This window comes from Bubalus bubalis, chromosome 10, assembly GCF_019923935.1.
Source record: "Bubalus bubalis isolate 160015118507 breed Murrah chromosome 10, NDDB_SH_1, whole genome shotgun sequence".
Classification (NCBI taxonomy): domain Eukaryota; kingdom Metazoa; phylum Chordata; class Mammalia; order Artiodactyla; family Bovidae; genus Bubalus; species Bubalus bubalis.
Genome location: NC_059166.1, coordinates 62099633 through 62243811, shown reverse-complemented (window position 1 = coordinate 62243811; position 144179 = coordinate 62099633). Strand labels below are relative to the sequence as shown.

General features: G+C 40.6%; 2 protein-coding genes, 2 long non-coding RNA genes, 1 other non-coding gene and 1 pseudogene across 5 annotated transcripts; 3 read left to right on the top strand and 3 right to left on the bottom strand.

The window, feature by feature from the left end:
• Positions 1–6269: 6269 nt before the first annotated feature.
• On the bottom strand, positions 6270–9251 carry LOC102414429 (annotated as a pseudogene).
• Positions 9252–23339: 14088 nt separating this feature from the next.
• On the top strand, positions 23340–40092 carry LOC123327725. The gene is made up of 3 exons (XR_006542423.2): positions 23340–23995; positions 34641–34760; positions 40034–40092. It is a non-coding gene; the product is annotated as an uncharacterized LOC123327725 (long non-coding RNA).
• A 17729-nt stretch (positions 40093–57821) lies between these two features.
• On the top strand, positions 57822–57903 carry TRNAL-CAA. Its single transcript has one exon. It is a non-coding gene; the product is annotated as a tRNA-Leu (tRNA).
• A 2591-nt stretch (positions 57904–60494) lies between these two features.
• On the bottom strand, positions 60495–65339 carry LOC102414097 (transgelin-2-like). Its single transcript, XM_044924364.2, has one exon. The coding sequence runs from the start codon at positions 64386–64388 to the stop codon at positions 63789–63791; it is 600 nt and encodes a 199-aa protein (XP_044780299.1). The 5' UTR covers positions 64389–65339; the 3' UTR covers positions 60495–63788.
• A 2725-nt stretch (positions 65340–68064) lies between these two features.
• On the bottom strand, positions 68065–69233 carry LOC123327724. Its single transcript, XR_006542422.2, has 2 exons — positions 68943–69233; positions 68065–68760 (listed from the first exon to the last, which is right to left on the bottom strand). It is a non-coding gene; the product is annotated as an uncharacterized LOC123327724 (long non-coding RNA).
• An 84-nt stretch (positions 69234–69317) lies between these two features.
• OSTM1 (osteoclastogenesis associated transmembrane protein 1) lies at positions 69318–110176 on the top strand. The gene is made up of 6 exons (XM_006075354.4): positions 69318–69820; positions 76829–76943; positions 89731–89828; positions 96647–96811; positions 99742–99907; positions 108096–110176. The coding sequence occupies exons 1-6, from the start codon at positions 69416–69418 to the stop codon at positions 108149–108151; spliced, it is 1005 nt and encodes a 334-aa protein (XP_006075416.1). The 5' UTR covers positions 69318–69415; the 3' UTR covers positions 108152–110176.
• Positions 110177–144179: the final 34003 nt, after the last annotated feature.

Sequence of the window (144179 nt, the reverse complement as noted above, 5' to 3'; positions counted from 1 at the left end):
ACCAGACTGAACAACTGAACAATAGCAAATCTATTATACTTTTGTAAATTTTTTTCATGTACTAATATGCTGTTATAAAATCCTATGACTGTTGAATCTGAATTTCCAACTATTTTTTGTTGGAAATTACTAATCCTGAAAATTACTAATCCTTTCTTCTTCAATTTCTAAGAACGAATATATACTTAAACAATATCACTCAAGAATTGCTCATGCCAGCTGATAAGAAATTTCTACATCTTGTGATGAGTGGGCATAAGGTTCCAAAATACAATAACAGTACTAATACTTAAAACAACAATAAAACAAAACAGCAATGACTACCTCTTATTAATGCTTATTATGTCCCAGGAACTCTGCAAAGTTTAAATGAGCTCTCGTATCTCATTTAATCCTCACATTCATCCTCTAAAGTAGTTACTGCTCTAGCCCCATTTTGCAGATAAGTGAACAGAGGCCTATTTTAGGAACTAAGCCCAGAATTGTTCAGAAAATGCACCAAGATCCATTCACTTACATATTCTGCAGTGTGTGTGGTCCAGTTGGATGTGCTGGCACCAAGACACAGGAGGGGGACAATGCTTTCATGAAGTTTACAGTTTTCTGGAGGATAGAATCTTCACTCATTTTTGCTTAAATGACTGCAAAAATGCAGCTTTGATTACATAAAAAATAGTCTTTTAACAAATTGGTCATATGTATTTTGAAACTTTCTGTTTCTATGAATTTGCCTATTCTGGACATTTCATATAAGTGAAATCATATACTGTGTGGTATTTTATGTTTGGCTTCTTTCATTTAGCATAATGTTTTCAAGATTCATCTTGTAGTATGCATCAGTATTTCATTTCTTTTTATTACCAAGTAATATTCTGTAGATGAATATGCTACATTTTATTTATCCATTCATCAGTTGATAGACATTTGTGCTTTCTTTCCCTTTTGGTTTTTATGAATAATGCTGTTATGAACATTCCTGTGTGTTTTTGTGTGAATGTTATATTTTTAATATTCTTGAACATATATCTAGGAGTAGAATTACCTGGTTATACAATAACTCTATGTTTAACTTTTCGGGGGAATTGGCAAACTATTTTCCAAAGTGGCTGCATCATTTTATTTTCATCAGCAATGTACAACATTTGTTATTGTCCATCTTTTTGCTTATAGCCATTCTAGTGGGTGTGAAGCAGTATCTCATTATGGTGTTAATTTGCATTTCACTAATGACTAAAGATGTTGAGGGGGCATTTTTATGATTTAAGAGAATTTTTACTAGAGGACTAAAAAACAGAACTACTAAAGGAGGTTTTTTTTCTTGAGGAGCTTTTACAGGATACTACCTGGGCTTCACACCACTTAAAGTGGTAAAAATATTTACCACGATGATCTATTAGTATTTGGGATGTAACAGAAAACCAATTCAAAATGGCTTAAACTGTGCAGAAAATTATCATGTCATTTAACAAGAAGCACAAGGTCAGAGGATTACAGAGTTGTTTAATACAACCACTCAGTACTATTATGGAGATCCAACTTCCTTTCTCCTATTGTGTCATCCTAGCATGCCCATTATGTCTGCACATTTTGTATTAACAGTAGTAAGATGACTGCAGGAACTCTGGGCAATCCATCTGGACCTAAAACTGTCTGGTGGAAGAGAAATCTATCTCAGAAACTTTTAGTTGTCTTTTCTTATATCTCATTGGCCTAGAACTGTATCACATGCCCAAATCTAAACCAATCACAGACAAAAGAAATGAGAATCCCATGTATATAGTTGAATTGAGATTTATTGCCTTACTAAATGGGAATTAAATGGGAATTCTGCTAACAAGGAAGAAAGAAATGGATGGTGGACAGACAGCTATAACAATATCTCTGTTACATAGCTATAGGCAACAACATTATGATGATGAAAAATATTAGGCTGAAACTTGAAACTGCTATTGTACCGGTGACACACACTAATTTCATATGTTCAGCCTACTCATTTCCAATGCCATTTGACAGAATGGGCTGAGGAATGAGGAGAGGGTAACATTGGTTCTAGGTTTTAGTTTAATCACTAAAAATAGTATAGCTCATAAACCATGAATAACTTAAACTGATTGATACAAGTAAATCAGACTATTGTGAGCAAAAAGAATTTGTGTAATACAGGATTTTATTTGGAAACTTCCTGGCAGTCCAGTGGTTGGGACTATGCTTTCACTGCCTTGAGCCAGGGTTCAGTCCTTAGTCAGGAAACTAAGATCCTGAAAGCCATGTTGTGCAGCCAAAATAAACAACAGAATAATAACAAAATATTTGACTTCTTTATATGTTTCTTGGAACATCTCAAAGTATTTCCATTATTCTGAGGCCCAAAGCATTTGTCCCGATGTACGTGCTGATGAAGCCAGTGAATGTTTCATTTATACAGACTTACAGTTTGTTGAATTTTAAATTTGAACAATTAAATCACAGAATGCATTATTCTGTTTTCATTAAGAAACATTTAAAGATTTCAAAGAGAGAGTGACTGTGTACCTTCCATTTTAGGGGTCTTTTAATCTAGGCAGACTTTGAGAAATCTAAAATAAGCTATTTAGTATATGGAAATAAATAGGACGTCTCATGACTGGGCTACCCTTGAATTGTATAGAGCTATGCACAGAGCAGATTAGAAAATGGCAACCTTTCTCTTTTTGACATTTTAAAATTATGTTTTAAGTTTTTGAATAGGCAATATATTCACACAGTACAAATTCAAATGATACAAAAGTTATACAGCGTTCTCCCTCCCACAGCTGGTCTCTTCTCCCAAGATAACTGCTACTAGAAGAAAATGTTTATGAATATTTAAACCTCGCCTTTCCCTATAAACAGCATAATTTACACCACTGTTCTGCTGTATTTTGTTGTTGCTGTTTTTTACTCAACAGGCTGTTATGAAGACCATTCCAAATTGGCATATAATGAGCATACTCATCTCTTTTTTATAGCTGCATAATATTCCACTTGATGGATATACTGTATTTCTTTAACCAGTCCCCTATTAGTGGACATTTAGATAGCTTTCAATATATTATGAACAGTGCTGCAAAGAGTAACTTCTACATATGCCATTTTGTACTTATGGTAGTTATATCTCTAGGGAAGCTTCCTAAAGAGACATTACTACCTCAAAGAAGGTATGTTTTTGTAATATTATAAATAAAGCCAAATTTCTCTCTATTCCAGAGAGGTTATAGCAATTTAAATTCCCACAGCAATGCATGAGAGCACTGTTTTCTCCACAAGTGGCAGCTTTCCAGAAAAGAGATTTCTTAAAGTTACCCGCTACACCTTCAATCTGGGTGTGTGGGCAGGACAGGATCTTGTTCTCACTTTTAATACAGAAAAAAATGTTATGGTATTACAGGAACTAAAAAAAGAATATAACAATGAAATGGATAAAAATTTGAGGATGCATAGGAGAATTAATGGAAAGGCATGATTAAAATATTGACAGTATTTAAAATCTTTATACTGTTCTACAATTAACTCTGGTTCTGTTTGTAATCAGAAAACAATAGTAAAGTCACACTACTGTTGTCCTTGGGTTAGGAATCTCATTCCTTTTAGGCAAAGCCCTCCTTTAAAGGAGCCTTCATTTCAGTTCCACTTTAGGCTGAGCACCTGCTCTTCCCTCAGTGTCTCCTCTGCTGGGCCAGAGATGCCAAGGAACTGGGGCAGAAACCACAACACATCTACATAGTCTGAAAAAGCTACCAAAATGAAAATTCCAACAAGAACCCCTCTTATATTTTTAAAATTTGTTTTATCAATTCCAATGATCATGGTGAAGTTTCACTTGCTTTCTGGCTTTTCTATGATGGTGGTTTCTGTTTTTCACCAAGACCATTAAACATTCTGAACTTCCAAAGACAGTGCTATCCAAAAAAAAGACCTGCTCACTTGCTAACAGTCTTTGGGTCCCCCTGGCAGTCCACACCCAGCCTGGGCAAAGGCAGTAAATTAGAAGCATTTCTTCCAGGAGGTGACTCAGATATCCCAGCCTGGCCCAATGTTGCACTCACTCTGCATACAGACTGAGAGCTGTTGCAGTTGCAATATTCTCTCTAAACTCCTGCTCCTTTGTTGACTTGTAGAGGCTTACATTCCAAAAAAAGGTAATTTGAAAGTGCTGCTGAATTTAGATGCATTTTGCTAATTTGTTTTTATTATGCATAGAAATATTGGTATAAAAGGTGTTTCAATTATTTTCTAAGGGAGGGACCTATGCATTCTCTGCAGCCACAAAGCTTTTAAATGGAGTTATTTTTCTCAGCCTATAATCGTTCTCCCTTTTAAGTACCCCAGCAGAAAAAGTAAGTTTACTGCTCCTTGCACAATGGGCCTCTTCACTTTTTAGGTTTGGGAGACCTGGGTGACCTACGAAAGTTAATTAGAAGGTTAACAAAGACGAAGACAGAGTCGAATCCATCGCCTCTCCTTCAGCCAAAGATGTCATCCATTAATTAGGGAAATTGTTAAGGTGGCCTTTATAGAATCCATAGAAAGTCTGCTGTTGGCGGTCGACAGTTTTGATCAGATTTTCCTCTCCCCAATAATGCTATCCTTAATAGTACGAAAAGCAGAGGTCTGGGGTGGGGGAGAGGAGAAAGGAGGGGGTGGGAAGGATGTGTTTCAGCAACAGTACAGTTAACCAGCCGCTGATTGTGACGGCTTTGATTCTCAGGCTGCCCCGCATTCTTGTTCCATGATGTAATCCTTATTGAACCTGGAAGGCGAGGGAGCACGAGGGAGGCGGGAGAAGCTTCTGCTCCCGCCTGGAAGCCACAGGAGGCCCTGGGAGTTAGGAGCTCTCCCCCGGGGTGGGCCGCGCTGCCAGACGCTCTGCGGCAGCACCGCGGCTCCAGCAGTGCCGAGGACTAGAGCAGCTCGGGCTGGGCGCGGCTGTCCAGGTCTGGTGGGCTCCCGGACTCTTTTGGTTGCTTTGAGGCAACCTGTCTCTCTCCCTTCCTGTTGATTCTCTGCAACCAAAACACCAGCTCAACTAAGGAAAAACTTTTGAGTCTCTTTGCCATCTTGGGAACCACAAGGGAAATAGAAAAGTCTGCGTATTTGGTGGTGGTTGCATAGTCACGACCTCTCTGCTATCCCGTTTCTTGTCTCCTCTCATGCTTACTTGAACCCAGAATTTGTAATTTAGACAGTAGAGCCTTCAGGGCTTCTGTTTTGGTATTATGTATTTAAGGTGGTGTTAATTCTGAATATGAAATGCCTTTATTTTTTAATATAGAACTTTTTTTTCTCTACATCATTTAAACTATTTTTAAGTGTACAATTCAGTGGCATTCAGTACATTCACTTTATTGTGTACCTATCACCACCATCCATCTTCCCCAACTGTCTACACTGTGATACTTATTTTTTAAACTACATTACAGGGTTGGTTCCATGGTTTTCCAAGTTATCAGTAAGTTCTTTAAGGAATCGGCATCTTTTAGTCTTGGGAGTTTTTGCATAATTCTTCAATGGCAAAAGTTGGAACAAAACAATGTGGCCCTTGTTTACCATGCAAAACACTTCTATGTACCTCTGTGTGTCTCTGGACTGATATTGAGCAAATACTGTACAAAACCTCACCTAGACAGTACATTGCCATTTTGGTTTGCCTTACTTAACGCTACCCCAGAGTGGGTAAGGGTTGCTCAGAGAAGGGAGTGTCACTCTCAGTTCTTAGCATCACCATGGAAAGGACCAAAACTACTATTCTACACATACAAAGTTACTCACACCGAGGCCCTTGTCTTTCTCAGCCAAGGAGAGTTCCTTTCCTCTGTCATCCTCCCAGCTCCTCCCCACACAGGAGGCTGAACTTCATGGCTCAGACCAGGGCCTGGAACAGCAGCTGCCACCAGGGTCCTGTGAGCAACCCCTTTAGTGATCCCTCCCTTCCTGGCTGAAGGCACAGGGCTGGGGAAAAAGAGGGAGGGCAAGTGTCCCCAGCTTTACAGAGGAAATAGTAGTAACTGTCAAACAGCTAAATGATTAAAAGCGCACGGAATAAAAAAACATAAATTATGAAACACAAGCTTTTCATGTCTTAGCTCTCTCTGTGTGCTCAGTTGCTTCAGTCGTGCCCAACTCTTTTCAATCCTATGGACTTTAGCCCACCAGGCTCCTCTGTCCATGGGATTCTCCAGGCAAAAATACTAGAGTGGGTTGCCATGCCCTCCTCCAGGGGATCTTCTCAACCCAGGGATCGAACTCCTATCTCCTGTATCTCCTGAATTGGCAGGATTCTTTATCACTGAGCCACTGGGGAAGCCCATGTCATAGCTCTATATGTTATCAACATGAAAATTTAACATAATACCCCAACACTGAAGCTGCTGTATAGCACAGGCAGCTCAGCTTGGTACTCTATGATGACCTAGGGGGTGGGATGGGGATGAGTGGGAGAGAGGCTCAAGAGGGAGGGGATATATGTATACTTACAGCTGATTCACATTGTTGTACAATAGAAACTAACACAACATTTTTAAGCAATTACCTTCCCCATCCAAAGGATCTCTATTCCCAGCCCCCAAAGCTTTGTACCTTTGATTTCAGTTTTATTGTAATGTGTACTTAGCATGTTGTTAAATTGCTTCATATTTCTTTGCTGCTATGGTTAGCAATGTATAAAGGACCCTCAACTAATTGAATTAACAGTCTCTTAGTGGCTAGTTGGTGGTGGCTGAGCCACACACATAAAGTGCTCCCGTGTGACTTCTCTGCTTCAAAGATAGCTTGCTGAAGCACTTTATCTGGCCACCTTAACTTCATTTTAAGAGTCATCAGAGGAGCTTTGAAAATTTCTAAGATGCACCTCAGACCAATTACCTAAGGATTTCTGAGGGTAGGACTATAGAATGGTATGTTTTTAAAGCTCCAACTTAAAGTGGGATTCCAATGTGCACTTATGTATCTAAGGTGATTTATGAGGTTGAGAACTGTGATGTTTAATTTTATGTATCAACTTGAATGAGCCAAGGGATGCCCAGATATTTGGTCAGACATCATTCTGGATGTGTCTGTGGGGGTGTTTTGGACTGAAGTAAACATTCAAATCAGTAGCTGAGTAAAGCAGATTGGCCTTCCTAATGTGGGTGGGGCTTATGCATCAGTTGAGGACTTGAAGAAACAAAAACAGTAAGAGGGAACACCTCCTACTTGACAGCCTTTGAGCTAGGATATCAGTTTTTTCCTGCCTTTGGACTTGAGATGAAACATCGGTTCTTCTTGGATCTTGAGACCACCAGTTCTTGGACTGGAGCTACAGCTGATTTTTTTTCTTTTTTATAATTTAATTTATTTATTGGCTGTGTTGGGTCTTCATTGCTGTGCAGGCTTTTCTCTAGTTGTGGTGAGCAGGGGCTACTCTCTTACTTGTGGTGCGTGGGCTTCTCATTGCAGTGGCTTCTCGTTGCACAGCATGGGCCGTTTTGTGCGTGAGCTTTAATAGCTGTGGCATGTGGATTCAGTAGCTGCAGCTTCTGGACTCTAGAGCACAGGCTCATAGCTGTGGTCACAGGCTTAGTTGCTCCACAACATGTAGGATCTTCCTGGACCAGCGATCAAACCCACATCTCCTGCATTGGCAGGCAGACTCTTTACCACTGAGCCACCAGGGAAGCCCCTCCCATCCATTCTTGAAGTTGATCTTTCTTGAGAAGTGATCAAATAGCACCTATTGTTGAAGACAGCAATAAGGCCTGACCCTGATACTCCAGGTTTGATTCTGGATCAGTCTTTTGCCTTGAACTGATCAAGAGTCACTTCCTTTAGAATCTTCAAGAGCAAATTTAAATGAGTATGCACTAACATCATCTTCTCTTTCAGATCTGCAACCATTTCTGGTAGAGATGTGTTGTGAATATCCATCTCAGGTGCATCTACTATGGCTTTTGCTTTTAAGAAGAAACACACCATTTTGTCACTGGAAAGGCAGAAGTGACCTCTCAAGGCAGCCAGGGCAGCATAGGTAGAATGCAGATGGAAACCAATGGAAATCTCACAGGAACTACAGAGTAAAAGGTTTTAAGTGTTGCCTTTGAGGGAACTTTCAAGGCCAACGAGGAAGGGAGCCTCCTAAACTACACTTTGTGACTCTGGAGAAGCTCCTGGCCCCAGGGGCTCTCAACAGGTCCCAGGGGAGGTGCACAGAGTCAGTGAGCACAGCACGGTACTGTGCATACTGGAACATGGAGCACCTCTCTGGTTGCAACCACCACAGCAGTTGTGGGCTGGATGGCATCTCCTCCAGCCCCAGCCCTGCAGGGCTGAGCAGAGAAGACCCTTTCACCACTTGCATGTCTCACTCCATGGAAGTTGTAAAAGAAGGTTCATCAATCGCCTTCTTATCCCCATCACAAAAGTCACCCCACAGCTGCTTTGCAAAGTGAGAGCAATGCCTCTGAGGCTGAGCTGCCATCCTCCTGCCTATACTTGGTTCTTGAACAATGCCACTGTTGGGGTGCCGACCCTCAACTCAGTAAAAAAAAAAACCCAAGCATAACTTTGTACAGTTAGCCCTTCATCTGCAAAGCTGCATCTGCAGAATCAACCAACCTTGGATGGTGTAGTAAGTATTTAGCGAAAAAATTTGCATATAAATGGACTTTTAAAGTTCAAACTGATGTTGTTTAAGGGTTAACTGTACATCATTGGCTCTCCTAGTTCTCAGGCCTTTGAACTTGGACTGCAACTACATCATTAACTCTTGTGGGTCCAGGTTGCTGACTGCAGATTCTGGGACCTGTCAACCTCCATAAATGTGTGAGACAATTCCTTACAACAAATCTATTTCTATATAGATATTCATCCTATTGGTTCTGATTCTCCAGAGAACCCTGACAAATACAGATTTTGGTACCATGAAGTAGAATGCTGCTGTAACAAATACCTAAAAATGTGGAAGCTGCTTTGGAACTGGAAAATAGGTGGAGGCCAGAGGAGCTTTGAGGTGCATGCTAATAAAAAGTCTATATTGCCATTAAGGGACTAGTGGTAGAAACACGGATGTTAAAGGTGATTCTGGTGAGAGCTCAGGAAAAAAAAAGAGAGCTAGAGAGAAAGCCTGCATCTTCTTAGAAAATACTTAGCAGAATGTTTGTAGAAATGTGAATGTTAAAGACTATTCTCATGAAATTTCAAGTAGAAGTGAGGAATAGGTTATTGGAAACTGGAGGAAAGGTGCTCTTTATTATATAGTGGATAAGAACTTGGCTGAATTGTGCTGTAGTGTTTTGTGAAAGATTAAACTTGCCAGCAATGAAACTGGGTATTTAGCAAAGGTGATTTCTAAAGCAAAGTATTGAAGATGTAGCTTTAGTCATCCTTACTGCTTTTAATAAAATACAAGAGGAAAGAGATGAGTTGAAGAAAGAATCTTTAAGCAAAAAGGAACTGGAACTTAAAGACTGGAAAATTCTCAAACTATCCATCGCAAAAAAAATGACATAGATGTTCTGAAGAGAACTCTAAGGGTGTGGGTGGCTGAACAGCCTTTTAATGAGATTAAGATGAGTGTGAACCATAGATCCAATCAGTCATCTCAGCAGATGCCAGAAATAGAGATTATACCACCAGAAATGCTGCTAGCTTCAAGAAAATGGGATAGAATGAAGGAGGGTTGCTAACATGGGCTATCCTTCAAGAAAAGAGAATGATATGAAGGTGATTCAGAGAGCTGCCTAACATAGGCCCAGGGGGCAAGGCTGTTTCCTTCCTGGTTTCAGAACTTGGGGCCCTTGAAAAAAGCCATGGTGGGGGCTCTCAGCAGAGAGCTGGAGGAGTAGGGCTGCCCACAGAGCCTTGAGGGTGACACTGCCACCTCAGTGGCCCCAAGGGCAATGCATCAAACCAAAGAGGATTATACTCAAGCCTTTAAGATCTAATGGAATTTCTCTTGCTAGGTTTTAGACTTGCCTCAGACCTGTCACCCTTTCCTTCTTTCCTGTCTCTTCCTTTTGGAACAACAATGTCTATACTATGCTTGCCTCCCCACTGTATTTTCAACATTTAACTTGTCTGGTTAGGAAAGGAGTTTTTCTTTAGGATGAGTCTCACCCATTTCTGATTTAGATGCTATTTAGATTAGACTCTGGACTTTAGACTTTAGAGTTGATGCCAGAATAAATTAAAACCTTAGGGGTTGTAAGGATGGAGTACATGTATTTGCTGTAGTCCATGGGGTCGCTAAGAGTTGGATACAACTGAGCGACTTCACTTTCACTTTTCACTTCCATGCATTGGAGAGGAAATGGCAGCCCACTCCAGTGTTCTTGCCTGGAGAATCCCAGGGACGGGGGAGCCTGGTGGGCTGCTGTCTATGGGGTCACACAGAGTTGGACATGACTGAAGTGACTTAGCAGCAGCAGCAGGGGTCAGAATGTTATGGACTGAATATGCCCCCTCAATTCATATGCTTAAGTCCTAACCCCCTAATGTGACTATATTTGGAGATAGGGTTTATTGGGGGGTGACATGGGTTTAATGAGGCCATAAAAGTGGGGCCTTAAATCAATAGGGCTGGCATCCTTATAAGAAGAGGAAGAGACACTGGAGCCCTCTCTTCCTCACGTGAGGATGCACATCTGTACGCTAGGAAGAGAGCTCTCACCAGAAACCAGATTGACCAGTACTTTGATCTTGGGCTTTCCAGTTTCCAAAGCTATAAGAAAATAAATTTCTGTTGTCTGAGTTACACAATCTATAGTATTTTGTTATGGTAGCCTGAGTAGACAAATATAAGGACCATCTAAAGGAGATAGCAATCACTGCCCCCACACATATCCCCTTCTAAAATAATCTACCCTCACCTGCCCCATGGGGTACATGCTCCTGTGTCCTCAGCTTATTGGTCAGGGTGAGCACCTGACCCAGAGACTCTATCCATGGGCCCCTGAAACATTTCACACATAAACCCCACAGATCAGAGTTTCATTTACGCTCATAAGATCTTCTTTTGCATTGTGATTTCTCTAGGCATAACTCACTTTAGGGTAAGTTACTTGGTCAGATCTTAGCACCTACCTGAAAAGCTCATTGTAACTGATTTTGAAACTTGAGGCACTTTGCAAAAAGGACAGGTTTAAAAGGACAGCAGTCAGGATCTTTCAGAAGCAAAGGTCAGAATGTGAGTGTGGGACACCTATAGGAGAATGGCTAAGAAGTAGGTGAGGGTGGGGAGATTGAAGGACACAAGGCACTGCAGTTTTCCCCGGGATGATTCTTTACACCTCACCTCCAATTCGTCTTGAGGGTGGCCTTTGTCATAACTGTCCTAATCAAAGCAAATTTGACTGTAAGGGTTAAAGACCCATTCAAACTTATGTATTGGGGGAGGGGTCGTTATTAAATGGATACAGTGGAAGTCTAGGGGGACTTCTTGGGAAACTACAGTTATTTCTTCCTCTTTCCCCCACCCTGCTCCTTACCACCAGGCCCTGTGGCTTCTCATGTTAGTTCACCTGGGCAGGTCTACCCACCCTCTCTTACAAAGGCTCTCTCAGCCACCTCAAGGTGGGATGGGCCCGGCCAGGGTTGTCAATCATAAAACATCCACTGAGGAAATTCACGCTGAAAATTTCTGTTCAGATTGTTAGAAATGTCCAAAGATACCTTATTTTGTCTATTTTAAGTCCTAAATAATTAAATTTAAGTTTGGATAATAGGCATACTGAGTGAAGTATTATGACTCATTTTCTGATAAAAATTTTGTGTTTAAAAAAACTCTATTGTAAAGTATTTCTAAAATGTTTACTTTCCTCTCTTTTTAAGATAGTGACAATATTTGCTCCCTTTTGGTGATACGTGAATCGTAAGTTTTAATAGCAATTCCCATGGAAGAGATCTCAGGGAAAAGTAGAAACAGTACTGAATTTAGAGAGTCAGAACACTACATTCATCCCAGCTGTATCAGCCAAGGAACTTCAGGCATATCACTGAGCCTCTCTGAGCCCTGCTTTCCTCATATGAGAAAGAGGAAATGACGGTAGAAATACTTTTCTTTTTATCTGGGGGTAATCACTCTCAATTTATATGTAAAATTAACTTGAAAGTTGAAAGCTTCAGCTTTTATCTCTGGTGTATAGGACTTGTACTATAAATGTTTGTTGAATGACTTTTACAGAGTGAATGATCTCCATATACAAGGATAGGAAATTGGGCTGAATTTGTGCATGCTGCTGCTGCTAAGTCACTTCAGTCGTGTCTGACTCTGTGTGACCCCATAGACGGCAGCCCACCAGGCTCCCCCGTCCCTGGGATTCTCCAGGCAAGAACACTGGAGTGGGTTGCCATTTCCTTCTCCAATGCAGGAAAGTGAAAAGTGAAAGTGAAGTCGTTCAGTCGTGTCCGACCCTCAGCGACCCCATGGCCTGCAGCCTTCCAGGCTCCTCCATCCATGGGATTTTCCAGGCAAGAGTACTGGAGTGGGGTGCCATTGCCTTCTCCGGAATTTGTGCATATTCTAGATCATATTAGGGTTTTTTTTTTTTTTTTGGGATACCAAATTCCTCATAGGAACTAGTTCTTTTGGCTTTTTTTTTTTTTTTTTTTTCACAAAGTGAAAGTAGGAAAACAAATATATAAGTTGAGGGCTCATTCACTGAGTATATGTTTAACTAAGTTGCTACTGTACAAGAAAGTCATTAATAGTGTATTCATTTCTTTTAAGCTTATTCAACAAATACTCACCAAGGATACTGGGAACATGTTGTTGAATAGACATGATCCTTGTCCTCATGGAGCTGATAGTCTCGTACTTGAAACACTCACACATCAAAAACGCACTAAGGATATATGCTCCATCTCCCCTGGACTATTTTTGGAGTTCCTGCAAATGTTTCTTTTGACCAGGGCCTAGAACGAGTTGGGGGAAGCAGGACAAACACCAAGGTCCAGCAACTGAGAAGAGGGCTTGGGCCTGAATATAAATCCCACATAATAATTTTTAGATCACTGTCCTTGGCTGAGGTGGGGGAGAAGATTTTTTTCACCAAAGCTGGAACATTGACTATATATAACAGTATCCAAATGTCATGTCTTGTCTCTACTCCAATATACTAACACTATTTCAATAGCTACTCCAATAGCTAACACTATTTGAGAGTCTGTCCAGGGTCAGGCACTGTACTGAACACTTTCCATGTTTTGTCTTTAATCTTCACACCAGCCTTGCAAGATAGATACTTTCATCATCCTCAGTTTGCTTATGAGGAGACTGCAGCTATAGAGGACATAGCCAAGGTCACAATAGATGGTTGTAACAGAACTAAACCTGTTCTGTCCTACTTGAGTATATACCTTCTTCCTGCCAAACCATGAAGGGCCTTTACTATTTTCTAAACAGAACAGTGGGCTTTCCAGGTAGCACTAGTGGTAAAGAACCTGCCTGCCAATGCAGGAAACATAAGAGACGTGGGTTCAATCCCTGGGTTGGGAAGATCCCCTGGAGGAGGGCATGGCAAACCACTCCAGTATTCTTGCTTGGAGAATCCCATGGACAGAACAGCCTGGTGGGCTACAGTCCATAGCGTCGCAAAGAGTCGGACACAACTGAAGCAACTTAGCACGCATGCAAACAGAACAGTAAGAAAGCTGTGTTTCTATCCCTTGTCACAAAATACATGTCTTTCAATATAATACATGATAACAACAGCTAATACTAATTGAGAAATTACTATGTGCTAGATACTATCCTAATCTATTTATATGTATGAATTTATTCAATCCTCAAAAACCTATGAACCAGTTACTCTTTTTATTAAACTTTATCTATTATTTTATAGATGAGGAATTGAAACACAGAGATATGAAGCAATTTGTCCACGATAACTCAGCTGATACATGCCAGAGACAGTCAGACCCAAGTTGCCTGGGGCCAGAGATTAAAATCTATCATTTCATCCAAATGAAATACATTATTTTCAATGTCTATTACAGTTTCATTAATTGGTGAAATAAAGATCACTAGCATGTGAGGGACCCTTCTTCCTTACCTCCCACCCCCACGAGCAGAAGACCCAATTCCATTCATAGTCTTATGGAACATTTTCCTCTGTCATTGTGCAGTGTGAAACTTACACAACTGAATGTAACATCTCTGAATTTCATCTGCTGTGGAATGGCACCTGATAAAAAATGCACCACATATTCTAAGTCTGTGCTTTCTCACTAATTTAGTCTTTTTTCTCAAATGTACAGCATTTCCCATAGACATGAGAGTTCTCTCAAAAAGTTAACAGCACTCTCTGAGAAGAGGAATTGGAGAAACCCAGGAACATTTTCTTTAGCAGCTCAGGCAAGTGACTGAAAAGTAAAAAATTAATTTTTTTTATAATATCAGATTTTAGATCTTCCCTCTGACTGACTGACTATTTGGGTAAATTGGGCAGTGGCATAACTGACCAGGCAGCAACCTCAGTGGCTCAGCTAGGAGCGAGGCATAGGCAGAAGGCAGCAGAAAAGTGTTGGGGCATCAGACCGGTGAATTCTAACTTCAGTCTACTAAAAACAATCTCCCTCTTTCTGTATCACAGAGACACACATGAGAGATTTCTGAAGCAGGCTGATGCCCTCAGATATAAACCTAGTTTGTGGCTATGAACCATTAAGGATGCTTGATAACTACTAATTAAGTGAATTAGAAACACAATATATAATTACTGATGTTCTACTTTCCCCCCTGTCTTTGCTGCACCACAGGAAAAAGTTTCCACGGCAATTGGTTTGTATAAGCAAAGACCAAAATTAAATTAAGAGGTCACATGCCAGTAGCAAAGACAAAATCAGGGAAACATTTTCTAATCAGAAACTGCAAAGAAGTTTGGGCCTTTATATAATAGAGAAATTAGGATTGGATAGTGGTATTCTTTCAACCAACTTTTCACAAATATTTCCTGGAACAGCCCCAAGGACTGAATCCTCACTTAGCCTATTCTTTTTTCAGATACAATTGAATTCACTTGTTTCGGTTTCTGCCTCCCCACCTTCCACCCGGGCTAAGGGCAGGGCTGCTCTGCTTTCATGTGGCACAAGTGCAGTCGTAAACCACGTTTGAATCTCTCTTCTCCAGGTATCAGAGGCTCTATCTAGGTCTTTTCTTCCAAAGCTCCTGTCTTCTCACACCCCAGGGAAATTCCTCTATACCCTCCACTCCCCCGGGGATGCTCAGCAACCCGCCCCCTTCACTACCTTGCACTCCCCAGCCCCAAAAGTTATCCTATGAAAATGAACAACTCCATTAGCTGTGGAGAAGATCATCTGAAAAATATCCTCTGAGAGGATTCTGGTACAGGAAAATACAAAGAAGCGTCTAGAATCTTTGACTGAAATCACTGACCATTTGTGAGAGGTGACACTAAGCTGAAGGAATATACATTCCTTGGGGCAGAGGGATGTTTGCATCAGTAGGAGAAGGAAAGATAGCTCTTGTTGCTGTCTGGGGTCCATGGGAGAGGATTTAACAACACACACATCAGGATGGAGTGAAAAGTCTCTAAAGACATATTCATTCCCACAGCAGGCCTCTGGTTTGGCATCTACTTAGCTCCTCAGACTCACCAGCCATCTCCACGGGAGGGGGAGGACGTGACTAGTCAAACGATTCCCACCACCCCCCTGGATGCCTCTGCAAGCTCCTGGAGTTCTCCCTGGCAGGGTGGCTGGCTGACTTGGCTTCACAGTTTTATGAATATGAGCTTTTACTCTTGCTCCTTGAAATTAAAAAAAAAAATGTTCAGATGAAGGCACAACAGGGAAAGGTAAGAAACCTATGTCTCTCTCCTCTCTGTTCTTAAATGGTAGTTAAGAGGTAGTTTTTTAAAAAATATTTCATTTGGATATAGAAACTTAAACAAAAAATTCCCTTTCCTCTTTGAGGATTCTTTTCCACTATTGTTTGTCAGAGGCTAAAACTAAGGTGCTTTTGGAACATGAACACACACACACACAAGCATGCTCACCCCAACACACCACAGTCTCTGCTCTTTTACTCACATTTCATCCCTGAGGACGTGCAGGCCTCCAGAACAAGAACCACAGTCACTGGGCAGTAGAGTCTGGTGAGCAGCCAGGGGGCTGGTAGGCTCCATCTGCTCTTGCCATGAGTGCTTCTTTGGCCTGGTTTAGCAGGGTTGAGAATCTGTGTGATTTCGGCATGGTGTCCCAGCATCTAGTTGTCCTGTCTCCAAGTGCAGCCTTCTACGTGCAACAAGGGAATTCGGGCTTTTCTGAAACAGGCTTCTGAGAGCAAGAGCAGAGGGAGCCAAGCGTGAAGGGTATCAGCAGTGGTGACACGCCCTGGGGGAAGATGTGGGACCAGCTGGGCTCTGAGCCAACAGTAAGAGAAGGGACGGCTACTCTGAGTCAGAGTAGTTCTTCCAGGATCCCTACTGCTCCTGGACCATCTTTTGTCATTTTAAAGTGGTCTTAAAAGTGGTCTTCACCACTGGTCTTGCCTTGACCCAGGAGAGTGCACTAATTTTTATTCATTAACATATTACTTTGCAATGAAGTTATTATCATACAAATGGTACTTAGTCCTCATAATCCATGAATAAAGTAGCATTGTCCCCATTTTATTAATGAAGAAACCAAGGCTTCAGAGTGGTTTAAGCCACAATTTCCCCAAGTTAAGGCTGTAAGTACTGGGAAAGATAAGAAGTCTCCATCTTCTTATTCTTGGTTCTTTCCCTTACATACCTTTAGTCAATAGATAAGTGTATACTTTATTCCTAGCACGGAACAAGTTCAATTAGGTTCTGTTAAGAATTCAAAGACATCGTCACTTGGTTCCTACCACCCTGGCATTTACAACCTGGTTAGCCAGAATTAAGGGATAGGAAGGGCTGGGTGATGTGCATTTAATGAGTTATTGGTTCACTTATGTACTAAGGAAATGGTTTTTGAGCCTTAAATACCAGACACTGGGACAGCAGAAGAAGGACACAAAGATGGAAAGAACCCAGTCTCTGTTCTCAAGAAATTCAATCTAGACAAGGGACTTTCACTGCTCAAAGCTGTTCAATGGCTTCCCATTGCTTCCAAAGTAAAATCCCAAATCCTTAATGTGACCCACAAGCTAGGAGATCTGACCTTTGCCCCTCTCTCCACTTACACTGGGCTTCATTAAGTTCCTCAGTCAGGTTAAACCTCCTTCCTTCCTCAAGGGGCTCTGCCTATGAGAGGGCTTCACAGATATATCTTTTGAGGAGGGTTTTGAAGAATAGATAGGAGATTTCCAGGCAGAAACTGATGGGGTGTTTTCCAGCTAGAGGAATTTGAGTGGGGAGTGGACTTAGTGGATAAGAGTAGCTGGGGAAAGTTTCATAGAAAAGACAAAATGTTCTTTGTATGTAATTGATATTCAATAACTATCTGTTGAACAGAATTGGTTTGAGAAGGCTAGGGATGGGCAGAGTGTGGTAGGATGGGAGAGCAGAAGAGTGAGAGCAAGACCAAATAAGCAAAGCCTCAGGAGCTGGGAGTACCTGAGCATGATACAAGGCAAAGGAGCCATCTAAGAGGCAGGTTGGGAAGGCAGGGCAGTGAGGTGTGGGAGTGTGCTTGATGGGATGGGAGATCTGAACTCCAGTCACAGCTCAGCTACTTGCTTTGTGACCTTGGACAAGTCACTTCTCTTTTCTTGGCCACAGAACTTGTGATGAAGATGGAGTGAGTAGGTGATTTCTTAACATCTCCTTTCCAGGTAAAATGCGCTCTTGCAGAAGCCAGCTAAGATCCAACACACTGGAAAAGAGAAGGAAATCTTAGAAGGACAGAGACAGCGCAGGCAGAGTGCTGGCGTTAGAAACCTTTATAGCATGCAAGGCTGAGGAGAAGGACTGGAGGCTGGAGGGGAAGCCAGGGTTGCGTGACCTGCCAGGGGAAGCTGCAGCCTGTGACTCACTGATGTCCCATCAGGACCAGATCAATGAAATCAACGGAATTTTCTATAGCAATCTATTTCTAATTCTTACCCTGATCCAGTGTCTAATGTTGGGGGACCAAGCTCACCATCAGGGGTGATGTGGCCAGTAAAACTGATGTCCAGGTTCAAAGAGTAGGGAAGAGAGGAAAGAACTGAAGGAGTTTTCCAGACAGTCCAAATGAAAGGACAAGTCCCTCACCCAGGTTTTTTTCTCTAGTGACCCCAATTTTGCGCCATAGATGTCGCTTGTTTCTCTCTCTTTTTTTCTTTGGTACTTTTGGGGAGGGGGAGCAAGGCAAGGGAGAGGGGAAGAGACTTTTTTTCACAGGAGTCCTCAGAATTACAGTTCACAAACTATTCAGTAAACTGACCGGCCTCAACCTCCCCTTCAACGGCCTAATCTAAGGGGTGGATCTATGTGTTTTGTTGCTTGTCAGAAACAATTGCTGCGCGGCCCATTACATTTACAGCACGTCGCCCTTTAATTGGTGTAACACGCTGAGGCCTGAAAGGAGGAGAGGCCCACAAAGGCGCCCGTGAATGAGCCTTGACTCACACAAAAACACTCTGCAGAAGTTCAGAGCTGGCCACTAACAAGGAGGTAGGGAGTTAGTTTGAAAAGGGGGTGAAGTTCAGAAATGTGTCACCTTGAGGAGCCTCCCATCAAAGCAATGGTCGCATTGACAAGCTGCTAAGAAAAAAAGTTAAACCTTCAGGGCTACGGACTTGCCTGCTGCATTTATTCTTTTTAAACTTGAGAAGCGGGGTGAGTGGGAGAGGGGAGAGTCTTTTTCTTCTCTTCCCCACCCTTGTCTCTCTACTCCCCTTATTTACTTCAGAGAACCCTAGAGAAGCTGATGTGAAAAAACATATTTCCCACACCCCTGCTAAGATGCACTATTTTTTTTTAATATGTAAAAAAGTCAGAATGAATGTGAGCAGCCTTAGGTTGCTGCTGCTGATTTCAACCTCTGTGGGCAGTGTTTGCTCTCTGCGTTCCCCCTCCCCCCATTTTCTAAGGCAACTCTCCCAGTCCTGGGGTTTGGAGCCCCTCCGCTTGGGCCTGCCTGCCTGCAGGTCTGGAGACTGCACACCAGGATTCTGTGAGGGTGAGGGCATGCATTCCGGTTCCTCAGTGGCAAAGGGGACTGGTGTGAGCCATATCGAAGTATATGGAAGCATCATTCGCACTGGTGCGAGTCCAGCTGATCAGGGTACTGCAGTCGGGGGTTCCGCCCCCTCCTTGGAGAAGGAGGAGACCCAGCTTTCCCTCCTCCTGCCCATAACACCTAGGTAGGATCCTACCCAGACCCAGCCACGCTTTGGTTCCAGTTTGCAAAATAACATGTCCCCAAAAGAAGAACTAGCATTCATAGGTCCGAGGTGGAAGTGGGGGACGAGGTGGCACCTTCTGTTCCTCTGCCTTCCATGGTCACCTGCTCTTCTAGTGCACCTTCCTGGTTCCAGATGCCTGGAATTTACTCAGTGGTGGTGGTGGGACTGATCTCTCTCGGCACTTCCCCTGCACCCTGCCCCTTGTCTTCCTCCGGGGATCCCCGCCACACAAGTGCCATCAAGGTGGAAGACCCTACCTCCAGTTACTGGGTGTGCTCGCTCGAGCACCCCAGAGGCACCCTCCTCCGCTTGCCTGTTCCCGCCTTTGTCTGGCCACTGGACCCCCACCCTAGCACTGCTCCTGTGAACCGGCTGCCCTGTGCGAAGGCGGGGGGAGCTTTTCAATGCAGCGCCACAGCTCCCTCCAGATTTGTAATCCGCCAAAAAGCCGCTGATTGCTGCAATCGTTACTTTTCATTAAAAAAACTTAGAAGCAATTTGGGAGAACCCTTCTCAATGAATACATTTACCCCCGAACGGTCTTTATTCTCCGCCTCCACTTGATGAGTTTCTCTGGCACGAATCCGTTCTTACAGGCACAGAATGGGCAATCCCTTGATCCCCGTCAATTGTCATCCCGAGTCGGGGCCACTTTGACCGCCAATAGTGGGGAAGTCAGAGCTAATCCTCAGAAGGAATCACGGGAAAAGAAAAGCAACAATAACCAAGTCAAGCGTAAAAAATGAAAGAGAAATCTCTATTATCACTCACTACATTTCCCAGCTATGTACTGAAAAAATCAGCTCGCTTGTCATTCGAGTCAGACACCCACACAAGAATATGGGGTCGTGGTGGGTTGGTAGACTCACACGACGTAAGGAGCGATATTTGAGAGCCAAAGGCCTCTCTTCTGCCTCTGCCAAATCCCTCTCACATCCGCCATAACCATTAAATACAGACTGACTTTATTCTGTATGGGGAGGCCCAGGGGTGGGGGGTGAGGGAGCCCCCAGCTGTGCATGGATACAAAAAGGTCCTAGGAGAGAGGAATGGGGGGGGGGGTTGTGGAGTGACGATGCTAAAGGAATGCACTCCTCTTGGGCACCTCCTGCTTGGGCGGTTGGGCCTCTCCTGCCTGAGTCCAGCCGCTGCCTGGGACACCCGCTTCAACCCTCTCTCCACAGCCCCTGCAGCTCCATGGGTGCATAGACTTGGAGGCTGGGTCCTGGCGCAGCTGCATGACACACGCGTGCACTGAGTCCATGGGCCACGGGCTCCACACAGCCTCCAGTCTTCCACAGTAGCTGGGACCCACAGCACTGTGGGCTGGGGGTGGGGTGTGAGAGTCCCGGGAATCGCTGGAGCAGACACAGAAAGACCTGTGAGAGTGTGCATACACAGCCACTTTCCACGCTGACACCTACAATTATATGACATAGGCCTTGATTCCTTTATGCCGAAGCCAAGTGAGGGGTAAAGTAAAGCGGGGATGCAGGGCAGGATTCCTGGCGCTACTGCAGCGTCTGGGGAGGGGTGGCCCTGCAGCCTCCCGCTGCTCTCTCCCTCACTGCTGCTCCCTTGCTCACAGATGCATGGTTGATGGCCAGCACAGGGTTTGGAGGACCTGAATCCCAAAAGAAAGGGCCAGAACATACAGTCCAGCGACCTCTCCGAGCCCACTTCTCTCATGAGGCTGCAAAGCCAGTCCAAGGTGCCTTTTGGCTACTTTCATTTTCCCTTGCCAGGCCCTCCTGGGGGCCAGGTCTTCAGGGACCTACCGTGATCCAGTGGTGAGGCTGCTTCTCCTGGTTGCTCAGGGCAATGAGGAAGGGCCACATGGGGGATGAAGGTGTTTTTTTCATCATCTCCTTCCTCAGGCCTTAGAGGTGCAGCCTGCCAGCAGCTCCTGTTCCTCCCAGCCACCCACTTCACCCTCAACCCATTCACCCCACCCCAAACCCTGGTCCCCAACATCTAGGCACCCACCCCATGAAGCCTGTTGTAGTTATCTCTCTGAGGAACCTCTCCAGACTTCACTCCCCACAGCACACCACATGCACATCACACACTACATGTGTACACATGACACGCTGCATACCATTAACACATACATTATCATACGTGTGTACACACGCAGAGAGTAACATTCAGGGAGCAATAAGCTTCGGAAACAATCATATTTACACAAGACCTGCACTCACCCACATACACAGTCACACAGACATGCACACATTTCTGCACACCCAGGCATACATGGATCATGCACACTCTTGAAATACCCTTGAGCATCCAGATACTGGCTCTGTCAGAAATGCCAGGTCAGGCAGGGGGTACTAGAGGGAGTCATCCAGGTGGGGGTCACGGTCTTTGGCTCTGAGACCCAGGCCTCCTTCAGGATGCTCGCCAGGGCAGATGCCCCAATCTTCTCACTGGGCCTGTGTGGCGCTCACACCCTTCACCCAGTGTGGGCTGCACCAGAGCTGGGACAGTCCCAGGTGGCCTCACCAATCAGGCCAGAGTCCGAGGTGAACACTGGACAGGGAGACTCACCCCAGCACGGCACCAGACACATGCCCATGAGCCTCCTTAAGGGAGTGGCTGAACTAGCCTCCGTTGTGGTCCTGCGGCCAGGAAGTGGGAAGGACACTGAAGGAGGCTGTCCAACCTGTCTGACCTGCACCCACCCAGGTGAGGCATCCCACCCAGAGAGGATGGCGTACGAGGTGGTGGCAGGTAGTGATAATCACCATCTATAAAGCCAGTGAGAGTGAGATGGCTCTGCCCAGCCCCAGATTTACATAAACGTGGAATCCCCGCTTCCACCGAGATCTGGAAAGGGTGCTTGCAGAGAGGGCGACCGACATTCTGCAATCCTAATTAGTGATTTTTGTCCCCTTGTTACTGGGCTCAGCATCTCATGCAAATGAACTCTTCATTTCAGCCACATTACCCCAGTTCCAGAATTAACTGACTCTTATCTTTAATGATATGCCGCTGAAGTTCTCCGAGCTGGCTAGCTTTTTATCTTGATTACTCTAATCAATAAGAAATGATAGAGTAGAATTATAAACTCTATTGGCTTTTAAATGTTGCCGACAAGCCCTCTAGATGCCATTCCCGTTCATTGTTATTTATTAAAATGATCCTCAGCCCTACAGCGGATGCAAATAGAGAAGCGAACAAGAATTAGCCTTGGGAAGAGTCTCAGTCGTTTCTGACAACTTCACCTCCTACTCCCCAGGGAAGAGTCTTTGCTGTGTAGGCTTGAGAAGATGGAAGCATATTAAAAAAAATTTTTTTAAAGAAAATTGCTCTTTTGGAGGTAGAAAAGAAACAGAAAACAAGAAACACCAAATTCCCTACCTCATCCAGACAGATAGTTTTAAAGGTAGAAGCTTTGAAAATGGCGCTTTGAAATACAGAAACTCATGCTTTACGAATGAATCAAAATCTTTTCTCTCTTGTTTCTCTTCCTACTCCCCACCTTGCTGACTCCTCCCCCCACAGACTTCTGCATACCAATATCTACAGGCTTATCTTTAAGGATGTATGATTTCAGACAGAGCTCAAGAAAGGCAATTTCCTCCACTTTTTATCTTGGGAGAAAAATAGGGCTTGGATCTTCCTGTCTGCAGACAATATCTTTAACTCCAGCTAGATGGCAGGTGGTGGCTGGTCAAGGTGTCAAAAGCACCTCTAATGGGAAGTTTTAAGGTTCCTATATGTCCAGCATTAGGTGGACTGAGGTGTCTCTCCCACTTCAGGCAGCCCATTGCCCATACCCCTCTAAGGTCCAGGACACCACAACTCTCCCAGTCACACCTCCCTCACAGGCCGAATTTGTGCAACACTGTTTCCCAAGAAGCCAAAAAAAGAGTGTAGGGCATTTATTTTCTCCCTCTACTCGTTAAGAGTGAAAAAAGGAGAAAGTTTATGTTATACGTGACAAACATCCCTCTTCACCCTCGACCAGTGATTAACCCTCCTCTTACTCCCAATCTTGGCTCTAAGTTTGGTCCAGGATGGGGTATCCTAGGAGGGTCAGGGGCTGCTGAAAACACCAGCTGTCATCACTTATCAGATCATGTACTAATTTACTAGCTTTCATTTAAATCCCCACCTCCTAAACACATTAAGAACCTATTCTGCCCTAGGCACTTTGTCAGGAGCAAGATTCAGGTTCTGAGGCACAAGGAACCTTTCCCTAGTTGGCTTGACCCTCTGCCCACTTTTTGCTTTGTATGGGTTCTAAGAACGGTGACATCCAAAGCTCCAAAAACGCTAGAGCGGTAGGCACACACATTAATTCACACACGCCACAAACTCGGCCTGCCCCTGCCCAGCAACCCCACAGGGCGCACCACCGCTATCTCGACGCGTTTACGCACAGTCCTACTCGCCCGCTGCAGATAGACCGGTCCCCAAGCAGCCGTCCGGCCCCTCCAGCCCGCGTAGCTGTGAAATCTGTCCTCGCTCTCTATCCCCATTCCCTGCACACAGCCCCAGGCGCTGCGCCGCGCCCCGGCCGGGCCAGTCGGGGAAACTGCGCGCTCAGTCTCGCAAAGGCGCATCTAGCAATCACAGACGCTCCGAGGAGGGACGGCGCGCGGGAAACGAAAGCGGCTGGAACACAAACTCAAGTCCCCCAAGGCCGCGGTCGATCCCCAAGAAGTTGGAAATCCTCGGGTAGGCTAAGCGGTTTTTTTTTTTCCTTTTTTTAAATGACACGTGGGGGGAAGGGCTGAATGTATCAAAATCATGTAAAATTTCTGTTCTTAGCAACATCCTTGTTATTAGGAATGATGACTAAACCACCAGGATTATTCTGGACTGTAAGTTATCAAGAGCCCACTAATTTCACATTAAAGCCCATTGACTGCAACGGCGTGATTGAAGGGTTTTTAACAATTAACATAATCAGAAAATGAGCTGAGATAATTTTTATTCAACTCATTACTTTTTAATCATGTATTTCTTTTAATTAATATCTTCTCCATGAACATAACACAAAGCGGAGCCCCAATGCTGGCCCAAGCCAGCCTGTGGGACTGAATTTGACACAACCAAACATTGCACCAGCCGCATTCATCGTATCTCAATTGTGGTATTCGCAAAATAGAAAAATCTTGTCCAAAAGTCACCACGTTGTTTTGCAACACAATATAAAGGGGGGAGGGGCTGAAGCTGCACAAGCCATACGATTTTTAAAATTCTACTTGACTTTTATATTTGGGTGTCTTTTTTGGTTTGCAGCCAGACAGATAGATACAAATGAGAAGGAACAAACAGGAGGAAGAACAAGAAGAGGAAAAGGCTTTTGGAAATGAATGTCCCATAGTGGGTTTTGGCTGCTCCTGCGTGCCACCAGGGCCAGCTGGAGGAACCTTAGAAGGCACAGAATTGACATCAGTGTGCCCGCCTCTGGCCTCACCTAGTCTCAGCTGGGCACCTGGGCCTGGCCCACGCTGTCCGGGCTGAGGTGTTCAGCTTCAGTTCCCCCACCCTAATCAACTCCTTGGGCTCAAACCCAATGGGATTAAATCCCTCTGCTCCCCAGCCCCAATGGCAAGTGGGCAAAACCTGCAGGCCCTTTCTTTTCAGTTAGGATATTGGACTGCTCAAGTATTTGCATTGTAGTGTTGGTGTCTTGACCCTAATGGCCCGCAACACTTCCTGGTAAGCACAACCTGGAAGACGTGATCCAACTCAAATGCTCAAATGGCTCAAATGGGGCAGAAAGTTGGCATTTTGATGGCAAATTGGATTCCAGCTTCCCCCCACCCCACCCCAGTGGGCACATCTTGCCTGTGGCCTGACCACTGGATCTCCCAAGCCTACCAAAAAAAGGCTGTTTCTGGACTAAGATCTCTCACCCTGTGGGAGCTTCGTCAGCCTCAGAAAAAAGAAACAAAGCCGACCCCTGGTGGAAGAAAATGAAAGTTAAGAATATAAGGAAGGCTTGTGAGGGCCTCCTGCCCAAACATCTGTACATGGGAGAAGGAAGGGAGAAGGAAGAGAGAGTGGGAAAGGGTAAATAATAAAAAGGAAAATTGGAGAAGGCAGAAAACAGCAGAGATCACATGACAGCAGGTGGAATTCAGGTCGAGAGAACTGGGAAGGAGAGACTAAGCCCTTTGGGCCCCTTGGGTCAAGTGTGCATCCTCAGTTCTTGTGGCCTGACTGGTGTCACTGATCAGGCAGGGACCTCTAATTTCTTCTGTTTCTCTCCAGTGAATGTCAGAAGTTCTATGATTACAGAGGGAAGATGGAGGTCTCTGTTAGACACTGGCAGCATCTGCCTGCCTGTCTCAGAGAGCACGCAAGTTCCAGAAACTTCCTTTACTCTAGACAAAGCACTGCCTCCCACCATCCTAACCTGTCAGTCTTAGCTAAGTGATAGTAACTAAGGCAAAAATTCAACGTACCAAGTTCTATCCATTCTGGCAACTGAGAACAACCACCGCTGAGGGGTGTGATGAAGACGCTGTCAGTGGCTGTGTTTCAGTGCATTATAGGAAGACAAATCTACATGGTATGCTTATGTCTCTCCAATGCAAGTGCTAAATGTGGGGGAGAGGGAGATGAGGGCAGGCAGACACACAGAGAGCACAGTTGTTCTGAATCTGCTTTGATTAAAGCAGGTCAGGAGATCAGTTTGGTGCCCTGGACAGAGGGCAAATTGCCTCTCTTGACAAACCTTGATGAAATAGTTGTAGCACATTTTTTGCCAAAGAAATAGACTGCAGAAAACATAATAAGAGGTAAGTACATGTTCCCATGAGAACAGACAGCACTATGTCCCACAGAGTTTTCTCAGTGACAACATATGCTGCTTTTACAGTTTCTCCACTTCGCCTCCCTGGTAGAGCCATCATTGCCTTGGGCCAAATCAGACCCCATGACCTAGGCTTGAGATAAGGGACACCAAGTCAACAAAGAGCCCTGGCAAATGAATTATAATTCCTATGGGCACCCCTGGAACAAGAGGCAGAGCTGTGGTGACCCCACTTTGGAACAGGGCACTCTCCTCAGACCACTGTATCTTCTCTTTAAAGCTTTCACGAACCCTTGACACATGCATCCTGTTCAGTTTTTCCTGTTCATCAGAGCATCACGACACACTCAGTACATCCAAGTATTGTAGCCATTGTTCTGAAAACAGCCAGAATGTTTCGTAGCTTCTCTGGCTAACTTCGAAGGTGATTTTTTTTTTTTTACTACTTGGACTGAGTCTGAACACTGTGAAGCAAAGAGAAGAATGTACAATCTTTCAGTTCAGTTCAGTCACTCAGTCATGTCTGACTCTTTGTGATCCCACGGACTGCAGCACACCAGGCTTCCCTGTCCATCATCAGCTCCTGGACCTTGCTCAAACTCATGTCCATTGAGTTGGTTATGCCATCCAACCATCTCATCCTCTGTCATCCCCTTCTCCTCCTGCCTTCAATCCTTCCCAGCATCAGGGTCTTTTCCAAGGAGTCAGTTCTTCACATCAGGTGGCCAAAGTATTGGAGTTTCGGCTTCAGCATCAGTCCTTCCAATGAATAGTCAGGACTGATTTCCTTTAGGACTGACTGGTTTGATCTCCCTGAAGTCCAAGGGACTCTCATGAGTCTTCTCCAGCACCACAGTTCAAAAGCATCAATTCTTCGGTGCTCAGCTTTCTTAATAGTCCAACTCTCACATCCATACATGACTACTGGAAAAACTATAGCTTTGATCAGACGGACCTTCATTGGCAGAGTAATGTCTCTGCTTTTTAATAATGCTGTCTAGGTTTGTCATAGCTTTTCTTCCAAGGAGCAAGGGTCTTTTAATTTTATGGCTGCAGTCACCATCTGCAGTGATTTTGGAGCCCAAGAAAATAAAGTCTCTCAATGTTTCCATTGTTTCCCCACCTACTTGCCATGAAGTGATGGGACTGGATGCCATGATCTTCGTTTTTTGAATGCTGAGTGTTAAGCCAGTACTTTCACTCTCCTCTTTCATCAAGAGGCTCTTTAGTTCCTCTTTGCTTTCTGCCATAAGGGTGGTGTCACCTGCCAATCTGAGGTTATTGATATTTGTCCCAGCAATCTTGATTCTAGCTTGTGCTTCATCCAGCCCAGCATTTTGCATGATGTACTCAAGCATATAAGTTAAATAAGCATTAAAACAATTCAAGTTTTGAGACAGCCAAACTGCACAATTCAGGCCAGAGTATACACTGAAAGACTGAATTATTTGAATTGTGTAGTCCACTCTCTGTCACCAGATGATTATATAATTTTGCTTTGCTTTGTGCTCTGTAGATACAAGCTTGCTCTTTAGAAGAATTCGCAGGGCATATAAGGAAGAGCTTAGTACCTTGAATGGTTTGTTGGGATGCCATCATCCCTTTGGTGAAAACTGAAAATCTACTTATACTATATCTAGATTTAAAAAACCCAAATTAGCATTCAGCAGAAAACAGAAAACCTGAATAGTATGTCACATTATTTAGCATGTCATACTTAAAAAAAATTATTTATTTATTGGCTGTGCTGAGTCTTCGTTGCTGCACACAGGCTTTCTCTAGTTGCGGGGGGTGGGGTCTATTCTTTGTTGCAGTGCATGGGCCTCTCATTGCAGTGGCCTCTCTGGTGGAACACTGGCTCTAGGTGCACAGGCCCAGTAGTTGTGACACTGAGGCTTAGGTGCCCCATGGCAGGTGGAATCTTCTTGAACCAGGGATTGAACCTGGCATTCTTTGCACTGGCAGGCAGATTCTCAACCACTGGGCCAGCAGGGAAGTCCTAGCATGTCATACTTTTTTTCATAGATTTTATTGTGAAAATTTTTCACCATACACAAGAGTATAATAATTCCCCATGAATCCATCACCCAACTCCAATAAGCATCACATTTACCTTCTTGCTTCCTATCTCTCTCTTGGTTTGCCTAGGGTACTTTAAAGTGAATGCCAGATATTACATATCATTTCACCATTAAATATTTCATTATACATCTCAAAAAATGACATATCATAGTTACAATGGCAATATTACACTTAAGAAAAAATAGTAATTCTCTGTTGCTGCTGCTGCTGCTAAGTCGCGTCAGTTGTGTCTGACTCTGTGCAACCCCATAGACAGCAGCCCAACAGGCTCCTCTCTCCCTGGGATTCTCCAGGCAAGAATACTGGAGTGGGTTGCCATTTCCTTCTCCAATGCATGAAAGTGAAAAGTGAAAGTGAAGTCACTCAGTCACGTCTGACTCTTAGAGACCCCATGGACTGCAGCCCAGCAGGCTCCTCTGTCCATGGGAGTTTCCAGGCGAGGGTACTGGAGTGGGGTGCCAGTGCCTTCTCCGAGTAATTCTCTAGTATCATATAATATCTAGTCCATACTGAAATTTCTCTAATCATTTAAAGAAAAATTGTAATAGTCTGTTTGAATCCAAATGAGATAACACTCGTTTTTTATTGTACAGCTCTTAAATCTTTTAAAAACATTTTTTGGTTTGTTTTTGTTATGGCTTTTTAGTCTTTTGAAATCTTTTACTATAGTCTCTCCTATCTCCTGTCCCCTCTTTTCACATGACGTTGACTTTTTTTTTTTTTTTTCAAGAAACCAGGTCAATTGTGCTGAGGAATGGAATTTGCCTGCTTGCCTCCTCATGGTATCATTTAGCAGAAGTTTCATGTGTCAGTGAAGTAGAAGTTCAACTTGATTTTCTATCTTCTGCATTTTCTGAAGACTAGAAATAAGATCTAAAAATGAATAAATTCAGGTTCTTTTTTTTCTTCCATTGTTTGGGCAACTATATATTAGAGGTGAATTTCACATTGCACAGAATCAGGAGGCCTACAATGTCTTGTTCTGGTTTGAGTGAAGCTCAGGTTGATCAGTGGAGAAGGCACTGGTGACCCACTCCAGTACTCTTGCCTGGAAAATCCCATGGACGGAGGAGCCTGGTGGGCTGCAGTCCATGGGGTCTCTAAGAGTCGGACACGACTGAGCGACTTCACTTTCACTTTTCACTTTCATGCATTGGAGAAGGAAATGGCAACCCATTCCAGTGTTCTTGCCTGGAGAATCCCAGGGACGGGGGAGCCTGGTGGGCTGCTGTCTATGGGGTCGCACAGAGTCAGACACGACTAACACGACTTAGCAGCAGCAGGTTGATCAGCGTGTTCAGGTGATATCACTCCCTCATTATAAAGTTCCCATTACTCTATAACTTTGAATCAGGCATTTCACTAGGAGAAGCACATCATCCTTTTCAAAGCATATTTCAAGTAAATTATTTCTTTTTACCAGTGATACATATCAATTTTCTTATTGTATAGAGGAGTGACAGAGAAGTCACTCTGGGGGCAACATAGTGCCTTTGGGGCACACACAAATGCAAAATTCAAATCTTCTGATGTCTGACTCCAAATCCTTTTCTATGACAAGAAACATGACAGGCAATAATGCTTCCTGGTGTCCTGCAACTTGAAATCAAAGGAGTATTTAAAAACTGGACTTAAAGAGTTAGTCTTTGACTTAAAAATCTTAATTGGGAATTAATCAGCTTGGATCACTCTGGTCTGGAACACCAGATACAAGAAATTTGATTTGCTTAGTAATGAACATCTGAAAGCCCAAATCCCATCTTCATTGTTTGAGTCAACTTTTTGTTTGCATAGTTTTTGACAGATAAACCAAAGGGGATACTCTTCTCACTCAGAAATATTCTGGTCCCCAGAACTGGCTGTTTATAATAAAGGTTGTTTGTGTTTAGCTAAAAGTATCAGAAACACAAATTCCAGGGTCTTGAACAAACAGGATTTTATTTTCCTTACACAATGAGAAGGCCAGAGGTCAGCAGCTGCTTTGCTTTAGTGACTTAATGATTATAGGATAGCTGTTGTCTCTCAGTCTTTTCCGCAGGGTCTCAAGGTGGCTGTTGCATGTCCAGTCATTATTTCTGCATTCAAGACAGAAGACGGGAGCTCAAGAAAAGGCCATGCCAGCCACATCTATTCCTGTCAATTAGGGAAACATATGCTTCACCAGAACCCCCCTAGCAGTATTCTTTTGGGTCAGAACTGGGTTATATGGCATCCTAAACTGCTAGAGAGCTGGGAAAGCTGTATCTGGCATTCAAATCTCTATTGTAGAGGCAGCAAGAGAGAGATGGTGGTTGGGCATAAATGAAATGCTGATCCACCTACATCAAGCCCAACCCTCTTTGTTCTCTGACACATATTATCTCCTACATTTTCATGAAACCAAGTCATTCATTCTGCAGAATGGTAAGCAATAAGAATACCCTTATTCCTGACTTCTTTGACCACAAGGGATGGTAGTCAGACAAAGATCGGCTCCACATATGGAATGAAATTAAGTCAAAGAAAAACAAAGACAATATATTAAAGCATATATATGGAATCTAGAAAAAAATGGTACTGATGAACCTATGTGCAGGGAAGGAATGGAGATATAGATGTAGAGAATGGACTTATGGATACAGGGAAGGAAGGAGAAAGTGGGACAAATTGAGAAGATGGCATTGACATATATACACTACCATATGTAAAACAGATAGCTAGTGGGAAGCTGCTGTATAACACAGGGAGCCTAGCCTGGTGCTCTGTGACGACCTAGATGGGTAAGATGGGGTGGGAGTGGGAAGGAAAGAATAGTTATGACTGATTCATGTTGTAGGACAGAAACCAACACAACATTGTAAAATAATTATCCTCCAATTGAAAATTTTTTAAAAAGATTGGTTCCAACCTCTAGGAGGCAATGAGTACCTTGAGTGCTGAGGTAGATGAAGTTGAATTTTACTAGTCTTTGAATTTCATGGTTTGTTTAAGGCTATTAGAGAATTTTAAAGATATCAGACTGGGTTGGAGTGAGAGTGAGAAATACTAGAAGATCTGCAGAGCACAAAATGTAAGGGTATCAACAAAAAGTCTACAAACAACAAATGCTGGAGAGGATGTGGAGAAAAGGGAAACTTTGAACACTGTTGGTGGCAATGTAAATTGGTATAGCAACTATGGAAAACAGTATGGTGTGTCCTCAAAAAACTAAAAATGGAACTAACATATGATCCAGCAATTCCACTCCTGGATATATATCTGGAAAAATGAAAACACTAATATGAAAGGATACATACACCCTGGTGTTCACAGCAGCTATTGTGTGAACTATTTATAATAGCCAAGACATGGAGCAACCCAAGTGTCCATCAATAGATGACTGAGGGACATCCCTGGTGGCCCAGCATTTAAGACTCTGTGCATCCAAGGCAGGGGACGTGGGTTCAATCCCTGGTCATAGAAATAAGATCCCACATGCTGTACAGTGCAGCCAAAAAATTTAAAAAATAATAATAATTAAAACATAGACAACTGAATTGAGAAGATAGACTATTACTCAGTTATAGAAAATGAAATACTGCCATTTGCGGCAATGTGGATGGACCCAGAGAATATTATGCTTTAGTGGGATAAGTCAGACAGATAAAGACAAATACTATATGATATCACTTATATGTGGAATCTAAAAAAGGTAATACAAATGAATGTATGTGCATAACAGAAACAGACTCACAGATATGGGAAGGAAACTGTGGTTACCAAAGGGGAGAGGTTATAATGTGTGTAATCCCTATACTACACAGTATATCCTTGTTGCCTATTTATTTTATATAGAGTAATTTGTATCTGGATGAAGCACAAGCTGGAATCACGATTGCTGGGAGAAATATCAATAACCTCAGATACGCAGATGACACGACCCTTATGGCAGAAACCAAAGAACTAAAGAGCCCTCTTGATGAAAGTGAAATACGAGAGTGAAAAAGTAGGCTTAAAACTTTACATTCAGAAAACTAAGATTATGGCATCCGGTCCCATCACTTCATGGCAAATAGATGGAGAAACAATAGAAACAGTGACAGACTTTATTTTGGGGGGCTCCAAAATCACTGCAGATGGTGATTGCAGCCATGAAATTAAAAGAAAGATGCTTGCTCCTTGGAAGAAAAGCTATGACCAACCTAGACAGCATATTAAAAAGCAGAGACATTACATTGCCAACCAAGGTCCGTCTAGTTAAAGCTATGGTTTTTCCAGTTGTCATGTATGGATGGGAGAATTGGACCTCAAAGAAAGCTGAGCACCGAAGAATTAATGCTTTTGAACTGTGGTGTTGGAGAAGACTCATGAGAGTCCCTTGGACTTCAAGGAGATCAAACCAATCAATCCTAAAGGAAATCAGTACTGAATATTCATTGGAAAGACTGATGTTAAAGCTGAAACTCCAATACTGATGCAAAGAATTGACTCTTTGGAAAAGACCCTGATGCTGGGAAAAACTGAAGGCAGGAGAAGGGGGATGAGATGAGACGGATGAGATGAGATGATTGGATGCCAACACTGACTCAATGGATATGAGTTTGAGCAAGCTCTGGGAATTGGTGATGAACAGCCTGGTGTGCTGCAATCCATGGGGTTGCAAAGGGTCAGACATGACTGAATGACTGAACTGAACTGAACTGAAGTAATACCTTATAATGGAGTATAACCTGCAGAAATACTGAATTACTGTGCTGCACACTTGAAACATAATAAAATCAACTATACTTCCATTAAAAAAAAGCCAGGGTACTATGAGTCAGAAAGCAGTCCTGACAACAGGAGATTTCCACTATAGAAAGATTTCTAGTTACTTCTGTCCAAAAATGTCTGCTACATGTGATTTCTAAATGTGTGAAAATTCCTTCAACAGTGGGAAAAACCTGTAACAATGTTAAAACTCAAAAAGTTCTGGAAGGGTAACATTAACTTACATTAAAAAAAAAAACTTAAGAGCCTCCAGTAAAATAATGTCATTCTTATTAAAATAAAGTTCAGATTCTTACCCCAGAGGCCAAAAGTGGACAGTCAGCCCTCTTGTTTCCTCGTAGTACAGCAGAGATATGGTTAGAACATTAAGAAAAGATTCTACTCAAGGCTAACTAGAAAAAGGGATGATAAATGGAAATAAACACAGTTTGTAAGACAGCATGACCCATGATTAAAGACTCACGCCTTCAGTCAGAGAATGCAGACAGAGAAATCTTTAGGTTCTCCTTCCTCTACCTGGTAGATGCCACTTTGACCTCCATCAGTCAAGCATGAACTTAGTGCTATTTAAACTCCCAGGAATCTAACTTGACAGAGGCCGTCTCCCTCCTTAGATTCTGACCAGTGTTCTAGTTTTGTGTCTGAGCTTTCCAAACTTAGTCAGATGACTGACGTCCCCCCCACCCCCACCCTCAAATGACCTCCCTCTTCAGATGAGAAGTGTATTCATAAGACTGAGTTCTGATCTTGACCCTGGCAAGCCCCAGTGGAATATTCTTCACATCAGAATAGAAGTAAGTTCCAAAATTTATACACAAATGGGGTATAGAAAATCATGGCTGGTGGAGGTGGGGGCATATAACGGGAATGTAGTGTCCATACAAGGGCCAGTATTAGCTTCTCTTGAGTGGAGAAGGACTATCTGAAGGAGAAGTGAGGGGAAACTACCAAACACGGAAATAAGCAAAAGGGTAACTGTAGGGTCAAAAAATATCTTATGTTTTCCAAACAGGTAGTAAAGAAGTGCATTAGTATTTCTTTGTGGGAACTTCAGACGCTTTGTTTCTGAGAACTCCCTGGGAGTCTTACATGCTGTCCCTAGAACTAGTCCTGTGGCCATCCTGGGACATCAGCCCTTTTCCTCTGATGTGCTCTAGTAATGTGTCCTATTTTGTCCCAACAAAGTCTCCATTCTGGGCACCGCTCATCTCTGCACCAGCCTGAACGTGCAAGTGCCCTGAAATACTATCAGGACATACTCCTGGCTCTTCTCCCCTCACAAGTAAGTCCCTGATCCTTCCTGAAGAGTCACTAATGTTGATGCCTCTGAAGACTCAAGATCTTAATTTTTTACAGACAGTATAATTTAAAAAACTATATATTTTAGTTCTTGCTGGTTTAGTTCTTTCAGATCCTTTGCTTAGAAGAAGAGGATTTTAAGGGGCTGAACTTGAGAAGCCAGTCTAAGCCAAATTTCTTATTATGCTCAAAATCACTTCTCTACCTATCCCTTTGTCCCTGAACCAAATGTCAAGCCCCTGGCCTCAGGAATCCATTATTTCTCAGCAAGCCCTTGGGTTTCTCAAGCTCCAGACTTTAGCAGCTGCCTTCCCACACCCTCACACCTCCAACCCCACCAATGTGCTCAGATGTGTGAATCCCAGAGCTCGTCTCTGTTAGGCTTATGCTGGGACCTCTGCTATATGTGTTTTCCGCCTCACTACTTTTCTATTTTTCTGCTGCCAGGTAGGTCTTCAGCACCAGTGTCCATATGGTAGAAGGAACACCCCCAAATGGCTGCTGCCAGTGTCTACATTCCCAGGGTGAGCCGCAGTTGCTTCCTGCCTCTCTAGAAGACTCTTCAAGGTTAGTAAGAAGGTCTGACCCAGGCTCCTCTCAAATCACTGCTTCTGCTCTGGGTCCCAGAGTATGCGAGAGTTAGTGTGTGCCCTTAAGAGTGAAGTCTCTATTCGCCCCAGCACTCTAGGACTCCTGAAAGTAAAGCCCACTGGCCTTCAAAGCCAAACGTCTAGGGGCTTGTCTTCCTCGTACAGTACTCCCAGGCTGGGGAGCCCAATGTGGGGCCCAGACTTCTCACTCCTTTGGGAGAATCTGCAAAGTAATTATTCTCAAGTTTGCTGGTCACCCACCTGGGAGTATTGGACTTGACTGAACTGTGAGTCTAGCCCTCCAACCTGTCTTGTTGTGGTTCCTTCTTTAGTCGTAGATCTTTCTTGGTAGGTTTCAGTGGTTTGCACTGATAGTTGTTCTGTGGATAGTTGTGATTTTTGGTGTGTCTATGAACTCCTCAGGTGTCCTCAGGGTCTTTCAACTCTGCTATTGTATCTTCTTCATCTTTTTAAAAAAATCTCTGAATAATATGTGGCCATATGGATATACCACAAGTTTATCCATTCACTTTTCGTTGCTTCAAATATTTTGCAAATTATGAAAATACTAGTAACATTTGTTGAAATACTGACACAGTGGTATAAAAACATATATAAATTTGGAATAGGCTGGATATAGATAATTATATAAAATAATGTAGGATAAGGAGGTATAGCAAAAAAATTAAGAGGGAAGGTTTATTCAACAAATGTCATAGAGATAACTAGTTGACAATTTGAAAATAGCAAACTGTTTAGGATTTCATCTTGCATATTTGGGCTACTTAACAGTTCTCTCACTGTCCATAAGCTGTTTCATAAAAGGATTTTTTCATTCATCAAAATAAAAGGTAAATAGAGGGTAGTGAGTAGTATTAATCCCTTTCCCTGGAAGGGCTGCTGTTTCATGGACAGTGTGGTACTCAAGTAGACAGAACCTGACCAGCATGTTGCTACTGTAGACTAGGTAGGTCCATCTGTATAGTAGTGTGTGCACGTGTGACAAGTTGCTTCAGTCACGTCCAACTCTCTGAGCCCCATGGACTTAGCCTGCCAGGCCCCTCTGTCTATGAGATTCTCCAGGCAAGAATACTGGAGTGTGTTGCCGTGCCCTCTTCCAGGTGATCTTTCTGACCCAGGGATAGAATCTGAGTCTCTTATGTCTCCTCCATCGGCAAGCAGGTTATCACTAATGCCACCTGGGAAGCCCAAACAGGGGTTCAGCATAAGTCAATTTTGTAGCTTTCTGATGTATTTATAGAAGTCCCTAGAGCAGTAACATGTAGGAATGAAGAAACTTATTTTTCTTGCTTCAGTTAGGAGAGTTTAGGTTATGTTTTAGTAACAACCTCAAATCTTAGTGGTTTATAAGAATAAAGATTTATTTATTGCTCATGAATAGCTCAGTTGGTAAAGAATCTGCCTGCAATGCAGGAGACCCAGGTTCGGTTCTTGGGTCGGGAAGATCCCCTGGAGACAGAAATGGCAACCCACTCCAGTATTCTTGCCTGGAAAATCCCATGGGCAGAGGAGCCTGGCAAGCTACAGCCCATGGGATCGCAAGAGTCGGACGTGACTTAGCAACTAAACCACCAACCATGCTACATAGCCACTGCAGTGAGGCTAGAAGCTTCTGCTCCTTGCTTTTCCACTCTGAGATCCAGGCTAATGGAATAAATTACCTTCTCCAATACTGCCAGTTGCCACGGCCAACAGAAAGAGGACTTTGAAAGGTCTTGTATAAACAGTCAAATGTTCTAGCCCAAAAGAGATCTGCTCAAAATTCATTAGCCAGAATTAGTCACATGGTTCTTTTCAACCACATGCTTTACTAAGCCCACCCCAGCTTTGAGAAGAAAGAAGGGGAACTATATATGTGATAGGTGGTAATTTTAAGAATTTAGTACCAGGAAAGTTTCATCTTCTATAAAGGATAATTATGTTTGTCATTTTCTGATAATGAGAATTTTATAACTACCAATAACAGGTGCCAGGAATTCTACATATTTTTCTTTTACTCCTTATTATAAAAGTAAAGTTGCTACTAGATGGGAACACTGTGGCTTCATGTGGTTAAATAGGTAAATTAGAGGTAAATAGTAAGTGGCAGACCAGGAGTTGAACCTCATGTTGATAGACTAAGTATAGGGCTAAATTTCACAATAGGTTATTTGCTAGCTCCTGCAGTCCATGGGGTCTCGAAGAGTCAGACACGACTGAGCGACTTCACTTTCGCTTTTCACTTTCATGCATTGGAGAAGGAAATGGCAACCCACTCCAGTGTTCTTGCCTGGAGAATCCCAGGGATGGGGGAGCCTGGAGGGCTGCCGTCTCTGGGGTCGCACAGAGTCGACACGACTGAAGCGACTTAGCAGCAGTAGCAGCAGCATGATTAGCACAAGAGATTCCTTCTTTTTTTTCCCAGCTTAAAAAAAATCCTTATATTAATTTTAAGCTTATGTATATATTTTTGTGTGTTATCTCAAATATTTTTAAGTACCAGGGAAAATTTATAGCAAGTATCTCAAAAGTATTCATATCTTATATAAACAACTCATACACACTGAAAAAGGAAACATTAAAACTTCAAAAAATCAGTAGGAAAAATCACAGATATTCCCGAAAAAAAGAGAGGGAAATCTGGTTTTATAGAAAGCAGAATATGTTCAAATGTACTAGTTAATAACAAAAAACCCACCTATATTAAATTTTTTTTAATTATCCAATTTTGGCAAGGTTTTGGTATAACTGAGGTACTCGTACATTACATGAATTATTATAAACTAACAGTTATTTGGGATATAACTGGAACCCACATGAAGATTCACAAAAATGATCACTTTATTTAATTCAACAACTATAAATATTAATCCCAAGGAAAAATTTAAAAGGAAATATTAAATATGTGAAAATGTTTATTACAGTGTTAAAATTGAAAGTGATATGGTGTGGTGACATTATGAAATGTTTACCCAGTGAAATATGCTGTCATTGAAAATTATAAGTATGAAGACATTCTGCTGCTGCTGCTGCTAAGTCGCTTCAGTCGTGTCCAACTCTGTGCGACCCCATAGATGGCAGCCCACCAGGCTCCCCCATCCCTGGGATTCTCAAGGCAAGAACACTGGAGTGGGTTGCCATTTCCTTCTCCAATGCATTAAAGTGAAAAGTGAAAGTGAAGTCGCTTAGTCGTGTAAGTTTCTTAGCGACCCCATGGACTGCAGCCTACCAGGATCCTCCATCCATGGGATTTTCCAGGCAAGAGTACTAGACATGAAAAATATATATGCTAGATATGTTACATGATTACAAGTACGAAAATATATATATATCATGGCAAAAGAATATATAAAGAATAGTGATAATGGCTGCTCTATAATGTCGAATCATTATTAGCCACTTTCCCCCCCTTTCCAATATTCATTTAATACCTTTATATGATTTTCACAGTAACTATAACTTGGAAGAATATTAAGTATACTTCATTGACATGGCCTCTACAATTTACAAACCATAAGGAATATGCTTTTATTCTGTAAGACACACAGGAAGGTAAGAAAGATGGCAATCTTAAGGGACTAGGTTGCTTTCATGGAGAAACAGTAGCAAACCAGGACTCACAAGGGTGGGAACACAGGTCCAGAACCGGGAGTTTATACACAAGAACACTGGGTGTGGACAGGCTCCCTCACACTGGATCTGGTCAAGGTGAGATATCATGGGATAGCAGAGGAGAGCTCATGGTCTTTGCTGGTTATTAACTTTCAAAAAGAAGGGAGAAGAATTAAGCTAAATGTCCTTAGTTCTTAGAAGAATTTAGAACTCTTCTAAAATTCACCAATCAAATAAGTCTCTTTACTTGCTCTGCAGCGAAGTAAGTAAAGGGATGGAGAGGCCAGGGGTATTACACTAATTGAGTTCTTTGAACATGGAAAAAAACTGGGGAGTGGAAAATGTATTTGAAAATAAGAACAACTAAAAATAAATGAGATTAGGCATTCAACACCAGAAGCTATCAAAAAAAAAAATCCATAGAAAGTAGAGTAAAAGAAAAAATAAAGATGAAATTAGAAATTAAAATGAAAACAAACAGAAAAATAAAAATATAATTAATAAAACCAAGTGCAGTTTGTTTGAAAAGACCAAAAAGATAGACATACCTTTTGTAACATAATCAAGAAAATAAGATAATGGCATTAAGTGAACATTATTAGAAATTTTAAAGGGCAACACAACTACAGAAGTTGTAAATAATTTAAAAATCAGAAACATTTTATTAATTTTGCCAGTGTGTTTGGAGAAAGATATAATAGTCAATTTTCTAGAAAAATAAAAATCACTAACAGTCAAGAAGAAACAGAAAAACTGAATAGAGCAATAACTGTTAAGAAAATTTTACTGGTATAAAAAACTATTCCTCTGAAAAGTATAAGGCTGTTTTAAAATATACTCAGGATTTATTTTAATCAGGTATTAAGACCTTAAGCCACAAAAGTTATTGTCATGAAGGAAGAAGTTTTTATACTTTCAGATCTCTAGAAATAGAAGGCACAACACGCCAAGCAGAGGGGCCACACATGAAAGCAGGCAGGGATGATCAAGAGGCAGAAGGAGCAAGGAGGAAGGTATAGCCAGCTCCTTGGTTGTGGTTTTTAGTGGGAAGGAATGGATGGGGTATGGTAGGCAAACGAGCACATTTAGAACTGGATAGGCTGGCAGTTCTGGCAGGCTCTGGGCTATAAGGGGGTAGTTCCTAGTTGCCCAGTTTACTGGCCCTAGGATGATTTACCACTGGGGGATAAAAGTCCCAGACTACAGCACTCGGATAAAAGGAGGGAGATCTAGACTTAGGGTTGTTTGGTTTGCACAACAAAGACGTTGTTGTTCAGTCACTAAGTCGTGTTTGACTCTTTGTGATCCCATGGACTGCAGCATGCCAGGCTTCCCTGTCCTTCATTATACCCCAAAGCTTGCTCAAACTCCTGTCCATTGAGTTGGTGATGCCATCCAACCATCTCCTCCTCTGTTGCCCCTTTCTCCTCCTTCCCTCAACCTTCCCCAGGATCAGGTTTTTTTTTCCCAATGAGTTGGCTGTTTGAATCAGGTGGCCAAAGTACTGGAGCTTCATCATCAGTCCTTCCAATGAATATACAGGGTTGTTTCCTTTAGGATTAACTAGTTTTATCTCCTTGCTGTCCAAGGGACTCTCAAGCAGTCACTAAGTCATGTCTGACTCTTATGAACCCACAGACTAGAGCCCACCAGGCTCCTCCGTCCATGAGATTTCCCAGACAAGAATACTGGAATGGGTTGCCATTTCCTTCTCCAGAGGATCTTCCCGACCCAGGGATCGAACCCAGATATCCTGCACTGCAGCCAGTCTCCTACATTACAGGCAAATTCTTTACCAACTGAGCCACCAGGCAAGCCATCAAGAGTCTTCTCCAGCACCACAATTTGAAAGCATCAATTCTTCAGTTCTCAGCTGTCTTTATGGTTCATCTCTCACCTCTCTACATGACTACTGGAAAAACCATATAGGGACCTTTGTCAATAAAGTGATGTTTCTTCTTTTTAATATGCTGTCTAGGTTGGTCATAGCTTTCCTTCCAAGGAGCAAACATTTTTTTAAATTTATTTATTTTAGTTGGAGTTGTATTGTTTTTTAGTTGTATTGGTTTTGCCATACATCAACATGAATCCGCCACGGGTATACATGTATTCCCCATCCTGAACCCCCCTCCCACCTCCCTCCCCGTACCATCCCTCTGGGTCATCCCAGTGCACCAGCCCCAAGCATCCTGTATCATGCATCGAACCTGGACTGATGATTCTTTTTATATATGATATTATACATGTTTCAATGCCATTCTCCCAAATCAACCCACCCTGTCCCTCTCCCACAGAGTCCAAAAGAATGTTCTTGAAAGAGGAGCAAGCATCTTTAAATTTCATGGTTGCAGTCACAGTCTGCAGCGATTCTGGAGCCCAAGAAAATAAAATCTGTCACTGTTTTCATTGTTCCATCTATTTGCCATGAAGTGATGCAACCAGATCCCGTGTTCTTAGTTTTTTGAATGTTGAGTTTTAAGCCAGCTTTTTTCTCTCTCACCTTCATCAAGAGGCTCTTTAGTTCCTCTTCACTTTCTGCCATTAGAGTGGTATCAACTGCATATCTGAGATTGCTGATATTTCTTCCAGCAGTCTTAATTCCAGCTTGGGATTCATCCAGCCCAGCATTTCACCTGATGTACTCTGCAGAAAAGTTCAATAAGCAGGGTGACAATATAGTCTTTTTGTACTCCTTTCCCAGTTTTGAACCAGTCAGTTGCTCTATGTCCAGTTCTAACAGTTGCTTCTTGACCTGCATACAGGTTTCTCAGGAGACAGGTAAGGTGGTCTGGCATTCTCATCTCTAAGAATTTTCCACAGTTTGTTGCGATCCATATAGTCAAAGGCTTTAGTGTAGTCAATAAATCAGAAGTAGATGTTTTTCCTGAACTCTGTTGCTTTCTCTATGATCCAAGAAAGGTTGACAATTTGACCTCTGGTTCTTCTGCCTTTTCTAAATCCAGTTTGTACATCTGGAAATTCAGGAACAAAGACATGCTCAAAGGCAAAATTGTTTGTTATCTCTCTGAATAGTCTAGTCCAGGAAGGAGCAGTCCCTCCTCAAGTCTATAAGGCCCCAAGATGTCAAGGCATCATAAAATATCAAAAAATAAAAAAAAATGATTAATATACAGGCATAGGTGAGTTATACCAGTCCATGAAGAAAGAAAAATTGTATCTTTGCAAACTGTCCTAGAAAAAAGGAGAGAGGGAAAGTTACCAAATTCATTTTATGAAGCTGGAATAACCTTGAAACCCAAAGTGAAGTAGAAGAAAATAAAACTTTAATCTCATGAGCACAAATGCAAAATAAATTGAGTGCAAAAATGATAATTTTAGGTAACTATTAATTTAATTGACCATATTAACATACCAAAGAATAAATATTATATGATTATCTCAAAAGATACATTTAAAATCATTTGATAAAATGCAATCCCCACTCATGACTTTAAATAACCTCTCAGTAAAATATTAACAGAAGAGAATTTCCCTAACCTAATTATTTGCTATCTACTAAAAACATACACAAACAGTATGCTAAGTATTTGAAAACTTCAGAAAAATTCCCTTTTAAAGATGGGAACAAGATAATACTATATACTATCACTCCTATTATTCAATATTATACAGAGATCCTTGGAAATCCACTGAGATTTAGAGGTTTAAAGATCCAAAATATATGCTTTACTGTTCTTAGTTATGAGCAATAGATACTGTTGACTCTGGCTGATTAAGCAGAAAGAGCTTATTACGAGAATATCTGTCAGCTCACAGAATCATTGGGAGAGTTGAAACACCAGGCTTACGGCTGCATTTCCACAAGAGCCCATAACATGTGGTAGAAACAGTCTGAGAAGAAATCCTCTGCTGCCACCATTGAGCCTCAGACATTACTGTTGGACCACTGTCACGTCTACTCCTGCAAGCTGACTGCAGCTGCTACTCCTGCTGACACCAACGCCACCTCTGCTCCGTCACCGTTGTTACTGCCACTGCTGTCACTACTAGAGTCATTAAATGCCTATTCCTCAGCTGCAAGGAAGGCTGGGAGAGAAGTCTGAAATATTTTAAGCTCCTAAAGAGGAAGAAGTCTTTGTCTTACAACCAGACTCATAATGCAGAAAATTCCTTAAACACAGAAAGGAGCTGAGATGCTGGATGTGCAAAACAAATGACAAATATACACCCCGAAAGAAAAAGTAAAAATTGCTCTTATTTGAAGATGCTACAATAATCTACATGGAAAATTTAAGGTAAATTATAGGCAATCTTGTAAAATTAATGGTGAAATTTATAACCTACAAATCAACATCATTTCTATAAATCAGCAATAAAAAATTAAAAATCTAACAGGAAAGAAAGATAACATTCACTGTATTAAACATACTATAAGGTATCTGGGACTAAATCTAACAAAAGATGTATACTTTTTCACAGATGAAAACTACAGCATATTATGAAGGATATAAGGAAGGCTTGTTAAAAATGGAGGTAATACTATGTTCTTGTTTGGGAAGACTCAGTTTCAGGATATGTATAAATTTAAAATAATTCCAATAAAAATCCTACCTGGATTTTTATGCAACTTGAGAATCTGATTAAAAGGCAAATGGAAGAACAAATATCTACAAATATTCCAAACAATTCTGAAAAAAAATGAACAAGGAAGTGGGACCTGTTCTTTAAAGTATTTAGTAATTACAAAGTTTTGGCAATTAAGATAGTTTGGTATTGGTTCAGGAATGTTCAAAGAGATCAGCTGAGTGAAACAGAAATTCCAGAAACAGACTCATGCCTTTAAGGGATACTAATCTATGACAGAAGTGATATTTAAAATCAGGGGTGAGAGGACAGATGAGTTAATAAATGAAGTTGGAACTCACTTTCCATACAGAAAATTAAGATCCCTACTTCACACAAAACAGAAAAGCAAATTTAAAATAGATTAAAGCTCTAAGTGTAAAAAACCAAAACTTGTAAACTGCTTGAAGAAAATATAGACAGTATCTTTAGCATTTTGGATCACAGAAGATTTCTTGAACTAGAAACAAAAACCATAAATTATAAAGGCCAAGAACTAATATTTGGCTATATTAAAACTGTTTTTTATAAAACAAAAGCCATATAATCAAAGTGTAATGAAAAGCACAAACAATCCAGTAGGAAGATGGTCATAGTATGTGAGCACCAGAGACTGAAGAGACTAAAAAATCCAAATGATTTATCAACATGTGAAAAGATGATCAGCTTTATAGGTAATCAGGAAAAAGAAAACAAGTAAAATAACAATGAGATAGCATGTATTACCAGCTAAGGGTTGGCATGCAAGCTGGGTAAAGGTAAATCTCTTAAACTACTGGCATAAGTATAAACAGGTATAATCACTTTAGAAGAACAATTTGCAAATATGTAATAATATTTCAATAACTTCTAGGTTTTTAGAAACTCTTGCTTATGTACTCAAAGAGACATATCCAGAGATGTTAATTGTCACTTCATTCGTAACACCAAAAAGAAAAAAAGGAAATAAATGTCCATTAATAGGAAAATGAATGAGTAGAATTTTCAGTAAAATGTGTTAATCCATAGACTGAACACTGAAGAGTGGATACAAGGTACTTACTAGATCTAAACTGATCAATGAATAGATGTCAAAAATATAATATTGAGATGACAGAGCAAGATGCATAATAATTCACATTATGAAACCATTTCTGTAAATGAAAACATTTAACATTGTACATATTTATATATACAAAATGTTCACTGATAGGTATTTATACAAAAGTATATAGTGAAAAAGTTGGCTTAAAACTCAACATTCAGAAAACAAAGATCATGGCATCTGGTCCCATCACTTCATGGGAAATAGATGGGGAAACAGTGGAAACAGTGTCAGACTATTTTTTTGGGCTCCAAAATCACTGCAGATGGTGACTGCAGCCATGAAATTAAAAGATGCTTACAACTTGGAAGAAAAGTTATGATCAACCTCGACAGCATATTCAAAAGCAGAGACATCACTTTGCCAACAAAGGTCTGTCCAGTCAAGGCTAGGGTTTTTCCAGTGGTCATGCATGGATGTGAGAGTTGGACTGTGAAGAAAGCTGAGTGCTGAAGAATTGATGCTTTTGAACTGTGGTGTTGGAGAAGACTCTTGAGAGTCCCTTGGATTGCAAGGAGATCCAACCAGTCCCTTCTAAAGGAGATCAATCCTGGATGTTCTTTGGAAGGAATGATGCTAAAGCTGAAACTCCAGTACTTTGGCCACCTCATGCGAAGAGTTGACTCATTGGAAAAGACTCTGATGCTGGGAGGAATTGGGGGCAGGAGGAGAAGGGGATGACAGAGGATGAGATGGCTGGATGGCATCACTGACTCAATGGACATGAGTCTGAGTGAACTCCGGGAGTTGGTGATGGACAGGGAGGCCTGGCGTGCTGCGATTCATGGGGTCGCAAAGAGTCAGACACGACTGAGCGACTGAACTGAACTGAACTGATATAATGATTAGCTATTTTAAAGATATACATTCAGTTCAGTTCAGTCGCTCAGTTGTGTCCAACTCTTTGCGACCCCATGAACCGCAGCACGCCAGGCCTCCCTGTCCATCACCAACTCTTGGAGTCCACCCAAATCCATGTTCATTGTGTCAGTGATGCCATCCAACCATCTCATCCTCTGTCGTCCCCTTCTCCTCCTGCCCTCAATCTTTCCCAGCATCAGGGTCTTTTCCAATGAGTCAGCTCTTCACATCAGGTGGCCAAAGTACTGGAGTTTCAGTTTCAACATCAGTCCTTCCAATGAACACTCAGGACTGATCTCCTTTAGGATGGACTGGTTGGATCTCCTTGCAGTCCAAGGGACTCTCAAGAGTCTTCTCCAACACCACAGTTCAAAAGCATCAATTCTTTGGCACTCAGCTTTCTTTGTACTCCAACTCTCACATCTATACATGACCATTGGAAAAACCCTAGCCTTGACTAGATGGACCTTTGTTGACAAAGTAATGTCTCCACTTTATAATATGCTGTCTAGGTTGGTCATAACTTTCCTTCCAAGGAATAAGCATATTTTAATTTCATGGCTGCAATCACCATCTGCAATGATTTTGGTGCTCAGAAAAATAAAGTCAGCCACTGTTTCCATTGTTTCTCCATCTATTTGCCATGAAGTGATATACATTAGCCAGCCCCCAAGATGGCTTTCAATGAATCCTGCCTCCTAGACTTCATGCTCTGGTATAATTTCCTCCCCTTAAGTTTGGCCTATCTCCTTTGTTGGCTCTGGCTCTTCTAGCTTTGATGAAGTAAATTTCATGTTGTGAGCTGCTCTTGTGGCAAAGAATTGAAGGCAGCCTCTAGCCAAGAGCCAGGAAGGAACTGTAGTCCTCAGTACAACAATTCTCAAGGAACTGAATCCTGCCAACAACCAGTGAGTGAACCTGGAAGTGGATTCCATCCCAGTTGAACCTAGGCATGACTGCAGCTCCAGCTGACACCCTATTGGAGGCCTTGTGAAAGATCCTGAGCCTGACGATCCAGCTACACCACACATATTCCTGATATACAGAAACTATGAGGTAATACATGGTGGTTTTTTAAGCCATCAAGTTTTGGGGTAATTTGTTATGAAGCAGTAGATACTAATGGGCTTCCCTGGTGGCTCAGACAATACAGAATCTGCCTGCAATGCAGGAGACCTGAGTTCAATCCCTGGGTTGGGAAGATCCCCTGGAGAAGGGAATAGCTACCCACTCCAGTATTCTTGCCTAGAGAATTCCATGAACAGAGTTGCCTGGCAGGCTACAGTCCATGGGGTTGCAAAGAGTTGGATACAACTGAGCAACTAACACTATCATAGATACTAATACTCATACCAAATTAGGAGGGTTATAGCCTGGATTGGGGAGAAAAGAATAGGAGGGAATGGGATTAGAGGAAAAATAAAGGAGAATTTTAAAAATTACTTTTATAAAGATGACTTTAAATAACACAACAGACTGTTAATTGTTAAGATCTGGTTTGTGAATACACGGGTGTTTGGTACATTGTTATGTATTTTCTTTATATCTAAAAAAGAATAAATGGTCAGTTCCAGACAATCAAAAAACCTAGGGCTGAGATGCTATCTTCCGGCTCTCTGGATATCAGAAATACACCTTTTGTTTTCAACTTCAGTTCCACAAGGTTCATGGAAACTTTCTTAGGATATTTTTTTAAAGTTATTGTTTCATTTGTTCTCTATAGAGCTGTTTGCAAGAGAACAAGCTCATTTAAATTTTAAATTCAAAGTCACCAGATTTCAGGAATGATGACTATAAACAGGAGGAATTAAAAATGGAAGGGGCATTGATTTATTTTTGAAAATTATTTCATGCTATGTTGAAAACTCAGATTCCAAGCACATGCCAAAGAGGTATAATGAGACAAATGTAGTTATCCTACAATTCAGAAAAACTCCTGTCCCATGAGAAAGAAGCACTGGCCTCACTTACAGTTTTGGTCCTTTTTTCTTCTGACCTTAAGATAAACCAACTAAAAATGTTTATTTCACAAGGATATATTAAACTGATACATGATAAAGTAGCAACTTAAATGATAGGATGGGTCATTTTCATTACATTTGCTACCTACTCACTGTTCCTCATGCATTCTGGTGATATACTATAACTAATCATATATACTTAAATCATTTGGGTCTATAAAAAAGATTATTTGTGATAATTTAATAATCATGAAACTTCAAATGTTAGGTTTTATTTTTATTTTTTATTTTTTTTTAAATTTTATTTTTTTTTAAACTTTACATAACTGTATTAGTTTTGCCAAATATCAAAATGAATCCAAAAATGTTAGGTTTTAATTTTGAGGATCATTTCTACATTTTACTCCTTTTCTTTGGATTAGCCAGCTATTTTATGAGGGCCATCTTGTGTTCCTCTTGTAGAAAATCCAGTATATCAGTGTTTCTTTCAATTCATAATGAATGGTACAATTAAGATTTAATTAGAAGCACACTAGTACGGGAATTGAAAGCTACTCTGAACCTGTAAATGAAACGTTACACTTTTAAATTGCTCACATGTTGCAACCCAGCCTCTCTAAAAAGCTGCCATATGTAAACTTAATTTGAGATGGAGATTTTTAAAATAACATGATTGCTTGTTACACTGAACCTCTTCCTTGTCATGTGCTCACCAAAAAAGCTCATTTTATCTAAAGAAAGACTCACAGATGCTTCAAGGAAGAAAAGGGGAATTTTCACTACATTTGTTTTAAAAAGAATATCCTGTACAAGCATTTAAGGTTGAGAAGACCTTACACTCAATAATGCATGGCCTACCTACTTCTCCTTGCTTTTCATAGCTTTACAAAGAAGCACATTTGGGAAGTGATTTGTCCATCACATATGAATCAATTTTCAATAAATATGTAGCTTTATATTTATTTTTTGTACCTTTATATTTAAAACAATGCTTTAAAAAAAAAAAAACTGTTTCCTATTAGAATTTGTGTCTTCAATACTGCTTCTAATCCCATCAACTTCTTTTCAAACTTAGATGTATCATTTCTAAGACTGAAGTAGAGGGTATATTTAAAGATGATGTTGCAATTATGGGTTTTTTAATCTGAATTAAGATTAATTACTATTCTGAAGGGTAGACTGGAACAGCAACTTAGTGTAGAAGTTTGAATCTTGGTGAGATGAGAGACCTGAATTCAAAGCTGCTGAAAGTGACCTACTGACATGTCTTGGCTTTAAGAAGAGGAATAGCTTTGTTCCAAAGTAAATTTTAGGCAATTATACTAGAGCCAGACATCCTAGAATGTGAAGTCAAGTGGGCCTTAGAAAGCATCACTACGAACAAAGCTAGTGGAGGTGATGGAATTCCAGTTGAGCTATTTCAAATCCTGGAAGATGATGCTGTGAAAGTGCTGCACTCAATATGCCAGCAAATTTGAAAAAACTCAGCAGTAGCCACAGGACTGGAAAAGGTCAGTTTTCATTCCAATCCCAAAGAAAGGCAATGCCAAAGAATGCTCAAACTACCACACAATTGCACTTATCTCACACGCTAGTAAATACATACTCAAAATTCTCCAAGCCAGGCTTCAGCAATACGTGAACCATGAACTTCCTGATGTTCAACCTGGTTTTAGAAAAGGCAGAGGAACCAGAGTCAAATTGCCAACATCCGCTGGATCATGGAAAAAGCAAGAGAGTTCCAGAAAAACATCTATTTCTGCTTTATTGACTATGCCAAAGCCTTTGACTGTGTGGATCACAATAAACTGTGGAAAAGTCTGAAAGAGATGGGAGTACCTGCCTCTTGAGAAATTTATATGCAGGTCAGGAAGCAACAGTTAGAACTGAACATGGAACAACAGACTGGTTCCAAATAGGAAAAGGAGTTTGTCAAGGCTGTATATTGTCACCCTGCTTATTTAACTTATATGCAGAGTACATCATGAGAAACACTGGACTGGAAGAAGCACAAGCTGGAATCAAGATTGCCGGGAGAAATATCAATAACCTCAGATATGCAGATGACACCACCCTTATGGCAGAAAGTGAAGAGGAACTAAAAAGCCTCTTGATGAAAGTGAAAGAGGAGGGTGAAAAAGTTGGCTTAAAGCTCAACATTCAGAAAACTAAGATCATGGCATCTGGTCCCATCAACTTCATGGGAAATAGATGGAGAAACAGTGGAAACAGTGTCAGACTTTATTTTGGGGGGCTCCAAAATCACTGCAGATGGTGATTGCAGCTATGAAATTAAAAGATGATTACTCCTTGGAAGGAAAGTTATGACCAACCTAGATAGCATATTCAAAAGCAGAGACATTACTTTGCCAACAAGGTCCATCTAGTCAAGGCTATGGTTTTTCCAGTGGTCATGTATGGATGTGAGAGTTGGACTGTGAAGAAAGCTGAGCGCCGAAGAATTGATGCTTTTGAACTGTGGTGTTGGAGAAGACTCTTGAGAGTCCCTTGGACTGCAAGGAGATCCAACCAGTCCACTCTAAAGGAGATCAGTCCTGGATGTTCTTTGGAAGGAATGATGCCAAAGCTGAAACTCCAGTACTTTGGCCACCTCATGCGAAGAGTTGACTCACTGGAAAAGACTCTGATGCTGGGAGGAATTGGGGGCAGGAGGAGAAGGGGATGACAGAAGATGAGATGTCTGGATGGCATCACTGACTCGATGGACATGAGTTTGAGTGAACTCCGGGAGTTGGTGATGGACAGGGAGGCCTGGCGTGCTGTGATTCATGGGGTCGCAAAGAGTTGGACACAACTGAGTGACTGAACTGAACTCAACTGAATGTGCAACTGCCTAGGGCTTAAAGGGTTTCTGATAACTTGGACTATAAATAGAGAGTTAAATCTTAGCAATTCTTCTTGTCGATTTTGTCCTTACATATGGATCCAGAGGGCCTAATCATGGATAAAGCAGAGAAATAACCAAGTGCTTACTATCATTATGGAGATGAGGACTTGCTGAAAATCCTCAACATCAAGGTCTTGTCATTCGCAGGATGACCTAAAATCTATGTTGTAAAGGCAGATCATTTCTGGAAACAATTTGTTACCCACAGGTCTCTGTCATTAAGGCATTATATTCACCTAATCAATATATTTTCTAATAATGGGGTGGATGATATTTTAATATATTTTAAGAGGAAAGTAAAAGGATTTCCAAGAGATCATTATTTTAGAGAGCTGTCTAATTATCTCATGTTTATAGATCTCCAGGAAAGATGACTTTAGTAATCTTGAGCTTTAAATTTCTCTTTCAACAGTCTTTAGAATATAAATAGAAAGTTGTTTAGTCACTCAGTTGTGTCCAACTCTTTTGCAACCTCTTGGACTGTAGCCTGCCAGGCTCCTCTGTCCATGGGATTTGCAGGCAAGAATACTGGAGAGGGCTGCCATTTCCTTCTCCAGGGGATTTTCCCAACTCAGGGATGGAACCAGAGCCTCCTGCTTTGACAGGCGAATGCTTTACCACTGAGCCACCAGGGAAGCCCCCTATAAACAGAATGTGTGTGTGTGTGTGTGTGTTAGTCACTCAGTAGTGTCTGACTCTTTGTGACCCCATGGACTGCAGCCCACCAGGCTCCTCTGTCCATGAAATTCTCCAGGTAAGAATCCTGGAGTGGGTTGCCATTTCCTTCTCCAGGGGGTCATCCTGAACCAGGGACTGAACCCAGACAGATGCTTTACTGTTTGAGCTACTAGGGAAGCCTGTATAAACAGAATAATAGCAGCCATATAAACATGTATTAAAATCACATCTCTCCAATTATCATAGTGCCTGAAGTGACTATAATGGACAAGCAGTGACTCAGTTGTTTTTATCCTATAAACCAGTGGGTTCCAGCCTGAGATCCCTGGACATCTAGGAGTCCATAAGGGAAGAACTGAAGATCCACAAGCTTTTTGCAGTAGTTCATAAAGTTGAACGGAAATCATACTTACCTGACTCAAATTTCTGGGACTTCCCTGATAGTCCACGGGAAGTGGACCCAGAATTTATTTAACCAATCACTGTATGTGTATATATCAATATGGATGTCGGTATCTGTGCATTAAACCAGAGCTTCAGATCAGCACTGTAAAACAGACTTGCTGCCCTGACTTGATACAATTCCATTATAAAACAGAGAAATTTGATGTTTTTTTCTACCCCACTGGGTCTTCATTGTGTTGTTCAGGCTTCTATAGTTGTGGCATTTGGGCTCAGTAGTTGTGGTGCATGGGCTTAGTTGCCCTTGGCATGTAGACTCTTAGTTCCCTTGCCAGCGATCAAACTCACGTCCCCTGCACTGGAAAATGGATTCTTTACCACTGGACCCTAGTGACTTCTTTCAACTATACGAAATACTGCAAAAAGCTTATGGACCTTCAAGTCTTTCCTTATGGACTCCTAGATGTCCAGGGATCTTAGACTGGAACCCACTGGTTTACGGGATACAAACAGTTGAGTCACTGCTTGTACATTATGGTCATTTCAGGCTCTATGACAATTGAGTTGAACCCCTGCAAAGCTGACCTGGATAATTAACATACATTTGAATTTGAATATGGCTCAAGATCCAGGAACAAATTTGCTACAGTTAATTAAATCTCTTTGTATAAGAATTGTTCAAATAATGAGCTATATATATTTAAAAACATACTTATGATAAATATTAAAGTGATCCCCAAAAGCCCAATTGCCTCAAAATTCGTTTTACCTAACCTATCTTAATTCTCGGAGAAGGCAATGGCACCCCACTCCAGTACTCTTGCCTGGAAAATCCCATGGACGGAGGAGCCTCGTAGGCTCCATCCAGTCCATGGGGTTGCTAAGAGTCGGGAACGACTAAGCGACTTCACTTTGACTATCCACTTCCTTTTCCACAACGTGGACTCCAGTAGGCTACTGTTTAAGATCAGTTTTCTGTGAGGGAGGGCCTTGCAGTAGATACCTGTTAAGTCTGTCATCCAGCCTCCCTTCTCTGCAGACTTTTAGGGAAGCTGCTCTCATCTACATGGTAACAGGATAGCCTCCAGGCAGCCATGGGTATGAATTATGACCCCCAATTTTTGTCCTGGCTGTAGGTTTGGGCTGAACAGATTCATCCTTAGAAAACTTGAAATTGGGTGTAAAAGATCTGGTCTTTGTCTAGGTTGAAATCTTTAATGCATGAGATATAAAAACTGGAGTTTGTTCAGCCATTTTTTCTACCATGAACACTGGGGTAAAGAGACACAAAGTAGAACAAAGAGAGTGTCTGGTGCACAGTTTCAGTCCCATCCTGAGACATGGCCTTGGTTTCATCCTTATATTTTCTACTTTTTGCTTAAGTTGATTGTGTTGGTTTTTGTTGAAATCAAGAGATCCAACAGACAGGCTATCTTGATGGAAGCCTACTGGCAAGTCCCACGTCACATTATTGCCTCTGTCATATCAGCCAGTAGTTATTCTCAAATGCACAGAGAATCTCTGTCTCTGAAGACCTAGGAATACAATCTAGGTACCCAGGAAAGTCAAAATGAGATCTTAGTTCACATGTGACAAGTCCAAGATTGATTGATTGATTGACTGATTGATTTGCTATAAAACCAAGTAATTGTTTTAAATAATTGTTATACTTATTTATATATATATATATATAAATATATATATATATATTTAAAATGTTAGCAGACTAACAAAAGGGAACAGATAGGCCACTATCTCCTTTATGGTACTCAGAAAAAATGGGACAGTTTTTCTTTTTCTTTTTCTTTTTTTTGGGACAGTTTTTCTTGGTGGATAATTTCTTTCTCTAATTTCTGGAGAAGGAAAAAAAATGACCCAGTCCCTAGTTTTATTATTCAAATACAGAAAGCAGAGCTCTCTGTTCTTCAAACAAAGTTGAGGTGGACACAGCTGGAAATAACTGAATAATTAAAATATCAATCAGAACAGGGGAAATTAAATGACTTTACTTCAATAGAGCAATTGGGCAGAATTAGAATTGGAAGGAAAATAAAACAGTTTACAAAAGAGGGAAAGCAAACCATTTAACATTGGCCAGGTCTTCAAGTAAGGGATAATAACAAGTGGTACTAGCTCCAAATGAGGCCATAGGTAAACTGAACAACATCCACTTCTCTGAGACACACATATTCATAATTTTACCTTGTTTGTAACATTTGCTTCCTCCTGCTCCTATTGTCATGTACATGGTGAATATGACTTAACTTACAAAGAATATTTAAATTTTTATATTTAAAAAGGCAATTGTTTAGAAATACATCTTATTGATTTCTCTAGCAATCTACTTATCCCAGGAAACTTAATGGGTAGTAAACAATAAATAATAAAATATACTTTGAAACTGTTAAGAGATACATAAAATCTATAGTATATGGTTATTAATAAGAATTGAATAATTAATAAGATTTTTTAAATGGTACAATCACCTTTCTATTTATAATTAAGGTATCTATATTAGTTGCTGCTGCTGCTGCTGCTAAGTCGCTTCAGTCGTGTATGACTCTGTGTGACCCCATAAATGGCAGCCCACCAGGCTCCCCCATCCCTGGGATTCTCCAGGCAAGAACACTGGAGTGGGTTGCCATTTCCCTCTCCAATGCATGAAAGTGAAAAGTGAAAGTGAAGTCACTCAGTCGTGTCCGACCCTTAGCGACCCCATGGACTGCAGCCTTCCAGGCTCCTCTGTCCATGGGATTTTCCAGGCAAGAGTAGTGGAGTGGGGTGCCATTGCCTTCTCCATCTATATTAGTTAGGATTCTCCAAAGGAATGGAACCAATAGGAGATACAATATAGATACGTAGATACAGATATACATGGGGAGGGAGGGGTATTTATTATGAGGAATTACCTCACATGATTTTGGAGGCTGAGAGTTTCTAAGATCTGCAGTGGGAAAGCTGGAGATCTAGAACTGATATATAGGTACAGTCTGAGTCTGAAGGCCTAAGAACCAGGAGAGCCAATGGTATAAGTTCCAGTTTAAAAGCTGGCAGACTCAAGACCCAAAAAGTGCTAATGTTGCAGTTCAAGTCCAAAGACAGGGAAAAAAGTCGATGTCTTGGCTCAAAGCAGTCAGGTAGGATGAGTTCCCTCTTACTCAACCTTTTTATTCTATTTAGGTCTCTGCTTGATTGGATAAGGTTATCCACATTAGGCAGAGCAATCTGCTTTACTCAGGGTACTCATTCAAATGTTGGCTTACCTCAAAACATCCTCACAGACCACCCTGAGTAATTTGACTAAATGCTGAACACCCAATGGCCCAGTTAAGCTGACACATAAAATTAACCATCACAAATCCACCCCTTGTAAACTTGGCACCCATGTGCCTCTCCTTAAAATGAGTTTAATATCTAAATAAAGACAATGATGTCATAATTCTACCTATGATGATACAACTATCCTGTATATGGACAGAAACATACTAACCACATCTGCAGAAGAGAAGGTAATATCCTGGAATGGTGTTTATTCTGTTCTTTGATTTCACATAACTTAAACTGTATGATTTAAAATTAACAATACTTAAATTCTATGATATAAAACCAAATATTTTATATGATAAAGGAATAAGAGAGGGAAGAAAACAAAGATATTTAAGATACATAAACACATACTCATAACAAAATAAGGAAGAATACTCATGACAATTATATCCTTATTTCTATAATTAGCTTTTTGATCATAGCTGGTATTTATAACTGCCTACTTCCACTGCCAATTCTGTATTCCTTTTGTCTTCAGCAAGCACTTCAGCTGATTATGGTTCTTTACCTGGTGGAGTGACCCAAATCTTTATTCCTGAAGGGTCTGGGGTATTAGTAGTCCTGAATGGATTGGGTTGTTGTAGTTTTCCACTGGCCTTAATCACAGGGTATGGTGATACTAAGGAACCTCCTGTATTTCAGACATACTCTTCCTTACCTTCATGTGAAGCAATAGTGCAGTTTTCCCTTGGTAGTCAGGATCAATCACCCCAGTCAACACAGAAATTTCCTTCTGTGATTACTGATTAAGATGCATGCGGAGTCCAGTTTGGCCAGGCGGCAGCCTTAACTTCCAGTTAAATGGAATTATTGTGCTGTTGCCTGTTGTGTCGCCTGGTGGAAACAGTCCACCTTTTGGAACTAGCACCTCTAGGCTAGCAAAGCACAGAGTTTCGTGGACAGGAAGGAAACATTTTGCTAGTAAGTCACTAGTGCACAGGTTTAGTTGCCCTGTAGCATACAGAATCTTCCGAGACAAGGGATCTACCTATGTCTTTTGCATTTGCAGGCAGACTGTTTACCACTGAACCCCAGGGAAGTCCCCCCATCCCCCTTTTTTAAAGACACATAAAGACATAGAGAACAGGAGGGAAGAAAACAAAGTAAGAATATTGGACGCTGGAAAGCAGATGGACTAATGACAACTGACAGCAGAACCAGGAAAACTGAATCCTAAGCCTGCAGTAGGGGAGAAAAAGCAAGAAAATTACATTTTAGAACTCTCAAACAACCCAAGAAATGGGGGACCTCAGGTACCTCTGAAAATGTAGGTGGAGGAGCTAAAAAGATGATTACCTGGAAATTTGTTTACAATGCTGCTGTTGTTCAGTTGCTAAGTTGTGTCCAACTGTTTGTGACCCCATGCACTATATGTAGTACACCAGGCTCCTCTGTCCTTCACTATCTCCCGAAGTTTGCTCAAATTCATGTCCACTGAGTCAGTGATGCTATCTAATTATCTCATCCTCTGCTGCCCCTTTCTCTTTTTGCCTTCCATCTTTCCTAGGATCAAGGTCTTTTCCAATGAGTCAGCTCTTTGCATCAGGTGGCCAAAGGATTGGAGCTTCACTTCAGCATCAGTCTTTCCAATGAATATTCAGGGTTGATTTCCTTTAGGATTAACTGGTTTGATCTTCTTGCTATCCAAGGGACTCTCAAGAGTCTTCTCCAGTACAGAATTTGAAAGCATCAATTCTTTGGTGCTCAGTCTTCGTTATTGTAACACTCACCTCTGGACATGACTACTGGAAAAACCACAGCTTTGACTATTTGGACCTTTGTCAGCAAAGTGATGTCTCTGCTTTTTAATACACTGTCTAGATTTGTTATGGTTTTCCTTCCAAGGAGTGAGTCCTTTTTTAAAATTTCATGGCTGCAGTCACTGATCCGCAGTGATCTTGGAGCCTAGGAAAATAAAATCTGTCATTGTTTCCACTTTTCCCTCATTTATTTTCTATGAAGTGATGGGACCAGATGCCATGAACTTAGTTTTTTGACCTTTGAGTTTCAAGCCAGCTTTTTCACTCTCCTCTTTCACCTTTATCAAGAGGCTCTTTAATTCCTCTTCACTTTCCACCATTAGAGTGGTACCATTTGCATATCTGAGGTTGTTGATATTTCTCCTGGCAATCTTGATTCCAGCTTGGGATTCATCCAGCCTAGTATTTCACATGATGTACTCTGCATAGAAGTTAAATAAGCAGGATGACAACATACAGCCTTGATGTACTGCTTTCCCAATTTTGAACCAATCTATTGTTCCATATCCGGTTTTAACTGTTGCTTCTTGACCTGCATATAAGTTTCTCGGGAGACAGGTAAGGTGGTCTGGTATTTCCATCTCTTCAAGAATTTTCCACAGTTTATTGTTATCCACACAGTCAAAGGGGTTTTAGCATTGTCAATGAAGCAGAAATAGATGTTTTTCTGGAACTCCCTTGCTTTCTTCATGATCCAAAAGAGGTTGGCGATTTGATCTCTGGTTCCTCTGCCTCTTCAAAATCCAGCTTGAATGTCTGGAAGTTTTTGGTTCATATACTGCTAAAGCTTAGCTTGAGGGATTTTGAGCATAACCCTGCTAGCATGTGAAATGAGTGCAAATGTACGGTAGTCTGAACATTCTTTGGCACTGCCTTTTTTGGGAATGAAATAAAAACTAACCATTTCCAGTCCTGTGGCCATAGCTGAGTTTTCCAAATTTGCTGACATATTGAGTGCAGCACTTTAACGGGATCATCTTTTAGAATTTTAAATAGCTCAGCTGGAATTCCATCACCTCTACTAGCTTTGTTTATAGTAATGCTTCCTAAGGCCCACTTGACTTCACACTTCAGTTGTCTGGCTCTAGCTGAGTGACCACACCATCGTGACTATCCCAGTCATTACGACCTTTTTTATATAGTTCTGTATATTCTTGCCACCTCTTCTTAATTTCCTCTGCTTCTGTTAGGTCCTTACTTATGAGCCTTTATTGTGCACCTCCTTGCATGAAATGTTCCCTTGATATCTCCAGTTTTCTTGAAGAGATCTCTAGTCTTTCCCGTTATATTGTTTTCCTCTATTTCTTTGAACTGTTGAAAGAAGGGCTTCTCTTCTTGCTATTCTCTGGAACTTTGCATTCAGTTGGGATACCTTTCCCTTTCTCCCTTGCCTTTCTCTTCTCTTCTTTCCACCCTCCCTACAACTCTGTCTCACCCTGATTTCAGCAGAATACCCCTGAAGTTCTGATCTCTGGAAAAAGTGAAACAGAGGGAGGCACAAGAAGCACAAGCATATTTTAGGGAAGGAGCATTTTGCTAAAAATAGGGTAATTAAATAAAGGTTTACTAACAGAATGCAAAGGCTGACAATCTTTTTCCACTGTTGGGATCTCAGAATACTGGCAGCCAGATAGCATATTGGCAGAGTCTTTTTGAATAGTATGATCTGCCCAAGATAAAAGATCTAAAATATTTATGTTTTAGGTTCTTTGTTTTGGGTGACCATTTACACATTACGTTTAGTAGCATTCCTGGTCTCTACACACTAGATACCAGCAGCATTTCTACCACTGTTGTGACAACAAAAATGTCTCTAGACATTGCCAATTTCCCCAGTAGAGGAAGATCATCTGCCACTGGAGCTGTGATGACTGAGTGGTTAAGACGTTGGACTCAAAATCCAATGGGGTCTCCCCATGCAGGTTCAAATCCTGCTCACAGCATCTCTGTTCATATAGTGATAGCCAAAGTTACACAGCTCTATCCATGAACTTTGATTTAGCTTTGTAGTGCCTTTCTCTTACATATAAGCAGAGAGAGCCAGAGTTCACCAGAAATCCAAAGAAAAATGAAGAAACTAGCAGCTTGGAGGAAACAGGCTATGAGAAAGAAGAAAACTTTAAAAAGTGCATATAGCATCTACAAAAAAAGAACTACTGGAAATTAAAAATGTAGTAGCATAAATTAAAAACTTAGTAGAAGCACTGGAAAACAAAGTAAATGAAATCTCTGGAAATAGGGTAAAAAGACACAGAAATTAAAAAATAGTAGAGGACATAGAAGATAAGAAAATGTAAGTAAAAGCCTAAAGGGACTATATTAGGAAGCAGCTTAAGTTGCTATAACAGAGAGACTCCAAAATTTAGTGTCTTAAATAGCAGCTTATTTCTCTGTAGCCTAGGGTAGGTGGATGTCTCTGCTTTATGAATCAGCTGGCTCTATCATACTAAACATGTTGCATCCATATCCATCCCTATATCCAGGCCTGCTGTTTCAGTTGTTAACATTCTCTAACCAGCAGGAAGGAGGTCAATGAAAGTCACAAATTAAATATATAACTCGTAATGTACATGTATCACTTTTGTTCACATCTAGTTACGAGATAGGCTGGGGGAATGTAGTTCTGCCTCTGCAGTCAAAACTCAGGAGAGAGTTATTAAAAGGAAGAAGAGAATGGATATTGAAGGAAGTTGAGCAATTTCCATGATAAGGTCTAACATCCAAACAAAAGGACATCCAAAGAGACAGAACCAAAGAAAATAGCAGGGAGGAAATCAGCAAATAAATATGTATTAAAGTGACCAGGTTTTGCTGGGATAACAAACAATCCTTAAATCTTAGTAGCTTATAAAAAAGGTTTATTTCTTGTTTAAGTTGCATGTCCATCATAAGTCAGTCAGCTACGGTTTCTGTTCCATGCTTTCTTACTTAGATTAAAACAATTTTCCATCATTTAGGAAAGTGTTAGTCATTGTGATGGCAGGTGGGTGGGGCCCCTGGTAAATCATATACTCATCTCTAAAGCTTCCACTTGTTATTCTTGCTCTCACTTTACTGGCTAAATTCAGTCAAATAGCTAACCTAACTTCAGGTCAGGGCAAACTTCAAGGGCACAGCAAAGTTCAATCTTATGTGCACAGGAAAAAAACTGAAAATATTTAGTGAAGGATATTAATGACTACCACAGCTCACGTAAATAACTGGTTGACTCTCCTTGCAGGCAAAACACACTCATTCCCCCCACAAGGGAAACAACTCAAGAGGCCCATCTTGTCATTGTATAAAGCTCAAAGTCTAGACTCTTTGTTTGAGTCTAGACTCATTTCTTTGGGTGATAATGTGGTAGTCTCTAAAGGAGGTTTAAATGGGGCTCTTCTGTGTCCAGGGATGTATGAACTAAAAAGCTAACTTATCTTCCTTCATCTACCAATACATGGTGGTGGAACAGGATAAGTATAAATTTAGAAAGAGGAAGGATGGAGAAACATAGCAGACAGTAGGCCACTGCAAAAAATGTAGTAAAATAGTAGTTTCCAAACTCTTTTTTCCTCTAGTAGAACATTTTTAAAAAATGTTATGTGGAATTCAGATGTATAAAGTAGATCAAAGTAAAATGCTCTGCTTGGAGATTGGAATTCTGCCTGACCTTCACTTACCCTCAACCTAGGGCTACTCTTGAGGAAGCATCATGAAACCTTTGAGGTCATGAAACATAGTGGAAATGAAGTCATCAAAGGATAGCCAGGATTTTTTAGGGCAAAGAGGAAGAAAAAATATCAAGGGAAAGGGAGATTATGGACAATAGACTGCAACTTTTAGATAACCCAGTGGAATGATCTGGGAAGGTGCAACTGGGAAAAGGTGCAACCCACGGGAAACTGGGTCAGGTGAGGGGACGTATAAGGTGGTATGTTCTCTCCTTTCATCATACTGGTTTAAGCAATGCTCCAGCATAAACTCAACCTTTGTGCTACTCTATGCTTTCACCTGAACAGCTGACCATTGCTGAAGAGAACATATAATTAAGCCAACTGTTCAGACCTTAAAATTGTGTCCACACATCTCAAATTGGCATTCAATATTGCCTGGTAATTTTGTCACACTTACTTAATACGTTCACTTTCTCACTATCTAAAGCAATTATTTCACCTTCTTTTTAAGGCTTGAGCTTTTGATACTCCACCATCTTCAAACAAAATCATCTTTAAATAAATATTTATTGAACATCTATTAACTGTCAAGCATTCTTCTAAGTACTAGAGAGAGAGCAGTGGAACAACAAAAATCCATTGGATCAAGGAGCCCACCCAAGTGCTCTATGATGACTTAGTGGGGAGGGATGCAGGGTGGGAGGGAGGCTCAAGAGGGAGGGAATATGTATATATACACACACACACACACACACACATGCACACACATACATACTTGCATACATATTTATGGCTTCCCAGGTGGCTCAGTGGGAAGAATCTACCTGCAGTGCAGGAGACTCAGGGGATGCAGGCTCAACTCCTGGGTCAGGAAGATCCCCTGGAGGAGGGCATGGTAATGCACTTCAGTATTCTTGCCTGGATAATCCCATGGACAGAGGAGCTTTGCAGGCTACGCTCATAGGTACAGCTGTGCTACAGCTCAGCACATGGCTGATTTGCACTGTTGTACAGCAGAAACCAACCCAATTTTGTAAAGTAATTATTCTCCAATTAAAAAAATTCCAATGAAAGGAGATAGGAAATAAACAAATATATAGGATTTTGTATAGTATTAAGTGCTATGGAGAAGAATAAAGCCAGCTGGGGAAAGAGCATGCTATTGGGAGTGGCAGATCATGTAGATTTTTCTGGGACACAGTAAAGACTTTGCCTTTAACACTGAATGAAATGTGTAGCCACTGGTGGGATCAAAGTATAAAGGATGACATAACCCAACATAAACTTTCAAAGGATCACTTTGCCTGTTATGGTGAGAGGAGACCATAGGGAAGAAAGAGTGTTAGCAGGGAGACTGGTTACTTGAATATCTTCTTGGTTTATATCTTTAGTTCCTCGCCCCCGGCACTTCCCCCCATTCCACATGTTTTGAAGGAAAGAACTGTCAAAATACAATTTTCAAAAACAGAAAAACATCTCTCATGCAAATATAGAATAATGTGTCAAACCTTTATTAGCTCATTAATGTTTCTTAAAATGAATAAAGCCAATAATAAAAAGAAGGAATATTAGAATTAGGTTGCCAGGTTAGATGCACAACATGCTAATGTCCCTTGGGGTAATCAGATCATAATCTTTGGGATTATCTTTTCTAGCAGAGAGAAATCTACACATTAATGTGTAACTTAACAGTGTCTGAGCTTTAATTAAATAGTAAAGAGTCAAAGACAGGTTCACTCTCCTAGACTTGAAAATTAAGTAATCCTTGCTTGGGCCTGTTGAACAGTGCCCCAGCATACTGACTATTTTGCTTTACTTCCAAATTTTGGGTAAATTTTCTTAAAAAATTTCCATGAAAACAATTTTTTGAAACGTCTCAAATAGTTTTGGTTCACATTTTTAACTTACTAGAGGAAACTGGGATGGTGCTAAAGTCAATTTCTCTTCTTCTCTGGGTTTCTTGCCTTTTTTATTTGGTCTCTGTCCTTTGCCATTGCACTAATGTAGGTGAAAGATGCAAAGGGCCTATATTTAGGGCATAGCATTGCTTCAGTCTTTAGGTTTACACTCAGAACCAAGACCTTTTCTTGATATTATTCTGATATTCAAGTGCTACTATGTATATAATCTATGAAAATAATCTTCTTCAACAATCATTAATTAATCAGTGTCTCAATCTCTGATTGACTTATTTCCAGGGACTCAACTACCACAATGATTCCCAGTTCTAAATCTCTACACCTGGCCACTCTACTATACACCAGATCTGTTATTTAAAATGCTCCCTGGGTATCTCTAAGGGCTTCCCCAAAGGCTCAGTAGTAGGTAAAGAATCCACCTGCAATGCAGGAGACACAGGAGATACAGGTTCAATCCCTGGGTCAGGAAGATCTCCTGGAGAAGGAAATGGCAACCCAGTCAAGTATTCTTGCCTGAAAATCCCATGGACTGAGGAGCCCGGCAGGCTACAGTCCAAAGGGTTACAAAGAGTCAGACACAACTAAGTGGCTAAGCACACACGCACACTGGGTATCTCTATCAGAAGCATCCTGAGCTGGCAATTCCAGTTGATTTTATTGTTTCTATTCCAGTCCAAATGTATTCTTGTCCAATATTTCTATTCCATTCCTGTCCACAGTACCACCATTTGCCCAATTAACTAAATTTGTAACCTGAGAGTCATCACTGTTTCACATGCCATATCTATCTATATAACCATCAATTCTTGTTCTTCTCTATCATAACTATCTCTTTAATCTAACCCCTCTTCTTTTCCACTTCCACCTCAACCTCCTTTAGGTCTTTACTGTAGTTACTTTAATTATGCTTTAGACTTGGTACTGCAAAAAAAAAAAAAAAAATCCACTGCTGTGAGTGTTCTTTTCATAAAATGCCTATATGATTGTCCTGATTAAATCTTTTAAAGGTTCCCCATTGCCTACAAGGATAAAACTTGAGCTTTTTAGCAAGTAGGCAGATTGCTTTTAGCACTATCCTCATAATCTTCATCAGTAACCCTAATAAACATGAGTTCTAAATAAAAATAGTGTGCTTGCCATGCAAATACAACTTTAAGACAAATTCTCCAATTTTTCCTTCTGTCTAGATGGCTGCCACTCGCTCCTCCAACAGAGACATTCTAGAGCTGCCACTGGGTGAATTCCTACTCATTCTATAAAGCCCCACTCAAAAATTGCCTCCTCTTTGAAAAGGTTTCTGACTCTTCTCCAGATCCCTAGGCACAGTTAGTTCAGTACTTAATGCTCCTAAAACATCTCCACATTACCTCCTTTAATATTTAACTTTACTATACACAATTTGGTTTTATGTTCTATTTTTTGAGAGCACAGTAGTGTTCTAGTGATCTTTGTTTATTCTAGCACCTACCACAATAAACTACTTTTTTTGTTTTGCTTTATTGTCTGTGTCACATATTCTAAGATATGTGAGATAAAAGCAAAATTAATGTAATTCTTAAACTTGTAGGAAGGAATTTCATTTGCATTTATTTATTTATTTATTTTTAAGACAAAGATTCTGTATTTAAATCAGCAAACTCAAGATTTTTCAAGCCCCAGCCCATGGAGAGCAGCCTTCCCTCCCAGGCCCCCTCACCCTCACCCCTTAGCCACAGAAAGGAATGGAAAATGAGAAGCCTGGGGGCCTCTGCCAGGGCAGGCTGCCTCCAAAGTGTGGTGAGTGCAGTCCATCTGGGGCTGGGATGGCGGTTGCCACAGGTCCCTCCATATAAATTAATTCCCTGCAGCCACAGCTGTGGGCAAGGCATACTTGGAGGAGAAGGCCATCAGGCAGCATCCTTGATTTCCAGCTAAGGAATGGATTAGGGCATAGGGCTCAGAGGGAAGAGGCCAGAGAAAAGAGAAGAGGTATGGTGTGGAGAGGGGGTGAGACCCCGCCCCCCCCCCCCCAATTTTGGTCCCAGGGGAAAAGAGGCCAGTTGGTCCAGTTTTGTAGGTTTGGAGAAGGGAATGTATTAGTCAGCACAAAGGGGAGGCCACCATCGGGCACCCCTGGAGGAGACAAGCCAGGCCCCCACCCTGGCAGAAGGGAGTGTGAGAGCTCCCAGGAGCTCTCAGGAAATGTCAGTGCTAAAAAACAAACAAACAAACATATATATTAACCATTCATGGAGGGCAGGGGCAGGGCTGAAGAGCAGATCAGAGGATCTGGCGTGGCATCGCATAGTCGGTCACGCCTGCCTGAGAAGCCCCGCGGTTGGTCCCTATCTGTAAGCCAATCGCATTCTTGCTCTCCTGCAGTTGGTTGTCCGGGAAGTACCGAGGGTTCTCCTTGGATTTCTTGGTAAACCAGTTAGGATCTCCAGAGAAGAGCCCATCGTCCCGTGCTACCACTAGCCCGCCCAGATTCATCAGAATCCGCTGCACACAGGCCATACTCTTTCCTTCCCAGAGGTCCACAGTCTGGGAGATGTCATTGGTGTTGATGCCGTAGCGCTTGGCTGCTTGCAGGAACTGGGAGATCTGCTCCATCTGCTTGAAGGCTGTGGTGGAGGCCTGGATCTTCTTCACTGGGGCCTGTCCCTCGGGGTACAGCCCATTAATGAGCTCACACAGCACCGTGCCATTCTTGAGCCAGTTCTGGAAGTTCTTGCACCCAGGCTGAGGCCGGCTCACATGCTTGCGGCACTGGGTGGTGATCCACTGGATCAGGATTTGCTCCAGGTCCGCATCGTATTGTTTATCAATCTTCTGCCGTACCTCCTGGTTCAGGCCGTACGCAGGTCCCCTGTTGGCCATTCCGAAGGGTGGCAGCAGTGGCTGGAGGGGAGGTTCACGTGGGTCGGAGAGTTGCGCACGGGAGGCGGGGGCTGCAGCGCGAGTCTGAATTTATTTTCTTTTTAATATTTATTTTTGGCTGTGCTGGATCTTAGTTGTGGTGCACTGGCTCTTTGTTGTGGCATGTGAGCTTCTCTCTAGTTGTAGCACTGTGGCATGTGAGATCTCAGTTCCTCGACCAGGGGTTGAACCCACATCCCCTGCATTGGAAAGTGGATTTTTGACCACTGGATCACCAGGTAAGTCCCTTGGGTTTATTTCAAATCTATGGTTATCAATCTTTTGGATCACAGACCCCTATTAAAAAAAACTATGATGAAAGTTGTAACATTCTACTCAGAAAGATATACACATGGTAGGATTCACAAATGTCCTGAACCCACTGATACCTGACAAATTAAGAAACTATCTTTTCATTTTTATTAATTTTTTGAGTAAGAATATTTACATGGAACAAAAATTTTAAAGTAATAAACTTTACAATGAATAGCCTGTTCTAGCCCTCTTCCCATAATATTCAATTCAATTCCTATTCTATCAAAGTGACCACATTTTATGTATTCTTCTGGAGACAGTCTCTGTATATGAATACAGGAGCATTAAAAATTCTTTTTTCTGACATTTTTTTCCATTTATATTGGCAATTATTCCACATTGGGTACCTAAGGTTTCAAATGCACAGAATTTTATTGCATTGCTGTACCCTAATTTTTTTACAATGTATTTTTAGATTTTGAAACAATTTCAAGCTTACAAAAATGTTGGAAGCACAGTACAAATCATTTCTTTCCAGAACCAACTGAAAGTAAGTTGCTGAATCAAAATGACAATGAGATATCACTTCACACCAGTCAGAATGGCTATCATAAAAAAAAATCTACAAATGACAAATGCTGGAGAGGGTGTAGAGAAAAGAGAACTCTCCTACACTGTTGGCGGGAATTTAAATTGGCGCAGCCATTATGAAAAACAGTCTGGAAGTTCCTTATAAAAACTAAAAACAGAGCTACTATATGATCCAGCAATCTCACTCCTGGGCATATATCTGGAAAAGATGAAAAACTCTAATTTGAAAAGGTACACTCATCCCAATGTTCACAGCAGCACTATTTACAATAGCGACTACTTACAACAGCCAAAGACATGGAAGCAACCTAAGTGTCCATTGACAGATGAATGGCTAAAGAAGATGTATACAATGGAATTCTACTCAGCCATCAAAAGAATGAAATATTGCCATTTGCAGCAATACGGATAGACCTAGAGAACATCATACTATGTGAAGTAAGTCAGAGAGAAGAAGACAAATATTATATGATATCACTTATATGTGGAATCTAAAAAATAATACAAATAAATGTATATACAAAGCATAAACAGACTCACAGGCATAGAAAACAAACTAATGGTTACCAATGGGGAAAGGGAGAGGGGAGAGGGATAAATTAGAAGTATGGGATTAACAGATACACACTACTGAATATAAAATAGGTAAGCAACAAGGATTTACTATATAACACAGGAACAATATTTAATATTTTATAATAACCTATAATGGAAAATAATCTGAAAATATAAATATATGACTGAATCACTTTGCTGTATACTTGGAACTAACACAGTATTTAAAATAAGCTATAACCTCAAAAAAAAAAAAAGTAAGTTGCTGACTTGATGTCCTATCACCCCTGAATGCTTTTCTGTGTATTTTATACAAATAAAAACATTTTCTTGCATAATCACAATACAACTATCAAAATCAGGAAATTAACATTGTACATTACTACCATCTAATTTTCAGATCGCATTCAAATTTCACTAGTTGTCCAGACAATGTCTTTTATGTCAGGTGCAATTCCTCAATCTTTTCTTGACTCATAACACTAGAGATTACAGGCTAGATATTTTGCAGAATGGACCTTAACTTGATTCATATAATATTTTCTCATGATTAGAATAAGTTTATGCATCTTTGGTAGGAGTATAATAGAACTGGTGCTATGTTCTGCTAACTGCATTCTATCAGGTGGCATTACAGTTTCTATTTGTTCCATTATGATGATGTTCATGTTGATCATTTGATTAATGTGGAATCTGACAGGCTTCTCCACTGAAAAGTGACTCATATTTTCCCATTTATAATCAATATATGTTTTTAAGCAGGTGATTTGGAAAATATGTAAATACTTTAATCCCCATGAAACATTCACCTTATTCATTTATTTAAATATACCACTATAGGCTCATGGTTTCCTGCTTTATTCAATGGTTTACGACCAATTAACCACCATTATTTTGATCCTCAAATTGTCCCAGATATGGCCAGTGGGAAGCCTAGTTAAACTGGTTTCCATGTGTTCTTTTTTAAAAAAGTATTTATTTATTTGGTTGTGTTGGGTATTAGTTGCGGCATGTGGGGTTTTTGCTTTCGTACATGGACTCTCTCTAGTTGTAGCATGCAGGCTTGGTTGCCCTATGGCATGTGGGATCTTAGTTCCCTGACCAGGGATGGAACCCATGCCTCCTATATTGTAAGTCAGATCCTTAGCCACTGGACCACGAGGGGAGTCCTCTGTGTGTTCTGGACGTGTTCCCATCATTCTTCCAGCACTTCCTTACTTTCTAGTACAAAAAGATGATCCAGGCTAAACTTATGCTTTTCCTGCCCCAGTGGTAGAATCAGCTATTTCTGTAAGAATTCTTGATTCCTTTTTGTAGAGAATGACATTTAGAAGCCACAATCTATTTCTATATCTCTATGAATTGCAACCACTGATATTGCTAATTCTATTCCAACACTGGAGAAGGAAATGGCAACCCATTCCAGTATTCTTGCTCGGAGAATCCCATGGGCAGTGGAGCTTCATGTGTTATAGTCCATGGGGTTGCAAAGAGTCAGACACGACTAAGCTACTGACCCATTCCAACACTACAGAGTTCATTCTCCCTTCCTATTTGTTTTCTCCCTTTTCCTGTTTGTAACTCCCTTCTTGGACAATAAGAAACCAGACTCCCATTATCCTTAATATATTTACCTATTTGATCAATCCTTCTGAAGGTAAGCAAAATCCCGGTCACTGCTGTACCTTCCCTTACATGGAAACCTTTCTTACCCAACTCAGGATCCAATACCCTGCATCAGGATTCCCCCAACCTCACCATGTCTTCCTCTTCTTACCTGTGCTCCAATATCCCTCTCTGGATTTCTGACATCCCCACCCAACAAACCATAGATGTCTACTTTACTCTACTTGATCTAATGGCTTTAGGATGACATTGTTCCAGGAATGGAAGTTTGAGATTGAATGGTTTGTCCAGGATTTTCCAGGTGTTTGCGTTGAATGCAGGTTTGTGCTGCATTCCCAGGAACCCCTTCAGCCCTAAGGAAGCCTGGACATTAGCCACCCCAGGAAAATAAGCTGTCTTAATTTTCTCAAAGGTCATCATATAATTTTTAGGTCTTTCTATATATTAGAATTACCACTCAAGAGCTCTTTAGGAACCCTTGTGAATAAATTATTAAACCTCCATGGAAAGAAATATAGCACAATCAACAACATCGTAAATGCACATACTCTCTGGCCCAGCAAGTCTACTGCTAGAAATTAATCTTAAATGTATATCAACCTTGTATAGATATGATTACCTGCAATATTGTTTTTATTAGTAAAAGGATAAATTAAAGGGGCATTAAAAAAATTATAGACCCTTTCCCATTAGGAACACAGAACAATAATCAGATTGGCTAAAAAGTTTAACAACTCTCAGAAACAGAAAATAACACCATAAAATGAAGGAGCTCCGCAATTCTCAAGGCAAAAACAAAAGCAGGATGACACAAAACAGCCAGGAAATAATTTTTCTACCACATTTGTTAGATACTTGTCAGAAAACCGTTTCCTAGGTCATTAGCTAAATTCTTTACGCAGCCCAGTAGTGGTATCAGGACACTTTTCAGAGTGTCCCCAAAGATTGCCTCGGCTTGTCGGAAACTGGAGAGGAACTTGAGCGGTTTGGTCAGGATTTTCCAACTTTTTGCACTGGATACAGGTTTGTGCTGCACCCCAGGGACCCCTTCAGTCGCAAGGAAACATGGACAGTAGCCATCCCAGGACCAGGCTACACAGTGAGAAAACGTAGACGGGCGCTGTCCAACATGGCACCGCTCGCCAGACAGGGCTATTCACATTCAAATTCAGTACGGTTAAAAATTCAGTTCCCGGGTCGCGGTCGCTACAGTACGAGTGCTCAACAGTCACAAGCAGGCTAGTGGCTACCGTATTAGCGTAGATGCAGAATCTTTCCATCACCTCGGGAAGTCTATCGGACAGAGCTGACACAGTTTAGAGTTAAAAACAAGAACAAGTTTGTAAGCCACTAGGCTCCACAATCAAAAACAACCAAGAGACATTATTACTCTTTCCAAATATCTTGAGGGGAAAAATTATACTAAGAAACACCCAATTAAAAGAAACCTGCAAAGGCACCTGCCAGCAGGCTCCGTCAGCAACTCACTCGTTAATTCCCACGGCGGAGGCCGTCCGTCTTTCTGTGGTACATAATTCCTCAGACTTGTAGAACTCAGCAAACTCCAAAGGCGGTGGGCAACTGAGGGCAAGACTCCCAAAATTTAACTGTTCAAAGCGGCCGACGCCTGTATTCACAGCGCGGGCGAGCCTCGGCTCGGTGTTCCACAGCTGGACGCCGCCCGGGTCTCGCGCGACCCTGATTCAGGTGCTTGTCACCGGCTGGGAGCGCGACGCCGCCCGTGTGTGCGCGCTCCCGCACGCGCGCCAGCCTGCGGCGCGAGCGGCTCTCGGGGGCCAATGCGGCGGGGAGCCGCGCGCCGGGGGCGGGGCCGTGACGCGCGCACCTCGTGACCGTGGTAGCGGCCTGCGCCTGAGGAAGCCGGAAGCGGCTGCTATCCGCAGCCCCGACTGGAAGTGAACAGGAGGCAGTTTGCGCCTTGGGGGTTGTGGAACACCGCGATGGACCCGAACCGGACCATCGAGCGGCGGAGGTCATCATTGCTGCTGCTGCGGCTGCTGTTGGTGGTGCTGCTGTGGTCGGGACTGGCTCTGGGCACCTTCTCCGTGGGCAGCAGCCCCCACAGGGTCCTCCACGACCTCCTGTCGGAGGAGCAGTTGCTGGAGGTGGAAGACTTGTCCCTGGCTCTGCTGCAGGGCGGAAGGATGGGGCCACTGTCACTACCCCCAGATTTGCCGGATCTGGATCCAGAGTGCCGGGAGCTGCTGCTGGACTTCGCCAACAGCAGTGCTGAGCTGACCGGGTGTCTAGTGCGCGGCGCCCGGCCGGTGCGCCTTTGTCAGACCTGCTACCCACTCTTCCAACAGGTCGCCAACAAGATGGACAACATCAGCCGAGCCGTGGGGGTGGGTAGAAGAGCACACCCGGGACCTCTGGTGTGGATTGTTGGGAAGTGAGGAGGATGTAATGATAGTTAACTCGGGGTGGGGCGGGGGTGGGGGGCTCCTCAGTTTCCCCATCTGTGAGAAAACGAGGTTGGATTGGGGCAGTGGAGTTAGGGGCATCAGAAAAGTGGGTGGTGGTATAGGGAGGGCTTGAGGTTTGGATTTTTGCCTCCATGGCTGCTGTTGGGCCTCTTTCGGTACATATTTGCAGATAGGTATGACTAGTTTTCTTGGGGCTTCTGCCCCCCAACCCTACCTTTTCTTCCTTTCCTTCACCCCTTTGCCCCAACTCTGCCACAGCTTCTTCCTTTCTCCACTTGCAGTTCCCAGGAAGGACTCTTTTCCTGAAACCCCAGGTGAAGTGGAGAAACTGCAGTGTGGTGGTGATGAGGAACTTGAACTTTGTAGCCAAACCGTTTCAGATTCACCACTTTCTAGAAGTTTGACCTCAGATTAATTATCTTGGAGTCTTAGTTTCCTCCTCTGTAAAATGGAGAAAAACTGCTGCCAGATGTGACTGTTAAAAGAATAAAAAAAGAGATAATGCATGAAAGGCCATTTTAGTCATTAATACAGTCTGGAGGCATTTGGCTAGGACACCATTTCTTCTCTCTTATTAGAGGTGTACTCTAAGCAAGTTATATTCTCTGGGCCTGTTTTCTCATGTGTAAGATGGAGATAAAAGGAACTCGTAGAAAACAGGTACAGGGACTTCCCTGGTGGTCCAGTGGCTAAGCCTTAAAGCTTCCAATGCAGAGGTCCCAAGTTTGATCACTGCTTAGGAAATAGGATCCCACATGCCGCAATTAAAAGATCCTGCATGCTACAACTAAGACCTGGCACAGCCTAGTAAGGAAATAAATATTTTATAAAAGAAAAAAAAAACTGGCACATAGTGATAGTTTTCAGTAAATGGGAACTAAAATTTTACAAAATAGTAAAGCTGCTCTCGTGTCTTGGTACTCAGAGCTCTTCTGGTCATGTGGTACACGCTATGAGGCACTTAATTAAAAGAAAGACACAGAGACATGTCCCTGTTCCTAAGTACCTTATAGGGCTTAGCTTAGGAAAGGATTAGTATCAAGGCTGGTGGGAGTCATGAGGTATGAGCTGGATATCCCTTTTAAAGGAACAACATGAGGAATGACATTGGGATTATGGAATGGAAAGTTCCTCTTGTACTGAGAAAAAAAAGTCTCATGAAAATATGATTGGAATTATTTCATAAATCATGGTTGATTTGACAGAATTTAGACGTATTTAGACATTGCATCCCCTACTTTGTCAGCCTGATATTACTTGACATAAGTATACATTTTTATATAAATAGGGAATTTATTTGCATTAAATAAATTCTATGCTCAGTCTTTCTGTAAAGAGTAAGTTTTCAAGCAAGTTTAGGCTTACATGCAATATTTTCGTGCATCCTTCTATTGGGTATGCTGCTGCTAAGTTGCGGCAGTCGTGTCTGACTCTGTGCGACCCCATAGATGGCAGCCCACCAGGCTCCGCCGTCCCTGGGATTCTCCAGGCAAGAACACTGGAGTGGGTTGCCATTTCCTTCTCCAATGCATGAAAGTGAAAAGTGAAAGTGAAGTCACTCAGTCGTGTCCAACTCTTAGCGACCCCATGGACTATAGCCTACCAGGCTCTTCCGTCCAAGGGATTTTCCAGGTAAGAGTACTGGAGTGGGGTACCATTGCCTTCTCTATAGCCAGGGATATATATGTGTGTGTGTGTGTGTGTGTATGTGTGTGTGTGTGTGTGTGTATACCCCATTATTTTAAAGCACCCAAGACTTGTCCCTTGCTATCATACTATAGCAGGTATGTAGGCATCATAACAGATTTAAGCAGTAAGTGGGTTAGTTGTTCTGTGGTCAGAATGACTGTGAATCGTGTTGCACTGCTTAGCTCTTGAGGCAGCAAATACTTTTCTCATTTGTGTAGTTTCTGTGGAATTAAGATGAGGTTAAAAAATTACCCCAAACTCTGGTGGTACAGTGTTATGGGCTTCTGTGGGCCAATTAAGGGCCAATTTGTGTATGAATTTCCACATGAGTTCCCCACTGCCCATGGCAATGTAAGGGTGGCATGAACTGTGTCCTCTGCTTTGTGTCTCAGATTCTACCAGTGACCTGCATACCTGGCTTGCCTCACTGTTGTGTGAAAGGATCAGAGGAGAGAGAACAAGAGGCAGAAAGACCCTTTCCCCAATTTATATTTCCTCTCCCAACTCATCCACCCCTTTCCTCAGTAGAGCTGGATGCCATAGCTCAAAAGCATGATTTCTGAACTTCTGGGGGTATTTCATGGGTTTAGTAGGCTTTTTCAGATGGGTGTGGGAATTGAGCCATTATGTGTAGTAATGAACATATGGAAAAATATGTATGAATTTCTTAGGAGTGAACTTAAAATGATCAGTTGTCCTTTGTGTGTGTGCAGCAGGGAGTTGTTTCTGGAGAGTAATGTATTTTCTTTGACTCAAGTCTTTCATTTAAATCAGTTTAATTAGCAAGTACATGCTATTCTTAAATATTGAACAGGTAAAAGGGTACTGAAGGAAAAGGAGGAGATAGTCCAGGCTCAAACTTAAAATTATCAGTGTAGTTAGGGAAATAAAATTAATCTATATTGAGAAAAATTTTAAAAGGAAAAAAACATCCATGTGAATGTTACGAATTGTACAATAGGATTTTAGAACAAAAGAGTGAAGATGCTGAATTAAAGGAGGGAAGAGAGCAAGAGGGGGGGTGCTTATCGGAGAAAACCTACAAGCAGAATTTTATCAAGACATTCTTTCTCAACTCTTTAGTGTGAATCCATGTCCATGGATTGATCGAGAGAGGAGGAGAGTGTAAAGAGAAAAAGAATCAATGGTAGAAATTAGCACGCTATTTTTGTGGTGCAGCAAACTGATTGATTTATCTGTAATAGTTATCTGAAGAGAATTCTATTTTCTAGTCACTTTCTCTTGGAATTAATAGGTCAAGGACTCAATATAGTTTTATTATCTCAAGATAAAGAATACTGTGATTTGTGAAACCTGAATAATGGAATTAATGGATTCCTTCTTACTTGAATCATACTTTCTTCTTTTAGTTTAAACTGATAGGAATATAGTTTCATTGAGCTGTTCACCATCATCAGAGTGGTTGCCAAGATGCTTTGCCTCTCCTCCTCCCATTCTGAATTGCTAATCTCTATCTTATTCTACTTGGTTCGTTTAAAATTTATATAGGCAGATAGATAGACATATGTTTGTGTGCTAAGTCACTTCAGTTGTATCTGACTCTTTGCGACCCTATAGACTATAGTCTGTCAGGCTCCTCTGTCCATGGGGTTCTCCAGGCAAGAATACTGGAGTGGGTTGTCATTTCCTCTTCGAGGGAATCTACTCGACCCAGGGATCAAACCCACATCTCCTATGTCAGCTGCATTGGCAGGCAGGTTCTTTACCACTAGTGCCACCTGGGAAGCCCAGATAGACATATAGATATGTGTATATATTTATGAAGGTGCTAGTAATTGAGGATATGTATCTGGAAGTGTTCAACATAATTTTAGTGTAGATTTACAAAATCTTAGGAATAGAAGGAGGAGATTGAAACACAACATGATATAATATGTCTGTCTTTCATTAGAGATCAGAATACACTGTTTCTTTGTGGTTTAGTTGCTAAGTCATGTCTGACTGTTGGGACCCCATAGACTGTGGCCCACCAGGCTCCTCTGTCCATGGGATTTCCCAGGCAAGATTACTGGAGTGGGTTGCCATTTCCTTCTCCAGCACTGGTTCTTATTCATTCAGAAAAATTCTTGAATACTTATGATGTGCAGGGTAGTTGTACTTACTAGGGATATATCTGTGAATGAGAAGAGCTTATAGTCTGATAGAGGAAACAGACATTAAACATCATTGTAATTATTTAGTTCAGGTGTGATATAAGTGTTGCAAAGAAAAAAATCCCAGATGCCACCAAAGCATGTAACAAGAGTGCTGATCAGGACTCAGGCTGGGAATAGATAGAAGTGGTGAATAGTTAAAGACACCTAAAATTTGAGAGGGTGGGAGAATGGGGAGAATATATACATGTAAAGAAGTAGCAGGTGTAAAGACTCCAAGAGTCTGGTGTGTTTAAGGACTAGAAAGAACTCAAAGCACTGTGAGCCAGGAGGAAACTAGTGATTTGAGCCTGAGAAAGTGAGCAGGTGCCATGTCATGAGCCCCATGCAGTGAAAGTGGCTGGGTTTAATCCAGAAGGATGGTCTGTCTATTTCATAGAGTTTTTACAAGGATTTAATGAGCTATACATTTAGGGCATTTAGAACCACTAGGTATTCAAAAGTACATCATCATCACTGGGGTTATTCATCATTTCCCTTCCATTCTCATGGTTGCCACCATTTTCTCATCATATATGAACTATGGAAATAGTCTAATTAGTCTCCTGCCTCACCATACATATTGTAACCTAGACCCATGCTCTCCAAACTCTGTTTGACAGGCCATCTTTCTCAAACATCTTAAAAAGTTTCCCTGACTTCTCCCTCTACTACCTCTACTTTCATAGTGGTACCTTCCATTGGCCTCCTGGATACTCCCTGAATACCACATAGTCATTCCTTCTTTCACCCCTTGATCATTTTATTTACTCCATTTAAAACCTTTTCCCCTTTCTTCCCTTTTCCCTGGGCTTCCCAGGTGCCACTAGTGGTAAAGAACCCGCCTGCCAATGCAGGAACATAAGAGATACGGGTTCAATTCCTGGGTTGGGAAGATCCCCAGGGAAGGGCATGGCAACCCACTCCAGTATTCTTGCCTGGAGAATCCCACAGACAGAGTAGCCTGGTGAGCTACAGTCCATGGGTCGCAGAGTCAGACATGGCAAGCGACTTAGCACACATGCATCATGTGGGATGTTAGTTCCCCAACCGGGATTGAATCTGGGTTTGAGTGTGGAGCCCTAACCACTATATTGCCCCTTTATTAGTATTGGGCTTAGTTCAAATCCTGCTTCCTCCATGAACTCTCCTCATTTCTCCCAACTACATTGATGTCTTCCTCAACTGAACTATTCCACACACTGACCACTCATACAGGTTATTCTGTATTGACTTTTAAAATAGCCAATCATCCACTTACATCCAATTCCTTCTTAAGTAACAGGTTACACTTAGCCAGCTACACCCACCTAGAGCACTTTTGTTGGCAACAGGTAGCTAGGTGAAATAGCAAATATCAGTTACTTACTGGGTGCCAGACAGTGTGCTAAGTGATTCTTCTATGCTGTTTCATTTAATACGGTACCTGTAGGACTCAGTGATTATGAAACTGGGCCTCATAGAGTTTACCTCAGCTTTCCGAGATTGCCAGCTAGTAATTCAGGTTTGTCTGACTCTTTAGGCCACATTCCATTTTAATCTGATGGGTAAATTATCACAAAATATTGTTTCATTTTCTTTCCTGAAATTTTCTGCTATAGCTGATATTGCTCTGAAAGCAATTCTAGGAAAGGGGCTTTTAACATATATTATTCGAGGTTGCATCTTTTAATGAGTTAACAAAACTAAGCCACAGAATGGGTAATCATCCCAAAATGATCTTCAGAGATATTTTAAAGCAAGATTTCTGCTGTTAAGCCCAACTTCCCTCTTTTCTAACCCCACATGGCTGATCAGTTCTTTTCTAGAGCTAGCACACTCTCTCATTTATTACTCATCACACTAATTCCTTATCTGTATGTCTCTGGGGAGGTTCTTGAAGGCCCAGTGTTGATGGCATGCCTTATCACTCTTTGTACCCTCAATACACCAGGATTCTTTTTTTAAGAAAATATTTTATTTATTTATTTGGCTATGTTGTGTCTTAGTTGCAGCATGTAAGATCTTTTGTTGCAGTAAATGGAATCTCTAGTTGTATCTTGTAGGCTCCAGAGCATGCAGGCTTCAGTAGCAGCCCACAGGCATGTAGGCTCTAGTTCCCCGATTAGGGATTGAACTGCATTGCAAAGCAGATTCTTAACCTCTGGACCATCAGGGAAAACTTATCCCCAAAACTCCAGGGGACTTATAATGCCTGGTAAATAATAGAAGTTAAATAACTGAAAGGATGAAGGGTCAGCAAGACTTAACTTTGCTTGTGGCAAAAAGGAAAGGAAATAGATAAGGACCCAGTAATTCAGGAACTTGAATTTATCATTTACATAGTGTAAATCCATTCTTGTGGATTTTAAGATTTTGAGCCAAAACTGCCCAGAAGATGAAACAATGTTTTGTCATCATTTACCCACCAGATTTTTAAAAATGCATAAATAATATATGTTCATTGTAGAAAAGTTTGGATAGTGTAAAAGAGGCAAAAGAGAAAATGAAAACCCCTCTATTTCCATTATTTAGAGATAGCTACTGCTACATTTTGGTGAACAGCTTTCCAGAATATTTTCCTGTTCATAAGAAGTATATTAATATTATATGTGGGCCTAAGTAGTTGAAATGGTACCATAGAAGCAAATATTTAAGAAGCAAAGATTTTCTTCCTTTGTAAGTGAACCTGGTACCAATAAATGTTAGCTGCTATTGTTTTATTACAGTTATTATTAATGATGTCATTTGATTATAACAAAATATTAAATGCTTATAATGCATATGTGCTCCATTGCTCAGTTGTGTCAGACTCTTTGTGACCCCATGGACTATAGCCTGCCAGGCTCCTCTGTCTATGGAATTTTCCAAGCAAGAATACTGGAGTGGGTTGCCATTTCCTCCTCCAGGATATCTTCCTGACCCAGGGATCAAACCTGCATCTCCTGCTTTGACAGGGAGATTCTTTACCACTGAGCCACCTGGGAAGCCCCCAAAAGCTTATAATAAATATGAATTATTTTTATAAGGTTTTTTGGGCCTCAGGTTGTTGTTTGGGAAGTCTAAGAATACTCAGATTGTATTTTTTTCTTTTGTTTGGTTACAGAATTCTTCAGAGAGTCATAGTTGTGCCAGAAGCCTTTTAATGGCAGATAGAATGCAAATAGTTGTGATTCTGTCTGAGTTTTTTAATTCCACATGGCAGAAGGCAAATTGTGCAAGTAAGTAACTCTTTCACTTTCATTTTTGAAGTTGTGTTTCAATAGTATAGATGTCAGATTTTACTTTAGTGAATTTTGAACTCTGAAAATTTTGAATACTCTTTATTACTAAATTTAAATGAATTTTGATTAGCATCATGGTTTATTAGTGAGAACATCTTGGGCAAATACTGAAAGGCAGCAAAGAGTAGCAGTTAACAGTGAGCTTTGCAATCAGATCTGAATCTTGTTCTAAGCTCTGCAACTTATTCTATCTTAACCTACTACTGTCAGACCTTGGGCATATAATTTTGCCTCTTGGAGCTTCAGTTTCCTCACCTGTAAATTCATGGTAATAATGGAACCTACTTTACCTGATAGTTTTGAAGATTAAATGAAATAAATTGCATACAGCTCTTAGCTCAGTACCTGGCATATAGTTACTGTTCACAAATGTTAACTACTTAATAATTATGATGTTTATAATAATCTGTCAAATGGTGGTAGGGGGAGGTGGTAACATCAGTTCCATCAGGTTTGTGGGCTTGTATGTATTTGTATAATGAAATGAGATTTATTTTCAGGCATTCTTTGGAAAAATTAAAGTTACTATTTCAATTCATAAGTGTTTTTAAAACCAACTATGTATTAGGAAATTCTTATTTTCCATACCTTATAATTTAGTGAAGAAGAAAGTTAGTTACAATATAACCTAAGGTGACAATAAATGCTACAAAAACATCATAGAGTTCTTGGGAAAATTGAAAAAAATCAGATTGACAAGAATTTGAAGTGACTTCCAGGAGGAGGTACCTTTTGATCCTATACCTTTATAACTGGACATGATTTCAGTAAGTAGAGACAAGAGGAAGGACACTGCAGATAGAGAGGCATCCTGAACAAAGGCACAGAGATATAAAACAGTAATAGACATTACAGGATGCTGGAAGCACAGTGGGAGGTGAACTTGGAAAGGGAAAGTAGGACTTTGACCTATATAGTAGTTTATCACTTATGCCAACATTTTTCATACTGCTTAGAGCATCAGCATAGTACTATGAAGTGGTTATATACTGTAGTATCTTGGGAACTTACAATACACATGGAATATTAAAGTCAGTGAGGACTATAGGTTAAAAATTTTCAAATATCACTTAACCTAGCACTTTCTGAATGTTTTTAAACTGTAAAAATCCTTTTTTTTTCCTGTGGAACCCCACTGGAAGGGAGAGACCAGTGAGGAAATGTACAATGGTTTAGGCAAGAGGCAAAGAAAATGTGAAGTAGGGCATGGGCTGTAAAAATAGAAAGGACAGAATGAATTAAAAATCTGTGTACCTGTAAGTCATTAAGGAGTTTAACTTTTCTAAGGACTTTGTCTTTTTGTTTAGTTCATATGACGATGGAAAAAAGACTCCCTGCTAAGTTTCTTTCCTTTGTAGTATACCATGGATATTGGATATTAACTCTTTTCATTTTGTTTCTATTAATTCAGATTTTCTAGTAATTTGAACAGAGGCTTGGCTGACAGCTAACTTTTTTTTTTTAAGGCAAAATCTTTACTTTTTGGAGTAAAACTTTTTAGTATAAATATGATTGAACAGTTTGTTTAACATAAACAGAAGAGCTGTTTTTAAGTATTATTAAGCCCTTCACAAAAATCCATTGATAGATGAAGTGAGTTAAGTGAAAGTCTCTCAGTCGTGTCCAACTCTTTGCAACCCCATGGACTATATTGTCCATGGAATTCTCTAGGCCAGAATACTGGAATGGGTAGGCTTTTAATTCTTCAGGGAATCTTCCCAACCCAGGGATCAAACCCAGGTCTCCTGCATTGCAGGTAGATTCTTTACCAGCTGAGCCACAAGGGAAGCTCAAGAACACTGGAGTGGGTAGCCTATCCCTTCTCCAACAGATCTTCCTGACACAGGAATCAAATTGGGGTCTCCTGCATTGCAGGTAGATTCTTTACCAACTGAACTAAAAAATATGTTAATTGCAAATAATTTAAAATCAGTTCATTAGAATAAATGGGGTATATGTTGGGGTTCACTTCTTTTGACTGATGTTCAGTTGCTAAGCCATGGGGTCTTTGTGACCCCATGAACTGCAGCATGCCAGACTTCCCTGTTCTTTACCATTTCCCTGAGTTTGCTCAACTCATGTTCATTGAGTCAGTGATGCCATCCAACCATCTCATCCTTTGTCACCCTCTTCTCCTCTTGCCCTCAATCTTTCCCAGCATCAAGGTCTTTTCCAATGAGTTGGCCCTTTGTGTCAGGTGGCCAAAGTATTGGAGCTTCAGCATCAGTCCTTCCAATGAATATTCAGAGTTTATTTCCTTTAAGATTAACTGGTTTGATCTCCTTGCTGTCCAAGAGACTCACAAGAGCCTTCTCCAGCACCACAGTTCAAAAGTATCAATTTTTTGGCGCTCAGCCTTCTTTCTGGTCCAGCTCTCACATTTGTACATGACTACTAGAAAAACCATAGCTTTGACTATACGGACCTTTGTCAGCAAAGTGATGTCTCTGCTTTTTAATATGCTGTCTAGGTTTGTCATAGCTCTCTTTCCAAGGAGCAAGTGTCTTTTAATCTCATGGCTGCAGCCACTGTCCGTAATGATTTTGGAGCCCAAGAAAATAAAATCTGTTACTGTTTCCACTTTTTCCCCATCTATTTGTTATGAAGTGATAGGACTGGATGCCATGATCTTAGTTTTTTGAATGTTGAGTTTTAAGCCAACTTTTTCACTCTTTTCTTTCACCTTCATCAAGAGACTCTTTAGTTCCTTTTCACTTTCTGCAATTAAAGTGGTATCATCTGCATATTTAAGGTTGCTAATATTTCTCCCAGACATCTTGATTCCAGCTTGTGAGTCATCCCAGCATTTTGCATGATGTACTCTGCATACAAGTTAAATAAACAGTGTAACAATATACAGGCTTTATGTACTGCTTTCCCAATTTTGAAGCCATCCATTGTTCCATGTCCAGTTCTAACTGTTGCTTCTTGTCCTGCATACAGGCTTCTCAGGAGACAGGTAAGGTGGTCTAATATTCCCATTTCTTTAAGAATTTGACCTGATGTTACTTTATATATGTGAGAGGTAAAGCATCTTTTCTTTAAAAGGTATTTTGTAATGAATTTACCAATTGAAAGAAGCTTTCTTCTCTAGTTATTTTCTAAAAAAGGAAAAAAACATTTTGCTGCATATTTACTCAGTATGGCAGGTATAAAACTCTTTAGAATAAATTCTTAGGGTGCCTTTGTTTGCGTTTGTTTTTCTATGAGGCATCCTATCTTGAAAATATTCCTTGATTGAACTTCTGAAGAAAAAATGAAATGTTTACTCCCTAATTAAAATTAATTTGCCCAAAATGTATGGCCAAGCAGGGTGCAGAGAAGTATGACATCTGTTGGAGAATTATATAGCTAGGTGGGCAGAAAAGAAAGAAAGACTTAATTTTCATTCTACTTACATTTGTATCCTTTGGATTATATACCATGTGCATTTAATACCTAGTCAAAAATACATAAAATTAAAAAAAACTTGACAGATGGTCCAAATCTGCTGTGATTATTTGTATGTTAGATGTAATTAGAAAGATTGGCTATTTTCTTTTCCCAGATTATGCATCCATAAAAATTGTCTTCCATTCATTGTTTCACATTTTAAAATTTATCATAGTTTATATTCTGTATTTTATATGGAAATAAAATAGTTTTATAAATTTGTACTCCTCAGCAGTTTTCCCTTGGGCATTCATTCTAAAATAATTATCTTACCTAGAAATGAATAATCTATACCGAATTACCTGGAAACACTTATAATTATGTTCTCTGAAATCCTCTCAATAAAGATATTATGAACATTTTCTGAAAATTTTAAAGAATTGTTCAAAAAACTTTGTAATTTTCACCAAAATTTAACAAGACATTGTTACTTGAGCAACATAGTGTTTTCTCACAAAGTAGTGAGAAAAGAAATTTGAAGAAAGGGAAAAATGAGCTAAAGAAGGTGAGTAATAAGTCAGCAGTTAAATAATATTTCTCAATTTCATAACACTTGGCTCATTTGAACTTCACAATAAGCCCTGTGAAGTAGAATGAAGGCTCAGAAAGTGTAAAGGAATTACAGATCAAGAGTGTGGAACTAAAATCAAAAGGCTTTAAGAAAAGGCTGTATTCATGAGTTAAGGCCTAATTTTGTTTTTTAAGTGCTATTTGATAAATTCATTGCACAGTCTCCATTTTAAGAAATATAGATACATTTTATCCCTACAAAGTTTAATGTTTATGCTATGTACATGTTTGATATTATAGAAAACCTAGTCTTTTACTAAAAACAGAAATGTAAAATATTCTTTTTTTTCTATCATGCTACATAAAATTAAAAGGAGATAATGTGAAAAAGAATGTCTTTAGTAAAGCTGCACATTTTCTAATGTTAATCCTCAGCGATGATCAGGAATCACGCATCAGGTTCTGAGACAATCACATCTTTAGCAACCAGATCTATTAAACCACTGATTTCGTGAGATCCTCACTCATTTTCTTTATAAATGATGCTATAGGCTTCTCTGTGTTTGTGTGTGTGTGTATGTGCATGTGTATGTGTGTGCGCACGCGCACACACTCATACTAAGTCACTCAGTCATATCTGACTCTTTGCGACCCCATGGACTGTAGCCCACCAGGCTCCTCTCTCTGTCCATGGGATTCTCCAGGCAAGAATACCGGATCAGGGTGCCATTCCCTTCTCCAGGCGATCTTGTGGACTTAGGGATCAAACCCGTGTTTCTTGTGTCTCCTGTATTGGCAGGCAGATTCTTACCACTAGTGCCACCTGGGAAGCCCCAGGCTTCTGTTTACCTTGTACTTAACAATCTGTTTGTTACCTATTCAGTCATTGTTTGTTTTAAATATTTGGCCTTTAGAAACAGGTAAAAGAATGAATACAAAGAATATTTACTTTTAATAAAATGGAAGAAAGCAGTCATGTCACACTATAATTTTAAATGAATTTGTGTCTGATCAGACAGAAGTTTGCCTAGGATGTTGTCATTTTGTACTGTAGGAGACCAAATGTGCTATCCCAAAATATGCCTCTTTGGTGTGAGGGTTATTTCAAGCTTATTATTTTGAGAAACAGTAGACACTGTTTCTCAGGAGAAGCTCTGAAAACAGAGTAGAAATAACCATTTTGTTTAGAAATTTATATTTATAAAGGAAATCTCTGTTTATAAGAGTGTCTCCGTCTCTACACCAGGAAGAAAACGATGACTTTAAATCACAAGAAAATCTTGTAAATGGAGAAAGCAGGGACATAAACCTGCATAACCTTGTACTTGCTTATGTTACTTTTCCTAGTCACTTCACCACTGACCTCCTCTACACCCATCTTTCTTTGTTTTTACCTGAACATTATATTCAAGCCTAAATTCTAAACTACCTCTTTGAGTTACTCAATTTCCTTTTGTATCTTCCATGTATATGTGAGATATACAAGTTAACAAACTTCTGTTTGTTTTTCTCCTACTGATCTGACTTTTGTCACAGGGGTCCCAGCTGAGAACTTAGAAGGGTAGAGGGGAAATTACTTTTCCTCCCCTATAGTATAGACATAAAAACTGCAATATTAATATTCAAAAATCTAGATTATTTGCCTTTTTATTTAAACACAAAACACTGGTCAGTTTTCTCAGAGTTTGTATAAAATTGTTAAATACAAGCCATGATCCCTTTTATCTCAGTTAACTTTATGTGGTGATCTAGTTATTAAATTTACAAATATAGAGCTGATAAGGGATGCCAGCAATAGAGACCTTTCAGTTCAGTTCAGTTCAGTTCAGTCACTCAGTCGTGTCTGACTCTTTGTGACCCCGTGAATCGCAGCATGCCAGGCCTCCCTGTCCATCACCAACTCCTGGAGTTCACCCAGACTCACATCCATCGAGTCAGTGATGCCATCCAGCCATCTCATCCTCTGTCGTCCCCTTCTCCTCCTGCCCCCAATCCCTCCCAGCATCAGTCTTTTCCAATGAGTCAACTCTTCGCATGAGGTGGCCAAAGTACTGGAGTTTCAGCTTTAGCATCATTCCTTCCAAAGAAATCCCAGGGCTGATCTCCTTCAGAATGGACTGGTTGGATCTCCTTGCAGTCCAAGGGACTCTCAAGAGTCTTCTCCAACATCACAGTTCAAAAGCATCAGCCTTTAGTGGTAACTAATCTGGAGTCTATTCCTTTTGGCATCTAAAAGATAAAATGGGAAGGAAAAAAGTTACAAAGGAAGAACAAAAATTACTGATGTGTTTTTAAAACTTGCTTTTAACTGAAACTTAAACCAATATGTGATCCATTTTGTAGGCATGTATCTTCTGATATAAAATGACTATTCCTTTTTCATCTTCTATGCTAAGAAAATGTAAAACTATAATTACATAGTTTAAAACCTTTTAAAGTTAATTTAAGGGGGTGTTAGGGTTTTTAAAAATAACTATTAAAAATATAAACATTTAAAAGTGTAAAAGCTAAAATATTGTTTAAAAAATCACCTTTCCTTCTATTTGACCTAGCTGTGGGTTAGTACCTAGTCTTTGCCATTATTACTTGATGAAAGGAAGGCTAGAAACTCAGTAAAAGAGAGTGCCATTCTAAAACAACATTGTTAATCTACCATTGTGTTGTTGTTCAGTCATTAAGTCATGTCCGTCTCTTTGCGACCCCATGAACTGCAGCACACTTTGCTTCCCTGTCCTTCACTGTCTCCCAGAGTTTGCTCAAACTCATGTCCATTGAGTCAGTGATGCTATCTAACCATCTCTATACTCCAATATAAAATAAAAAAATTTTAAAAAGAGTGCCATCCATTACCACTACCATCTATCTTATATTTAGAATTTCTGTGTCTTTAAATGATATTGGTCTTTGTTAGAAATGAGTTTTGGGACATTAAAATTCAAAAGAAATGTTAATACAACTCTTCCAATTCACATTACAAATAACATGAAAATTAATTTTTGTAGAGAGTGACTGCTAAGAGGTAAAGAAAATATATCAAGGATTTCTCTTCACAATTTCAAAGCTGTGTATTGTTGACATAAGGATAGCCTGGTTATTGAGATCCTTAGTTATCTTATGCATATGACAGTTGGATAATTAGTAGAGTGACCAGATTTGATGAGACCATAACTTGCTTTATGGTAGTGTTTTGGTACTTTGTTTTTTATTTTTTTCTTTTTCAACTTTTTTTGAGATGTAATTGACATGTAACATTGTTTACATTTAAGTTGTACAATGTGTTGATTTGATACAATTATATACTACAGAATGATTACCACCATAGTGTTGGATAACAAACATCTCCATCGTGTCACATGATTACCATTGTGTGTGTGTGTGTGTGAGTGTGATAAGAACACTTAAAATTTATTCTCTTAGCAACTTTCAAGTATACAATACAGTATTGCTAACTAAAATCACCATTCTGTACATTAGATCCCCAGAATTTGTCTCGTCATACAACTGGAGGTTTGCACCCTTTGACCAACCACCCCCTTTACCCCCACCCACCACCCTTTGATAATCACCATTCCACTCTTTCTGTACTTTCAGCTCATGCAAGAATACTGGAGTGGGATGCCACTTCCTTCTCCAGGGGATCTTCTCAACCCAGGATCAAACCCCAGTCTCTGCACTGCAGGGGTCTCCCACATTGCAGACAGATTCTTTACTGCTGAGACACCAGGGAAGCCCCTTTCAACTCTGAGCTACCAGGGAAGCCCGTAGTTGACTATATATGCAGGAATTTATTTCTGGACTCGCCATTCTGTTCGATTGGTCACCTTTCCCCTGATAGGAGAAAATCTTCCCTAGTTGATGAAACTCCTGGAGAAGAGATTTATGACAATTGAGTTTCTTTTGGAAGCTCTGTCTTGAGGCAGGTAAGGGGGAATTCATAGAAAGCTTATCACTGCATTGGCTGTTTTCCAAGTGCCTTCAGCTCGAAATAATCCTTACAGCAGATAAGCCTATGTTAGAAAGGCATATTCTGCCACTCTTCACTTTTTGTCTTGATTCTTTAAAAATCAATAATAAAACTTAATAGTTAACCAGGGTTCCAGGCCTGGTCCAGGAAGATGCCACATGCCTCGGAGCAACTAAGCGTGAGCACTGCAACTCCTGAAGCCTGCGTGCCCTAGAGGCCATACTCCAAAATGAAGACTGAGCAGTGCCAAAAATAAATTAATCTTAAAAAAAAAAAAAAGTGAACAAGAAAGTCAATTAATTGGAACCCATCTTTCCCATATTTTAGCCAAATGGTAGCATACTAAGCATTAGACTCACATTTATATCTTATAACTTTAGATATCCTTTGTTCATACTTACTAAGCTTAATTATGTTGTTCAGGTAAAAAGTTGCCATACTTTAATGCTATATTTTCTGAAGCTTACCCTGTTTTTCAGAAATTGGTGATTGTCCCTGTTTTTCTCTATAAAACTAGTTATGAAAAACAGCAGAGATCCTTATACAAAGTCCTAACAGATGTCAAATTCTTTTATCTAAAGATGGATACATAATTCTTGTTATGTTATTTAGTAGGTTTCTATGTAAGGTCTTAACTTGAACCCTTAACACCTTTAAGAATGCCTCTTGAGCTGATGCCTGAGCCCTCACTGAGCTAGAAACTGTGCTAATCTATCCTTGATGAGGCTTCATTGATTATCTGAGATGAGGAAAATTCATAATGACCACTTCACTTATAGTGCTTATAGGAAGCTTTATTATTACTAATATTTCTTAACTTACTAATTTCTAAACTATATAGCTTCTCACTGCTTGTAACCGTATGTTCCCAATTCTTACAAAAGGATAAAAGGAATTTCACTGGAGTTCCTTTGTTTTAGATCAGAAAGTCAGAGCTCTTTAATAATGAAGATATTTTTAATCTCATTATGTAAGTAAACTCCTTTGTGCTTTATAATATCACTAATGATCACTGAAAGATTTTTGATAGTGCTGCATTAATGCAGTACTTAATAAGATGACTGGTCTATATTAGCCTTTAGTTTAATTTTCAAATTATTTCAAATGAAAAGGAATGGCTGTTAGTAAAATAAGAGGAATTAAGTTCTTTGTTGTTCAGAGAAGCTTCTTTTTTTTAAATTATTTTTTCTTTTGTTTTTATTTTTCATTATTCTATAAATTACCTTTTTATAAAGAAATTACTTAGTTACGTATTTTGTATAGAAGAAATTGCCATTGCTCTCTCTTTTAAACGGCAATACAGGGGTATACACCTACCCCCTGTATCATACATGTCCATTGCCATGACATGGCTCATTATATACAGATATATAATTGTTGTAGGTGAAATTTTATTCCCTCTACCTCCCTACAAAATGTCAACTACAAAAACTGTAAACCACTTCAATCTTATTAGCCCATATACTAATATTATGCACATTTGTAGCTGTTTTTATTTATATATACTCTACCTCATGTGTAAAAAGATTCAAGGCTACTTTGTGATGATGTTAAACCAAGATTAAGAGAGGCTTATGTTGTTATTTTTTTTAAAGAATTTAGTGTATAAACTTTTTGAAAGCCAATAGAATAACATTTTTAAATAGTAAAGAAAAAATGGTATAATTGAGATAAACTTAATTAAGAGCCTGACAAGTATATTTTATATTTTAATAACTTACTGACTTGATGTATGATCCTCAGTATATCATCGTATTTCTCTGGCTGTTTCCTAATTTGTGAAGTGATCCCTCAGATTTTCAAATGATAAGGTGAATGATCAGAACAGGACTTACATGCTCGAGAAGATAAAGCTGCAGAGAATGTAGAGTTCATCAGCAGGGCCCCAGGTACAGACCAGGTCCTACACTATTGGCCTATGTGAGCAGGTGAATGGAGCGGGATTCCAACTCAGCTTCTGGAGGCAGAAGCACTCTTGTAAACTACCCAAAGGCAATGTCTTTTTCCAGCTTGCATTAAGGAGTCTTAATGTACTAGTTGCCCTGTTCACCAGTTTTAGGCTTCGTCTCAGTTGCCAGCACTGAGCAGTTGATAGCAACTGCCTGAATCCCTGCATGGTGTAAAATCTATGGGGAAATCTATGGGTGGTGGATGGAGGAGTGGAGGTATGTATTTATTAATTACCCATATTAAACTTTAATTTTTTAGAGTGTAGATGTGAATACTTTGTGTTTGTGGTATTTGAAAGTGCAGGCTTAGGAATCAGACTGAGTAACAACTCTTGGTTTTTACTTATCGGTCGTGACCTTGGCAACTTCCTTAATTCCTGTCAGCCTCTGTACCTTATTTAAAAAGTGTTCCTTATATTAAAAAGTTCTTGCCTCATGGCTTCCCTGGTGGCTCAATGATAAAGAATCCACCTGAAATGCAGGAGACTGCCTGCAACGATGTGAGTTCTATCACTGGCTTGGAAACATTCCCTGAAAAAGGAAATGACAACCCACTGCAGTATTCTCGCCTGAGAAATCCCATGGACAGAGGAGCCTGGCAGGCTATAGTCTATGGAGTTGAAAGAGTTGGACATGACTTGGCAACTAAACCACCACCACCACCTTTCCTTATAAGATTGTTGTAAGAATTGAGTGAATGTGTTTAAAGTACAGGCATGGCACTTGGAACATAGCAACTACTCAGTTAACGTTAGCTTTCATTGTAGTGATTGTTGTTTGTAATAGTGAATACATTGCATAGTGTGTCTTATCCTAATGTCTGCTCAAGGGGAGGGAAAAAAATTTTTTTTTCCTTCACCCATTTTAGGTTCTTTGATTGGAACTCTTTAATTAGACTGGCCAAAGATGGAGTAACAAGAAAAAGCAAGCAGAAGCTTATTAACATGTGCATTGCACATGTACATGTGGGAGCACCCAGTGATGAGGAACTCAAAGAAATGGTTAGAATTTGGGTTTATATATCATCTTAGGCTAATCAGAGGAAAGGGATTTTGGCCTTCTGGATGTAGGAGGCAAGTTATGGGGAAGTGACCAGTAAAATATGGTAAACAGGATTGCTTAGTAAGATTTGTTATGTAGATTTAAGTTAGAGCCTTCTCCATTGGGAAGAGTTAGTTGTTATGAGTTCTTCTTTCTCTGGAGAGGAAAACATCTTTACAAATGGAAATTTCCTTTACAAGTGTAAATTTTATTTACAAAATAAAAACTTGAACCCTGTTCTTAGTTTTTCCTGAATCTCTTGGTTCTGAAAGTCCTTTAGCTCAGAATAATCCATATCCCAAAAAGGCATATTTTGAGTTGGCATATTCTGGTACTCTTCACTACTTATTCAATCTGTCTCTTATCCATTGATTTCTTTTTGTTTGCATTACCTCTTTTCTCCTGGATAGTTGCAACAGCCTTCTATCTGCTCCCAGTTGAAAGATAATAATAGATGGCCCTGAGTGGGTATAATGTACAGCTGTCAGTTGAACGGAAGAGGAACAAGAGTATGGTTGAGTACTAGAGAATAGAAAATATTTTAATATCTCTTGTGGAATAATTGGCAGGGCATCTACAAGAATTGTTTTGTGAATCTGACATTAGTTTGAATTGAGTCCCCTCATTATAACTTCAGAATTTTCTGTAGTAGCGTTCAACAACTACAGTTGGGAATAGAGAAAAGTTGTGTGCGTGCTCAGTCACTCAGTTGTGTCTGACTCTTGGTGACTCCATGGACTGTAGCCCGCTGGCTCCTCTGTCCATGGAATTTTCCAGGCAAGAATACTGCAGTGGGTTGTCATTTCCTACTCCGGGGGATCTTCCCAACCCAGGCTTCTGTATTGGCAGGCAGATTCTTTACCACTGCGCCACCTGGGAAGATAATGAAGGCTTAAAATATTAATACTTGTGGTTATGTGGAACGTAAAGAGGACAAGGATTCTAGGAGCGTGAGATTGAAATGGCTGACCGTGAGTTCTAGGATGTGATGTTAAGCCCTTGAACCTAGATCCCAGAGAGTAATCTGAGAGCACAGGGAGAGGATAAGGAATAAGAGCACAAACTAAGGATAAGGAATAGGTTCATCCAAGGAGGGGCAATAGATAGATGCTATGTTCATGCATATAAAATAATTCAAAGGATTTAATTTGAGCTAATACTAAGTGAGAGTAGCAAGTTGCAGAGGAATATCATTTATGTGAGATTTTTAGAAAGATATGAAACAATTGTATTTATTTCCAGATATTACTTGTAGTCCCTGTATGAGTATTTTATGCAAAATTATCACCAGCTTGTTTCTCTGGTCTCCCAACTCACAATAGATTAGAAAGAGCAGATTTTTAAAAATTACCCTCTTTGATGCAATAACTGACCTACTAGTGGAGATGGAAGAGACCCAGAACTACTAAATTTAACACAGAAAAGGTTCAAAAAGCGTATACATTTAGCTGAAATCAATGCAGATAAATGGTCTTATGCCTGAAGTACTCCTATTAAGGCAGCATTTGATAACTGATATTCATGATTAAGACTTTGCACTGTCAAAAAATCAGTTTCAATTTTATTTGATATATTGTTTTTACAAAGAGAGGAGAGTATGTGATTAAGATTTTCATGAAAATGGTTATGATGTTAACAAAAATATTTCGGAAACTGAAAGGGGTAAGTTTCATGTATTTGGAAAATTCTCTTAACGTGTGAAGACACTTCATGCTTATTTGAACAGAGGTTTACAATAGTGCAAAACGGAAGGTAACAGCTTAAGAGATAAATGACTATATAATTACTGCTTGAGTTATATCAATATGCTTTTTTGGTTTCTTGACAGATTGTTTAACGAACAAAAGTGAAGAATTATCAAATAGCACAGTATACTTCCTCAACCAATTTAATCACACCTTGACCTGCTTTGAGAATAACCTTCAGGTATTTTTATATATGATACTTGAAATTAAAATGCTGTTTTGTCCAAATGAGTAATAAATAATTCCAGTTTTTATAGCACTACTTGTTGATATTTATATACACATAGAGTGTAGAGGTAGACCTGGATTTCTACTAAATCTATTACTAGCTCTTGGGCAAATCAACAAAACTTCAGTTTTTTAATTTGTAAGGTGGGAATAGTAAGATCTACCCTGACTACCTACCTTCCACTATTTTGTAGTCAGGATCCAATGAGTTAATGAGTATGAACATATTAACTGAAGCATGTGATTGTTTAATTGAAACACAATGTTGTTCTGTCTGACAATAATTTACTTTGACTTTGTTTATGCAATAATGTATTTTGCAGTTCAGTATGATTGTCTATAAGAAGCTTATTCTCTGCCTCAGTGTTTGCTTAAATATATTTTACCTACTTTAAAAGATTCTGTTTAGTAACATAACTTTGAGTTTTGAATTATAATATAAAAGGTAGCCTTTAAGAAACCAAGTTATTGGGTTTTGTTTTCTCCACCTCTGACCTTTGAATGTTAGTATTAGAGCTTTCCTGGTGGTGGTGAAGGGTGAAACTGGAGTTCTGGTAAAGTCCTAGTTTTGAAACTTGCTTTTAATCAAGTAAGTAATCCACAAAAATAGTTATAAACATGTTTAAGATATAGGTATGTATGATTTTCTTTTTAATAAATGTGATAACAGAATTATGGATTTCCTTGAGTATAGTAAAAAACATTTATTAGATGAACATATACTAGATAAATATTTCCCAAAATATGTTCTGCAAGCATTTAATAGATAGTCCATAAAAAAAGGTTTAGTGTTAATAAAGGTGAGAAATGCTTTACTACAGGACTGCAGAACTTCAGTGGACAAAGGTACGTTATGTAAAACTTCAAATAGTAATTACTGTACACAGCATTTACCAAACCTATCTGGGAGCTCTTTGGTTTTAGAAACCAAACACACAGCATTTACCAAACCTATCTGGGAGCTCTTTGGTTTTAGAAACCAAACAAGACTAGTTCTGATACATGTACTTGAGGGAAGCTAGCATTTTTCCTGGGATGTTGGTTGCAAATATTCTTATCCTGGTTTGTTGTTTGTCTTTTTATCATGCTTCTCTTTTTGTTGTGAAGAAAATTTAAATTTTCATGTCTTTTTTTTTTTTTGCTAAGTCACTTCAGTCGTGTCCGACTCTGTGCGACCCCAGAGATGGCAGCCCACCAGACTTCCCTGTCCCTGGGATTCTCCAGGCAAGAACACTGGAGTGGGTTGCCATTTCCTTCTCCAATGCATGAAAGTGAAAAGTGAAAGTGAAGTCGCTCAGTCATGTCCGACTCTAGCGACCCCATGGACTGCAGCTTACCAGGCTCCTCCGTCATGGGACTTTCTAGGCAAAAGTACTGGAGTGGGGTGCCATTGCCTTCTCCATTCATGTCATTAGATTTATCAAAATGAGTTAAGGATTTTGCATCACACTAGAAGGCCTTTTCCCACTTTGAGATTATTTAAAAATTTTCTCCTATGATTTCTTCTAGGACCTTCAGGATTTAGTTTTATATATTTAAGCATCATTTATCTATTTGAAATTTATTTTGGTGTAAGATGTGAGGCTTAGAGGCTTCCCTGGTGGCTCAAAGGTAGAGAATCCACCTGCCAACGCAGGAGATGAGGGTTTGATTCCTGGATCGGGAAGATGCCCTGGAGAAGGAAATGGCAACCCACTTCAGTATTCTTGCCTAGGAAATTCCATGGACAGAGGAGCCTAGTGGGCTACATCCATGAGGTCATAAAGAGCTGGACATGACTTAGTGATTGAGCACACACACATGTGAGCCTTAGCTCCAACTCTTTATTCTGATGGCTTCTTGACTGTCAAAACAGGATTTACTAAATAAATCCAAGAAATGAATTTTAGAACAAAGTTTTAAAAAATCAATCATTTTGATATTTTATTATAATTGCATTACATTTTAGATTTATCATTTTGGAAAAATTGACATTATGATATTGAGCTCTTCTATCTTGGAGTACAGTATATTCACTACTTTTTTATTGAAATAAAATAAGCAATACAGAATTTACCACATTACAGTTTTTAAGTATAAAGTTAATTGGCATTAAAGTACACTCATTAAAGTACAACTCCACCACCATCCATCTCAAGAATGTTTCATCTTCTCAAACTGAAACTCGGTACATATTAAGCAATAACTCCCATCTCCTCTTTCTCTAGCTCCTGGCAGCCACCACTATTCTTTATTTTTTAATGTTCTCTAGCACAGTTTTATTTATTTAAATTTCATATAGGCCTTGTAATGGTTCTTAACTTTATTTCCAGGTTGTTTTTAAGAAATACTTATTTGGCTGTGGCGTGTCTTAGTTGTGTCATGCCGATGTTTTGTTGTGGCACACGGACTCTAGTTGTGGCACACAAGCGCCAGGGCACGCAGACTCAGTGGTTGTGGTGCACAGGCTTAGTTTTCTGTGGCATGTGGCATCCTGGTTCCCTGATCAGGGGTCAAACCCACATCCCCAACATTGCAAGGCAGACTCCCAACCACTGGACCACTGGAAAAGTCCCTATTTCAAGGTATTATTACATAGTGTTTGGTGCCTTTGGGAGTTGTACCTTTTCTTCCCCCACTACGGATTTTAACTGGCTATTTTAAAATGTTTTATTTTGGAATGATTTTAGATTTTTATAAAAGTTACAAAGGTAATACAGAGAATTCCTGTATACCCTTGACCCAGTTTCTTCTAATGTTCACCTTATATTACCGTGGTACATTAGTCATAAATAAGAAATGAACATTGGTACATAACTCTTAACTAAATGCCAGACTTCATTCTGATTTCACCAGTTTTCCTACTAATATCCTTTTTCTGTGTCAGGATTCATTCCAGGATAATGCATTGCATTTAGTAATTGGTTACTCCTTAAAATTTCTATCATATATGTAGCTATATTTCCTTTCTTACTTTAAATGCTGTACTTATGAGACCTTTTTTCCCTTGAATTTTATTTAGGCTTGTTGAAGGTATGTTTGTATTGGTCTTTTTGAAAATCCACAATTGTCTTTATCAGTTTCTATTTTATTTTTCTTAATGTGTTAATTTATGCTTTTGCACTGATTATCTTCCTATATTCCTTTGGTTTTTGTCATTTTTCTCGTTCCTTGAATTGAATGGTTGGTTGGTTTATTTATTACCAGGAAGAGGTATGAGCTGGAGCTGTAGATTTAAGTCATCAGGTACAGATAGTATCAAGCCTGGAGACTTGGATGTGAGTGTAGATAGAAGTGATAAAGAGGCCTGAGTTCTGGGCAATGCTAGTGTTTTATAGGGTGTGTGTGGGGGGGGCAACGCCAGTGTTGTATGGGGTGTGTCTTTGCGTGTGCATGTGTGTGTGCGTGTGTGTGTTTGTGTGTTACAGAGGGGAGGGGAACTAGCTAAAGAGATAGGTGATAGCAGTGAAATTGATGGTATTGGCTGTGGCAGTGGCTTCTGGCTCAACGATGAGGCAGGGATGTGGGTTTAAGTTCCAGACCAAATCCATCTTATGTCAGTATGTATTTACAGGTAGCTTTTCTGGGAGGCTGGACTGTCTTGGTGGGTGTGGAGACTGCTTTTTGTGGATGGCCTTGCAGGCAGGGTGGGGCTATTTTGCCAGCCCCTCGAATCTCTAGAGGACAGTGGGTGGTTGCAGGGGCTAGAGGGTCACAAGAGACTGTGTTGCCAGCTAGTTTCCCTGGGAATGGTGTGATAGCTGTCGTAGAGCCTTCCCATGAGATGTGCGTGGCATGCCTTTATAATTTGCAGCGCTCTTCAGGGGCCTGGGTTTACGGTCTGTTCTTGAGTCTCTTCAGAAAAGAAATCAGGAGACAGGCACATGCTGATGTCATCATCTTCCGAGAATCCTACTTCCTCATTTGTTTCAAACATCACAGGGCTTTTTTATTGTTTGGCTATGCCACCATTTGGGTTGGGAAGATCCCCTGAAAGAAGGCATGCAACCCAATCCAGTATTCTTGCCTGGAGAATCCCATGGACGGAGAAGCCTGGCAGACAACAGTCCATGGGGTCACAAAGAATTAGACATGACTGACCCACCATTTAGTCTGTCAGTCTTTATATTGATGGAGATTTTTGTTTGGTTCAGTATTTTACTGTTACAAACAAGGACAGTCCTTTTGGGGTATCAGTTCAGTTCAGTTCAGTCACTCAGTCATGTCTGACTCTTTGTGACCCCATGGACTGCAGCATGCCAGGCTTCCCTGTCCATCACCAGCTCCTGAAGTTTGCTCAGACTCATGTCCATTGAGTCAGTGATGCCATCCAACCATCTCATCCTCTGTTGTCCCCTTCTCCTCCTGCCCTCAGTCTTTCCCAGCATCAGGTCTTTTCCAATGAGTTACTTCTTCCCATCAGGTGGCCAGAGTATTGGAGTTTCAGCTTCAGCATCAGTCCTTCCAATGAATATTCAGAACTGATTTCCTTTAGGATTGACTGGTTGGATCTCCTTGCAGTCCAAGGGACTCTCAAGAGTCTTCTCCAACACCACAGTTCAAAAGCATTAATTCTTTGGTGCTCAGCTTTCTTTATAGACCAACTCTCACATCCATACATGACTACTGGAAAAACCATAGCTTTGATCAGACAGACCTTTGTCAGCAAAATAATGTCTCTGCTTTTTAATATGCTGTCTAGGTTTGTCATAGCTTTCCTTCCAAGGAGTAAGCGTCTTTTAATTTCATAGCTGCAGTCACCATCTGCAGTGATTTTGGAGCCCCCCAAAATAAAGTCTCGTACTGTTTCCACTGTTTCCCCATCTATTTGCCATGAAATAATGGGACTAGATGCCGTGGTCTTCGTTTTTTGAATGTTGAGTTTTAAGCCAGGTTTTTCACTTTCATCAAGAGGCTGTTTAGTTCCTAGTCACTTTCTGCCATAAGGCCATCTGTGTATTGAGGTTCTTGATATTTCTCCTGGCAGTCTTGATTCCACCTTTGTGCTTCATCCAGCCCGGCATTTTGCATGATGTATTCTGCATATAGGTTAAGTAAGCAGGTGACAATATACAGCCTTGACGTACTCCTTTCCCAATTTGGAACCAGTGTGTTGTTCCATGTCCAGTTCTAACTGTTGCTTCTTGACCTGCATTCAGATTTCGCCCTTGACCCCCAGACTGGCTGGAGCCAGAGGTCTCCAACTGTCTGCTCTCCTGGCCCCATGTGTTTTTCAGAGGTTCGAGCTATCCTCTTCCCCCGTTTCTTTGGAGGACTGCCTGTCTGGTTTGTGGTCAGCTGCCTCTGCCCATCACTCGAGCTCAGATAAACTGCAGCTCCCCCTTTTGGAGTTACTCAGAGCAAAGAAAGACCCATGGACAGATGGACATGATAGCCACAAGGTCCTCAGAGGAGGGCATGCTGGCTTTGGGGTCAGTCATGGTTCTACTTGCCCTTGGCAGGGCTGGTGATATTATCCATGTTTATCTGTCTGATAAATTCCTAGAAGTGAAATTGCAATGTCAAAAGATATGTACATTTTAAGTTTTAATATAAATGACAAAATTATACTCCTCTATCAAGGCATTAGGCTCAATTTTTGATTGAACATATTTAGGTAAATGTACGTTTGTTCTATGAAAAACAGGCAATGGGCTATTTCTTGTGGCAGAACTGAACAGAGACTGAGTTTCTCTGTCGGATGGTGAGGGTAATGTTGTAGAGGCTCCATCAGCTTGATTTCTGTAACTTTTTTCTTTTTTCTTTCATTCCAGCAGTCAGTTAATGTTATTTCTTCAGGCTCCAAGGTAAAGAATAAATGGAATAGAAAACAAAAGTGTGAACTGTTTAGCAAACTTGTTCTTGAAATAATAAGTGTTAGTACTAGAAGTAGAAAAGGTTAAGATCCACTAACATTGTGTCTTATACCCATTACCTTCATTTCAGGTTATACAGTTCATTGGTATTAGTCCCTTTTTGTTGACCAGAAAGGCCTGGATTGTAAGCCTTGGGGTAAAGTGGGTTGAGGAAGGAATGTAGTTTAGGTGCCTTTTCCTTGTTCATCAATAAAGTCCTCTTTGTCTCAATAAGGTAGACTTCAGTGTTCACATTCAGTACAGGCAGGGGCATACTTGAGGCAATGGCACCCCACTCCAGTACTTTCGCCTAGAAAATCCCATGGACGGAGGAGCCTGGTGGGCTGCAGTCCATGGGGTCGCTAGAGTCAGACACGACTGAGCGACTTCACTTTCACTTTTCACTTTCACGTATTGGAGAAGGAAATGGCAAGCCACTCCAGTGTTCTTGCCTGGAGAATCCCAGGGACGGGGGAGCCTAGTGGGCTGTCTATGGGGTCGCACAGAGTCGGACACGACTGAAGCGATGCAGCAGCAGCAGCAGCAGGATAGATAAGGGTAGATGTATAAATGACAAGATAACTTAGGAAATTTTTGGTATGTAGGTATCATTAATTTGGTGTATGAGCTAGTGTTGTTCTCAGTTAACAGTGGCTAGTGCTGTCGTTCTCAAAATTCAGGGGCAACTAGAAAGTGCCAAACATTTTGCTATATGTTATACATCAGTCTTTATTCCTCGGGCCTGTAATACAGGTAAGGGTATCCTTACTTTATAGGTGATAAAACCAAGGCTCACAGTGGTTTAGCAACCTTCCCCACATCACAGCTCAGCACTTTAATGCCTCTATTATTTCTTCTAGGAAATTTAATTAAAATTCAATGTTTAGTGTGTGTATTACAGGCGTAACGTGTATCACATGTGCCTTTGACGTTTTAGGGGAGCGCACACAGTCTTCAGTTAAGAAATTATTCAGAAGTATGCAAAAACTGTCGTGAAGCATATACAACTCTGAATAGTCTGTATGGTGAAATGCAAAAAATAAATGAACGTGAAAGCAAGGCTGAATTTGGAACACATTTATGCATTGACGTGGAGGATGCAGTAAGTACTTTGCTTGTGAAACAGTATATGTTTTGCAGTGTTGAATATGCCTTCTGTTATTATTAGAATCTGCATATGCTGTCTTCAACCAGAAATAACTAGTTGCTAAGTAGTAAGTTTTAGAATATCCTGATATGTAAGGCTAAAATGGAAATTAATCAGATGCTTCATCAGCAAGTTGATAATTTAGTATATTTGGTACTTTTTATTAAAGTATAGTTGACTTACAGTATTATATTAGTTTCAAGTATACAACATAGTGATTTAATATTTTTATTGATTATACTCCATTTATACATCTTGTTTTTTAAATTTGATGATGAGTGTCATTTTCAGAGGTATGGGTATTGTTAGATGTTTGCATTTTAGTTTCTTGTGCACTTGTTACTAATTCAGGAAGTCTCTAGGTTTTGTTATTACGTGTTTCTGAAGCCATTCCTCAATTACTTCCTATCCTCTTGCTTTATTTCTTTGTATCTATTACCATCTGAAAAAGTTTTGTTTCCTTATTTGCAGTCTTTCTCTTCTTACTAAAAAATATAAGCCTCAGGAGGACAAGGACTTCATGTCCTTTTTTGTTCACTGTTCAGCTTTCTAGGATAGCACCTGGCAAATAGCAGGCCCTTAGTAACATGTATATAAGTTGAATGCTGCTGCTGCTAAGTCACTTCAGTCGTGTCCTACTCTATGCGACCCCATAGACGGCAGCCCACGAGGCTCTGCCGTCCCTGGGATTCTCCAGGCAAGAACACTGGAGTGGGTTGCCATTTCCTTCTCCAATGCATGAAAGTGAAAAGTGAAAGTGAAGTCGCGCAGTAGTGTCCTACCCTCAGCGACCCCATGGACTGCAGCCTTCCAGGCTCCTCCATCCATGGGGTTTTCCAGGCAGGAGTACTGGAGTGGGGTGCCATTGCCTTCTCCATAGGGTGAATGAATGGTCAGCAAAAACTCTTCTCCATTGAATAGCCTGCCTTTACATGGGGTACCACTAGATGGCGATCATGCCTTTTTATGGGAATGTGATACCTGATTATTGAAGTGTTAGAAGAAATTGAAAAATTATTGGCAAAAAGCAGATAATTTGTGGTCAAAATTGGTAAACGTAATGTTTGAGAATGATGAGTGTGAATTATAGCAGCTTGAGATGAACATAGTGTATCAGTAATCTTTAGAATGGTAAAAAGCACTTAATATGGATGTACCATGGGGATTTTTGTTTGTTACTGCTGTTCCTTGGAGAAGGCACTGGCACCCCACTCCAGTACTCCTGCCTGGGAAATCCCGTGGATGGAGGAGCCTGGTAGGCTGCAGTCCATGGGGTCGCCAAGAGTCAGACACGACTGCGCGACTTCACTTTCACTTTTCACTTTCATGCATTGGAGAAGGAAATGGCAAGCCACTCCAGTGTTCTTGCCTGGAGAATCCCAGGGACGGGGGAGCCTGGTGGGCTGCCGTCTATGGGGTCACACAGAGTCGGACATGACTTAAGTGACTTAGCAGCAGCAGCAGCTGTTCCTGATGTTTAGAATAGTCAATACTTGGCTTTCTAGTAGGTTCCAAGTAAATAATAAATATCTTTTAAAAAAAATATAAAAGAATTTGTATATTTTTAAAAGAATTTTTATATTCTCTTTAAAAGAATTTAAAAGAAAACTTATCCTCCAATAAAAGAGAATAATAGTCTTTAATTATTTTAATAAAGAAAAATGAATATTGGTTCTATGACATAAGTTGAATTACAGAAGAAATCAACATGACCAACCTATTCTAGAACATTCATCTTGCAATAAGCAAAAATTACAACAAACTTACAAGGCACCATTTGTAAACTCAATTAAAATTGAGGCAGGAACAGTTTTCTACATTAAATTTGGCAGTTTCCTTATATCATTTAGCCTGTTTGACAGAAATCATGAGCTCAACAAATGCGAGGTACAGCAGCCCCTAAGTGTATTTAAAGCATGCTGCTTGTTAACATTGTCTAATAAGGACTTCGCAGGTGGTACTAGTGGTAGAGAACCCAGCTCCCAGTGAAGGGGATAGATACAGGTTTAATCCTGGGTTGAGAAGATCCCTGGAGGAGGGCCTGGCAACCCACTCCAGTGTTCTTGCCTGGAGAATCCCCATGGACAAGAGGAGCCCTGCAGGCTACAGTTCATAGGGTCACAAAGAGTCCAACATGACTGAAGGGACTTAGCACACATGCACACATTGTCTTAATAAAGGGTCTGTGACTCATTAGATACTACCTACTTAAAAAATTACTTGCCGTGAGTATGAATCTTTTGTAATATATTAAATAAGAGATTAAGCATTTCATAGATATCATGTCTTGAAGAGAAGCCTTTTGAAAAAAGAGACGCCTTATAAAGTTGATATTTTTATTTCCATTGTAAAAATATTGTAACAAGCTCAGTGAAATTACATAGATAACATATGAAAAAAAATTTTTGTTTTTGTGACACTTCCCCCCCAGTTTTATTGAGGTATATTTGACAAATAAAATTGTTATATATTTAAAGTATACAACATGATGATTTGATCTACACTGTGAAAGAATTCCCAGAGTCAAGTTAACATTTATCACCTCACATAGCTACCCTTTTAAATATTTTTTAATGAACGAAGCACAGTCTAACTATATTTCTGTTGATGCAAGTTTTGTGTTTGAAGTCTATGAAAGGTTGAAATTCTTTGGACAGTATTATGAATTTTGAATATGAGATTTTTGTATGGGTATAAATTTATACAATGACTAATTGTGAACCAGCTTATTTTCCTACAAAAAGAAATTGTCCTCAACTGTTAATAATTTTTTAGGGATGTATATTTAGTCTAAATTCTGGGTTCTTGTTATTAACAAAATAATTATATGAATTTGAAGACAAATTAAATGAAAAACAGAGTAACAGTATTTGTTATTGTTTCAGATGAATATTACTCGGAAACTCTGGAGTCGAACTTTCAACTGTTCAGTCCTTTGCAGGGACACAGTGCCTGTAATCGCTGTTTCTGTGTTCATTCTCTTTCTACCTGTTGTCTTCTACCTTAGTAGTTTTCTTCACTCAGAGCAAAAGAAACGCAAACTCATCCTACGTAAGTTTCTTTTTACGATTATTCTTTTATTTAGATAAAAACCTGTATTTAAAAAAAAATCTAAGCCTGCTTTAGAAATAGTATATACTCTGAGAGCTCAAGGTATATTAGCTTGAAACAGCTGTCTTCTTCAAATTTTACAACTCTGTTCACTAATGGAAGAGATGTGTAAGTTTATAAGTGAGTTTATAATCAAACTTTAATATACAGTATCTTTCAGAAGCTTTAGTTGAGAAAGCTCGATTCCCCAGAATAAAGTTGACAACAACAGAGCAATAGCAACAAAGGCTTTGCAAACCTGAGATAGCCATAATAGGTAAATAAATAGTAGACCACTTTTAGGCCCATTTGCAGAACTACCCATGGCAGAACCACCAGACAAGCAGCAGGTGGTAGGGAGAAACTGTAGCTTGCACAGAGAATGTTTATGAACAAATTGGAATTGTAGTTGCAAAAAAGTTATTTGACATATGGCATATACTCAGTATGTATTAATTCCTTTCCTTTCTCCCTATCAAATAGGGCAGAGCAGAAAAAGCACTAACTAGAAGGTTTCAACTAGCCAAAGAAAAGTGACTTCCAAGTCTCATATGTTTCTTCTGTATTATCAGAGTGAAAATATGGGCTTATCACTGAGTAGTTTTAGTATTTCTAAAAGAGGGTATTTTCTAGAGAAAAACATCAGGCTTTTTTTCTTTCAAATATTATTCCTAGTCTAGGAACCTATGATATAAAATTTTTTTCCCTGTAAATCTTTTTCTGGCATTTCTTCATGATTTATCTAACTTCACTTCTAATATATCTGACTTAAAAAAAAAAAAAGATTACTTGTAGATCAGTTTGCACAATGCAGAGAGTCTTTATCATGGGTGTATTTAGTAAAGTATTTTGAAGATTGTCAGAATTTTGTAAATATGTCATAAGTCAGTCTTAAAAGCATTTATTTAGAATAATAACAAAACATTGCAGAGACCTCACTGTTGAGAAACTATTTTTCAGGGCTTCATGTACCTTTAAGGTTTAGCATTGTATTTGCTTTGCAAATCTATTTAACGCTGCAGGAGACACATACTACTTCTGATCAGTGTCTTTGTTTGATTGGATTAAAGATTTACTGAGCATGGCCCCTGTCAGAACAAGACACAGTTTCCCTCTCAGTCAGTCTTTCCCATCAGGAAGCTTCCATAAGCCTCTTATCCTTATCCATCAGAGGGTAGACAGAATGAAAACCACAATCACAGAACTCTAATCAAACTGATCACAGGGACTACAGCCTTGTCTAACTCAATGAAACTATGAGCCATGCTGTGTAGGGCCACACAGGATGGACGGGTCATGGTGGAGAGTTCTGACAAAACATAGTCCACTGGAGAAGACAATGGCAAACCACTTCAGTATTCTTGCCTTGAGAACCCCGTGAACAGTATGAAAAGGCAAAAAGATAGTACACTGAAGGATGAACTCCCCAGGTCAGTAGGTGCCCAGTATGCTACTGGAGAACAGTGGAAAAATAACTCCAGAAAGAGTGAAGAGACAGAGCCAAAGCAAAAACAACACCCAGTTGTGGATGTGACTGGTGATAGAAGTAAAGTCTGATGCCATAAAGAACAATATTGCATAGGAACCTGAATGTTAGGCCCATGAATCAAGGCAAATTGGAAGTGGTCATACAGGAGATGGCAAGAATGAACATCTACATTTTAGGAATCAGTGAACCAAAATGGATTGGAATAGGTGAATTTAACTCAGATGACCATTACATCTACTACTGTGGGCAAGAATACCTTAGAAGAAATGGAGTAGCCCTCATTGTCAACAAAAGAGTCCGAAATACAGTACTTGGATGCACTCTCAAAAATGACAGAATGATCTCTGTTCATTTCCAAGGGAAACCATTCAGTATCACAGTAATCCAAACCTATGCCCCAACCAGTAATGCTGAAGAAGCTTAACTTCAACAATTCTATGAAGACCTTCAAGACCTTCTAGAACTAACACCCAAAGAAGATGTCCTTTTCATTATAGGGGACTGGAATGCAAAAGTAGGAAGTCAAGAGATACTTGGAGTAACAGGCAAATTTGGCCTTGGATTACGGAATGAAGCAGGGCAAAGGCTAACAGTTTTGCCAAGAGAACTCACTGGTCATGGCAAACATCCTCTTCCAACAACAAAAGAGAAGACTGTACACATGGACATCACTAGATGGTCAAAACCAAAATCAGATTGATTATATTCTTTGCAGCCAAAGATGGAGAAGCTCTATACAGTCAGCAAAAACAAGACCAGGAGCTGACTGTGGCTCAGATCATGAACTCCTTATTACCAAATTCAGACTGAAATTGAAGAAAGTAGGGAAAACCACTAGACCATTCAGGTATGACCTAAATCAAATCCCTTACAATTATGCAGTGGAAGTGATAAATAGACTCAAGCAATTAGATCTTATAGAGTGCCTGAAGAACTATGGTCGGAGTTTCATGACATTGTACAGGAGGCAGTGATTAAGACCATCCCTAAGAAAAAGAAATGCAAAAAGGCAAAATGGCTGTCTGAGGGGGCTTACAAATAACTGAGAAAAGAAGAGAAGCTAAAGGCAAAGGAGAAAAGGAAAGATATATCCATTTGAATGCAGAGTTCCAAAGAATAGCAAGAAGAGATAAGAAAGCTTTGCTCAGTGGTCAGTGCAAAGAAATAGAGGAAAACAATAGAATGAGAAAGACTAGAGATCTCTTCAAGAAAATTAGAGATACCACGGGAAAATTTCATGTAAAGATGGGCTCAATAAAGGACAGAAATGGTATGGACCTAACAGAAGCAGAAGATATTATGAAGAGGTGGCAAGAATATACAGAAGAACTATACAAAAAAGATCTTCATGACCCAGATAACCACGATGGTGTGATCACTCACCTAGAGCCAGACATCCTGGAATGTGAAGTCAAGTGGGCCTTAGGAAACATCACTACGAACAAAGCTAGTGGAAGTGATGGAATTCCAGTTGAGCTATTTCAAATCCTGGGAGATGATGCTGTGAAAGTGTTGCACTCAATATGCCAGCAAATTTGGAAAACTCAGCAGTGGCCACAGGACTGGAAAAGGTCAGTTTTCATTCCAATCCCAAAGAAGGGCAATGCCAAAGAATGCTCAAACTACCGCACAATCGCACTCATCTCACACGCTAGCAAAGTAATGCTCAAAATTCTTCAAGCCAGGTCAACAGTACGTGAACCATGAACTTCCAGGTGTTCAATCTGGATTTAGAAAAGGCAGAGGAACCAGAGATCAATCAAATTGCCAACATCCGCTGGATCATCGAAAAAGCAAGAGTTCCAGAAAAACATCTATTTCTGCTTTGTTGACTATGCCAATACCTTTGACTGTGTGGATCACAACAAACTGTGGAGAATTCTGAAAGAGATGGGGATACCTGACCACCTTACCTGGCTCCTGAGAAATTGTAGGCAGGTCAAGAAACAACAGTTAGAACTGGACATGAAACAACAGACTGGTTCCAAATCGGGAAAGGAGTACATCCAGGCTGTCTATTGTCATCCTGCTTATTTAACTTACATGCATAGTACATCATGAGAAATGCCAGGCTAAATGAAGCACTGGAATCAGGATTGCTGGGAGAACTATCAGTAACCTCAGATACGCAGATGACACCACCCTCATGGCAGAAAGTAAAGAGGAACTAAAGAGCTTCTTGGTGACAGTGAAAGAGAAGAGTGGAAAAGTTGACTTAAAACTCAACATTAGAAAACAAAGATCATGGCCCCTGGTCCCATCACTTCATGGCAAATAGATGGGGATACAATGGAAACAGTGAGAGACTTTATTTTGGGGGGCTCCAAAATCACTGCAGATGGTGATTGCAGCCATGAAATTAAAAGACGCTTGCTCCTTTGAAGAAAAGCTATGACCAACCTAGACAGCATCTTAAAAAGCAGAGACATTACTTTGCCAACAAAGGTCCATCTGATCAAAGCTATGGTTTTTCCAATAGTCTGTATGGATGTGAGAGTTAGACTATAAAGAAAGCTGAGCACCAAAGAATTAATGCTTTTGAACTGTGGTGTTGGAGAAGACTCTTGAGAGTCCCTTGGACTGCAAGGAGATCCAACCAGTCCATCCTAAAGGAGATCAGTCCTGACTATTCATTGGAAGGCCTGATGCTGAAGCTGATACTCCAATACTCTGGCCACCTGATGTGAAGAACTAACTCATTGGAAAAGACCCTGATGCTGGGAAATATTGAAGGTGGGAGGAGAAGGGGATGACAGTGTCTGAGATGGTTGGATGGCATCACCGACTCAATGGACATGAGTTTGAGTAGGCTCCGGGAGTTGGGGATGGACAGGGAAGCCTGACATGCTGCAGTCCATGGCATCACAAAGATTTGGACATGACTGAGCTACTGAACTGAACTGAACAGTAAGAGTTCACCTGGTTGTACAAGTCACAAATCTTGTTGTCTCTTAATTTCTTTTAATGTCTTTCTATTTTCTTAATTCTTTTTCTTTTATTTCCCCATTCCCATATTCACTTCCCCACTCCTTTAAATTCATCAGCAAATACTGCCAGCCCTATTTCCAAAAATATATCTTAAATATATTGTCCCTTGTCAGCACTAATTCAGGGGTCCCTTGACTGATATCTGTTCATTAATTTCTTGACCCCCTACAATCCATTTTCCATATACCAGCTAGAGTGAATTTTTAAACACAAATTTTACCATGCTCCTCTCCCATTTGAAACCCTTCCTGTGTACCTGTTGCACCTAGAATAAAATACAAACTTATTCTAGGGTCTGCTCTCCAAGATGCATGTGATCTGCCTCCCATCTGCCTTCCTAAACTACTTGCATCCACCCTTCTCCGTACTCATGATGCTGTGTGTAGGTTTCTTCTCTCAGACACCAATTCATTCACACTGCCCTCCTTCCAAGGCTCTTACATTTGCCCTCTCCACTTTCATTGACTGGCTTCTTGTCATCCAGGTCTTAAGTCAAAGACCTAAGAGACCTTTTATGACCAAAGAAGATCTTCTATGACCATCTCCCCAACCTAAGAATACACCCTTCGTTTAGTTCTTATATATCATCTTTCTTTAATAGCATTTAATTGCTGTTTAAATTAACTTTTCCCCTTATTTTCTACCTTATTTGTTTGTCTACCCTGACTCAACTGTAAGTTCCATCAGAAAATGGATTTAGTTTATCTTGCTCACCACTATATCACCAGCATCTAGAAAGTACATCAGTTTAGTTCAGTCGCTCAGCTGTGTCGGACTCCTTGCGACCCCATGAATCGCAGCACGCCAGGCCTCCCTGCTGCTGCTGCTGCTAAGTCACTTCAGTCGTGTCCAACTCTGTGTGACCCCATAGATGGCAGCCCATCAGGCTCCCCTGTCCCTGGGATTCTCCAGGCAAAAACACTGGAGTGGGTTGCCATTTCCCTCTCCAATGCATGAAAGTGAAAAGTGAAAGCAAAGCCGCTCAGTCATGTCAGACTCTTAGCGACCACATGGACTGCAGCCTACCAGGCTCCTCCATCCATGGGGTTCTCCAGGCAAGAGTACTGGAGTGAGGTGCCATTGCCTTCTCCCCAGGCCTCCCTGTCCATCACCAACTCCTGGAGTTCACTCAGACTCACATCCATCGAGTCAGTGATGCCATCCAGCCATCTCATCCTCTGTCGTCCTCTTCTCCTCCTGCCCCCAATCCCTCCCAGCATCAGAGTCTTTTCCAATGAGTCAACTCTTCACATGAGGTGGCCAAAGTACTGGAGTTTCAGCTTTGGCATCATTCCTTCCAAAGAAATCCCAGGGCTGATCTCCTTCAGAATGGACTGGTTGGATCTCCTTGCAGTCCAAGGGACTCTCATGCTATTCTTTGGAACTCTGCATTCAGATACTTATATCTTTCCTTTTCTTCTTTGCTTTTCACTTCTCTTCTTTTCACAGCTATTTGTAAGGCCTCCCCAGACAGCCATTTTGCTTTTTTGCATTTCTTTTCCGTGGGGATGGTCTTAATCCCTGTCTCCTGTACAATGTCACGAACCTCAGTCCATAGTTCATCGGGCACTCTATCTATCAGATCTAGTCCCTTAAATCTATTTCTCACTTCCACTGTATAATCATAAGGGATTTGATTTAGGTCATACCTGAATGGTCTAGTGGTTTTCCCTACTTTCTTCAATTTCAGTCTGAATTTGGTAAGTTCATGATCTGAGCCACAGTCAGCTGCTGGTCTTGTTTTTGTTGACTGTATAGAGCTTCTCTACATGGCCCATAGTAAATGCTCAAAAATATTTGTGTAATAAAAGAACATTATACTTAAAGTTAGCAGTTCCTAGAGTGTGTTCCTCATAATTCTAGTCCTGTAAAATTCCTTTACATGACCTTCATAAGGTACCTGAACGTTAATTATATCCCCCAAACTTGACAATAGGACCTTTGCATAATACCTATTAATGTTTTTCAGAAGCATTGTTTAGGAATTAAATGATGAATTTAAGGAAATGTTAGCATAAGCAAATAATTCTTGTGCTATTACTTCATGGAAATTTTAATTTGCTTTTCTTTATGCTACCATTTTATACATTCCCATTCATCAAGTCCTGTGGGAATTAGGGATTTAAAAAGGAGCAAGGCACAATAGATGCCCTCAAAAAATATACTGACCATAATCCAGTCATCACAACAAATGTAGTAGAAGTGCATAAAGTGTGGTTGGACTGCAGAGAAAGAGAAGATGCACTTGGCATTAGGGATATTGGAATTTACCATTAAATGATCCCTGGGGTAGAATTTTGGATGATGTGGAGATTTATCAGATAGAGAATAAGGAAGCAAAGAAGTTACAGTTATATGTGGGTGTGTGCCTGCTAAATCGATTCAGTCCTGTCCTACTCTGCACCGCTATGGACTGTATCCTGCCATGCTCCTGTCCATGGCATTCTCTGGGCAAGAATACTGGAGTGGGTTGCCTTGCTCTCCTCCAGGGGATCTTCCCGACCCAGGGATCAAATGTGCATCTCCTGTGGCTCCTGCATTGTAGGCAGATTCTTTATCCCTGAGCCACAGGGTAATGGTTATATGTACTCACTGGTATTGCTACCTGATTGGTTTAATGAATTTGATAATTAGAAACTAGATTATATTTAATAATTAAAATTTTTAATTTCAAATTAAAATAATTATAAAATGATCAAACAACATAATTTAAAAATTTTTTTGATTTAGTTTGCTCCCCAAATCCACTGAAGGCTTAAGAAGGCTTTATCTTAGGTTGTTTTTTAGTTTAAGTTCCTTTTAAGTTTAGTCTGAAGCCATACACTGGTCTGAGGAAGTCATGTAGTCATCTTGCACTTTAGAGTAGTCAGGGGAGACCCTGATAGAAACTAGAATAGTCATTCTCATCCTTGCAATCAAAGTTGTCTGCAAAGCTTTCAAAAAACAAAAAGAAAAAGCACAACCAGATGCCTGAATACCACTGGAAACCTAAATCATAAGCAGAGATTCCTTAGTTATCCAGTGTAAGTTACCTTCATTATGGCATGATTGGTTTTAATTTCTGGAACATGAGAAACATGTTTAACTATAAGAACAAAACATATTACCTAGCCAATAACTATGATTTTCTCTATTAACTCTAATGACTCAGTCCTGTCAACACCATAGTCAAAATTGGTTGCATATATTTTATTAGCAGCCATTTATGTTTGTGCAATGTGTGTAATATCCAACTCACTTTGCTTTGTAAACTGTTTAAAATTTTTTTAAACATTGTCGAGTTCTTTCATTGAATTCTTTCAAGGAAACTTAGATTTGCATTTCTAGATTAGACTTCCAAATATATAGTTTTAAATTATACTTTATAGCACTTCCATTTTTTAACTAGAGTACTTTCACTTATATAACATATTTAAGATTGTAGGGTTCAGAATGACATAAATTGTCTGTTTTATTTGGTACTGCTGCTTACAAAGTCATGTGCTTCTAGCAAAGTTATGTTTTTGAGTTTAGTAGAAAAAAATAGATGTAGATTTAATTCTTATAAGATTGAATAGATTCAGATTCAAACACAGAATTAATAGATGAACACTATAGTTTACATAAAATAATGAATTATCATGTTTGGAGAATGAAATTTAAGTTAAAATATAATACTTTTTATTTATGTAGCGAAACGTCTCAAGTCCAGTACAAGCTTTGCAAACATTCAAGAAAATTCCAGTTGAAACCTACAGAATGGAGAATCAGCATCTTATCCCATGGATGAATGGTGGAAGACACAGCTTGGTCCAAAAGAAGATAAACTGTGATTTGACAAGTCAAGTTCTTAAGAAATGCAAGGACTTCAGATTTATTTTTAAATAAGAATTTTCAATTTTTCTTTCCTTTTCCACCCCATTTTTAACGGTTTGGGTATTTTTAATTTCCAGGCATAGCAATGTTGTCTATTTTAAAGTGTATTTGTTAAAATAACAAAAGATACAAGAACAATCTTTGTTTTGTTTTGTAGACATACTGTTACTGAGACTTCCTGATTTCCTTGGTTAACATAGTATGTCAAATAGCAAAGTTTTTGAAAACTAACAATTTAAAAATTAATCAGTTATAGCAAAGACTTTGAAAAAAATGTACTTGCCAAAAAGTAGCAGGTTCAAAGATTAAATTTCTCATCATTGCAGTGTTATTATCACATATATTTAATATGTCATATATTACAATTAATATGTAATTCCATCTCTAGTTTCCTTAAAGTCATTTTTGAAACCACTAAATTACAAACCTCCCAAACAATTTTTAGAACTGGGGAGGCACATTACATTTATCTTTGTAAAAAGATTTATGATAACTGGTTTCTTACTTGACTTTTATAAATAGTATTTTACACCTTATTTTTGCCTTTATTTCATAAGTAATTTGAAATCACTGGACTGCTTTATTATATTCAGGGCAAGATGGATTCTTTTTTATACCAGGGATTTGCATTGTGAAATATTAAGTTATTTGGCAATTTATAATTTATTACTATTTTAAATCAAATGTAGCATTGTCACACTGTATTTAAATTGTGATTTTTTTTTTAATAGGGATTTTTTCTTGGAAGATATGGGGAGTTTTGGAAGAAAGGAATAGGAGGCGTAAAAAAACCCTTTAAGATTCAGAAAATAGGGACCTGAGGGGATGCTCACTCTAAGACTATTGAATGGTTTATACTGCAGGCATGAGTCAGTAGAGTCTGATACAGAATGCAGTTCAGCTAAGATGATGCTTATTTTTTTCTAAATTATTAATATCAAATGAAGGTGATATATGATTCAAATGAAGTCAGATATTTCACAGTTGAAAATGAATTCCTTTTTGGAATGTTTATATAAACCTTTAAAAAAAAATTCAAAATTGTTCATGTTTTCTTCCCTCAGGTGTTTTAGTGTTTGGTGTTTCATTTGTTAATTCCTTCTCACAATCTTGGTGGAAATAGGTTTTCTTTCTTTCCTCTTTTCTTTTTTTTAGGCTTTGTTTTAAATGTTGAAAATATAAAGGCTGCTCTATATAGAAACGAGAATTTGCTTAATTGGTACAAGAATCTGAATCCCTTCATATACTGTAAAATGTTATTATAGAGAGACAAGATAATGTTTTTTATTATTTTTTTAAATGTTTACCATGTATACAGAGTGAAAGAGAAGGCCCACTCTTGGATGTGTAACATATCCAAAAGCTGTTACAGTTTTTCTAGTCTGCTGTGATCTATTTAAAATGTGCTGCTGTTTGTTCTGCTGTTACTGTTCAGGCTGCTAATGCTAATAGCACTATCTTGATTTGAAGTATATAGTTGAGGGCCATTGAAAGCAATCCTTCATTAATGCAGATAAAATCAGTTTACATGTGCAAAGTTACAAAATGGCATTTTCGATTCTGTAAGAAGTGACTCTTTGAGCACCTTTTAATATTATGTATTTCTGAAAACCCTGGCTTTTGGATATGGCTGCTCATAAGCACTTTACAAAAGAAAAGGCATCCCTTTAATATTTTTCTGGTTGAGTCATTGCTCTTTAGAAGTAGCATCAGCAATAGAATTCAAAAATAAGTATTAAGCACTATGCTAAAGTATGTAAATATTTCATTTGTAAAGTCATATTGAAAAATTCTTTGCATAGTTCTGAATTCTTAGATTCATAGTATATGTGTGTGTACCGGAATATCTTTAGTTTTTTGACACTCTGAAATAAAGGAAATAGCTTAAAGAAATTGAAGTGCTGTATTTGATTTTTAAATACTTCTTTTTTTTAACTTCAGATGTAATTGAACATCACATTTCAATTTTCAGGTACTGAGTTTCAATATGTACTTTTGAAAGTACATATTGGGACTTCCCTGGTGGTCCAGTGGTTAAGACTCTGTGCTTCCAGTGCAGGGGACACAGTTCAATCCCTGGTCAGGGAACTAAGATTGAACATACTCTGTGGCCAAATTAATTAATTTAAAAAGTACCATCTATCTTATAACTTTGCTGCAAATAAAAATGTACTTTTGGATGAAGATAATGATTTAGATTTGATAGGTAGAAATAACATCAGCTCTCCCACAGTGTGTCTCTATATCAATGAATAACAGAGTTTAGTTGGTAAATGTTACTTCTGTGGGACACTATTTTCTAATGTTTCACAGATGGGATCTATTTTCTAGTGCAGTGTACTCTCTATAAAGTGAAATGTTTTCCCAGAACGTAGGGGTTAGGGGAGCTGGCTTTCCTCATACAGTTGAAAATCCACATATAATTCCCCAAACTCAACTTCTAATAGCTCACTGTTGACCAGAAACCTTACTAATAACATAGTCAATTAACACATATTTTGTATGTTATATGCATTGTATACTGTATTCCTACAATAAAGTAAGCTGCAGAAAAGAAAATGTTATTAAGAAAATCATAAGGAAGGAAAATACATACATAGTACTGTCAATATAAGTTTATGTCATCTGTTTACAAGATGAATTGTCTGTCAATAATTACATCAGTATTGTCTCATATGGTACAAGACACTATAGATGTTATTTGTATTAGTAAAGATCCTGCATGCTACAACTAAAGATCCCATGTGCCATAACTAAAGACCCATATAGCCAAGAGAGTAAATAATGATAAAGAATAAATTATAGTGTTTCCAGAAGAAAACATGGAGATAAAAAATTTTGAAACTACAAATGGGAAGATAGGAGATACAGAGGAAACGGTGAGAAGATTTAATTAAAGTTCCTGAAGCAAAGGAGAGAGAAAAATGGAACAGAAACCATTTTTGAAAAGATAATAGCTGAGAATATTCCAAAACTGGTGAAAAACATTGTCACACATTAAGAAGTCCAAATAGAATTTAAAACAAACCCCCAAACCTAGTCACATTCATAGTAAATGAAAACTAAGGAGAAAATCATACAAACAGCTAGAGAAAAAAAGGCTTACCTTCAAGAGAACAGTAATTAAACTCATTGTTGGTTTCTCATGAGAAATAATGAAAGCCAGAAAGCAAACTGAATATTTTCAAAGTGCTAAAAGAAAGTAACTGACAATCTAGAATTCTATGCCCAGCAAAAAGTGCTCTTCAAAATTAAAAGGGGAATAAGGCATATCTGGGCATAAAGGCTGAGAGAATTATTATAAGCAGGCCTGCATTAAAGGAAATACTAAAGCTAGGTCTTCAGGCAGAAGCAAAATGAACTTAGATGGAAACCCAGTGATGTAAGAAAAAAAGATTGATGAAAAGGATAAAATAGGTAAGTCTAAATAATTATTGACTGTATACAACAATAATGCCCTGTGGGATTAAAATATACATAATGAAAACATAACAATGGCATAAAAGTCAAGGTCAGATTCTTGGAGTTAAATGTTTTAAGGTAATTGTATTATCTGGAAAATTTCAAGTGGGTACTGGTAAATAATTTTGTTTTCTTTAAATTGGACTTAAGGTACATTCTGACTCAGATCCAATTTCACTCCTTTCATGACATCTTTTATGATTTTCTTCTGCTCTTGACTCATCATATTTAAGAAAGCAGCTTGTCATAAAGGAAAAAATAAGGACTTTAGAATCAGATCAGATCAGATCAGTCGCTCAGTCGTGTCTGACTCTTTGCGACCCCATGAATCACAGCATGCCAGGCCTCCCTGTCCATCACCAACTCCCAGAGTTCACTCAGACTCACATCCATCGAGTCAGTGATGCCATCCAGCCATCTCATCCTCTGTCGTCCCCTTCTCCTCTTGCCCCCAATCCCTCCCAGCATCAGAGTCTTTTCCAATGAGTCAACTCTTCGCATGAGGTGGCCAGAGTACTGGAGTTTCAGCTTTAACATCATTCCTGCAAAGAAATCCCAGGGCTGATCTCCTTCAGAATGGACTGGTTGGATCTCCTTGCAGTCCAGGGGACTCTCATGAGTCTTCTCCATCACCACAGTTCAAAAGCATCAATTCTTCAGCGCTCAGCCTTCTTCACAGTCCAACTCTCACATCCATACATGACCACAGGAAAGACCATAGCCCTGACTAGACGGACCTTTGTTGGCAAAGTAATGTCTCTGCTTTTGAATATGCTATCTAGGTTGGTCATAACTTTCCTTCCAAGGAGTAAGTGTCTTTTAATTTCATGGCTGCAGTCACCATCTGTAGTGATTTTGGAACCCAGAAAAATAAAGTCTGACACTGTTTCCACTGTTCCCCATCTATTTCCCATGAAGTGATGGGACCAGATGCCATGATCTTCATTTTCTGAATGTTAGAATCAGACCTGGGATTAAACTCCTGCTTTTCCCCTTTCTTGGACAATTTACTTCCCCTTCCTTGAACAAGTGGGAGGTACTAATACTGGCCCCACAAGATTATTGTGCAAAATACATGAGATAATGAATAGCCTACAGTGCAGTGCGCAATACCCCATTGTGGTATTAAGTACTAAGTAGTACTTCATACTGCTTAGTAAGTACTAGTCTTTTTCTTTTTGACAGTAGTACTCACAAATTGTGGTACACAATTTGGCACTTGATTAGACATCTTCTCACATTGTTTCCTAGGTTTCTTATGTTTGGGATTATTATCCCTCTCCTGACTATACTAATCTTTTCCAGTTCAAGGACTATATCGCAATTTCCTCTTATACCCGGTCAATGAATGATTTTTGGAGTCAGGGTAACACTTTTTTGAAGAAAGTAAGTGGAAAAACACTGTTTCCCTGAACTACACACTGTTTTGTAGCAGATCCACTCAGAAGGATGTTTGAGACCTTGAAGAAAAGTCCTTCAGCTGCCCTTGAAAAATATAAATGGTGAAAACACAACTATTTAATGGAAAGAGAAAAGTGCTATCTTGCCATTCAGGAACCCTCCAGTTTAAGCACTGAAGATTCCAGGCTGGAACCAGTGCCAAGGATCACGGATTGCTGCCCTTAAATCTAGCATCTTAAGTTGCATACAATACCTTTTCTGGGCAAGAGTTCCATCTGCTTAATCTCTACTAAATGCGTGTATATTAGATCTGACTCTTGAAAAATACCAAGTTAAATCGGACAGTTAAAATAAAACCAACATCATGCCCATAACTGGTTTAATTTATCTTTCCTTTCAGTAATCCCACACATTACCTACTTATTTGCTGTAATGAACATGCCATTCAGCTAAAATAAGATTAACTGCTTAAACCGCAGCATTACAGGCAGAGAACATTAATGCCGCTTTGTGTTTCATTGTAAGGTTCAGCAGTTAAACGATATGGTGTTGTCGTTTCTTCCTTTGTAATCAAGATGGTTTCACTTAGGATTAGTGCTCCCCAGCCAATTCTCCTGATGGAACATTTGAAGCAGCACATTTCTATGTCTAGGTTACAGCCTGGCAGCAATAGCAACCTTCAGAATCAAACCTGTTGGCCTCATCAGCACTCAAATTGCATCGCTCTTTGTGAAGCCCCCCTCTGCTCTCACAATGATGAAAATCTTGCTTGCCATGCAGACTGTGGAAGGAAAATTGGAAGGGGGCTTGACCATGCTTCTGGAAAATAGCACTGTGATAACTCAGGTGTGATCAGAGTTGAGAAAATTAACCCAAGCGTCCCACAAGTGAATGTACATTTGGCTGTTCTCTGCATCAAGGTCAAATCCCATTTCAACAGATTTTTCTAGACAATTCCAGCCCCACTTATCTCTCTTTTCTTTGAACTCTAATTGTAATCATACTTCTCCCTACATAACTTAAGGCTGATTATTTACTGATTTATATAATTCATATCATTGTTCTATAGGGGCTAAGATTATCACTTCAGTTAGACTGCAGGCTCTCAGAAGTCAGGGACTAACATTTGTATGGTCCTGACCCCCAAAGAAGGGCCCAGTAATTGCTCCTTGACTGAAGGAAATAACCTGTGTGATGTGCCTCATTACGACTCTACCTGGATAGTTCAGAGTGGGGACCATCAGCCTCAACTGAGCCTGCAGGGCACCTCATTCTCATCATGCCTTCTCCTCTAGGGAGCATGTTCTGTTTTCATGGTTCATCAAAAACGAAGGGAGGCAACATGGTGACCAACAGATTTTCCCATTCACTCATTGATTTATTCCTTCAGTAAAAGTTTATTAAGCACCTATTGTGTGCTAGTGGGTTTCCCTGGTATAAAGCATAAAGTGTAGTCGGTTAAGAATCTATCCGCAAGGCAGGAGATGCAGGTTTGATCCCTGGTAGGGAAGATCCCCTGGAGAAGGAAATAGCAACCCACTCTAGTATTCTTGCCTGGGAAATCCCATGGACAGAGAAGTCTGGCAGGCTACAGTCCGTGGAGTCACAAGAGTCAGACACGACTGTGCGATGAAACCACTATCACCATTGTGTGCTGTCTCGCTTCTCAGCACTCTAAGAACTGAGAAACTTCTTGCTGACTATTTTGAACGAAATGGGGGAAAACAGTTTAAAAGAACTAGAAGAAAACTTCTTTCTTCTCAGACACTTCCCTTCAACCCCAACTTTTGAGCAGGAGCTCACTTCAGTAGAGCTTCCTTTCACCATGTTTATTCACCACTGCTTCCCATTCTTGTCTCTCCTCCTACTTAAATTGCTGTGATGGTTGGGAGGGTTCCTACGCTGCCTCCCTGGCTGTGACAATAGCCAGCTATTGATTTTCTTGTGTGAAACTGGTTTGCTCAGGTCTCTGTTGTGCAGGCTGCACTTGCTATGTTGGATGGGTTCCAGCATGCTCCTCTGGCTAGGATTTAACATGAATCAGGATTCCTCAGTGGGCAGGAAGAAGGTGGGGAGGGAAGAGGAAGATTAGGTGGGTTCTGCCCTCTGCCCACGGCATCTGATGAAGTCTTAATCTGTCTTGGATATATCTCCACCCTCAGCCTAATAATTGTTGACCAGGTTTTGACCCTTCCAGGGAAAAACCAGAGCCTCAGTTGCCTGGGAATCATCTTAAGCTGGTTGGGGAGTAGCAGAACAGCTGCCATCTGAGCTGGACTTCTCAGGAAACCTGAGGTCATGCCCTTGACAGTTGTGAGACCAACAGTGATCCACCCTACTTCCTTGCTTCCTTCATTTTCCTACTAGAAATATGGTTATACTAGAAGGATTGATTTAGAATCAAGAGGGAACTTAATCACCTCTATTCCTTATTTCTCAGGTGTAGAAAATTCAACTAGTCAAAATGGTTCACACAGGCAGACAGAGCCATAGTGGCAGGGCCAGAGCAGTGACCCAGGTCCCCTGACTCCTGGGGAGGAGCTCTGATAAGCCGTACCATCTCTCACCATTCCCTTCTCCATCACTCTGTTCCCACACCTCCTTTAAGTGTCGCTCATCTAGTCCTTCTCTTGACTGACTCACTGTTTTTCTTCTTACAATTTCAAAAGCAAAAACTACCAGTATAAGAAGAAAAACAATAAAAATAAGCAAAATTGGCTCCCTCAACATCCTCCTAAACACCTTTGATTTGTCCATAGTTTGCTAACAAATATTTTTTAGATACCAACCTGCTTAAGCACTCATTTCTTTGAATTTACAGTGGACTCATAGAAGTTAAGTGTATTTTTAATAGAAAGAGCATGTTGTTAACTTTTTTTCATTCTTTTTTTTCAGTTCAGACTTGTACAAGTGACAGAAATCCAACTCAGACTAGTTTAAGCATTAAAGGAGATTTATTGGATTACATAACTGGGAAGTTCAGGAATTGATCTGGCTTCCGGTTTGATTGGACTGAGGAACTCAAGGGAGATTGCCACCTTCACCCTCTACTCATTTGTCTATATTGTCTTCATTTTTTCCTACTGCGGACAGGTGTTCTTCACATACACCTTCATGAAAAAAGTATGGCTGCAGGCAGTCCCCATTCACATAGTACTTCCAAAAAGAAAGACCCCATTCTCCTCTGCTGCTGCTGCTGCTAAGTCGCTTCAGCCGTATCCGGCTCTGTGCGACCCCAGAGACAGCAGCCCACCAGGCTCCCCCATCCCTGGGATTCTCCAGGCAAGAACACTGGAGTGGGTTGCCATTTCCTTCTCCAGTGCATGAAAGTGAAAAGTGAAAGTGAAGTCACTCAGTCCAACTCATAGCGACCTCATGGACTGCAGCCTACCAGGCTCCTCTGTCCATGGGATTTTCCAGGCAAGAGTACTGGAATGGGGAGTCATTGCCTTCTCCGCCTTCTCCTCTAGCTCCAAATTAATCTTAGAAAAGGGATCTAATTGGCCCAGGCTGGGGCATATTCCTTTCCCTGGACCAATCACTGTGCCCAGGAGAATGAGGTGGGGTGACTGGCTGGGCCTAAGAGTCTATGACTGGCTGCTTCTCCCACTACTTCCCCGCCCTCTCCCATCTGCCACCCCACCAGTGTATTCAAAGGGCAGAGTCCTACAATTTGGCAGCTTAGCCAGTATCACATGGAACAATAGGGGAGCAACACCCTACAAAAAGAAACTCTTTTGAAAAGACAAAATTGGTAGCTTCCTATTTTAAACACCTTCTCCCTGAAAACAATCTACTTCTGAGTCCTTCAGAGCAGATATCTCTCTGTAACCTTTCCGGTCCCATTGGATACCTCACTTTTCAGTACCACTGACAAGGTCCATTGCAGTATCTGCTTACTGGGTTCAATTCCATTTCCACCTTACTGGGGTTCAATTCCATTTTCTCTCTTTCCTGACCACTTAAAACCTCACCAGAGTTAATATCTTTCTATTGCAATTCTGATCTTACCTCCTCATCTACTCAAAAATCTTTGACACTCCAGTCCTATGAATTATGGAAGGCCACAGGGTAGCAGAATAAACTTGTCAGGCAATTTTCGTGGCTGTTAGCTGAATCCATACCTCAGTAGTCAAAGATAAACCTCAGACCATTATACCAGCCTGTCTCCATCTCCCAGATATGACATGCATTCTGTAATTCTAGTTACAGTCAATGTTATTTTAATCTGGATCTGTGCTCTGAATGTTGGGTGTGTTTGGGCAAGGGCAACAGTCTAAGACAAGGTCTACTGATTGCTCGTGTTTGGAAACCACACTCTGAGCAGAGTTTAAGGTGGGGCAAAATAAGACAGTACAGTTTTCTTTTTAAAGAAAAGAAACACTACCTGGAGATAGCCTCAGATGCCAACCTCACTTTTAAAGTCAATCACAAGTTCCAGGTTGTTATTTGTGCTTCTGATTGACTGGCTATAATTGAGTCCCCATGACTCTCGTAAATGGCCCAAAGAACTCAGGGAAACACACTGACCAGTTTATTATATAATTAATGATATGGTGGAGGATGTGAATGAAGAACCAGATGAAGAGATACATAGGAGAGGCCCAGAAGGGCCTGAGTGCAGGAGCTTCTGTCCCTGTGGAGTTGGGGTATGTCACCGTCTGAACTTGGAAATTCTTCAACACTCCCACCCCCCCCCCCCCCACATTCTGGGGATTTTAAGGAAGGCTTAGTTACATCAATTATTAACTTGATCTCCAGACCCTTTCCAGACTTTCCCAGAGGATGCGGTTGGGATTGAAGCTCCAATCTTCTAATTATAGATCGGTCTTTATGGTTACCAGGCCAATTCCGAAGCTATTCAAGGGCCTACCAAGAGTTTCCTCATTAGAACAACAAAATTCCTATCACTTAAAATTCCAAGGGCTTTAGGAGCTCTGTGTCAGGAACTGGGGTCACAGACCAAATATTAGAACAAAAGATGCTCCTAGTGCTCTTATCTGGAGAAGGCAATGGCACCCCACCCCAGTACTCTTGCCTGGAAAATCCCATGGGCGCTGGAGCCTGGTAGGCTGCAGTCCATGGGGTCGCAAAGAGTCAGACACAACTGATCGACTTCCCTTTCACTTTTCACTTTCATGCATTGGAGAAGGAAATGGCAACCCACTCCAGTGTTCTTGCCTGGAGAATCCCAGGGACGGGGGAGCCTGGTGGGCTGCCATCTCTGGGGTCGCACAGAGTCAGACACGACTGAAGCGACTTAGCAGCAGCAGCAGTGCTCTTATCACTTAGAAAATTCCAAGGCTTTTAGGAGCTCTGTGCCAGGAACTGGGAGGCAGAGACCCAGACATATTTTCTATTATTTTTACAAGGCCGTTTATCTTTCTCCCCTTCCTCCATCCTGCTGCTTGGAATATGGCTGTGATGGCTAGGATTCCATTTTGAAAGAAAAGGCAAGGGCCATACACAGCAGAGCCACAAGCCTGAGTCCTTGACACCATGGAACCCCGTACCAACTCAGGCCTGACCACTCAGATTTTATGTGAAGAAGGAACAAACTTCCATGCTGCTTAAACTGCTCTTGTCTTGAGGTTTTGGTCATTCACAATTAAGCCAATACCAATTGATTTAGTATATTTCAAGTGAAGCAGATCAGCAGAAGGATTCTATTTTGTACTAAAGGACAAAGGAATGTGTCATGTCACTCAGGAAGGGGTGAGTGTGTGAAAAGGGTGAAAAGTAGACAATCATTTTGATGGGGTTTATAGGAGTAATGCTACTTCCTAAAAGAAACAGAGGCCAAGGATTTTGAACTCTCTTTTTTCTCTAATAGTCTTAATAATCTTAAGCCAGTGCAAATCCTGTGAGCAATCAATGTCCATATTAAAATAATAATAGTGTTCTATAATGTGTTTGACTATTAGTTTCACAAATATGAAACACTGAACAATTAGTAGAGAGAAAAACATGCCTTATCACATAGTTTGAAAACTGAAATATAAAGATAGATGATAATAAAAAAAGAAGTGCTCCAACTTATTGAGTCTTCTCTTTTAAGCACTGTGCTGTGCTAAGTATTTTACAAACATTATCTTGCTTAATCCTAATAATAATTTTATTTGTTAAATGAATTACATACTCTTTAGCTCCATTTTTTGGATGAGATACTTAACTGATACTTGGAAAGAAAGGTTAAGCATACCCAGAATCCTACAATCAATAAGAACAGATTCCAACACCCATACTCCTAAGCAATACTCTGACTGAAGTTGTGAAGAAATACATTCTACCAAATTGAGATCTCTTTTAATAGTTTCATGTTGAAAATGAGTTTCAGTTGGTGTTTCAGTCAGGTTCCCCACAGATAGTTCAATGGAGAGACTGTAAGAACGGGGCTACCTCCAGGGGTGTGGGTGCAGTTAAGAAAATGAATGAAGGATATTGAGGCACTCAGAGTCCGGCACCAGCAGGAAGCCATTATTTCTCTTAGGGCTAAAGGGGAAGAAAAAGTGGCCTTGGAGTCTGGCCAGATTTGGAGCTCCCTGAGGGGAGCCATAGGTGTGGAACATCACAGTGATCAAGAGAGACACAGCTACTCAGGAGGGAGGGCAGAGAATAAAGCCTGACACCTCTCTCCTCCCACCCTCTCATTGGAAGGGGTCGTCTCCTTGAGTGTAGAGCAGAGCTGGGAAGGACTTTGAATAGGTCTAGAAGGCAAGCAGAGCAATTAAAGCCAGCACAGTCCATCTATGAGCTACAAGAGCTCTGTAATCCAGCCATCGTTCAGACTTTTCTAGAAAATGGACTCTTTTTTTTTTTTTTAAACTTTACAATATTGTATTGGTTTTGCCATACATCAACTCGATGCAGGATACAGGAAAACGGACTCTTTGGGCAGTTCATTGTGGGAAAAATTCCTTAAGACTGAGAGCAGCTCTCAGAGCTCAGTATCCACTCACTTCCTTACTCTGCTTTCAAAAATGACCCTGCTTCAGAAGTCTACAGGGCAGTGTAGGCAGTTCAGTCCTGCAGTTCCTGGGTTCTTTTCCTCCCCATGGCCTCTCTAGTGATTCTTTAGAACAGTCTCAGCCTGTACTGCTGTATTCCTTCATGACACGGGAAGAGAAGCAGCTGGCAGAGTAAAGAGGTGAGTTAGATGATGGGCAGACAAAAAGCTGCTTCAGTGATTAAGACGTTTCTTGCTGCTGCTGCTGCTGCTAAGTCGCTTCAGTTGTGTCCAACTCTGTGCGACCCCAGAGACGGCAGCCCACCAGGCTCCCCTGTCCCTGGGATTCTCCAGGCAAGAACACTGGAGTGGGTTGCCATTTCCTTCTCCAATGCATGAAAGTGAAAAGTGAAAGTGAAGTCGCTCAGTTGTGCCCAACTCTTAGCGACCCCATGGACTGCAGCCTACCAGGCTCCTCTGTCCATGGATTTTCCAGGCAAGAGTACTGGAGTGGGGTGCCATTGCCTTCTCTGAAGACTTTTCTTAGTTGGGCCCAATCTAGTTACTTATTTTCTGAAAATCCATGGGAACCAAAAACTTGTTTTAAACTGCAGTAGGAGAAGGCAATGGCACCCCACTCCAGTACTCTTGCCTGGGAACTCCAACGTGTGGAGGAGCCTGGTAGGCTGCAGTCCATGGGGTCGCTAAGAGTTGGGCACAACTGAGCGACTTCACTTTCACTTTTCACTTTCATGCATTGGAGAAGGAAATGGCAACCCACTCCAGTGTTCTTGCCTGGAGAATCCCAGGGACGGAGGAGCCTGGTAGGCTGCCGTCTATGGGGTCGCACAGAATCGGACACGACTGAAGCAACTTAGCAGCAGCAGCAGCAGACACCTCTTAAATGATAAGCAATGATGGGCTAAGGCCCATACCACTATCAGTTGTGTGTATCTCATATTATTCACAAATTTTTTGTTAAAAGAAAGTAAGAGAGGTGCAGGGAATCTGTGAGAAAATATTTTGTGTGAAATGCAGGATTCACGAATCTTTTGACTTCTGAAGAAGGAAAAAATTCTAAACTTTGTACCTTCTCAGAGGATATTTTGCAGGCATTAGCCAGGAAGAAAAAGTGGTATATAAAGAAAAGGAAAAGGCAAATTCTGGTCACTTAAGTCTCTGGAAAGCATAAGTGAGTGAGTGAAACTGCCAGCCTACCATGCAATCTTGTTTTAATGAGAAACAATCTGAAAAAACTTCAGCAGCCCACAAAGTCCAAACCAGGGCTTTTATAAGCAGATATTGCCACTTTTCCCTGGAGAAGGGAATGGCAACGCACTCTAGTATTCTTTTCTGGCAAATTCCATCAACAGAGGAGCCTGGCAGGCTACAGTCCATGGGGTCACAAAAGTTGGACACAACTGAGAAACTTCACTTTCACCTTCATTGCCACTTTGGGGCCACTAGGAAAAAAACCTTTAGGCGAATTATAAAATGGTACCCTTAGGAATTGTGAAAATTATGTCATTCTACTTTTCAAATACATGGTGATAAATCCACATTATATATCTGTTTTTGTGGTTAAGTTTAATTTTTAAAGTAACTTTAAAATTATATTTTGGTAACTTGTTTTTCTACCTTTGTATCCTTTCACAAAGCAATTTTGTCCTATTTTTCTGTTTGTGATGATCACTTAAGGACTTTTATATTTATATAAAGTAATAATTCCAGTTCTGGCTTAAGTAAGCAAAACCCCCCAAATTAAGGAGAGAATATTTCTATCTTGCTGAAAAAACATATATTTCTGGTCCTTATATTTTCACTTGGGCTTTTGCCATGCCACCAAAAAAAGAAAATGAAGCCCTTTGAAAAGTGGTGATGTAGATGGGGAATTTCTTTTAGTAAAGAGTGCTTAAGAGGAAAGTAGAATTACTCATCCCCCTAAAAAAGGGTCTGCAGAATTATAGTCTTCAGAGATGCTACTCCCTCTCTCTCTGAGATTTAATTTAACATGTACATTAACATATTAAAGGCTCTGAGAATTTCTGCAAGAAAGTTACTGCTTAACATTTGTTTTACTCCTCATTATTTTTCCTTCTGCAAGGCTCTATAATTTCTATAATCATTGAAGTTATTAAGAAAAACCAAAAGGATACTTTGGAGAATGCTATCTTGAGCTGAGGTTCCCCTAACCACAGTGTCTGTGCATGTGAGTGTTAATCACTTAATCATGTCTGACTCTTTGCAACCCCATGGAGGGTAACTCACCAGACTCCTCTGTCCATGGAATTTTCCAGGCAAGAATACTGGAGTGGGTTGCCATTCCCTTCTCCAGGGGATCTTCCCGACCCAGGGATTGAACCCCAGTCCCCTGCGTTGTAGGCAGACTCTTTACTGTCTGAGCCACCAGGGAAGCCCCTAACTACAGTATAGCTCACTGTAAAGATTTTTTTGTCAAATTGTTTTGAAATATTTAAGCTATGGCAGCAAGAGTCTGGTTTCAAGAAAGTTTCTATGGGGACCAAATCTCGACTTTAAGCGGGAGAACTGGCCTGTGTAGCGTGTGCCCAGCACCACCAAGAACAACAACATCTGAGACCCTTGCTCTGTTATTTACCCTCTTCACCTGATTTCCTGAGAAGTTCCTGATGTCCTCTGCCTGAACTTTCCTCTTATCTCTTATTTTTGGCCTATTAAAAATCCCCCGGGAAGGGGTGGGGGTGGTGAGATGACATGAAACAAAAAGCACTTGATACGCCTCTGGTGTTGGCTCCCGTCCCCTGCTCTCATTCACATCTACCCCTTAAATTCTATCTGCTTCCAGTCACTCCAGAAATAATCCAGCCAGATTCAGTTTACCCTTAAGCCCTGGCACTGGATTGTGTCCATTCACTCAGTCATTGAAGACATATTTCTGTCCCCCTAAGTAAGGTGAGGCAGGCGGTGTGCCAGGCCCTGGGGCTCCTGCAGGGACCCAGACAGACAGGGGCCTGAGCTCACAGAGCTCTTGATCTAATGACAAAGCTAATGAGGTGGGCTAGTGCCCAGGTCGGAGAAGGCAATGGCACCCCACTCCAGCACTCTTACCTGGAAAATCCCATGGACGGAGGAGCCTGGTGGGCTGCAGTCCATGGAGTTGCTAGGAGTCAGACACGACTGAGCGACACTATGTTCACTTTTCACTTTCATGCATTGGAGAAGGAAATGGCAACCCACTCCAGTGTTCTTGCCTGGAGAATCCCAGGGATGGGGGAGCCTGGTGGGCTGCCGTTTCTGGGGTCGCACAGAGTCGGATACGACTGAAGTGACTTCGCAGCAGCAGCAGCAGTGCCCAGGTCAGGAACCAGGCAGGTCCTGGGTGAGAAAACCAGGTGTTATGAACTGTTAAAGAGCAGGGGGACTGGAACTTAGTCTTAGCAATTATATTTTATTTAAAATTGTAAATCTTTTTAAAATAAAATGGTTTTTGTCTCTTTGGCTGTTTTAATTTTACATGAAAAGCAAAGTTGGCTAAAAAAGCATGGTGAGTTCTCTCTAAATTAAGCTATCTTATAGGTAATATAACCATAACCAAGAGTACTTTGTGGCTGCATATTCTAATTTCAGTAAAACAAGTAGAGACCAGTTAAAAGCTTCTTCAGGACTGGTTTAACTTAGAACTTCTAAATGCTAAGTGAATGGTAGGTACTCACCTATTTGAGACAAATTTTTTTTTTTTTTTTAATGAAGACCATTTTTAGGCACAAATTCTTTTGAACTGATGACTGTGATTTTTTTTTTAAAGGTGCTTCTCAGGATGGGTTTGGAGCAAACCCCTGGCCTTGGATATTTGGAGAAGAATGAGGTTTCTGGGAATCAGATCAGGAAACCTGGCTTCAGGCAGACAATGGTCTCTTTCTCTTCCTTGCTCTTTGTGATTATGAAATTCTACCTATCCCCACTTCTCCTTTTCCAGACACACAGGGACTGGCAGCTTTTTGGAAGCTTCAGCTGTTTCCCGAGCCACCGCCCTGCCCGCCATGGGTGTTGGCCTGAGGGACGGGAGATGAGTGCTGCTCTGGGAGGGGAATAGTGGTCACTTTCACAGACCACTTCAGGTGAGAGATTTTATCCAGCTTTCTAGGTCAAGATGTAGTCAGGAGCAACTCAGGGGAAATTTACCACCAAACTCCAGAGTCCTGGGGGTGTAATGTACAGCATAGTGACTATAGTTAATAATACCGCATTGCATATTTGAAACTTGCTAAGAAAATAGATCTCAAAAGTGCTTATCACAAGAAAAAAGCATAACTACATATGGTGACAGATGTTAAATAGATGTGTGGTGATCATTTTGCAATAGATATTAATTTCAAATAATTCTATCATACACCTAAAAGATAATATAATGTTATATGTCAATAATATCTGAATTTTAAAAAAATCCCCCACATAAAACCAAACCAAACAACAAACAATGCAACTGACCCCCACTCCCATTTACCCCACTAGCTTCACTCTTTTTGATTCTTGAGAGATTTCTTTTTTAAAATCATATATCTCTTGGAGGAGTTATAGCTCAATTTAGGAGTTATGGTTTATCAGATAACACGTCCAAAACTGAGATGGTTTCCCATCTTGGTAAATGAGTACCAATGCCCACACAGTTGCTTAAATTAAAACCACACCCTTTCCTTATTTTCCTTATGCAGTCCATTGCCATTTCTTGTCTGTTTTTCCTCCAATGTATCTTAAGTCTATCTACTTCACTCCCTTTCTCCTGCACCATCCTAGCCCACGCCTCCCTCACAGCTGGTTGGCAATACCCTCCTTTGAGCCCCTCAGCACCCTGTACCGCCCCCTGGCCTTGAGCTGTAATTGCTGTTTACTCACCTGCCAGCTCGGAGAAGGCAATGGCACCCCACTCCAGTACTCTTGCCTGGAAAATCCCATGGATGGAGGAGCCTGGTAGGCTGCAGTCCATGGGGTCACTAAGAGTCGGACACGACTGAGCGACTTCACTTCACTTTTCACTTGCATGCATTGGAGAAGGAAATGGCAACCCACTCCAGTGTTCTCGCCTGGAGAATCCCAGGGACGGGGGAGCCTGGTGGGCTGCCGTCTCTGGGGTCACACAGAGTCTGACACGACTGAAGTGACTTAGCAGCAGTAGCAGCAGCACATGCCAACTCTCAAATGAGCTCAGGGCCTGGTATATTGAATAAAGGAGTGAATCTGAGTGACAGTATTTTCTAAGTCACTGCTGAAGACAGGAGGTTTGGAATTCTATCTGGCATACTCAATGAGAAAATTCTTTCTCTAGGTTTGACCTCTGGACACTAAAGAAAAGGCCAACAGAAATATTTCAAAGGAGAACTTGAACTGAATCATGATGAATTTAGATAGTAAAATATGACGAGCTAGAACCGAGAAACTTTTCTAAGGCTCACCTATCAAAGTACTGTCAGGGCTTTTTCCTCATGTTGTTGAAATCCTTGATGCAGTGCATTGCAAAGGGCTGAAGAGACCATTCTGGATAAATTAAGAAAGGGGGAAACTTTTGAATTAAGGTTATTGGAGAAGCCCAGGCAAAATAGAGATCCCTTTTAACCTTTTGGACTTCAGGGTCAATTTGTCAAGTGAGGAAGGAAAACTACCTTTGTTTTTCTTACATTCTGTTTCTTATTGCTTCCCTCATCTTTCATTATATTTTCTTCATCCTTCCTCAGAAACATCTCCTCGTTTTCTAGGATCACAGCTCTTAGAACTGGGGGGAACTCAAGAGATTCTCTAGTGTCTGGTTTAATAATCCCTTAGGGGAAAACTGAGGCTCAGCAAGTTGAAATGATTTGCCCACAGCAGTTGGAGACCAATTTTTGATTGATAACCCCTAATTCTTTCTACTGTGTCCTGTTGCCTTGCTTCTTTCTCTAAGAGAATAGTAAGAAGGCTCCCGTGTTGGCAGGAAAAAGTTTTTTTTTTTTTAAGAAAAATAATACAACATGCATTTGTGCTTTCAAAATTTCCTGAGTTAAGAGATAAACTTATGTAGTAAAATAAAAGAGAATTCCAATTAAATTAGAAAATAAAAATATTTTCTTTAAGTAGAAGTTTATCATGAGAGCTCTGATTTGTTTCTCCAGTTCACTAGTTAGTTGCCAATGGTGCTTAAGTTCAAAACTCTGATAATGTCCTTCTAATCACACTCTATGGAGCCATGGGGACCTTTAGCCTTAGACTAATGCAAGAGGCTTAGAACTCTCTTTGTTGACTACTTCCCTACTTGTAGATTCTCAGCTGTTTGAAAGGTACTCATTCAAGTGTCTCTTTATTCAGGTGTACCATAAAAAACTAAAGTTGAAACAAAAATGAAATATCAGATAGATTACCCTTAATAAAAATATTCCAAGGGAGAGCTGGTCCCAATTCATTAGGATCCATGGCTCATAGGGGTAGACAAAGAATGACTTAAAAGGCTCATAGTATAATGGGGTTTGTAGAGATCCAGACTGACCCCATTGAACCCTGCAGAAGAGCCAGTGTGCACAAATGGAACGCGTTCACCCAATGATCTATGAGAGAAGCTGGCAGTTAGCCCAGACCCCTCACTTTGTTTAGCCTGCATTATCATCGTGAACTGACCCCTCCTGTTTCACCCAGGCTCATTGCTGACCACTCTCCCCTTGTTCACCATGCTCCAGCCCAGCTGTTTTTCATTCTATTCCTCAAATTACATGCTCTGTTCCCCGCTTCCAGGCCCAGCCCGTCCTCACGTGTTACCTTGACTGAGATTGCGCTCCCTTTCTAGAGTGGCTCCTCATCCCCAGGGAAGCCTTTCTGAGGCACTTTACCTGAAGCAGGCACCATCTGTATTCACTCAGTCTCCAGCCTATCATCTTATCCATTTCCCTCATAGAAAATGAAAGTGTTAGTCACTCAGTGTGTCTGACTCCTTGTCACCCCATGGTCTGTAACCCACCAGGCTCCTCTGTCCATGGGATTCTCCAGGCAAGAATACTGGGGTGGGTAGCCATTTCCTTCTCCAGGGGATCTTCCCGACCCAGGGATCAAACCTGGGTCTCCTGCATTGCAGGTGGATTCTTTACCATCTAAGCCATAAGAGAAGCCCTTTCCCTCATAGACCTGTGGGAAATTATTAAGTTTTTTTTTAACTGTCTGTGCCTCTCCTCTCCCCCTAGAAGGTAAGTTATGTAAGAATTTACTTGTCTTATTCACCTCCATATTCCCAGCATTTCAGATATCACCTGGCACAGTGTAGATGCTTGATAAACATTTGTTGAATATATGAACTATCAAATAAAACAAGATGGAGGATTGTGTGTTATTGTTCAAGTAGTGGTGAGCTGTGCAACTATGATGTTAACTGGCTTCAGAATTGCCTGCCAGGAATGAAGTCTCCACGAACATCAATGTGGGCAGGGAAACACATAGACTCATTGGCCCAAGGCAATTGCTTCTCATTGGAACTTTTCCTAAACTTGGGCTACACTCTGTCTCTTGTAATGTTTCCCATCACATATCAGCTTAAATTTCTCGATAAGAGAATGTCCAAACAGTATTGTGAGGTTCCACATAGGTAAGGAAGTCTCCCTCCCTTTCCTGCAGCATCTTGTACTCTAATGGGTTGAAGACATAAGGAGTTTTATCTTTCGTAAGTTGCCCAGACCACAGGATTTTCATTAGTACATTAAGTAGTCTCAGGAGTGTTGTTCTACCATATGAGATTTTGAAATATTTCCTGAATCCTTCACCTTTGAAGCCTAAGATTCTTTGGACTCCACGAAATTGCCCAGTGTTTCAAAACCAATTTTGAATTAAAAAAAAAAAAAAAAGAACTGCCCATTACTGAGCTCTTGTTATGTGCTAGATCCTGGGCCTTTTTTACATTGTTTTTCCCTCAAGGTAGTTTCAATTATATTAAACTCATTTTTACATATGATGATGCTGAGACTTGGGAAAATTCAGTAACTAGTTCAAGGTTACACGTCTAGTAAGTGACAGCCATGAATCAAATTCAGGTGTTTCTAGTGCCAGAGCCCATGTTCCTTGCACTACACCACAGGCTCTTGTTTCAAATATTCCAGGACTCAGTTTCTAACTTCCTTTCTCTACATATGTTAGAGAACATCTTATAGATACCAGGTAAAAGCCTTGTAGACGCAGGCAGTCTCCTTTACAAAAAGGGCCCAGTCCAGTGGCACACTGTACTAATAGAACCATTAAATAATGCAAGAGCTCTAAGGATACCTGGACGACTCAGGGCAGAAAGAACACTAAACTCTCAATTACAGATATGACTGATGGAAGAGCCTTAATTGGCTCAGCTTCTGCTCCCACTTTTGTAACTGCCAGAGCCCTTCTGGGTGACACCATTTATCCCCTAGGTCTGTTCAGGTTTCCCTCAGTCAACTTAGCAAAGGCATTTTCAGTTCCTAACAGTCACCAAAAAAGTATTCATTGATGGCATGAGGCTGAGTCTTCCAAGGGGTGTGACTTCCCCAAGGAAAGGCAAGACTAAGTGCTGGTTTTCCACTGGAGCCAAACTTTTTCTCCATCTCAGGAGAGTGATTCCATTCCTGTCAGCTCCTGTGGATATGGTTTTCTTTTCTTTTTTTTTCTTTCAGATGTTACTACTTGAAAATTGTGGGTTTTTTCCAGCTCATTAAGCCTTATAAATATTATGATTTGACAGGTCACATCCCCCAATCAATTTCCCCTTCATAAACTCTGGGCTGTTTGGACAGTCACAGAAACTAGGCAGGGAGGGTGTAGTTGGCAGGAACGAAGACGTGCCCCCCTCCCTTCCTGCACATGCTGTCCAGCCCATGGCACAGCTCTGCTGGAAAAGTAGACTATGAGGGAGAAAAACTTTTAAGAGTAATTATTATTGTGCTGAGGAAATAAGATTGATTTTCCTTAAAACCACTTCTTTGGAGTATCAGGCATATACCAAACATCTTTCAACCTCTTGAGTTTGAAATGGGTTTGTAGGTACACTTGACAACTGACTTTAAAACAAAGGCTTTTGGAACTAGTCGCTCTCTTCTCTAAATATGTTTTTTAAGAAGGCATATGCTCATGGCGGGAGGAGTGGGATGAGGAAGTAGAGAAATAATGGAAAAGAAACAGAGGCGGTGGTGGGGCGGGGCGGGGGGGAATGGAGGAAGGGCCGGAGAGAGGGAGAGTCAGAGACAAAGGACACATGAGGTTTAAGTGTTCGGCTTCTTTTTCCCTTTCATTAGCACAAATGATGGGGCTACCCGTGGGTTTCAAATCCACTTAAGCTCTTCTTGGGAGCTGGCAGCGGCCTGAGGCACAGGCTGACTCTCAGAGGAGAACTTGGCAGCAACAGAGGCAGAAGTCAGACAGAGAGGCTCTGACATGCGAGCTGTCAGGTGATGTCAACAACAGCTGACTTATCATAAGGCCTTAGGAGGAAAACCAATGGGAATCTTGTTTCTGAGCGTCCAGTGCCGAGCTCGCTCCCTGCTAGGTGCTTGGAAACAGATCGAATAGCATAATGGAGTGATTTTGTAATCTGTCATAATACCATAAGCCACAGACTTCGACCCCTCACAGGTATAATAAGCTCCTTTGAATAAAGCTGCACATGTTCTCCCTATGGGGAGGGAGGGAGGGTACCCTTCTTCTAATTACATATCCAAAGCAGATGTTTTGCCTGAGAACAAAGCATTATATTCATTAGCAGCAATCTTATAAACCAGGTTCTTTTTACTAGCCAGTTAACTAATTGACAGTTAAGAATTTGTATTAATAATATACTGCAGCCAGGCATTGCTTAATCTGACAGTTTTATTAAAAATGCAGGCAAGCTCTGCAAGCCAGCATGACTGCTAGCCCTTATGTAGGAATCCTGCTTACCCAGGATCTTCACTCGCCCATAAAACAATACCACAGAGACAGAAAATTCCCAGGTCCAAGTCCAGGAGTCAGCAGAGTCACTCGCTTGGATGGTTTTTGTTCTTGCTCCCTTTGTGACACATCTGAACAAGGGAGTGATTTTGTCCTTATTTTCTTTAAGTCTTATTGGTATGATTCACTTCTTCTCCAGATTATCCAGAGAGTAAATTATCCTGACTCTTCCTTTCTGCTTTTCTGTGTTCCACACCCTCTTTTTTCCCCCCAAATTTATTTATTTGTTTATTTGTTTGCCTTGGATCTAAGTTGCAGCGTGTGGGATCTAGTTCCCTGACCAGGGACTGAACCCGGGCCCCCTGCATTGGGAGCACAGAGTCTTAGCCACTGGACCACCAGGAAAGTCCCCCACACCCTCTTTTGAAAAAATTTACTTTGTGGTATAGACAGAACTGTTTCTCAAGTCATTAGCAACTCCATCAAAGGTTGTATAAGTGAAAATGGATAACCCACAAGGTCTGACTGTATAGCACAGGAACTCTGCTCAGTGTGATGTGGGCAGCCTGGATAGGAGGGGTGTCTAGAGGAGGATGGATACACATATATGTATGGCTGAGTCCCTTTGCTGTCCACCTGGATCTATAATAACATTGTTAATCGGCTATACTCCAATATAAAATCAAAAGTTTTTTTTTAAATCATGTAAGTGGTGGTAGAAATGGTGAAAGGGAAAATCTATCATCTTACTTCCCTTTCCAGTCTTTGTCTTCAAAATTCTACCCAATTTTCAAGAACCGGCTTAAAGACTTCCTCCTCTACTACATCTTCTCTAACTCCCCTCACTAATGAAAATCAAATATTTCCCTCTTCTACTCTCCCAGCATTTGCACCAAACCTCTCTTGTGCCCATGACTCACCTGATACTAAACCCCTCAGGGCAGAATCTGTCCCATCTACCCCCTCATTCTCTCTCCCAAGATCCCTTGTTTATAGCCAATACTGACTAGATATGTCTAGATCAGATAGAAATTCCTCTTGTAGCTCTAATCTCAGTCAGTCTATAAACACTCTTCTGGTCTCTGGTTTTTTAAACTATGTTTAGATTCTAGTCCTCTGTGGCAGGACCTTAAAATACCTCTTGTCCTGCTTCAGTCTCAGCCACCTTCAAAGGGATCTTTCTAAGATATAAATATGGACATGAGATTCCTCTGCTTAAAATACCTCTACAGTTCTTCATTCACTCATTCATTCATCCCCAAAATGTTTACAGAGGAGCTCAAACTGTGTGCTATGCACTGTGTTGGGGCTGGGAATTCAGCCGTGAAGAAAAACACTCCAAAATCCTGCACTTGTAGAGCTGACATTCTAGTGGCGGACACAAACAATACTTAAACAAGTGAGTATTAATATATCGTATGTCAGATGGTGATAAGTGCTATGGGGAAAAGAAAATAAGTGGGTGGGGCATCTGGAGCAAGGGGAGAAAGCCCAGCACTATCCTGGCTTGGTCAGGAAAGGCTTCTGTAGGAAGGCTACTGAGTAGGCACTGGGGGAAGTGAAGCAGTGAACCCAGTGGAAACCGGGCCTGGGAAAGCCCCCCACTTCCCAGAGGCAGAGGGAACACAGTGTCAGGAAGGCCCTGGGGCTGAAAGGAGCATGCCAGGAGGGGTGTGCCTCTTCCTCTAAATCCCTCTTCCTCCTCTCCTTTCCCTCCACAGAAATGTTTTGGGTTTTTTGGGTCCCCTTTCTTTGTAACTGCATAAGCAGTCATGCTACCTCACAGGGCATGTGACAAAAGGATTTGATTGGATAAACACTGACTTGGCTTGGAAACTCAGGGATAAAATTTTATTTGCATTCTTGAATATGTTTTAAAATTTCAACTGAGGGAATTTCATGGAGGTGCAGTGGTTAGGATTCAGCTCTTTCATTGCCAGAATCCAGGTTCAATCCCTGATAGGGGGACTAAGATCCTGCAAGCTGCATGACATAGCCAAAATAAAATAAAATATCAAATGAATTTAAGACTGCTTTAACTATCCACCAAGTCAGGTTGTGTGGTAAGGAATGACAGCCTCCAAGTTCAGACTCAGGGAAGCTTTCTTACAGGTCATGGAATAGAAAGATTCATGGACCAAATTAAATTTCCAGAATAATATTGTTTACTGAATCTATTTAAAACACAGAATGGGAAGTGGGGGGACATGGATGGGATGGGTTGCCCCATCCTAAGGATTGGGGCAAGCAGCATGGAAGGAAGCTCACTCTTCTCTGCTTGTGTTGTAGTTAGGAGCACCCAAGTTGAGTCTGGACGAGGTAGTGGGGGTTAGTCGTAAGATGAGCTACCCTAGAGCTACCCCATGCTTGCTTTATTGGAAAGACACAGGGCAAGTACACACGCACAGAGTCAAAGCATGCCAATCTGTTTACTGAAGCTATGAATTCTGTCTGCATTTCTGGGGCAGAGCACACATGGGGCCATAAAGGATGATACTGACGTGACTGAAAAGTCACCACTTTAGGGATGACATATCTACCAGCCTAGAGATAATATAAGCCAGAATGCATGTCTTTCTGTTCTGTCTTTTTAAAATATATAATATATTTTACAAGTTACCAATTACTCCCTAATACTTAGCACATCTTATGAATTCTATATTTCATAGGCTATTTACTCACTCATGCATACTTATCAGATCCTGAGTTTTCTTTTTCATAAACTTACTCATTTACTTTCTATCTATGCTGAATCCTTATAATGGGTTTTATCCACCTATGGGTTTTTCTTTCTTCTACAGTACAATTGGATATACTTAAATAACACAGCAAACACATACACTATAGGCTGGAAAAGAGAGATTCTAAAACACCAGTTTAAGTGTATCTGTGCCCCAACGCGATGTCTAAGGGAGGTAATCACACCCAGCAATTTATGCCTCTCACCACCTGCAGTGCATTCCCATGATTGGCTTATTGAAGAGCATGAGCATGTTTAAAGGCAAAAGAAAAATGAAAGTCATAAAAACCTCTGGGATCATTAATTATGTAAACCCATGCTGGCTGGTTAATAATCATAATAGTTCATTGGAAATTTTTGTTTCCGGTCATCTTAGTAACTCAGAATCTTTTTTCTTTTCCTGCTTACACTCAAGAATTTCTAAACTGTTTCCAGAATGGTATTGATCAGCTGAAAGAAAGGAATTTCAGGGGCAGTTGTTTGTTTGTTTACTTATTTTGGAATCACTAATTTTTATGCAAATTGCTTTTTAAAAGTAAACTTTTTTGAGAAGTATGCTTTGCATCCAATAAAACACACCCATTTTAAGTGTGCCATTTGATGGGTTTTGACAAATATTTACACTTATATAAACACCACCACAATCAAGACATAGAGCATTTCCATCATTCTCCCCAATTTCTTCATTTCCACAGTAGCAGTTTGACACAAAAAGGAAGTTTCCAAAGCACTCATTTTTAAAAGATTTAACTTTAAAAGCCTAATTCTTCCCTTTTTGGGCAAACTGAGATAATTTTGTAAAACATCATTTAGAAATTTCTTTCCAGTAGGTGCTAGACAGTGCTTCAGAGAAGGCAATGGCAACCCACTCCAGTACTCTTGCCTGGAAAATCCCATGAATAGAGGAGCCTGGTAGGCTGCAGTTCATGAGGTTGCCCAGAGTCAGACAAGACTGAAGCGACTTAGCAGCAGCAGACAGTGCTTATCCAACATATCGTTTTTAGTTATGGGTGTCAATTAGGAGTATCAGTTCAGTTCAGTTCAGTCACTCAGTCATGTTTGATTCTTTCCCACCCCATGGACTGCAGCACACCTGGCCTCCTTGTCCATCACCACCTCCTGGAGTTTACACAAACTCGTGTCCATTGAGTTGGTGATGCCATCTAACCATCTCATCCTCTGTTGTCCCCTTCTCCTCCTGCCCTCAATCTTTCCCAGCATCAGGGTCTTTTCCAATGAGTCAGTTCTTCACATCAGGTGGTCAAAGTACCGGAGTTTCAGCTTCAGCCTCAGTCCTTCCAATGAATATTTAGGACTGATTTCCTTTAGGATTGACTGGTTTGATCTCCTTGCAGTCCAAGGGACTCTCAAGAGTCTTCTCCAATACCACAGTTCAAAAGCACCAACTCTTCGGTGCTCAGCTTTCTTTATAGTCCAACTCTCACATCCATACATGGCTACTGGAAAAACCATAGCTTTGACTAGACGGACCTTTGTTGGCAAAGTAATGTCTCTGCCTTTTAATATACTGTCTGCTAAGTCATTTCAGTCGTGTCCGATGCTGTGCGACCCCATAGACGGCAGCCCACCAGGCTCCCCCATTCCTGGGATTCACCAGGCAAGAACACTGGAGTGGGTTGCCATTTCCTTCTCCAATGCATGAAAGTGAAAAGTGAAAGTGAAGTCGCTCAGTCGTGTCTGACCCTCAGTGACCCCATAGACTGCAGCCTTCCAGGCTCCTCCATCCATGGGATTTTCCAGGCAAGAGTACTGGAGTGGGGTGCCATTGCCTTCTCGGAATATACTGTCTAGGTTGGTAAAAGCAAGAGAGTTCCAGAAAAACATCGGCTTCTGCTTTATTGCTTACTCCTTGGAAGAAAAGTTATGACCAATATACTGTCTAGGTTGGTCATAACTTTTCTTCCAAGGAGTAAGCAATAAAGCAGAAGCCGATGTTTTTCTGGAACTTTCTTGTTTTTACGATGATCCGATGGATGTTGGCAATTTGATCTCTGGTTCCTCTGCCTTTTCTAAATCCAGCTTGAACATCTGGAAGTTCATGGTTCACGTACTGTTGAAGCCTGGCTTGGAGAATTTTGAGCATTACTTTACTAGCTTGTGAGATGAGTGCAATTGTGCGGTAGTTTGAGCATTCTTTGGCATTGCCTTTCTTTGGGATTGGAATGAAAACTGACCTTTTCCAGTCCTGTGGAAAAGATGAGCTGAGTTTTCCAAATTTTCTGGCATATTGAGTCCAACACTTTCACAGCATCATCTTTTAGGTTTTGAAATAGCTCAACTGGAATTCCATCACCTCCACTAGCTTTGTTCATAGTGATGCTTCCCAAGGTCCACTTGACTTAGCATTCCAGGATGTCTGGGAGTGGCGGCTGTGCGGTGCTGGAACAACTTTGAGGAGAATTAGGAGTATAGGTGTTTTAATAATTGGAGTCAGCCTTGCCTTCTGCCCCTATCTTGAGAAATGGTCTGACCACATTTCCAGAGTTACTTGTTCCCACTTCTGGACCCTCAGCCATAGCCAGACAGGATGTGTGACCGCCCTTTAAATGCACCACATTCAACATGCAACACAATACAACCTTTGTGCACTTGCCCATGTGATGTTCCAGCCATGAGATCCCTTCTCCAGGGGCCAGTTCAAGCCCTGCTTCTTTGAGGAGCCTTTCCCAAGCCACCCAAACTGTTGGACATCTCCAACAGAGATTGCCTTCTCTCCAGCACATCCACATTGTGCACACTCAGCGCACATGGTTAGCATCACTAGTTTAGTGTCCCTTGTGTGTACCTGTCTCCTCCACAGCTGGATAGCAGACTGCGCAAAGGCAGGGGTGACCCGCCTTGACCCCAGTGGTGTGCAGTGCCCAGTGAATAGCCACTGAATGACTGTGCCCATGGGACTTTTCTTGGCAGAATATATTCTATTTGAATAGGACCCAAAACACTCCTTGACTCACAACAGATAATTGGATGTCTATGCCATGCTCTAGCCAACCATCTCAGAGGGACATAATGGGTATGTTGGGTCCTGCAGTCTAAAAAAGAAGCCATACAGCCTTAGGGAAACCTGATGTGTGACAATCAAACTTACAGAGTATATAAATAATGCATTTTTTAGAGAGCAGGAAAGAGCTTTCATAAAGGGGAAGGAAGAGGAGAGAAAAGAGAATGTCCATAATTACTTTCCTTACAAATTATTGTTTCACTGTACAGAAAGCAGTCGTCACAGGGTTCCTTGAAAGCTTGATTCCCTTCTCCTTTGCACTCTGGCAGGACTTCCTCCAGCATCTTCTTTCTCTCAAGTTCCAGACTTCTCCTTTCTACCGGGTCCTTCCCCTGATGCTATGAACAACTCTAGTTTTCTTTAATTAAAAAGAAAAAAATTTTATTCTTTCAAGGTCCTTGATCTCCTACAGCTGTGACTGTCACTCCCTCCTTCACTTCTCATCCAGTTTTCTGAGTCACCTCCATTCATTGTCTTCACTTGCTCTGTGTCTTTTCACTTCTAAACCTGCCCCAGCCTGGCTTCATTCCAGACCACCTAACTGATATTGCTCTTGCAAAGACCACTGAACTTATAACTGCTAAGGCAAACAGTTCATTTTCAGCAGCATCTTTGCTTCATTCACAGAGCAGATCATTCTTCCTCCAGGTTTTCTTCCAATTTTCCCAAAGCTTTCTCAGTGTCTTTTTTTGTACACCTCTTTCTTTATCTGTTATCCTCCAAAAGGTAGTCATTACTCAAGATCCTGCCCTTGACCTACTTTTTTTTTCTTTATATTCCTTTATATTTCTCTTTCTAATAATATTTGTTACCAAGCTTGTACACTTGTACAATGAGAACACTGGAATCTATTTTTCCAGCCCAGGCCAGATCTCTTCTCCCAAGATTTAAGTGTCTTCTATCAATATTTCAATGTCAACATGCACAAATTCTATTCATGCTATTTTAATAGCATCACTATCTCCTCAATACCTAAGTCAGAAACCTGGACATCATTCTGACTTCTTTCTCTGCTTTCCTTCTGCCCCTCATTCATTCTGGCTCCACTTTAGGTAAACACCACCCCCTGCCCCTACCACCACCAACTTCCCCTGTAATCTGGTCTGGAGTTGAGTTTTACTTGGCCAAGAGTGAATTCCAAAGACAATGAGTGAGCACAGTGACATTTGGAAGAATTTAAATTAACCCAAAAGATTTTTGCTTCAGACTATGAAGGATTAAATATTGCAGGAATTTCCCTTCAACCATAAACGACTAGAATACCAAGGGTTTTTTTTTTTTTTTCCAGGCCAAATATTTGAAACAGTTTCCAGACATGGGACAATGGGTCATGAATTGTAATCCCTGAAAGAAGGGAAAGAAACAAAGAATGAAGAAGAAGAAGGAATCGAAGCAGCCTAATAACCTTGCCAAGTTAAAAGAGATCAGAGTTTGGGAATTTGTGTTGGACAGTGTCAGAGTGGAGGGAGGTAAACAGAATGAGAGCTCTAGAGAATTCTGTGCCCGGGAACCTTTCAAGGCAGAAAGCTGGGGCAATCATAGGAGTTACCCCATTTGTTTCCTAGCTCTCAGGGATCACTGTCCTTCGTTGCATGATGCCCAATGTTTCATACATTTAATCTAGTTCCCTATTGTTTCAGGCGGGAGAGTAAATCCAGTTTCTGTTACTCCATCATGGCTGAAAGCAGAAGTCCTAAAGGCTACTCTATATCTGCCCTAAAAAATTTTAAAGAAAACACTGAAAGGATCAAATTCAAATAACTTGGCTAAATGTCAGAACACAGTCCAAAACCCTTTAACAATACAACAAAATCTAATGTCCAACAAAGTAAAATGCACAATGTCTCTCATCTGCTAAAAATTATCAGCCATACAAAGAAGCAAGAAAATACGACCAGTACCCAAGAGAAAAATCAACAGTAGAGACATTCAGAAATGACAGAGGTAACAGAATTAGCAGGCAAAGAACTTAAAACGTCTGTTGTAAACCATATAGGTGTATTTGACAATGCTTTTGTTTGTTTTTTTGACCTTGTTGTGGCTTGTGGGATCTTAGTTCCATGACAAGGGATCAAACCTGGGTCCCTTGCAATGGAGCCACAGAGTCCTAACCACTGAACGACCAGGGAAGTCCCTTATATTTGACAATATAAAGGAAAACATAAGCATGATGAGGAGAGATATGAAAGATCTCATTTTAAAAAGAACAAGAGACTTGGATTATAATATTGTTGCTTCCACATGTTTGTTGTTTGACCCAAGAGAATGACCTCCCCTCTCTGGGCTAATGACATCCCTGCTAATACTCTTTTCCTCCAAATCGCTTTTTCATCCCATAAATTCTGTAGTCGAAATATCTACATGTCTCCAGCTCTATTTCCCAGTCATCTCTGCCTAGTTTACGGCAAGTCTCCTATCCTAATCACCAATCTTTTTCTCCCATAATAACCAGAGAGATTTTCCTAAAATAAGAAATGAACCATACCTCCCTCCGGGCCTTTCATGGCCCTAATGATGAAGTCCACAGTTCACACTGCAGACTCCAGGCCCTTCCTGGTCTGGTCCCACCCTTCTTGCTTCTTTGAGCCTTTCTAGAAACCATTCTTTCCTTTCCCTCATGTCTCCACTCCTATCCTTTCATCTTGAGACTTCCTGCCTAGAACATTTACCCCAGTAATTTTTTCAGTCAATTTCTGATCCTTGATTAAACACTGCTTCCTCAGGAAAGGCTTTCCTGACCACCTGCATCCCTCCACATGACTCTCTTAAGTGCCACTCCTGCTCTGTAACTCTTATATATTTCTGATTCGATAGTCACGGCACTTATCTCACCATATTATAATTGCCTAATTGTCTCTCTCCATGCCAGCCTCTGTGCCTGTTTCCCTGTAGTAGCGTAGCACCTAACCCAGTATCAGGTTCTAAAAAGAACGAAAGAAAGTTTACCCTCCATAATATATTTCAGTTCTGCTCCTTCCAGACCCCTGCTCTAGGCCATGCCCCTGTAACCCTGCATTCCCAAAATAGCCTCAGATCATCCTCCCAGTCTGAGGGTCTCCTTCATCTAATCCACCATGCTCACAGCGGCAAGAACCATTGTCCTCAAGCATCATTTTGATCATATCACTCCCCTTCTTAGAAACCTACAATAGCTCCAATTGCCTCTTGAATTAAATTAAAACTCTTAATCATGGGTTTCAAGGGTCTCTACCAATTAGCTGCCTCCCTTCCCCCACACATAGCTGCTGTCATCTTTTCACAGGCCTTAAGCGTGGCTTCTCCTGTGGCCGCAAATCTGCTCCACGACCTACCTCCTAAGCCCACCCCTATGGCACTCTCTCCTTCTTTCTTAGCTTTCTCCCCTCTTCTTTCTTTTTCCCTATTATCTTTCCCCAGTTTAAAAATATTGCTCAATAAACATTTTCTTCATGATAGTTTCCTAAATCAGCTCCACATGACTTTGCCCTTTCTATTATAACTTGTCTTCATGTATGTAGAATATTTGTGCTTATATGTACGTCATTAACATCCCATGCCCTGTGGCTTCCCCTAACTTATGTTTGATATTGTCTGCGCTTTAGGGTTCAGCAATGTCTTTTCATCCTTCATGACTTACTCACACATGTTCTGTGCCTGAGGTCCTTGTTTATCTTTGCAGTAGTGATGAAGGGGAGACTGGAAGGTGGGAACTCCTAAAGGAAACCTAATTTCCTTCAGGCTGATGACGCAGTCCTAGCTGAGCAGCAGGTAGTCTGTGCTCGGGATCCCTGTCATGGGGGAAATCTTAGTGTTGTACAAAGGACAAAAACAAACATTTCTGAGTCCCCATTCTGTGCCAGACACTGCTAGGAGCTTTACACACGCAGTCTCATGTTTGCCTCCTAATAACTGGGTGAGTTAGGTTGACTTTTCTTGACTTAACAAGTACATTCGGAGTCAGAGAGCTATGTATAATGTGTTGTCTCTGATAAAAGTCTTTCTGATCCAAAATTCATGCTTGCATTCTCATACAAGGAAGACATGGAAGAATAGACCTTCTGGGAGAATGCCCCAGAAGGGCACCAAAATCAGGACATGTGCTCTGACAATGCTGTGTCATACAACATATATTGTACAGTGTGGCCCATTGCTTTATCTGTGAAGAAGACGCTCGCCAAGCCCGCATTCTACAGCTCTGTCACCCTGTTTGCTTGTCTAGGTCTAGTGAGAAAAGACTCCTCCTGTAAATGATTACTTTTAAAATTTTAGTTAAAGATTTCTTTAAGAACTTGATGAAAGCCATGGACTCTTTCCCTCCAAAAGATAATAAACATATGACATTTACATACAAATCGGTGTTTGCAGACACTTCCTTTCTTACTTCTGGCCTATGTTTATCAAGACCCCAGGTCTACACAGAAAATTACATTTTCTCCTTATGCCTTTCCTACTTTGCATAATCCAGAATCTATTAATGGTAAATGTTTGAGGATTCTGTGTTAATATCGTTTATATACATGTTTCAATATATCCTGGAGGACTTCCCTCGTGCTCCAGGGGTTAAGACACCATGCTTCCGCTGCAGGGGGCTCAGGTTTGATCACTGGTCTGGGGAAGATCTTGCATGTCACGTGGTGTGCCCTCCCTCAGAAAAATTTCAGAAGATAAGCTGCATAAGTTTTTACTTACTTAACGATGCAAAGGTTGATTTTAAAGTGGAGACCTAAGAGAAAACCTAGAGATTGAAAAGAAGTTAGAGAAGGAGCTTTGGGGAAAGTAAACAGGATCCTTCATTCTGGTTGTGCCCATATTCATCTGTGGTCTCCACTGTTCGTTTTAATCCCAACACCTTAATTTCCATATCAGATTAATTGTGATGGGAGATAATATTATCATTTGTTTCAACCTACTTTTTTGAAGCACTGCACCAGAGTCTGCTCTGTTTACAACAGGTAAACTCATTTTCCTAGGAAACTCTTCTCCTCAAGGAGAAAGAAAAAAAATATAAAAACACGTGGCATCTTTTGGAATGGCTTTTTGAGGCTGAAGAGTGACATCTTTTGGTGGAAAGATGGAAGGGACTTCTTATTAGGCCACTTTTAACTGAGACATGTAGGAGACCAAGTGTCCATTTCTTCATAGTGTCTATGAACCCCCTAAAGTTGTATGTACAGTTTTGGATGTAAACTGTACCTTTTTCTTAAAAAACGATCCAGAGCTTTCACAAGGTCCTCAGAGGGTTCTTTGCTCATGAAAAGCAAAGACCCAATTCAGTGGGTCTGGGTTTTCTTAAAGTGTTTGGAGTCAGAAGATTACCTGCCGTAGAATCACTGGGGGAAGCTGCTGAGTGTTAAAAACTCAGATTCCTGGGCCCCACCTGCCATCTTCTGAATTAGAATTTCTATGGGAATGATCTGGAACTCTGATTCTTTAACAACTTACCCAGGTGATTTGGTTAAACTTCTGAAATAGCTAGGTTTCAAATGTTTAACATCAACAACAACAGTTACTTCAGTTGTGTCTGATTCTTTGAGACCCCATGGATTGCAGCCCACCAAGCTCCTCTGTCCATGGGGATTCTCCAAGCAAGAATTCTGGGGTGGGTTGCCATGCCCGCCTCCACGGGGTCTTCCTGATCCAGGGATCAAACCACATCTCTTGCGTCTCCTGCATTGGCAGGCAGGTTCTTTACCACTAGGGCCACCTGGGATCACCTGTTAGAATAAAACGAACAATTACAATGTAGGGACATGCTTACATTTACCTAAACAGGCCTGGGTTCAAATGCCAGCTCGGCTACTCACTAGCTACATAACTTTGGCAGTTATGAGTCTCTCTGAACACTAGTTCCCTCATCTGTAAATATGTAGCTAAATAATTTATCTGTCTTGAGGTAATATTGCCTAACATGTTGTAGGAGTCCCTAGAATATTATTTGTTGTTCATTGCTTCTCTTGAACATGGAATATTTCCCAAACTCTCCAAGTCTAATTTTTTTCAAGTGCTTTATGAGGCTCTTTTTCATAAAGATATTGTCAATAAACAAAAAGATTCATCATTTTCTATAATGATCCACATGCCATGTGTAAAGAGGTTTTGTTATGCCATCAAATATGCCTGAACTGTAAACTATAAACTGATATTTTGTCTCAATAGACAAATTAGCAATATTCATATTCTGTAGGTTCTACTATACTGCAACTCTCTCTGTGGACTCATAGTGATTTTAGCAAAAGGAAAACATATATACCAGAATTTACCAACAAGAACAAAGTCTTTTATGCTTAATAGGCACATAATTGAGAATGCAAGATTTAATGAAGTATCTACTTAGTAGAACATCTCCAGAAGCAAAAGAAGAAATCCCTATTTTTGTAAAACCAGTTGTAAAATCCTAAGTTTGGTAAGAACACCCTCACCAACCTTCCTCACTCCCATTCCCATGCATACACTGGATTGTTTTGAGCGGATTCCTTCCTTCTGGTGATTTTGCAGTTCTGATCTACTACAGCTGTGTATTTTTCATCACTGGGAAATCATTTACACAAACATTCATTTTTACATACCAGCAGACATTTATCCTGGCTTACAATGTAAGCAGAAAGTCTACAGTAAATACAATGCCTAATAAAAACAACAAACTCTTCTAATTCACTTTCTCATAGAGTTCCCACTTGATTAACTAAAAAAATCTAGGAATTTGTCCCTGGTGCTTCTTTTGAGGCTAGACATTTATTTCAGTTCCTGGCAGAAAAAGACTTGTTTGTTTGGAGCAGAAGAAACTGTGGCTTCATGGAGAATCGGTATTCAAAAGGTGGAAAGCAGTGGTCTGCTTATCTTTAAATTTCTTATCTTATTTATCATTCTTCAACCTATTTATCAAAAATCTTGAATAGACTCAGGTTTTGTATTCTTTGATTGCCATCTGCTGGTGGTCCTGTATACTAGAAAATAAAAATTCCCAGGAAAATTGCAACAACCTGGTTATTACTTGATTTGAGTAGTTCTCAAAACCCCAATAGAGAAGGAAATGGCAACCCACTCCAGTACTCTTGCCTGGAGAACACCGGGGACAGAGGAGCCTGGTGGGCTACCAATAGAGTAGTCTATGGGGTCGCGCAGAGTCGGACATGACTGAAGTGACTTAGCAGCAGCAACAAAACCCCAATGAGAAGGGTATTTTTAATGCCCACAGTGATACCAAAGAGTTGTGGGAAGGTTCCAGAGGACACGCCTCTCAGGAATCATGTCGTGTAGTTGTTTCCTGGGAAGGTGGTTGCACAGCTACTCACTCTGCAGGGCCAGTGGCTTTAAAAGAAAGAAAGAAAAAAAGAAAAACAAGACTTTATTGTTTAGAGAAGTTTTAGGTTCTCAGCGAAATTGAGTGGAGAATGCAAAATTCGCACATACTCCCTGCACCCACACAAGCACAGCTTCCCCTACTATCAACATCTGGCACCAGAGTGGTACATTTATTACGATCAATGGACTTATATTGACACATCTTTATCTTCTGAAGTGATAAATAGTTTACATTAGGGCTCACTTTTCGTATTGGACAATCTATGGATTTTGACAAACGTATGATAACGTGTATCCTTATCCACCATTGTAAAATCATACAGAATCATTTCACTGCCTTAAAAAATCCCCTGTGTTCCATCTGCTCATCCCTCCCTAACCCCTGGCAAACACTGGATCTTTTTACTCAATAGTTTTGCCTTTTCCAGAATGTCACTTAGTTGGAATCATACAGCAGGTAGCCTTTCCAGACTGGCATCTTTCACTTAGTAATATGCAACTGAATTTCCTCCTTGTGTTTTCATGGCTTGATAGCTCTTTTTTAGTATTAGATAATAATCCATTGTGTTGATGTAGAACAGTTTATTCATCCATTCATCTATTGAGTCTTGGTTGCTTTCAAGTTTTGACAAGTTATGAATAAAGCTACTCCAAACACTCACATTCAGGTTTTTGTGTACATGTAAGTGTTCAACTTATTTGGGTAAATGTCAAGGAGTGCCACTGATGGATGATGGTATGGTTTCTGGCTGCTCATTTTTAAAAGGATTATGTAGGTAGTATTGGTCATAAATATTTGTTAAAATCTACTTAACCTTTAGTCCCTAGACCCATGATGGGTTTCAGGTATTCAGAAATCCCACCAAAATAATACACAAACTAAAGGGTAATGTGCATTTTCTGGGAGTATGTTTCATTGTTTTCCTCAGACGCTCAAAGGTGCATCAGGAAACAGCTCTCTGGAAACTTTGAAAGGAGTATAGCTGAGGTGCCCACACAGGTGGTATGCCCACACAGGTGCCCACACAGGTGGTTCTCTTTGCCACCAGACATCCGTTACTGGGAATTTGCCATATTCCTGATACTGTTAGCTCCCATATTAAAAAGAAAATAATAATAGTAATGCTAAAAACAATATCTGGGACTTACTAAGAATCTAATTAATAAGTTAAACTT

What these genes read in the sequence shown, in the direction of transcription:
- LOC102414097 (XM_044924364.2), bottom strand. Translation starts at nt 64,388, where the DNA reads ATGGCCAACAGGGGACCTGCGTACGGCCTGAACCAGGAGGTACGGCAG.
- OSTM1 (XM_006075354.4), top strand. Translation starts at nt 69,416, where the DNA reads ATGGACCCGAACCGGACCATCGAGCGGCGGAGGTCATCATTGCTGCTG. An exon ending in GCAGAAGGCAAATTGTGCAA is followed by an intron (nt 76,944 to 89,730) that starts GTAAGTAACTCT and finishes GTTTCTTGACAG; the next exon opens with ATTGTTTAACGAACAAAAGT. An exon ending in GCTTTGAGAATAACCTTCAG is followed by an intron (nt 89,829 to 96,646) that starts GTATTTTTATAT and finishes TTGACGTTTTAG; the next exon opens with GGGAGCGCACACAGTCTTCA.